Below are 144,179 nucleotides of genomic sequence, written 5' to 3'. Positions count from 1 at the left end.
ATTTTGGTCACACATTTCCTTTCAACTGAATAGATCACTAAAAAGATCAGATTCCTTATCGTTCTTTTAAAAGTTGATACTTGATAACTTGTCGCTAATGTCCAACTTTGGTCATTTTTCAGTAACGTTCTACATGAAACGGCATTCGCGGTTTTAGCCATTAAGACACAGCAAATTTGATTCCACTTCTGTGACAGTGAATATTACTCAAACAGTTTATTTCTCGCAGACACAGTTTCTGAAGCGAAATTGATTTGTTCGCTATCAAATTTCAACAAAAACACAATTTTACTTGTATACGAGACGGTTGTATAGAAACTAGAATACCTCCCTTATAGCTGAAGTGAATCTATCAACTGAGACAACCAGTAGGTTTATGTATCCTTTGTAAAATGACTTTATCTGCGTGTTAAAACACATAATACTAATGTTTGTGTCTATGAATGAAACTTTGGTTCAAAATCTATAGTAGATAACCATTTTATTGTAACAACTACCGAGGTTGGTCGTGCATCGGTTTCATTAGGTCAGTGAGCACCAACTGTTTGCATACAATCCCAGACTTTTAGCCAGACAGTAAAGAGTCTCTTTGTTATCGTATCTTAACGTACAGAAATAAGTTGTTGATGAGGATTATCGACTTATCTTTGTCGATGTTGTGTGTAATTTAGTAGAAATAATATCAACTTCTTTATAATGCTTCATTGCATCATCGTCAAATGAGGTTTTTTTCTCTGATTTGTTTTGCATCTCCTTATAAACTTAAATAAATTAACAGTATTGGTTCTGTAAATAAAGCATATAGATAATTTATAAGATTTGTAAGAAGCTAGAATATACTGAAACCGTATTTTTACAAGGAAAAAATCTTTTTATTATCTAGGTTTATTCGTTCACCATAACCATTGGTAGGTTTGACAACGTGATTAGACGGAAGGTCAATTATACAAACTTGAACACTTGGTAGATTTGACAATTATACAATTTTTACACTTGGTGGGCATGGTAACTGGAGCGGTCAGTTGTTAAAACGAATGAAGTTGTATTGTCATTCGTCAGTTGTCAAAAAGACAATTTCAATTCGAATTAAAGGGCATAAAAACGATACATTTAATTAAGAATATACTTGTATGATTAGAATATCAAATAGGCAAATGATAAGTAAACTACTAAATAAGGCAGAGGTAGCAAATTAATTACAGTCGGTTGTATGTTTATGCATAATTGGTACTTTCTAAAGTATAGAAAAGGGGAAATGAGAATCTGTATATGTTAATGGTATACCAGTTGTTATTTACAGTTCGATACTTATTAGGTTTCAACATTTCTAAGTTACGGATAAAAGTTCCATTTCTGCAATTCTTCTTAAAGTCAATCTTGAATGTTTTGCCTATAATTTTGTTTATGAGCTCCAAATTGAATTTCGTTCATTTCATCACTCAGAAATAGGTTTATAAGGGAAATGTGTTCGAAGTAAAGAAAGTCTCACAACTAAAATACTTTTTTTCGTCAAGTAAGTTTAAATAAAATGTCATCTTTTCCGTCAGTGAATTAAGTAAAGTGTATACAAACCTTTTTTTGTTGAAGTATTAAGCAACCGTACAGGCAGGTAAAACGATGTTCAAAGAACCAGATTTTGTTGAAATAAATCCGCACCACATGAAAGTATACTTAAGTCAAATGAGCTTATAATCCGCTCTCTATCGTCCCATGTTTGTTTGAAATATAACGTATGCCGTGGATTCATTGATGTTTCGCCTGCTTCGCACAAAGCGTTCGTCCACAGAACTAATAGATCGAATATGTCCTCTGCTGATAATGTATCGAACGTGTACCAAACTTCGGAGTCTACGTGCACTTATCGTTGTGGACAGCGCAATGTGCTTTAAGAAAAAAGACACATGGTATTGTGTTAATTCCCAGTCTGAGGAAATATATTGCACGATGTTAAAGTCAACAAGGCAGTTTTTTTGGGGGAGGGGAGATCAATGCAATTGGAGAGTCTCAGTTTCTAGGACTGTCCAGGAAAAACAGTCTTCGATAAATCCATATACGCTATCCAGAATCGACCTAAGGAGAGTACACAAATGTCCTTGCTTATCTCATCCTTAACATGCCATTTTCATATAAGCGCCACTGGAACGTACCACTCCAAACATCAATATGTAGTTTTGTCAATAGATAACGTAGGTCTATGTGATGTTCACAGTGTCTTGGATGATATCAGAAGCAATATCGGTTCTGTTTGGTTTAACAAGAATATCACTGAATGCTTTTGCGTTTCACATAAGTTTCACTTTTAAAGGTGCTTTCTTTCATGGTTATTGCCCGTTCTGTTCCTTTATTTGATTTCCTTGTAATGAATGAGTAATATGATTTCGTCGAATTTGCCGGCAAATATGCTGCAGCAGCGGGCAGTTAAACATTAAACAATATTTGTTCTAAAGGAAATGTTTTCAACAATTTGAAATTGCTAATAGGTTATTCGACTAATGAACGAGTGTTTATTTGTCTTAGGAATTTATATAATATGTACGTTGTTACTGTATTATTGACTTTTTTGTTGTTGTTTGCTGTCTTGTTTGTTGTTGTTTTTTTCTATTGTTGTGTATGCAAATCGCATAACATGTATAGAAATAAAACTAGTCATGAAATGTCTGTTGGTAGAGTGGTAGCCTTTGTAAACTCAATAATATCAATCTCTCCGTTTTATAACTGATTAAAGAAAGACGGTAAAAATATAGCAGTCCTTAGGAAACCACAATACATGCTAATGTTGTCTTAGACACGTACGATATGAAGACGACGGGGAGTTAGCACTGTTACATGCACTTAAAGGTTTCGGTAATAATTCGCTCCGAGTTGACATTAGCACGACACAGTCACGCCAAGACGTCAATATGGAAACAGAACGCGTAATCAATGAGAATTATTCGGGGGACACGAGAAATTAATCCCTAATCTTAAAACTGCAGTAGAACCGGAAATAGACTCACTAAATTTTGGTTTGTTCATTTGCATTGCAGAATTTGTTAACAAAAATGGCATGATTTAAACAAAATCCGTTAAACTCACTTAAAGGCAACATATGTTTGGTTGACGGCTAATGTTAACAGAGAATGGCAGCACGAAATAGGCATGCTGGTTAATGACCCAACACATTTCGTGGTTGTCAGCAAGGCCACAGTATCAGGACGGAAGCCTTTTATGTGACCGACACCTGTTTGTAGATGCTCGTTTTAGTAATGTTTGTAAGCTAGTCAATGACACTAAGACACGTCATTTGTCGTGTTTTCATTTGCGATGTTCAATTAAAGGACGTTGTACCTGACATCACCACCAACCAAAAGCCACGTTACGTAACACAACAACAGGTGTACTGGTAGAAAAAAGTTCGATATTCAATCGCAAAGTAATGGCGTTGGTAGATTTGTTTTCTTTTATGGAAACGAAGTAAAATGATAAACATAAAATGTTAAGGTTGATAAAACAACATTTATTTCATGTGATGCTGATTTAACGGTACATTTTATATTCAAATGAGATATATTTAGAAACTGTTCAGGCTCCGCCATAAAGAAGATATTTACAGTAAAAGTTGTACAGTTAAGTCGCTGATAGAACATGAATCTTATCAGACTCCACTGTCATTCCGTATTTTAAGTATATTGCTTGAAAACGCCATTAAAATACAAATTAAAGGGTAGGATCGGTGTAAAACTAAAGCGAAACGAAAGACACATGTTTTGTTAAGTACCAAACTTTTCTATCATATTATCTACCTGTCAGTAAACCACGGAAAATAAAAAATGAATGTGTATACCGGAGATAAAACAGTAATTCCGTTGTAATTTCTACATGATGTTTTGTGAGACTCTTTGATGTGAATCATCTTCTCATTCCTCAAGAGCGGTCTATGGTGAATCTTTATGGTAATACTCTAATACACAATTTCTTTAATCCTCTTTGTAAATATTTACGCTATGTCAATATTCGATTTCTATACTGTATCTTTAGTATATTCTTATCTACATATGTCTTGAGTACTCTTTGTTTATACTATATCTTCGATAATGTAAATCTATGTAGATACTCGATATAAATAACTAATGTGATATATCAAATTAAAAACAATATCATATGTCAATACTTTCATTACCTATATATATATATTTAAAAAAAGGAAAGAAAGAAGAAATTCCAACATATCAACGCAATCATAATCCAAATAAAAGAAAAATTTAAACGGACACTAATGAAACAGTACAATAAAAAATAAGACCAAGGGTTGCTAAAGAGCAAGCGCCTTATGCTTCATCGACGACACCCGCCATTTACATCTTGGCCATTCTGAACAAGGTATGCAACAACGGAACCAGCAAGCAAACTAACCATGCCATTGTTGTATGTTGAAGTCCTATATCAAGGACAATAATTCGTCTTACAATTTCAAGGCAGACAGAATACATCATATCTTTTAATCTAGCATCAAAAGTAAAGGTAAGTCAGTACCAATGAATAATGAGTATGCCATAAATTAATGGTCCAGACTTTATGGAGAACTTTACATGATTTTGGAGGATGGCATAAAATTGCGAAGAGCAGAAACCTTGAAAGTAAGGAAAATGAGATTTCCAATAGATTGATTTTTATTTTCATTTTTTTTTTTTATTTTTGACCACAGAGAAATGTCATTTTATCTAAGTTCAATTTTAGCAATTACTGTAAGAAAATACTATTTTAACATTCTGTTAAATCTACTGTTAGCGGCGACACTTTTAAAGGCATATGAGTCCAATTATTCAGCTGCAACTCAACAGCATTATGATCTTTACATATTTCATGAATTCGTTGACCACAAATTTACACAGCTTGCTTTTCAAATAGAAAAAACAAAAACATGGTTCATATTGCCGTGATTTTGCGAAAAAAAATGGTTTTCGCAAAATTTGGTTGGTCTTGCTATTGAATGATAAGTATGAACAGCTTACATGTTCTCTGTATTAAGTGACGAACGTATAGTTTGATATATATCCGAAAGTAATATTTCGAATGTCATTTCAAGATATATCTTCACGATTTATTTTTTCATGGGAAGTAATGAAACACGGAGTTCCTAGAAAAGAACGTCCTTTACATTATTTATTTACAATAGGTAATATCTTTCTAAAACTGTTTGTCGGCAGTAAAATACAAATTTCTTAATCGACTCGAAGACAGTGCCTTTGAGAACTAACGCAACCAAATCGGCCAATGAGTAATTGGAATTCTGTTTCACTCTGTTATAGACCCTGCCTTAATTGATACTGTGCCTTCTGGGGGTTTAAATTTATAATTTATGATATAGGAAAAACATCTGCAGTATTGGCTTCATGAAAATGTATAGTTTTAACAATTTTAATGCATGTCGGGCGAATTTAGACAGGTGTAAAATGTTCATGTTTTTCCCTAAGTGGATAGCTAGTTTCACTTGTAAACCTGTTGATAACTGAATTGCTAAGTAATAACATATAGTGAATGATTTAGTTGCGTGAGCCCTGTGGATCAAGCAGAGCGATCCACCTGATCGCTCTATCTGATGTCAATCGTAGTATATTGGAGAGTCAAAGCGCCACTTAACCCAAAGGTTAAGAACTGTTGACATTTGTCAAGCAGAAATTATCCAACATTCAGCTAGCAGGACATTTCAAGATAGCGATCCATACATTGAAGAGAATGCAGTGTGCGCCAATTGATCACTGTCAAATTATTGCATTTATAAGCAATGTTACTTCCGTTTACTGTTGCTGTGATTTATTCTCACCCTAGCAATTTTGTCCATTGTTTCCTGTTTAACAAAATAATGAATGTTTATTTCTCTGTGTCGGTCACTAAGGTTTTTGTATAGTTATATCTTAAAAACTCGAAAATAAGTCTAAGCCTATCACAAAAATAAGCCTATCACAAAAATAAGTCTATCACAAAAATAAGCCTGTAGTCTTTCTATTGAAAAATTACCGGCGTGTTATTTTCAATTCTTTAGGGTTTTTTACAAATATTTTTGTATTAAAGTACCAGGTTATCAACACGAGATTTCGAGAAGATTGATTTTGTTGTGAATTCGGCATGTGGTAGCCTTGAACGTTAATCTGTAAAACAAGCATGGCGTTCCTCAATGTTGACCCGCTACACAGAATAGTTCGTCTCTGGTCACTTCGTGTCCAGTTATTGGACTATTGTTTATGGAGAAGTAAAAGAGGAACATTCTAAAGCGAACTGCTATAAGGTATATAATTATATTTTACAGTGTATTGGAAAATATTTAGAATTACCGAAATATGCCAAAAATACTTTTGAACTGGAGCTGAAATGTTAGCTTACCTTTAATTTCAGAAATAAAAACATACTAAATTATGTCATCGAATTATTTCATATCATGTTCTGGATACTTTTACCAAATATTCTGCCCGGCAAAATATTCGCACTATCTATGTAGCCAATTTTCTATTGTGGCTGTGCTTAACTAAACAGTAACGATATAGTATTCATCTCTCTACCCATCGAGGGCCACGGGTCACTGGTTCGAGGCTCTCGTTGGGCGGTCGCCAGGCGCAGTCTGCAGGTTGGTGTGTATTGGTGTGTTTTTTTTTCCGCGGGAACTCCGGCTATCCTCCACCAACTAAACATGGCACGTCATTAAATGACCTTGGCTGTTAATAAGCCATTCAGCAACAAAACAAAGAAAACAAAGAAGTAATTTTTATTGGATTTTTCTATCATACAATGGGGATAGCAGGTACATGTACCATTCTACATGATAATGAACAGAATGGTTTAAACGTGGGTTTATTAGCTTGCGGAAAGTCTAATTAGTCGTTGGTGGAATTTGCGGAAGATTGAAAACCTAGCTAAGTCGGGATATCACCTGCTAAACCCTTGTCTGAGGTGCGAGCAAATCTTTCTTTTTGCGGCTTCAACTTTCTCTGAATCGCTTCAGTTGGGAGTAAAAGTGTTCTACAAAGTTGAAGTAGGATGCAATAAATGTTGAAACCTTGTATCTAAGGAATAAAAATCGACACCTGACATCTAATTAACAGTCGGAAAAACCATGTGAGCCTCTTTGAAACAGAGTTCCATACTGGCATAGAACGGTAAACACTTACATATATATAACGGATTAAACTAACAATATTATTGACCGGGAGGATATTTCTAACTAGGGTTTCCTGTTAGGTAGGAGAAGTTTAGCTCAGTTTCCAGACGATTGGCGGGAAAACGTAATCCGATATGAGGCTTCCATACTCTAAGCTTCATGTGTTGTCATTGATATTGATTGATGTCATTCTCAATACGTCTAAGCCATTGTCCATAGGTTTACTTCGCATGTGTTGTGGTCACCGACAGACTATAGGAACCAAGTAATCCAATAATATCCCTTAGAGAGCAGTATTATTAGAGAGCAATGCTAGTCAATAGGGTTATTTAAAACATCGGAAGTATGTAATCCTTATTGAAAGATTATGGTCTAGTTCACCCAGAAGCTTGATGACTTCGAAAGTCTATTGGCGTTGCGTGTGGAGACGACAAGAGTCGGGTTGAACGAAACCAGAAAGATTATCGCGATTACTTTAACGTCCCAAATCGGAAATGGTAGGTCAGGTTGATAACGCTGGAGAACCTGCACCGGAATTTAGAATGCATAAGTGTTACCAATTTTACTTCGTTTTATATAATCACTCATTTATATTGTTGTAAATTGTTTATGTATTGTGTTTAAAGACCCGCGACTGGTCGATTAAGATCTTCGTCAATAGCCGTTAGACTTCAAACACAGGACTGCTAATACTAGATATACTATGAATCACTGGGGAAACATGGAACAAAGGATACGCATCACATACATAGAGCATACTCGGTCAATGTCTTCGAATATAAGTTATATTTTGGAGAGGATGAAGAGAGACAAAAATGGCGATTGGGGTTCATAATTTGATACTAATACGTTTCAAGCTGGAGTAAAACTGTATTTTTTAGGTTGCTTTTCTACTCAATAAATCATCTTTAGTGTTTAAATGATACAGAAATAGTTGTATTGTGACGTCGAATTAAGAATATCAAAGTTAAAAGCCGAAACATTGTTGTCTGTAATTTTTAAATGAACAGTTTTAATTCTAATTAATGAATTAATAAAAGATGAATAAATTATTATTGACAGTAGAACTGAATGTTTAGATATAACGTTGATTGTTTTTGAAAAAAAGAAGCGTTGTTCCAGTATTCAGTCAGACGTATTGATGTTTCTTTATACCAAATTGTTTGAGGAATCCAGCCGTCCCAAAATACAGTTTACAGAAAAGCAATGAGACGGTATTCTCCACATAACAGGTTTGACTCCTTTGCACGAAGAAAACTAAATTAGCAACGGGAAACGAATTTGGTAAACATTTTATTGGCATCGAAAATGGATGAAATTTGTGTGGATTATCTGATGAGGACAAATATGTCTAAATCATTTACTGGTAATGGGGGCAAAAAGTTTATCAAATGAAATCGTAAGTTCACGAAATACCTAGTGCGAACAAAGGTGTCTTCTCGACTAGTAATTAATGAGAGAGATTAAACTATTAATTTGGAACTTTGATAAATCTTCCTTTGTCAAATAGAATGGACCTTACATGATATACTGTTATTCAACTTATCGCTTAAGCATTAGAGAAAAGAGTTTCTGTTCGTGAGGAGACACTGAGGTAGGTTTATCTGAAGAAACATTAGAAATATTAATGAGACAAATATCTTATACATTAAATTGATGTAATTTTATAATTCTGTAACTTTGCCTTTACAGTTTAATCTCGTGTCACCCTAACTGTGGAAATGAAGCTTTGGCATAACCAATTTCTTCGGAAATGATGTCTGGTCTAGTTTAAATAAGATTCCTCAGCCATCTGATGTAATCCTATTTTCCAGATCATCTGCACTTTTGAAAATAATCATAAAAAAAAGTTATGTTAACTGGCGTGTAATACTCCCAGGAATATGATTAGAGATATGCAATTCTACAGGAGTCGTTATTGAGTCTGTGATGGCAGAAACACATCTCTAAATACCACTGCCAATTCGTCAAGAACCACTGGCTTCCTATAACGTTCTAATTGAATTTTTTATTAATCGCACGATACTATCCCTACCTGGACCGTGTCAGGATATGTTTTTGTTAATTAATTATCCATTCTCTGACTCATTACACGTGTTTTACTGTTACAATGAATCCATAGTTTGCCGCCATTGCTGATCTAACCTGCAAAGCCAATTCCATTTGCCCCTCTACAAACACCGCCTACAGGAATTCAGGTTAATTGAAAGCTCAATGAAAAGTCATTTGCGTAATGGAAGGAAGGGGGAGTTTGCATGAGGTGTTTTAGGGAGATGGATGATTATGAAATTATGTAGCGTGTTATCGCGCAAATTGTACTTAAGCGTCGACCATAGGGCTTCTTGGCAAGCAATTGTATGAATATCACACGATAGTAACCAGTTTTATAATAAATTAATCACATTTTGTCAATATCTCCGGTACTTTGGAAAAGCTCGTTAAAGAACGCTATTTATTTTGTTATTTCCGTAATATGTCTTTATAGCATTAACCCGGTTGTTAAGTGGAAGAGAATAAGAATTGATGGATAATAACAGTAACAGAAGGAAGAGACGACGAGAGGAAAAGCAAACCCGTGATAGGAGAGAGTAAATGGATAACAGAGGAATTGATGTTTAGCGGAAGACGAGGCAGAAAAATGACAACGGGTATCAAACTTGTGTGTCAAATATTGTCAAGAAAGTTATCTTTTTCCAGTATTGAAAACAAGAGACGAGGAATAAAGAACAAATCATTAGAGTTTGAGGAAAACAAGAAAGCCAGAAGGACAAAAACGACAGGAGGACGAGAACGGAGCGACAATGAGGATTGTTTACATGTAATGACACGGACAGGAGGGGACCAGAACGGAGCGACAATGAGGATTGTTTACATAGAATGACACGGACAGGAGGACGAGAACGGAGCGACAATGAGGATTGTTTACATAGCATGACACGGACAGGAGGAGGAGAACGGAGCGACAATGAGGATTGTTTACATAGAATGACACGGACAGGAGGACGAGAACGGAGGAACAATGAGGATTGTTTACATAGAATGACACGGACAGGAGTGTTTACATACACGTCAAACGAGAACGGAGCGACAATGATTGTTTACATAGCATGACACGGACAGGAGGAGGAGAACGGAGCGACAATGAGGATTGTTTTTGACACGGACAGTAGGAAAACGGAGACAATGAGGATTGTTTACATAGAACACGGACATCATTAGAGTTTGTTTACATAGAATGACACGGACAAGGAGGAGAACAAGAAAGCCAGAAGGACACGGACAAAAACGGACAGGAGGAATGACACGGACAGGAGGACGAGAGCGACAATGAGGATTGTTTACATAGAATGACACGGACAGGAGGACGAGAACGGAGGAACAATGAGGATTGTTTACATAGAATGACACGGACAGGAGGACGAGAACGGAGGAACAATGAGGATTGTTTACATAGAATGACACGGACAGGAGGACGAGAACGGAGGAACAATGGGGATTGTTTACATAGAATGACACGGACAGGAGGACGAGAACGGAGGAACAATGGGGATTGTTTACATAGAATGACACGGACAGGAGGACGAGAACGGAGGAACAATGAGGATTGTTTACATAGAATGGCAAGAACAGGAGGAGGAGAACGGAGCGACTAAAGGGTTGTTTACAAATGACGACGGTGACATGAAGACGAGAATGGAGGGATGATGAAGGTTGCTTATAAATGAAAACAGTGACATGAGGACGAGAATGGAGGGACGAAGAGGGTTGTTCATAAAGTATGACAAGGACATGAAGACGAGAACGGTGGGACGACGAAGGTTGTTCTTAAAATATGACAGGGACATGAGGACCAGAATGGAGGGACGATGAGGGTTGGTTACAAATGACGACATTGACATGAGGAAGAGAATGGAGGGAGGATGAAGGTTGCTTATAAAGAATAACAAGGACAGGAAGACCAGAATGGAGGAACTATGAAGGTTTTTTTTACAAAGAATGACACGGCCATGAAGACGAAAATGGAGGGACGATGAGGGCTGTTTACAAATGACGACAGTGACATAAGGACGCTGATGATGGTTGTGTTCTGACAGGAGAATTGGTATGACAATAACGACATAAATATCACAACGAAGGAGCGAACATATTGAGGATAGAGAGAAGATGGAAGAGAATAAATACATATCAAATGTAATTGGTCCACTCCATATCCAAGTGCCATTGTTGTATATAAGTATTTAATTCCCAGGCCTTATGAGCTGTACTTTGACTGAAATGTGTAGCACAACCATTTATCATCATTTGTGATACAACTTACATCGTAAAAACAATAAAAAGAACGAAAAATCATGTTTACATAAAGCGTAGTTCTATATTTTTGAAATCTCGCGCTTAACTTCAACTTCAGATCACCGATATAATCATTCAATGTTATTCTGTACCAAGAGAAATGGAAATGCGTGTTCTATATTCAAATGTAAGAATATCCAAATGTGAATATAACAGAATCTGTCGTGAAATTTCATAAAAAAATAAATCGTTTTTTATTAGGAACCTATCTCTGTTGCTGTGACACTTCCGCTATCTTGAAAAGGACACTCGACACTGAGCACGCCACACTGATGTTAGCACTTGAAATAATAAATGTTAAGTTTTGGTTTTAAAAACCTTGAAGCTAAGAAGTCGTATCTAATCATGGTAGTCAGGAAACTGATCTACATTTCTCAAAATTGATTACATTTTTTACCATCCTCGAACAAACCGTAAAATAAAATCCCTCGAAAATAACCGCCTTTACAGAATTTAAAATGTTTTCGAAGTGTTTAGCAGGACAAGGAATAAAAAATTAGGAAAATACGACGATGAAGTGTATGAGATGACTCTGTACACATAGAAACGTGGACTGTTTCCTGTGTCTCTCACCCCTCGTTAGATTCTTTTGTGTCGGGTTTCATTGTCATTTCGATGTGGAAACATTTTTATATACCTAAGATTTGCGCCAAACAGCTGCGTCACAAAAAAGAATCGATCTCTGTATCATAATTGATGACTATCATATTAATCGCTATACATTCTATCTTCTGTAATATTTCGTATGGAATCATAACGCTGATATATATAATAGCTTCCCAGACGTACGTGTACGGAAAAGCTTCTATGCTCTATTGTCATGTTGTATATAAACGGACATTATCTTTTCTTGTTTTGGAGAAAGCATATAAGTTTAAGCCAAATTGCAATCTGTATACAGAATGTATAAAGAGAAAGTGACAGTTACCCATAACATTTAATATATAGGATACTTTTAAAACTAATTTCAGATTTTATACATGACGACGCTTTATACATTAAGATATTCCGAAATATGTCGGTAGTTGGGAAAGATAAAGATAATTTCCCTTAAAACCAGTAAATAAAACAGCACGTCCACAATAACTTACTACTTAATTGTTGCATGACGTGCGTGTCTGAAGGAAGTCGAAACAATAAGACAATGGCGGCTAAAATATGAGAACAGCACTTCCCACGCAATATTACTACCAAACTTTATTTATTCAATTTTATGCTTAAATTGCGTTTCGCAACTGTTCGACTTCAAATGGCACCAAAGATATTCGGCATTATTCATAAACTATTGTCAAAGCTGGTGTGTTCTACAACATACAACAGGTGAGTCGGTATCGCGGTACACTGTTATGTAATGACGTTTGTGTGTCTCCACAACAGCCGTTTTCATATATATGTATGAATATTGTATTGCCAGATTCTTTTATAGTGTCATCGTACTGAAATATCATTACCTGGATACTCAATCAAGTCATATTACGATGACAAAGGATTAATGCGTCCTGGTGTGTCTCATTCAATCCTAAGCAGTTTGGTGACAGAACTCGTAACCTTTCTGAACTGAGCGGAACTGACACGAAAGTCAAAAGTAAAGTATTGTCAAGAGGGAAATTTTTTCAGAATAAAAGAGATAAAAGAAGACGATACCAAGTTTACTCGCCTTTTACGGTCCAGCTATGAGGGCAAAAGGTACAGTTATTGCGTCTAACAGTTAAGGGTAGTCAGTCGACTTAAGTATCCCTTGATTTCTTGTAGCTATACAATGCTATGTACTATAATACATTTGTATTGTTGAGAGCGGTTCAGAATATGCAATGGCGTTCCTTAAATTAGTCAATATTTAAGAATTACAAAATCTATTAAATTAAAGGAAGAGTGCACGTCCCCATCTATATTTTAACGATTGCTTCTGCCAATTTCCATACACTAGGTCCCAAGCGTCATTGACGAGGCCTAGAGGACAAAACAGCTGTATTATGTAGCTCTATCACTATATATGTATTGAAAAGTGCTGTTCACTTAGAGGTTTGTGTTTTGTGCAATTCTTAGACACGCTTCAAAACCCAATCTTAATTTCAAAATGTGTGTTATAAATAAATGGCACATTGCCAACCTTCCTGTGATGTAGAACATGCTCATTGTTTAATATACATAGATGTCTGTTTCGCTTTGTCTCTACGGGAATCATCAAATTCACAATAAAATAGAATGATAAAATTTATTCTTATAAATACATGGTACTGGAAAGCAACACTGTTTATTCTGTAGTTATTGAATTTTAACATTTTGGTGATAGGTTCCAACACCCCCCCTCCAAAAAAAAAAAAAACAAAAACAAAAACAAAAACAAAAAAAAAAAAAAAAAAAAAAAAAAAAAAAAAAAAAAAAAAAAAAAAAAAAAAAAAAAAAAAAAAAAAAACAAAAACAAAAAACAAAAAAAAAGTTGTACCTGAAGAGGATCGCAGTGGATGTTATGGTCGTGAAATGTCATCTCAGACATCTTACTCAGGACGTAACTTGTGGCTTGGATAGTCTGATGTACATTTACAATTCTTTTGCTGTTATTTACGTTTTTGATATCTACGTATCGTGTGGATCATACGTACCCTGTTTAGGTGCTGATGTAGTTATTGATCAATGTAAACATTCGTTCAGCGAAAAAAAAAACAACAAAAAAACAAAAACAAAACATTGCCTTCGTCACTCGTTTGTTTCACTATACCGAAACTAGCGATACATTCTGAACTTAACAGATTCAAACCAAACTCTAAATGTAAGCTTGGAACTTTATTGCACAATTACATCAACGGGATCAATGTTTTTTTTGTTTTGTTTTTTTTCCCCACTTTACTTTCTTTCCTTTACTTCGCTGCAAGCAATACATAAATCGTCAGATCTAGCCTTCCCAACCCGCTTTTTCATCTTTTTTTTATTTTCAAATTTGACTATTTCGTACAGATTGTGTGTTTTTTCCGCTTGGTCCTTTGTCTGATCCTTAAACAGAATGGCACTGAATGTCACTATATGTGATATGACTTGATGTAGGAGTCAATAAATCCCAGGCATCCTTTTAGTTCTCCTCCAATCATCATTTCCTGGTGGCTCTTTTATGGTTTCCTGTGTTCGTTCTTCTCTAATTTTTTCTCGTCACGTGATCGTCCAAGCGTCACCAATTCACTAACTTCTCTGCCCTCTTGTAACGCAATCGTCTGTCTAAACATCCGCAATAACTTTCTTAACTCATTTCTAAGCTTTCTGGACATTTCAAGGCTGCTCAATTTGGATCTTTCTGTGGCCTTTGTCTAGTATCACACATTGCCTTTGTATTCCCCGTAATGTTATTTTGTATGGCAATCCAAAGTGAAAAAATGACTAATTATGGACATCCATATTTAGGTTTATTGATATGCATAATTCATTAGGGATAATCCATAAATGAGAAGAATTATAGATTTCCATAAATAGTGATTTTTCCAATTTTAGATTGTCATAATTTTGGAAGAACGCTGTAGGCAAGTATCTCCCATGTTACACGACATTCGTCTTATTTTGTTTTTTGTACTTGGTTTACAGACTCTTCCAGAACATCAGGATATCACTGGCACTCTCGATAATTTTGCTACTATGTTAGAACAGATACGCTCGCAGATTTAAGTACCGCTTGGGATGATATAGGAACAATTCATCAAATGCTTCTGTAAATTTATAAGAATTCAATAGACAAGGTTCATTTTTTAGAAACGTGTTCATTTATCAAATTAACGACAAAATTACTTACTCCGACACGTGGAAAATTGAAATTACAGACAAGAAATATTAATGGCGACACAGATGTAAGGGAAACAACTCTTACAAGACTTTGAGTTATCAATTAAGAACTCCGTACCCCAGCTACAGTATCGTTTTTACTTTATGGAAATCAATAAGCAGGCTTCATTTACTGTCATTAAATCAAAAAAGTTCTAAATTGATTAAGGAAATGAACAGATGTTTCAATTAAAACACAATATCTGTCGCTTGGTTTGCATGACAAAGTGTGTTTGTATTTAACTAAAGTGCTGCGTTGCAACAATTTTATGAGTTTGACATTTGTTTAATTACTTTCTTCAAGCCTTTGATAATAACTTTTCTGTCTTGCCATTCCGCGTTTAACAAAATGAGTTTCCAGTCTTAAATTTTATTGATTCATTCCGTTTTGAAATTTAATATAGCAGTTCTTTCCGGAATACAAATCATTCATTTTGTTTATCGTTCCACCCATGTTCCACTTGAATTACATTCGTCAACATCTCCGTTTCCAATAACGAAAGATCCGTGATCTATGTTACGGTGAATCTGGAGCGTCAGAATTAAGCATTCACAACGAGGCTAATTACAATTGATATCTTTAAACAGTTAAAAATATTGACAAGTCGACAAAATATTAATTCAAACTCAAACTACAAAGCATCAACAATCATACTGGTAACATGTGCAAGCCATTATTCTAGGGGAATCGAGACGTTCAAATCGTAAGATGGGAAATTTAAAATATGGAAATCCAAGTCATCGGGCATAACATACAGCTTTGAGGAAAACTGTCCTGGTAGATTTTCTTGTTATTTAAAGACATGATATCATCAATATATCTTGAAGTTCTTTTGGACCTGTCGTGATAACTTCTTCGATACTTTAAGCCTCGTATGAGCCGGGAGAGGGACACAATTTGTTCTCATAGACCTGTAGATGTCAATCTGTTGAGAAAACATATCAAGTTAAATATTTTTGTATGTTATGAAATTTGTTTAATGTTGAAAATGACTTAATTTTCAATTTTTCATCTGTTTTATATATAGAGTGTAATGTAAAAAGCATAATGAAGCGAACTGTTCAAATTTCAGCGATGACCTCCACGACATTCAAAAACTCCCGTACACCACAAAGGGTATACATAAACAGTAGCAAATCTTTCAAACCGGCGTCTTAAGTTGAATCGAGGTCAACATCCCAAGGAAACTCATTTTGCAACAACATAAAAAAAAGTCGCCTTGGATTATTGAAGGCAATCTATTGAGGAAATTCAACAAATATACGTATATATATATATTGTAAATCAAAGCAGGGCAAAAACATAAAAAAGATATACACTAAGGGCATTGGAATCAGATAAACAAAAAGGACACGAAATGCCTACAGGTCATGCATAAAACATATGATCCTGAACATCTCAGACGACGACCAACCGAGAGGAAAAGAAATCCCCAAACTTTTATACATACATGTATACAAAATCACAAAAACAGAAGACCCCCAACATACCATCCTTAAGTAACGGTTTTAAACCATTATAGAAGTTTGTTCTAAATTGGATCTAAACTGACTTTCTTCCACCGTTTGAGAAATCCATGTGTGCTAGTAAAAACAATGTTGTCATTGTTACCAATTTCTCGAGGTGACCAATGTGAATGATATCACCCTGACATTAAAACTCACTGTCCACATATCGACAGGATGCATTTTACGCAAACTAATTAAAAATTCCACAAGCGAATTAAAAGAGCCTAATGGGACCATGCATATAGATTAACACCATCCACAAATAAATTGACAAATACCATAGATTAAAGACATTGCTAACATGCTTTAACAAGAAACCGAAAGAGTGTACCAAAACTCAGCGGACCGTAAGGGACTTAGCCTGTCCGAATTCTTAACTGTGATTAAGAATAGAAATATAAGGATAAAATGAGTACTATTCCCGGGAGCTTTGTTCATGTGACAACCCAGGCCTGCCAGGAAAATCACACTTGACTTCGTTTCGAAGACGTGTTGACACCTGCTTTTGTATTCTATATACAACAGGACAAATCTTAATCGCGGTATTTCAAATCAATTCCTTTCAAAATACGCTAATTTAAGAATACCAGTGAAATCAGACAGTGAAGTCATATCAGGCATTGCATTATGTAAATTGTGGTTACCTTAATACAACTAAGATGTTTCTACTGCTTCACCGCCGAAGTCCTCACCCTAGGCAATCCCTCATTGCGAGTTTCGACCCCAAGTTCGGTACACTCTCAGGATGGTTGGTCCACAGTGATGATCAGTCACTGCGCGTCGGTGGTGGGTCTCCAGCTACTTGAGTCTTTCTTCATCCACACCCAGCATGAAGATCTCTCTGCTACTATGGCCATCCTCTGCACCGCTGATCTCTTGGTCCTACCCGACACTTCCAATGCAGCTAGCATTCTCCACAAACACTCTGCGGGGAATCCCTTGCATCCCACCTCGACCGGGTACCTCCAAGTCTGCCACCCTTTCTCCCTGCACTCCATCAGCAATGATTCGTACTTTCCTCTCTTCCGTTCGTGTGCTTCGCTGCACCTTTCTTCCGATGGAACTGTCAACTCTACGACAATGACCATTCTTGTCGTTGACGACCAAAGAACCATATCCGGCCGAAGGTTAGTTGGTACAATGTCCGGAAACGTTAATCTCTGATTAAGGTCTACCGCCAGCTTTCAGTCTCCTGCCTGACAGAGAATTCCGGAAGTTCTCTGTGGTAATGCGGATGTTGGTGTCCCACCTTCCTTCACAAACCTAATCTGTGTATGTCTGGACCTTGGTTGGTTGGCATTCTTTCTTTCCCTTTCCATAATATCTGCCAACTCCCTTAAGACTTGGTTGTGGCGCCATGTATATCTTTCCTGTGATAAGGCCACCTGACAAGAGGTCAGAACGTGCTGTAATGTTCCTCTCTGTCCACAAAGGCGGCAATCGGGTGTTACTGCAAGGTCCCATCGGTGGAGATTTGCTGGCGTTGGTAGCACGTTATACACAGTCCGTCCACGCTCCTTGTTCTCCATATGCAACTGCTTTGGCCTGCCTTTATTCTTACTCACCATTTCTAATTTCCTTCTGGACTATCCTACGCCTTTCTTCCGCATCAGCCTTTTTTTTCAGAAGGTGCACTTAGTTGTTCCTAAACCATGTCTTCTTACTGCTATTGTTCCAACAATGTCTTTGTGTATTAGCCTACTTTCAGCCTCGTCAACTGCTCTTGATGTTGACCATTTCCTGCCAGTTCGTATATCCACGCCGGCTAATCGCACCTTATCATCCCTGGAGTCCTTCAAGGTCATGATGAGTCTTGCCTTGCCTGTCTTGAATTCTTCCACCAGTGAAGAGATGAGGAGTTGGAGTTTTGCTGTCCTGTTGTATAGGTCTAATGCAGTAAAGCTTGGAGGAACCCCCAGCCACTTCGGAGGTGTCTGTTGATAATACACTCGGTTTTCTCCACTGTTGAAGTCGTAATCTCATGAAGCATCAAGGGCCAAGCTAAGCGTGGAAGGAGGCCATACTGATACATCCAAGCTTTCTATGACCTGCTGTTCTATCCTTTGGATGTTGGCCTTATCTCCACCTTCAGTTGGAACTGCTGCGTTACTCTGCCCTTCTTTATGACCATTGACCTTGATTTTCTAGGTTTGAAGGTCATTCTTACCCAAGATACTGTTTTCTCTAGGGCTAAGAGTATCCATCTTGCCTGAATATAATTGTCTGTAGTGATCGTCAGATCATCCATAAAGCCTCTGTTCGGTGGTTGTCTAATGTGTCCGGATGTCTTTGGACCTCTTGTCTCTCTTTCTCCTGCTTTGATGATCATGTTCATACCCATTATGAAGAGGATTACTGAGATGGTGCATCCCACCTCGTTGCCCTTCTGTAATCCCTGCAATGATGTTATGAAGGTCTTGGTTGTAAAGCGAATATGTATCCCACAGAAGTAGCTTTTCCTCATTCTACGGAAATGTTCTGGTACATGATAGCGTTCCAAAGCCTCCTGGATAAGCATGTGGGGAATGGTTCCATATGCGTTTGCGAGATCCAGCCATACTACTGTGAGATCCTTCTTGTTGACCTGGGCTTCCCGGATAAGTTGGGTTACAATGCTAGTATGTTCCACGCATCCTGAGAATCCGGGTATTCCTCCTTTCTGCACTGATGTATCTACATGCTGGTTCTTTGTCATTTATGTTGTCAGCCTCCTTGCAAGAACTGAGAAAAATATTTTTCCTTCCACATTCAGCAGCGAGATAATGCGAAACTGCTTTATGCCCTCTGAGTTCTCCTCCTTTGGAACAAATCAGCCCTCGGCCTTCTGCCAACAAGATGGAATCTTCCCTTTCTGCCATATAATCTTGAGTAGCTTCCAGAGATGTCACAGGACCTTCGGACAATTCTTGTAGACCCTATATAGGATACCGTTGGGCCCAGGTGCTAATCCAGATCTAGCTTTCTTGACAATCTCTCTGATTTCCTTCAATGATGGTTCCTTTACGTTCGTACACCTGTTTCTGGTACTGGTTCTATCCTCCCACATGGCCCTAATGGTCTCCACTGCTGTTCATCTCCATGTGTTTCTGAAAGATAGCTCTCAACTTCTTCTTTTGTTCAGTGTCCCTGACTTTGACCCTTCAAGTGTAGCTTTGGTATCTAATTTCGGTCTTCACCTCCGGTTAACTAATTTTATTCAATTATTTTTATATGATATCAATGTATATCACAGGATAGGTAACGTATATTAAACGTACATAAAACAGATCCGCTACACCAGAACTCATAAGTTTCAAAATCTCACTAAATGATTTTTTGCGAAAATATTTCTACGTAATTGGTTATCTTAAACATAAACGTCTCTCGATAGGTTAGTTCGTTTGTTGCATTGATCTTTAAGTGAAACAACACAACGTATGCTAATGACTCTACACCCACATACACGAATTAATAAAACCAATATGAGAAATACACTTAAGGGAAGACGTGGGAGAGACTTTGTCTCATATACTAAGACTTATAAAACGCCACTATGTTCAAATTTTACAACATTTTTAAATGACAAAAAAATATGGAAATTGGATTTTACCCGATATTTCCGGTCTACGTTTGATCAGAAACTACGTATTATTAAAAGTAACAAACAAAGACTAGAAAGGTTTTTTTTTTTATTTGCGAGTGATTGAAACATAAATACCTGCAGATTTACTCATTACAATTTCATTTTCTATTAAAGTTATTATCATCATTGAAAAGCAACAACAAGATAAGTGAATGTCCTTTGATAATATGTGATCAGCCAATGACAAGTGATTAAATCCAGTTTTTGTAACGATTATACATAATTCATGTAAAATGTCAACACATGCTGAAAGTGTCATTTTATTCTGTAATACGGGTTATCTCAAAGAAAAATCATAAAAGAATACATACATTGTTCCTCAATAAGAGTAAAAATGTATAAAATTTGGGGCGTAGTGTGTGTGTAGGAAGCGTGTTACAGGGTGTGATAATCTGGAAATATAAGAAATTTTCCCCGTTGTACACAAATACAAAAACAGAATGTTTTCAATATTTGGAGGGAAAAATAATGTTCCAAAATTTATGTATTTCGGGAAGGGAGATCACGTGTTATTTATTTATTTTTTTAATTATTCCATGCTTCATGCGAGAATCGTTAGAATATGAACCAAACTGCAGCGGATACGGTGGAAGATTTCAAAGCTGCCCTTACTGTATCATATCTTTCCTGTGTGTTCAAAGTTCCATCGCATGACAAATAATTTTCAATCTGATGACGGCTTGACAGGAAGAAGAAGATTATGGTGTACGTCTCTGTTCGTCGCCTGATTTGGTTGTCCTGTTAAAAATATCTATCACTGGTTGTTGTGATGAAGAGTAACCGTGACAAAGATATTTAGCATGCATTGTAAATTATTTCTATATCAAAAATCGAACATTTCTTATTTTCCTTTCATATTCAAAATAACACCTTGCGACATGAAAAATCTATGGCATGATCCGGAATTTAAATTACGGTTCCGTTCCTGTCTTAATGCTACCCGGAAGTCACTCGTGGTCGACCCGCATTGGTTTATTTTATATCCACACCGGCAAAATGAGGGCCGTATACATGATATCGGTGTTGTCTGTGTTTATTCTGGTGATCTTCGTCAATGCAGCCGACGAGGAACAGAAAGAAAAAGTACTCGAGCCAGAGGAACTTGAATATGCAAAAGGATCGGTGTGCAGTTATTGTGAATACTGCCAGGTAAAGTAGGGCCATGCCGACAGAAAGCGACACCCACAAATCGTCATGTATATTAATACACAGGAACATGTATCTGGAGCGTAAACAAAACTAGCAAATTCCAGTCCGCAGTAGCATCATACAAAAAATTTGTTTGATGCATAGTGGTCTGGATTTTTGCTTGTGTGTTTTACATGCCACATATAGGTGCCTGTGGTGGATCTTGCATACAACTGGTTTCGGGTGTGACTGTTTTAGGCCGACTGTTTTAGTGTACATAGATATATATTTGGTTAAATTTCAATATCTATAATAATGCGAAATATCCTCGTAATAATGGACCACAATTTATGACTCGAGTAAGCAACTTCGGCTCTGTATTATATCTAGCCTTCACTCTTAGGATACAAACATAAATTACTACTTATGTGTCCTACCTGACCTGTTCCTTTTTACATTATTTACAATTAATGCACATTGTTCATATTTGATTCCAGAATCTGGATTGATCACAGTTGCTGGTAGTTATGAATTGGTTGTCTAAATAACCTACCATATATGGTGCCAATTATGTTAATTGAAGTACAAGTTGCTTTACTAGCCTTGGCTGGTGAGAATTTCCCTTTTTCATTAGTAGAGTGGTAGAGTGTTAGGCTGGAGACCAAAGGGTTGCTAGTTTGAACCCTGTTGGAGGCAAGGCATATTTCATTACTCCTTCCTATTACAGATTTCGTATTGTCAACTACTTTTTGGATAAGAGCTATAAGAGATTCAGAGGCTTTCTCAGAGATATTGAAACCAGGTTGCTGTTGTCTTTGATGTCAAAGAATTAGTTAAGGAGGTAATAATGTAGAAGTTGAGAGTACAGGTCACTTTACTAGCCTTGGCTAGTGGGAATTTCCCTATAGTGGTGAGGAGTCTGGCTAGAGACTGAAGGGTCACTAGTTCAAACCCTGACAGGAGCAGAATGTTTTTTATTACTCCTCCTATTACATAAGATTGGCAGGATGATTACGATAATGTGTTTAAGATGTGATAACATTTTGTGATATAATCACGTCCTGAACGTATACTTTTGTAACAGTCAAAGTTTTGACACCTCTGGTTTATGTATCAGATACTCTTTCCCTGCAGGTTTATAGTACAGTTGAACCTGTTAACTCAAATTTGGCGGGACAAAAGAGAAAGAAGATAAAAGCTAGTATCAAAATGGACATTCTTGTTAATATTTTCAAATCTTCATCTTGCTTTCACTGAAACAGACTCATTTACTTATAAAATAAGTGCATTTCCAATTAAAATGAAATTTTCTCTATCCATAGACATTAAAAAGTGCCATGTTGATTGTATATTTCAAGTGAAATTTGTCATAAGCCTTCAAACTTGTAGCCACTTATATGTACAGATATTACCTGGTATGTAAAATCAAGACCATACATATCATAGTCTTATTTACAACAGAACAGTATTGTTCAGAACATGTCCTCCTAGATGACTTAATTCCTCCATTACAATGTTGTGATCAGTGATGTACATACATGTATCAGTCTGAAGATATGACTTTATTTTAGGCAATTAATAATATACATATACAATTACATAAAATATGGCCACTGGTGAAAGTCCAGGACCCAGCATCTGGATGAGCTTCACATACTCATCGGATAGGTGAAATCAGTCAGGGCTCTCGATCTGCCAGATCGGCCCCATTCCCAATCCAAAATAGTTTTTTTTTTCCAATTTAGACCCGAAGTTTTCCCAATTCTAACGAAAACACCATTATTTTTCCCGATTCTAAGGGCCCCGGGCCCCAGTCCCAAAATGGAGTGTGAGAGCCCTGTCAGTTCATAGCTTACTGGTATACTAGTTCTTTTACGTAGTCAGTATGTCTGATCGTATGTAGGTTTATACATTTACAGACAGTCATTGTTTTATATAGAATTTTATTAGAATTATCAGCTTTACCTGTAGGTGTTTAGTTGATAATATTTCCTGATTTTCCTTTTCTAAAATCATATATTAGACCTGCAAAAGGATTTTCTTTCATTTACACTGACTGCATATATATATAGATAGACTAGCACTCTCTAACCTGATCAGGTCCAGGCAGGAATTTTATACATGTGTAACTCAAGGCTGTGTCTTTTCAACTACATGTATGAAATATAGTAGCCAGGACTGTGTTATATGATGTCGTAAATCATATTCTATCTGCAGGTGTAAGGTTGGATATAAAGCTGTTTATAAGTATTGAGACTTACAGATAACTTTCAGCTGAAATATTTGCTCATTGATTTATTTTCACCCCCTGGCTAGCTTTGATTTTTGTCCTGCAGATGCATGTGTCGTATTGTATATGTATGGTGACAATGTCATAATTCAAATACATTACACAGGTGAAATAACACTGAAGACAAATGGACAAGTCTTGACTGATTGATATATTTTCCCCTGTGCTCGGATTACATAAGAATACAAAACAATTACAGTTTGAAATCAGAAATCTCACTGTTTTATGGGTTTCATTTCATCTGAGTTATTTTTGGCCACTGCAACAAGTGTAAGATATGGAGTTGGTGCAAATTGTACAACACAATTTTTATTTTTTTGGTCTAGTATCAAGATGAGTAGAAACTGTTATGTTTTGTATTGACAAAAGTTAAGACACAATAATGATCACCCACACATTAATTACTTTTTCATCAAATTTAGTCCTCAGGCTATCATAAAACGGAAGTGATGTAAGATAACCCCTTAAAACACTTAACGTGAACCTAAACATGTGACCTGGGTTGTTCAGGTTTGTTCCACTGGTCACAATTAATTGTGGATTGTGTTGATAAACAATATGTAATAGTGAAACATCGTATAAAATAGAAAATGACCTAGAGTAATAAACGTGTGAAAAAAAAGAATTCCTGGTCACTTAAATCTGCTTTATACTCACCATTGTAAAATATTGTATTGTTTAATCAAATTCATTTTGGCTTTGGTTACTATTTCTCTGTATCTACCTCATCAAAGTTGAGACTGACAATGAATGATAAAACACATGCGGTTACATATTGTATTTATAAAGTGTAGGATTGAGTTTATACAATCACACATACTTATAATTGTAAATGGGCTCGGAAAGGGAGAGAAGAACAGGTTATGCATCAGAGCATAATCATCTTTAGTAATGATGCTCTGAACCTGTTCCAAATAAGAAGAGAAGAACATGGCATCTATCTCGGGGAGCCATATGTACATCTCAAAGTCTCTTTCAGTGAAAAGACCAAATAAATTGGACTTTTTTTACATAGGATTCCTGCTTTTTTCCTTGGATACTAGCTTCAGAGAAAGATCTATATTTCACAAACAGAACGCCATCTGATTAATATGAAAAAACTCACCTAACATATCAACATTATTAATATAATTGTTACTCATAAATTATTTTTAAAGAATGTTTGTTGATATGCTAAAATTCAAACAAATGAGAAAAGCATACTCCTACTTATAAAGTTTACATAGATTGAAATAATTTTTGCTAGAGATTTCTTACAACAATCAGTTAATTCCCATCAATTAAGTTACAATTCTTTTCTGGTCATTTAACCTTATCCTCGTGTATCATTTAGTCCTGACATGTAGATGGCTGCTCCAGACACAACATGTCAATATGCCAAGGAGAATCCATATGTTTCCAAGCGTTAATTACATAAGAATGATTGAGCAATGGTGAATAAATTCCATTACTAATGACAAATCAATGTTACATTGGATTTCTGCATCTTTTCCATATACACTGTGTAGAACCAGGGCTCTCGAGCAGCCAGATTTGGGGTCGAATTCCCAATGCAAAATAGTATCTTTTTTTTCCCAATTTAGACCCCAAGTTTTCCCAATTCTAAGGAAAACGCCACTATTTTCCCCAATTCTAAGGGCCTCGGTCCCCAGTCCCAAAATGGGGTGTGAGAGCCCTGAGAACAAACTGATGGTTACCAATATTTGTTAAAACTTTTTTTATCATTCGTTATATATAATTTATATATGTCTGGACTAAAAACCTCTCCTTCCAGCATTGCAGGTCAAAAGTGTTCAATACATTGATTGTCTTTTTGAATTGTGACTGAAAACCTTCAGAATTTCTAGGGGGAGAATTCCCGCACTGTTAACAAATAGATCAGCTATCCTGCATTATCAAGTACTGTGAAACATCAGACAAGGTTTCCCCTCCCTTTTTGGATATGGTGATATACTTAAAACAAAATGTTAAATTTGGGCAAAGTTTAAGAAACATCATGACAATAACATAACTATTGAGTTTAAACTTGGAAGTGTATTTTTCAGAGAAGGGGAAGGGCAAGTTTTTGTATGTTCTGCATTTCTCCTAAAAATGGCCATACCATAGGAGTAAAGCTTAATAGGCAAGACTTATAATGGTGGGTCTTATCCCTATGGGACCAGAGGGATGTACCCAAATAGGGGAAATATGGTAAATCGTTTCAAATCCTCTTTTCTGTGCAAATTATTGGATTGAATATTCCAATTTGGTCTGAAGCATCCTTTAGTGAAGATGACTTAATTTTGTATAGTGTATGGGTGGTGTATAATGTGTCTGGCTCCTCTGGGGGCAGAGGACATGGACCGATAGGGAAAACAGAGGAATTACTTTAAATTATCTTCTTTTTCAGTTGGGATGAAGGTATTTTGTGAAGCATCCTTGGGGGAAGTGTGATTGATTTTGCATAAATGGTGGGTCTCAGCTCCATGGGGAGTGATGGATCCGGAATGCAGTAGTATGGCTGATGATTATTACCTGCTTGCTTATTCAAACAAGGCATCATTAATGATATAAATATCGGTATGACTCCACCTTGACTTGTGTGCTATGTAGAAGATGGCTAAGTTTGTAAAGTTTGATGAAAGTTCTTCAAGGAATGAAGCCACAAGTGATCTTGATCATACAACCCTGATATGCAGACCCAGGTCAAAATGGCCTCTGCAGTGCAGACTTAGGTCAAAATGGCCTCTGCAGTGCAGACTTAGGTCAAAATGGCCTTTGCAGTGCAGGCTCAGATCAAAACGGCCTCTGCAGTACAGACTCAGATCAAAATGGCCTCTGCAGTGCAGACTCAGATCAAAATGGCCTCTGCAGTGCAGACTTCGGTCAAAATGGCCTTTGCAGTGCAGGCTCAGATCAAAACGGCCTCTGCAGTACAGACTCAGATCAAAATGGCCTCTGCAGTGCAGACCCAGGTCAAAATGGCCTCTGCAGTGCAGGATATGTGTTGTCTTAACGGAGGAGATCTCTTAATAGAGCTGTATTTGTGTAGTTAACTTATTCAAAATGAAAGGCTTGTTTGAAACTTGATAGAACTGGAATTAAATTGTACAACAATTAAAATTTCATATGAAATGTTTGATCACAAGAGAAATATACATATCTGACCTACAAATTAATGAACCAGTAATCTTCAAACATTTGTTCATATACTGTACTGATATTTGGTTTTCGTCTAATGATAAGGAGATTATTTTAATATAAATCCAGATCAGGCCAAACCAAATAATGGCTAACAGTTCTTTCAACTTTGCATATTGAAATAATTCAAATAAAATTGAATATATCTAGGGCAGATGGAAACATATTTGTTTTTTGTTTTGCCTGATCTTTAATTCCTTACTGAGTACAGACTGACTTTTGAGGACCTAGTTTTGCTAATATCATTATGGTCTTGACTTAGTGTGTATAAAACTGACACTTATAGAAAAAGTTTGTGAAAGAAGTTATTATAAGGCAATGTGTTCTACTCGGTACTAAAAATAACTTGTGAGGATTAAGGCATCGTACAATGGTGTCTTTTGTATTTATCTAACGTACATTTAAAAACATTTCATTTTATACTGGTAAGCTATTGGATTATAGCCTATGTCAGTTTCTTTCTATAGATGTTAACTTCTACCTGTGTATAAAAACCACCTTCATGGATGAAAAATATTCCTTGAGAAATTATGTATAAAATCCACCTCAATTGAGAAATATGTACCTGTGTATAAAAACCCTCTGTTGAGAAAATACCTTATAATTAAACCAAAATACCTATTTATTGTCTTGCAAGGTCTTGTTTACAGAGAAAGAACCTGTCTAGAAAGACCACCGCTGTATAATGAAGACCATTCTTTAAAATTTGTTCTAAACAAAACATACTTCATTTCTTCATTCAAATCAAGCTATTTTTATGAAACCTGACGTATTAGTAAAGGTCAGCCAGTTTAATTTTGTTTTTTCTGTTAAGTTTTCTGGTTAAATTTTCATTCCTTTTCACTGATTTAGTATGTTTTTAATATATGTGTGATATTCTTCTTGTTCTTTCAGTTTTGTAAGCTCTGTGATTCCGACTGTCCGTGTGAAACCAGTCCTTCTAAACCCAACTGTAAAATGTGCAAGGTAAGTTCAAACTGCTCAACCTTTATACATAAACACTTCAGTCGAGAGATTGACATGACATGCCATTTAATAAAGTCTTCATTAGAGCGGATGTAACTCTCACGACTTGTGTTCAGAGACAAAACCTTACCTGCAACAGAAGTAGTTCAAATTATTCTGATATAAAGTCAAACCTCGTCATCGTAAGCTTGTATGATTGGAAGACCCGTATGATTTAATGTTTTTTACCTGCCCCTGCAAAACTTTTCAATAAGTATTTGATCTCACATAAATTGAATACTCCAAGTTTTCCAAATGTCCCGTCAACTTCAAAATAACAAAGTTCGACTGGATATCTGTCCAGAATCTGTTTCGATCCAAACTGATATTTAAAAAGATGATAGAATGTTAGATTGATTTGAACTGCAACAGAAGTAATGATCAATTATTATTTCATAAGTGACAAAATAAGAGACAATTTCCTTTTATTGATATATTCAATTTGGTTCTTTTCAGTACTGCAAATTCTGCTATCTTTGTTCCGCTGTCTGTGATACAGTTTGTCAACCAGGTAAGTGTACATCAATTTTCTGATATCATTTATCCTCTTATTCAACATGGCATTAAAAGATATGTTTAAGGAGATTTTATATTTTGAAATAAATTAGAAAGTAATGACAGATAGCAGATTATGTTAGATTTCATTGGCCTCACCACAGACTGTTATATAGCTGAACCATGCTCACCATGTTATATACATCAGTTGACGGCTGTGCTTACTAAGGGTGCTGTGAATATTACAGTATAATGTATACATATTTTATTTTTTATCTCGTCCAGGTGGTGTGCTAGACACTGTTTCCTCAGCTATAGTAAGGTAAGGTTATGCATTGTACTTACTTCTATTTTATTGTAGAATTTGTTAGATTCAAAGATTGATGTATTTATATTCAATGACAAGATCTTTGAAGAAAAAACAATATTATTGAAGTGAGATAGAGAAGTGAACAAAAACAAAGTTTGTTTTAAAAATGTCACATTGGTTTGGGCCTGATTTCATGAATAATTTTTTTTTAAATAGGTGAAATAATGTTATAGAATGGTCCTCATACGGGAAAGGGTTTATATTCTGTAAAAATACACTCTGCCAAAATCATGGAAAATTTATCTAACCATTATGACATTGTGTAAATCTACTGGCTTCATCTCTGCATTTTGATTAGTACTGAATTAATATAAAAATACATGTACCTTCATGTCTACATGTGTCTTGATTTTTTTTTAGTGCTCTGCCCATTCACAACAAAGAGGAGATAGACAAGGATTTGGACTCTGTGTCAGACTGGATAGCTAAGGAGAAGAGAGATGAGTTGTAACCATGTTGTCGTCTAGGAAACCATACCTTCACTGTGTTTAGAGTGCAAACTTTCACCTCAGTGTTCACCTGACCTTTGACCTGTGATCTTTGACCCAGAATGAATATTGATTGGTCAAGGCAATTAATGTTTCATGTATGATATTGATTATGATTAATAGGTATCACAAACATGGTGAAAAATTGTTGAAAACGTAGAGGTAATATTCACGTTTGTAATTGTATACGGAGGTACTTTTAACAGACAGGTAAACTTTGTTTATATTACATTCTAGCATACAGAAGAATGGAGATTTAAATTTTTTCATTAATTCTGAATTTTGCCATTATAATTGCCATTACAATAGAGCTGTTCATTACAACCCTTAGGTGTTGTGAGCATGATGACTTTATGTTACATGTTTACCAAACAAACAATTCTAAATTTGTTTCTGTTAAAGCAAGTTGTAAGGATTCTGATATAATTTGTTGATGTCATGAGAATGACATACAAAACAAATAAATAATAATAAAAAAAGAACAAAGATATGAAAGAAAACAAGTGTTGATTTCAATCACAACAAAACAATTTATTCCTGATATTGGAAAAGCTATTGGACACCAGAACAAAAACATGATTTGTACGAAGTGATGAATGCTCAAGTTATACAGGTTGTTGATGAGGCTGTATATAACACCAGGTAAAATATACAGGCCTTGTGGACCACTTTTGTCAACACTTTTGGTGAAACATACAGGCCTTGTGGACCACTTTTGTTAACATTTCAAGTAAGGCATAGAGTTCGTGGACCACTTTTGTTAACACTTTGGGTGAAACATACAGGCCTTGTGGACCACTTTTGTTAACACTTTGGGTGAAATATACAGGCCTCCTGGACCACTTCCCTTAGCACAGAATCATTCAGTGTAAAAAACAAGGTGTATCAGTACTACTGTTGTTTTATCGTATATGTCTGTGTCATGATGTTCATAGTTTTACACAAAATATTTAACTGAATTTCATGTTGTGCAGTGTAAACTGGTAGAGAACTGCAATATTTTTCCTAGTCGTCTTCATAATTCGTCAGATTTTTTTATTTCATCTTTCAATAAGAATTTATCAAATAAACAAATTAGGAGGAGTTGAGGAGCCTTCACTTTAAATCTATAGTGTCAACAATAAGATGTAAAATACGTTTGCTTATACCAGAAAAAGGTTAATGACTAGAGGTGTCATTCGGTGTGGAATTGGATCTGGTTAGATCACGCGAGCTTCCTTTGAGGAAAAAAAGATTAAAAAAAATTATCATTAAATTATAGTAATTAATCTTTTCATGGCCTAACCCATGAAAAAACACTTGATCATTATTTCTGTGCAACTGTAGAGAATTGAAGAGTAGCTGTGTGCATGTATAGATCAGTTGTGTGAATATTGTGTAAATTAATGCGTGTGTATTAATCAGGAATTTGATTTCTTTTTTTGTGAGTTTGCCTCTTTTGTTTCCCCGAGTATTTTATACAAACACTTTACATTTCATCATTTTTTTTATTTACATTCATAATTTCATTCAAGATTGGTGATAGAGGGTTTGTAACAAAATATACTGTGACTGTTGCGTTCACATCAACTGAACTGTTTATTGAGATAAATCGGATTCAGATGCAAATCATTATATATCTATAGTATACAAAATGATTTGGAAAATATTCGGATTGATTTAACAAATATGCTTTTATTTCAATACTAACCAATAATTTATATCGGATAAATATTATAATACACCTATAAAATAAATAACACTTATCTTAGGTTGCTTTTACATAAGCGGTTGAAGCAGTAGGACCAGTGAATCTGCAAGAGAAACACCAGGCGTACAGCAAAGCCATGTACTTACATATATCTAGATATGTTATATTACGCTAGAATGGAAGATATTTCATCATCAGTTCATAGGTTTTAAGTTTTTGATAGGATTTTCAAAACTGAATTTTGAGCTTTACACCAACATTTAAAGCATTGTTTATGTAATTCCAGACCACCTGATCCATTTCAAACAGGTGAAAGGTGTTTTTTCTTTTTTTTTTTTTTAAAAAAACTTCCATAAAATAAATGTGTGTGAACAAAGGCTGAAGATGAACAAATGTGATTTTGTGTAGCATTATACATGTAGATAATTTGTGGACAGACACTTTGGCATAAAATACTGAATTCCCAATTTATGCAAAATGTAAGTTAGTAATTGAATTTTACATACAACCTGGTCAATCAAGGATTTATTCTTTTACCAATCCATATACCAGTCCCTGTTGAGTTTTGGTACCATATATGTTTCAAGACACAATTTAGTTGCAGATAAAGTTTTTCTATCAATTTTTTTTTAAAAAAAATTAGGTTTTAAATCTAATTTCAATATGGGATCATCAATGAGCATAAAAAATTTCAACAAATGAAATATTTACCATACAGCATTGATAGTTTGTACAATTATGTCTGATTAAGTGTTTTACATATAAGGTTTATGTCTTGTATAAGAATTCTTTGACCCTGTGAAAAAAGACCACAACATTCCATTGTTTCCACATCAATACCATCTGAAAGCCATCACTTTATTTGATGCATGTATTTTACATATCTTTGTTTTGTTTTTCACATAAATTGTAAAACAAATTTACATAAAATAAAGATTTTTTTCTTTCAAACCCTTCATCAGTGAAATTTTGTTTTTGTTGTTTCTTAACAAATCCTTGAAAATGTTGAGAAAAGGATTTAATGAATGATTCACAGATTGAAATACATGTAAATGAAATCCTTAATTTTTTTTTTATTAAAACGGACAAGACTAGCATGATTATTTTGAAACTCTCTCCATCTTTGACTACCAATCAACACATCATTTATTTTAATTAAGGGGCTGCGGTGGTTGAGTGGTCAAGGCGTATGAACATCTGTATCACTAGTCCTCCATCTCTTGGTTGCAGGTTCAAGGCCTTAGTTGGGAAGTTGCAAGGTACTGGCCCCAGGTTGATGGTAATTCTCCTGGAATTCTGTCTTTCTTCCACCATCCAAATCTGGCACATCCGTAAATGACCCTGGCTGTTAATAGCACGTAATCTATTCCTATCATGGATAAAAGTATGATTACATGAAATTTGCATATATGTATTGGATCATTGTGTGATTTCGGCGATAACTTCTCTTGCAAATCCATAAAATTACAGCACATTATCAATTATGAACAAATTAACTCGATAATAAATTCACACATATGCCATAATTGTTATATTAACAACATACAGAAAGTGTTACAAGAATTAGTTCAATCATATTTCAGCACCACATTTCTAGCATAGATATAGATATTATTGCTAAAATATGTATGTTTAGAATAATGTGCTTCTTTTCTACTGCTTTTGGTTAATTTTTTCTATTTTCTAAACCAGCAGGGTGTTTTCTGTACTACTTCTATTATAACATGAAAGGATAAGACAACATCTTCCTGAGTTTAGGAGTTACAGCTGGAAATAACATCCTCCTGAGTTTAGGAGTTACAGCTAGCAGTAACATCTTTCTGAGTTTAGGAGTTACAGCTGGCGACTACATCTTCCTGAGTTTAGGAGTTACAGCTGGTGACTACGTCTTCCTGAGTTTAGGAGTTACAGCTGGCAGTAACATCTTCCTGAGTTTAGGAGTTACAGCTGGCAGTAACATCTTTCGGAGTTTAGGAGTTACAGCTGGCAGTAACATCTTCCTGAGTTTAGGAGTTACAGCTGGCAGTAACATCTTCTGAGTTTAGGAGTTACAGCTAGCAGTAACATCTTTCGGAGTTTAGGAGTTACAGCTAGCAGTAACATCTTCCTGAGTTTAGGAGTTACAGCTGGCAGTAACATCTTCCTGAGTTTAGGAGTTACAGCTGGCAGTAACATCCTCCTGAGTTTAGGAGTTACAGCTGGCAATAACATCTTCCTGAGTTTAGGAGTTACAGCTGGCAGTAACATCTTCCTGAGTTTAGGAGTTACAGCTGGCAGTAACATCTTCCTGAGTTTAGGAGTTACAGCTGGCAGTAACATCTTCTGGAGTTTAGGAGTTACAGCTGGCAGTAACATCTTCCTGAGTTTAGGAGTTACAGCTGGCAGTAACATCTTCTGGAGTTTAGGAGTTACAGCTAGCAGTAACATCTTTCGGAGTTTAGGAGTTACAGCTGGCAACTACATCTTCTGGAGTTTAGGAGTTACAGCTGGCAGTAACATCTTCTGGAGTTTAGGAGTTACAGCTGGCAGTAACATCTTCCTGAGTTTAGGAGTTACAGCTGGCAGTAACATCTTCTGGAGTTTAGGAGTTACAGCTAGCAGTAACATCTTTCGGAGTTTAGGAGTTACAGCTGGAAACAACATCTTTTTGAGTTTAGGAGTTACAGCTGGCAGTAACATCTTCCTGAGTTTAGGTGTTACAGCTGGCAACTACATCTTTCAAATTTTATGTGTATCCAGATGGCAACTACTTCTTTCAAAGTTTTGGTGTATACAAATGGCAAATAGCGGCTAAACATAGATCATACATAATTCCTAAAAGAACAAATAAGGCATTACACCAACACTTGAAGATGTTTAATTCAATGGTTTATTCAATTGTTGGCAGATCTGGTTTAAACAGTGAACTATATATAGTGAATCGGTCACACTTTGAAAACTGTGAACAGTGGCAACACTGACATCACTGATATCAATCAAAAAACACAAAGAAAAAGGTTAAAATGATATGGCTTGAGTGGGAGGAGGGGAACACAAAGAAAAACGTTAAAATGATATGGCTTGAGTGGGAGGAGGGGAGGGGGGAGGGGCCACAAAGAAAAACGTTAAAATGATATGGCTTGAGTGGGAGGAGGGGAGGGGCCACAAAGATAAAGGAGGGGTGGGGGGTGGGGGGGGAGGGGCGAGGAAATCAGGATGATGCTATGAAAAGAAAACTTATGAACTGACAAAGTGGAATCCTAGTAAACCCTGTATAGTTGTACCAGTATACTGAATACATTTTCTGGAGGCTGGAGCAATTCCTCATCAATAGATTTCTTAAGACTCTAAATAGCTTTTATGAAAATGTCAAGAAGATTCCACTGCAAATTTAAGTTACCATACAATCATTTTGAACACAAGCCTAACACATCTAAACAATTCAATGATTGTAGTTTATAATATCCTTTTACTCAAAATTTATATACATGTTCAACATATCAAGGGTGTATGCTCGTTGGTTTTGAAATGATTTCATTTCACCTTAAAATTACATTTTGTTTTAATTTTACTTCTCAGCTAATAAACCCCTATACCTAATAATTAATCAACATATCTCTATTACACCTGTTGAATTACAAAGCAAAGCAATGCTTGTTCATATCCTGTAATAAGCCCATCCCCTAACATTTGGAAATTGATAGGGTTATTGCAGCTTTGCTATAATAAAATCAGCTTTCATGAAATATTCCTGTTATCAAGTGAATTTGCCCTTGTAATATTTTTGCATACATGTCCTAGCCTGGAGTGTTTTTCTTTAGCTGCGCCAGTAAGAAAGCCTATGTGATGTGATAATGTGGATAACAATGTAACATCATGAACTGAAAAATGGCACTACAAAACGGCTGCCTTTGTTTGATTTCGTCCTCCGCATTTTTATTTTAAAACCTGTCGAAATCCAATTCTTGAGTTAAGAAAGAAAAAACATCTCAGATTTGTTTTCATTTCATGTGAGATTTCAAGAAACTCTGTCATTTTGAAGTTTAAACATTGCCTCACCAAGCAATATATTCTGGTGCGGCTAATATGATGACCCAATTGGAAAAATCATTAAAAATTGGTTCTGCATATTACACACCGGTGCAGTTTATAACCCTGAAAATGTGGTATATATATTGATCATTTCTGTAAGCTCAAATTTAAATGTGTAACGGCTCTCAATATGGAAAGAAATCTGGCAGAAGATGTGTCAAAAAAAAAACCTACCTGATTCCTTCATAACAACACTGACATTTGTTTAGTAATATGTTAAACAATGTAATATATACAAATGTTGGTCATGAAAGTTAAAAAAAAATTAATAATTTAATACTGATTTATCAAGTATGACATTGTCCAATGAAAAGTTGTAAATTCTATAATTTGACATTCAATAACATTGTATTAATTTATCCCTATCATGATATACAATGTTTCGAAAAGAAATACAATTTTAGAGACAAATTATATTTAAAATGATCTAATATAGACATGTTTGTACTACAACTATGGTAAGACTTGATATAAATGTTGAGATTCATAAAATATCTTCCTGTAACAGCAGCCATTGCACTACTTAACTAAACCTTGTTACTCTAGGGGATACAATCACTTTCACACTCTGCATCCCAGGTACATGTCATGGCAAAGCTGAAGGCACAATCAAGGTAATTTGATTGGTTCTAGGAGAAAAGAAACTGACCAATCGACACCCAACTTCAAAGCCATTTCTAATATACTGTTATGCGACCTAGGGATTCGTTTGATGTACATCAAAGTATCAAACTACTAGTCTTTTCGTCTTGTCCACAAGGTGTTGCATATTGAACCTTCAATTTTGCTAAGACATGTTCTAGAGCTGCAGAGAGTGAAAGTGATAAAAACCCCTGGAGTATTCAGGATGTACTTAACTATCTTGGAGTCAGATAAAACTTTTTTTTTTTTCCCATCAATCTGAGCTTTTTCACTGAAAAAAAGACATGGTACAAAATACACTTGCTATTGTAGATCTATCAACTCTTCATGTATTGTCAACATACATAGCTGCCGGTTCAAAAATGCAGCAATTAGCTAAGAATTACCTAATATGAAACAAAAAAACTCAAATTCAACAAAACTTGTATTTTGTATTGCTACATCAGCAGGAAGTTTATCCAGATACTATCTATTTCAGGAATATTTTTAGCTTAAACAAATTTTTTTTTTTAAACTTACCAAGGACTGACCTGAATATTTTTTTTTACGTGACAACACTGGACAGTTCAGAATGTGTTGCTAAACTGAAAGTAATCTATGTGTTGATGCCTTTTCTTTGTTAGGTTGGTAACTGTTAAGCATTAATATTGTAATCTCGACAAATATGGACTGTACCTGTGCACTAAAAATCGCTATGTGTAAAACCTGACTCTAAAACCAAATATCTATAAAAAAAAAATTTTCCTTCACACATATTGCTTTATGAAATCTCAAAATAAACAATACTTTTGTGACGTAATGGTCTTTTCGTGGGTTCTATCCAAACCATAATAATACCGTACATAATTAGTTTTATCATTATACTGGTAAAATACATGAAAACAGAATTGTAACACCACTAAAATTTTCAATTTGGTGTACATAAAATGCAGACGAGTTTGGTCCCATTTCTTGAAAGCCATCAATAACTTTATGTTAACTGGGTTGATATACATACTCCACAGTATTTTGGTCAAAATATTTAAACTATTAGCGCTAATATAGCTTTAATACATCATTTCATATATAAAAGAGGCATTTAAGTACTAATATACAAACATGCAGTACTTGTATATCATATTTATATATATATATATATACACGTCATTGTACCGATATATAGATAAATTATCAATTTACATTTTCTTCCTAGAAAAATTATTATACAAATATACAATTGTAACATTTTAGAACTACAACACTGAAGTAAGTGTCAGTCTTAACTAAATGGAGGAAAAATGCAAAATAATTAAGCTAAGTTCATTAGAGCATTGCACAGAAAGAGAAATTACAATTGATACACATACTGGTAAAAACTTTACAAAGTATGGTCTAATAGCACCTAAGTTTTAGCAAATTAAGTACCCACTTTAACAAAATTCTAAAAATTGTACACCAATCTTCTCTTCATAGCTACAAAATGTCTGTATACTCCTGAGTATTTAAACAAAAAATCTTCAATTCAAATCTATACATCTTGGATAAGAAGAAAAAAAAGGAAATGAGACATGAGAAAAATCATTAATGGGACAAAGTTGTAGTCTACAGACGTAAATCAATTACAAAGGATGACTACAAATCTAGACAAAATCTTCCTTGAACTACCTTCTGTATAGATTTGTCCATCAGATAACTTTCAACAAACCATCCATGTTAATTACATTAGAAATTACCAAAGTTGACAGTACATGCATCTACCAGTTACTTACATATTCTACATCAAGTTTGAAAACCTATGAGTTTCTGTTGGATGCTGACAATGATAAATTTTTTCCCATGAAAAACAAATAGATCTAATTTAGAAAAAAAAAATTTTATCAGTCATGTTTACTGACAGTCAAAATGAACTGCTTTCAGAAATAGCAATGAATTTGATGGTATGGAAATACAATAAAAAAGTTAATTTGCTTTTCTGCATTTCTCTAACACAATTGTATTTGATAAAAACTTATTTAAATTACAGCACCACACATAGAACAATCCCCTTTACATTGTGTGAAACATTTTCTGTTTTTCCAACTGCATAAAAGGAATTTATCCATAGCTTATGCTATTTTTTTTAACTCTACAGGTATTGATGTGATTTGTTAAATAAGTGAATCTATTTCAGTATACTGCTTCAACATATACACACTATAGTAGTGTCATTTTTCTTTTTCACTTTTTTAAAAACAAAACTTAATATTGATGAACAACATACAAGAATATATTATGATACATTTGGGCATCTATACAAAGCGTATTAACACTAGTAAAACAAACACAATGACAAGCAATAAATACTACAATAACAGACACCATGGACTAGCAGTGAAAACAAAGAGATAAAAGATGATGATTAATTAATCTGGATTTGCTTTATCTATATAATTATCTGGGGAACTTCTTTGCTCAAATCGAATTAAATGTAAACTGAGCACAAATAAAATGAAAAAAAGTTCAGTTTGCTGGGAAGCAGTCTGTTTTGGCTGTAACACCAGGCAAAAGTTGTTACTTACAGCTTTTTGAATGATAATGGCTAGAGCTGTCAAAAACAAATAACTCCATACATGAGAATGATTTAATAATTTCAACTTATATTAGTAAACATAATGAAAACATGACAATTAAGTTTGTTTATACTTTCACAGTTTCCATGATTGCAATGAAGCCCTGTTTATACTTTCAGTTTCTATGGTAACAGTCGGCTGTGCCCGTTTAAACTTTTGCAGTTTTCATGGTAACAGTGAAGCCCAGGCAGGAAATACCCGAATCAATCACTGGTATTCAAGCAGAACAGCAAAGTCAGCACATGTTCAATATTTTGTGAGTGCAACATGTGCCAAACATGTGCACTATATAATGTCATGTTGTAGGCCAACAATGTGCTGAGGCGCCTGTATTACATAGCTTCAGTCAACACTGACAATATTTTTGTTATGTAAAGATACTGAACAAAAATCTAATATACCATTAATTCATTGCATTACTCAGTACAACTTAAAGTCTCCTACAACACATGTTTTCTTAACATCAATGTTCTGCACAGAAAATCTAAGAATGTTTTTAAATGAATATCAAGATTAATTTTACATTCATCTGAAAACATTTATAGTTATAAATGTCTTTGGATTAAGTTTGTCTATCATACATAATGGAATTCAGAAATTCACACAAAACCTTATGTAAAGAAAACAGGATACTTTTAAAGACTGAATAAATGAAAAAGTAATCTGACAATACTTTCATATCTATCATACAATCTTCCAAATTCAAAAAATATAAAATTCTAATATGAATTTGCATCCATTTTTTTTACAGGATATTTGACCCGGTTTCTAGAAAAAATAACAATGATAATGAAACTATGAAATTTATGATATAAGTAAAGTTAAAAGGAAAAATATTAACCATGCAATAGATCTCTGTAAGTGATTATTTCTTAAAAAATGCCAAAAAGTCCTCATTAATATAATTTTCACATAATAGCAGCATTTGACAAAATATGTCATAACACAACTACGTAACATATTTGATGTCAATAAAAAAAAATCATTAAAATATAGAAAAATCTAAACCACCTCATTTAAACACATTTTCCCCGTCATATTCTAACACAGAACAGATACGAAAATTAAAACAAAAAATTGCCTTAAAGACATAAAGTTTCTAGAGATTATAAGCTGTAGACGTCATTGGCATACAAGAATGGTGAGGTGACTGGAAACACTAGGGCTATCCAGGCCAAAAGGCCTATGATAAAACATAACACCAATTTGGAACGTGTTGGCTTTGGGTAGCCGAGGGCTTCCTTGAAGGAGGGGAATCCCATGTGATTACAGAATGCGTGGGCTATCACTGGTGCAATGAGGTGACCTGTCAATCAAACAAAGGCTAAAGGTTAACTTTCTTAATCAATAAGGTTTCAGCACTGAAGAGCTGAGCTGTGAGACTAAGAAAATAACAAAATGTCAATAGAAACTAATTCAAACTCAAATTAGATAAAACTTAAGTAAAATATGAACAAAATAAAGACTCTTATTAAGAGTTATCTCCCTTCCACTGTAAGAAGGAATGTACAGTTAACTGATGATGCTTTAGAACTTTTACAGGTTTAAGTACCAGTCTGGAAGATTTGTACATCTCTAGTGGCTGCTTTGAACAAATTTACTTTACCTGTTCTTAAGAATAGAAAAGCTGAATACGCTCCAAACAAAGTTGTATAAAACATCTGAAAGACTGAAAAAAAACCAACATTGGTCAGTTAATATGAATTCCAGTGACTGATCAAACCATCAAAAATAATCTGTACTTAACGAGGATCTTTATAACTTGACAAGATACTGCCAAATTAGTATCGCAAATGCTTTGATAACCTTGTGTATGATTTCACTTTGACTTTTACATGGAAAAAAACATTGATTACATCTAAACACATTTATTATTTCAAGTCAAAGATTAGAACTAAAATTTTTAAAACTTTTTCTGATTTTGTTCTGACTATCTGATTTGCTTAATTCATTCTTTGGCTACACTGTATCTAATTTTAAATTTGTACTGAAAGGTGCTTATCACTTGTGTGTATTTTTTGTACACATAAATTTCAACTTGCCTTGCACTTGTCAAATGTTCTGTCATTTAATTTTTTACAAGCTGAATACATTTCAAGATGAACTACTATACCATCAGACAATATAAGTACCAAGCACCTCTCAGAAAGTAAAAATTTCACTGTCAAACCATTGTATTTGATATTTGCCCGAGATATTTGGAAATATAATCTTCACTGTCGTCTCACCTGTTTGTTTGACAGCATCTCCTACTGGCTGTTGTCCCTGTATTACTCTGTCAATCATGTGATGAATATGTGCTGTAGAAAGAAATGCACACATTTAACACACACACTGTACCTGCAGTTTCAAACCTAATCCAATGTATTTCCAAAGAATTAATTAATATTTGAAAGTCACTGTACCTGCAGTTTCAAATCTAATCCAATGTATTACCCAAGAATTAATTCATGTTTGAAAGTCAATGTACCTGCAGTTTCAAATCTAATCCAATGTATTTCCCGAGAATTAATCCAAGTTTGAAAGTCACTGTACCTGCAGTTTCAAATCTAGTCCAATGTATTTCCCGAGAATTAATTCCTGTTTGAAAGTCCTTGATTTTCTATTGTCAATGATTTTTTTTTAGTTCTGTGTATTATTGTTGCCTAATGGTTTAAAAACTTACCAACTCCAAAGAAAAGTGGACAGATGAAAACAGAATATCCTTCACCAAAGCTGGGTACTAGTAATGGTAACATGCATGCTCTGAAGATGAATTCTTCGGAAAAAGGAGCCTGAAAGTACAATACAAATGAGGTTCACATGTACAAGTCTATAAAAATTGGGACTCTTCTCAGCTTTCAAATTTATAATTCAAATGTTTACCATATAAAAATTCAGTCTTGATATAAAAATGCTTACAATAGCTGCTCCTTAATGCTCTTTAAGAAATGGATGAAGAATCTGTAAACCTTAAATCCTAATACCGGTACGAAAGATTTTGGTACTAGCCACAAACTTTGTTCATGTTTATCAGTAATTAATTGATTAAAATAATAGAGTTTACTTAAAATTCAAATTCAACATGTGAATTAGTATTTTCTTGGTCATGCACAGCTTCTGAAATCCCAAAATAAACAGAATTTAAGTACATGTAAATACCTGTTTCACTGACTTCATGTGAGGAGATTTCCATATTATTACTTCTACCCTCTCATTAAAAGTAACCTTACTGATTTCTATATTACAATACCAGTCCACTAATCCATGATGTAAATGTATTACAATACCAGTCCACTAATCCATGATGTAAATGTATTACAGTACCAGTCCACTAATCCATGATGTAAATGTATTACAATACCAGTCCATTAATCCATGATGTAATGTATTACAGTACCAGTCCACTAATCCATGATGTAAATGTATTACAGTACCAGTCCACTAATCCATGATGTAAATGTATTACAGTACCAGTCCACTAATCCATGATGTAATGTATTACAGTACCAGTCCACTAATCCATGATGTAAATGTATTACAATACCAGTCCACTAATCCATGATGTAAATGTATTACAGTACCAGTCCACTAATCCATGATGTAATGTATTACAGTACCAGTCCACTAATCCATGATGTAAATGTAGGAGTTGTATTAATGTTCATACTTATTAGAGATACCACTCATTTATTTTCAGGTATACATTTGTCAAAAGGTGTTATCAATTTTTTTTCTGATTTTGAAATATGCATGATTTGTTGATTATAATTTGACATTTAAATTGGATGTCTTAAGACTAGTATTGGTGACCTTGAGGTAAATTTGTCCAAACTCAGTAATCGAAACCTTTTTCAGAATTCTATAATAAATGCATATATATTACTGGGGCATGATCACAACTACAATAATTTTTATAAGGGCTTGAAAAATTATGCACACAAACAATTTTGTGTGTTTTCCAATGTACCATTTTAGACTTAAATCCTGACAGATCTGACTTTAACATCTATGTCATAGTGGTCAATAAGATCACTATGGCCTTCCTAATTGATACACAAATATCTCTAGTACTACAACACTTTTAATACTGACAAACTACATACCACGATATGATTTCTGATCCAGGTTAAGTTCTTCAAACTGTTGGTCCAGTACCTTGGTTCTGTAAAATGTACCAACATTTATTTCACCACATTTCTAACAGTAATGTTTAAAACAAATTTAACTGTATAAAAGCAGAATGTTTTACAGTTCACTTCACTCTTGTGAAATATCAACTCATCATTATAAGATATCCTTTTTTAACATTTAAATGTACAGAAAATGATTAGCAGATAATATTCAAATAAAGCATTTATATACATCCTATATTCAGAAAAAAAATCCAATCAAGTGGTATTCATTGAGCAGCAATTTTGCCAACCACTGAACTCATTCAATTTACTGGTGATAGGACATGACCTATTCTCAATTCGTAACTCCAATTTGACTTTGAATCTGACATTTTCATGTGACAGATGATTTAAATGATGAGATATTTAAAGCTCCGTTGAGTAACGTTAGAAGTAGATATGAAATGTGATTCATATCTGTTGAATATTTCAGTTCATACCAAGATAGATTCGGAACACTCCGTCCATGTAGTGAAGACCTAGAGGACCCATAAACAGAACCTAAAAAGAAGTCAAAAACATTGTAAACTCATCATCACAAAAATTGAAGTAATTATTTGTATATAACATTAAGACTATTTTTTCTAAAGAACTTCAAAAGGAAGGAGACAACGTCAGGTCTGGATACAAGGTTGTTTAGTGGGGTACTTCACTGTGAGTACGGATACCAGACGGTATGCAGGACGATTAAACAAAAACTAAATAGTACGTGCAAAACGGATATTAATCACAACATACTCACGCGTTACCAATAAGAGGGTGTTTCCTTTATTATGTCTACTAGTTTCGCTTCTGAAGTTGAGGCTTCATCAGGACAAAATTTTTGATGAATTTATCTCATGAAGTACTCTCAGGGAGGAAAACTTTCAATTGCATGAGACTATTTTTGTTACAGAGTATCTGATAGCAAGGTAAAAACCAATGTCTATGCAAGAAATAGTCCCTGATTTTATGGACATACCATTGTAAGTAGTAATGGAAACAGTAACGCTGGAAGGAACCCATGGAACCTTACACCGAGCCACACCAGCAATTCATGAGCCTGCAAATACATATCAATTGGAATAAACATTATTTAACACAGTGACCATAATAAAATGATAATTGAAAAATTCCTCAAAGAATATCATTGCATTGGAAGATAAGTTAAAAACAAAATGATCATTAAATATGATTTACAATAAGTACAAGTTTAAAATTATACTCTAGTATTACATTTCATCTTACACATCCGAACAAATTACCACCAACTTGGAAAATATAACAAGTTAAATAAATAAATCAAGAGCTATATATGATACATGTATATGTATCCATCAATTCACCATCTTCATATATATATATATTGACTAGTATTACCAACCTCTTCATTCTCAGAGTAAGTTCCAAAACACCTTAGTAATAGTGGAATGATGACAGATATTACACCAACACTCATAAATCTTCTTTTTATTGTTACTGGATCATCTCTGTAAAAAAAAGTTTTGTTTTTTTTTGTTCAAACACCATAATCCATATAGCATCATGCCAACAAGTGCCTAATGTTATTTAGAAGTCACATTAAAATTCCAAATAATGGTGGCATTATACAAGACAATAATACACGTTAAAAATGAATGTCACAAACGGTAACTGACCCCATTAGTTTCACTGAAAATGATATATAAATAAGATCAGAAACACATTCAAATTGGTATTTATTCTTACATATGTCGTAACCGTGTTTTGGGTTAGAGTACATCATGTAGTCTAAAATCCTATCTACAGAAGGCCTGCATAATAGTCGTTTCTCCATAAATAATATCAACATCATATGTAGCTCTTTATTGATTTAAAATAAATTCAATTTTGCCGCTTTGAGGGGAAAATATTTGGCAGCTTTAACACTTGACAATAATGAGAAAAAACGTATTCTAGTATAACCAATTAGAATTGTCTTATCAAAAAAATAACTAGTAAAAACACAGCTTTGAATTCAGTGTTTACATTAAGCCTAAATGGCCTCCTGCTGCTGCACACGTTTTCAGTTTTGACGAGTCTCCAAACAACTTCGCCGGTTTCTGATTCTGGTTTGTCATTAAATTTAATACATGTCGTTCATATGAATATTCACCTGTTTTTATGTAAAGCGTCTGTCCAAATATACAAACTACCAACGTATATACATGCGAATAATAGGCATAACAGAACCGACTGCCAACCCGCAACCGCTACGAACACGATCGGCGCCATTCCTGCATATTATTGTAAACATTTGCGTCTTTGTTGAACGAAAACTTTCACTAAGGGAGGTAACGCACATCGAACGGACACCTGTTGTTCTAGTAATTACGACAATGATCGAATCTAATTGATTTTTAAAGTTTTCTGTTGATGAGTTAACGTCCATTTGAAAATGGAAAAGTTTAAAATTATCCAGAATCATATAAGTTACTTGTGTATCAGGGATGACTCCGTGTACAGACAAACACAAAGCTTACACCAGACAAGCCTCTAGGGCTTTGTTTACTATATCTGTATTATAAGTATATTAAGAGAACAAAAAAAAAAAAAAAACTAAAAAACAAATGTCCATGTATATGACAGAATTTATTCAGTGATTCAAGAATTTGTCAAAAGTAAGATTCATGAAAAGAAAGATATCATAAATATCGATAATATGCCACGAAAGGAAATGTTTGCGACTGCCAAGTTCTAAACTCACAGTTTTGTCAGGATTTTCGTCGATTCAAAACCTTTGGACCTTCAAATGAGTAAGGGGTGCTTTGTACAACCATTTCAGAAGGTGGTCGCGCGTATTATTGCTGATCAAAAATGGAGAAAAAATAAGATTTAAACAAATATGCGACCCGTTATTTGAATCGGGTTATGGAAGATGGACATTCCAAAGTTTATATAGTTGCTAAATATTTATTGTTGGAACTTCGTTGTGTACATTAATCAATAAGTTTATAAACTCCTATTCAGGGTGGTCTGTACCTTGAACCAAAGTCAATAAAAAGGATCTATAACCTTGTATTATCACAGATGTACATTTTAACAGGTGTAACTGTTTTTCGCATTGTGTTTGTCACTAATGGTGTATTATTATTGTTGTTGTTGCAGCTGTTATTGTTGTTGTTTGTCTGTATTTAATTACGACGAAAACATTTTAGTGATAAGTAAACTTTTCTAATGCTGTAATGTGAATTTCCAAAAGGATTTGACGACGTCTAAATAGTTAATGTACATAATGAAATCTTGCATAATTATGTTCAAGGTCACGAGTGAAATTTAAGCTTGAACATCGAAATTTAATGACAAAAATATCAGCATCAAAGTAAAATTTTATCGCCTACGGAACGTGAATAATTTCCGATTTTTTCAAATCTCGTAATGTAACAATAATAGGATTTTGAGGAGTTAAGACCATTTCTTATGTTAAAAGCAGACGAATTAGCTTTGTTCACGGAGATTGCCGAAGGTTCAGTTACCAGAATTTGTGGAGAATCTAATTGAAGTTGTCGACATAAGTTACCTGTTAAAGTATCGTTAAAACAAAACTGTATTGTAATATTTCGAAAAGGCAGTAAAATTCGAAATAACGAATTATGAAATGATCCTCGGAAATAATCATTACATTGTACTAGGGACATTATGTTTACTCTCTTTAGAATTGAAGTTTAAAAAATTTAATAACAATACCGTATACAGTACTGTGCCGCGTTTGCGAAACACGAACTTCGACCAAAACGTTGGCCATTGGAAATTGCTCGATGGAAAAAAAATCTGGTTTTAATTGGATGGCATACTAGGCACTTGGTCGTTTCGACTTTGAAGAAATGTAGGCTCGCTTTCGAAATAAAATAAACAATCATTCGATATGTATATATATAAATGATATATATAATGATAACGAGCATAATTATTAATGATAATTAATTAGCAATCACAGGTTCCATTAAATTGTGTTATAAACAGACTTGAAATGTTTCACTTCAATTAACTCGTAATCTATATCAAATAATTACGGAAGCGTATTCCGGCCACGTTGTGTTTTATTTTATCTCGAATATTTTGAGTTACTATCTCGAAAGTTCGAGTTAAAATAAAACATAACGCGGCCGGAATACGCTTCCGTAAATAATAAACTGGTTTTTTTTTCAGAATCCTCCTCGTGACGTATTGTTCAACCTTCTGTATAATTTTATGGTCTAAAAGATATTATTAGAGTCAATAAATTCAGTATAGTTAGAGAATTATTTCACATAATCAAAATCAATTTATTCCTTTTTTAACTTGTTATATCAATACTCATTTATTCTTTACATTTGTACTTCTTTTGTAGACCATTACCAAATATATTTCGGTACATCAACGATTACAATTTTTTTTAAAAGAATTCTTTTAAATTATCGAACCAATCATTTTAAAGAATAATCCATTCATATCATATTCATATTCATATCCATTCATACGGAGAGGACAGTCAGGTTTCGACAATTTTTATCATTTGCCACAAACTTCCGATATCTATTTATCTGTTGACTTTCTCTTGAACGAGAAATCAAATCAAATAATGAAATGAAAATACGATAAAAAAAAAATGCAATTCAGGATTTACGTCTAACAGTAACGGAATGTTACGTTATCTTCGACATGACCTCGACGCTTTGGCCGTTATCGTATAGACTTCTGAAATACCCACTAACCTATATCTTGCTAGGTCACTCAGACCCTCCTTCGTGAATGACGTTCTCGATAACAGACAAGGAGCGGCGATCCAAAGATTGTACAGCTTAAAAATGTATACAACCATTATTTCTTTTGTTGTCAGTATCTTATCTTCATTTAAAAAAATGTTCACGGCTGTTAATCATTTCCAATACAAACCATTTAAAAATATATGTGTCATTTTGTCGTTATTTAAATTTGATCAGAAATGCAAAACATTAAAATTCTATTTGATATCAAGCTGCCAATACATCCGTTAGAAAATAAGGTGTGGAATAAAAAATGGAAATATTGCTGAAAATTCTTTTAACATCAGTAACAAATGTTTATTTTTTTCATTCCCTCTCCCTTTTAAAAACATTTTATTTCAATACACCTGGTATCGTTATTATAATTTGTCTGGTTCTTTAGCAGTAACACTTTGACGTCATTGCCACTATCATAGGTAAGTGACATCGATAATTGTACCGAGTCAGTTCTCAGGTAGTCTAGGCAGCATAATTGACATATAAAGCTCCAGGCCATGTGGTCTTTGCGTACTGTTTATATACATATGATAGGTAATATTATACAACATATGTCACCGCACACATACTACATGTATCTTTGGTATAAGATTTGATCAATCGTGTCAATTTTATGTTCTTTTCAGAATTCCCATGTTCCATACACCGAGTTGTGAATGACTAATTCAAAGTTATTTGTTGAAAATGTCTGATTTCCTATTAATACACACGAATTGAAAGTATGACTTCCTTAAAAAATGCTAAAACCAATAGAAACGCTTATCTCACACATACACGTGTCTTCGGCTATATTGATTACACATACTACATGTATCTTTGGTATAAGATTTGATCAATCGTGTCAATTTTATGTTCTTTTCAGAATTCCCATGTTCCATACACCGAGTTGTGAATGACTAATTCAAAGTTATTTGTTGAAAATGTCACACACACGAATACATTCCTATTATCTCACACATACACGGCTATATTTGTGTGTATATTTCAGGGCTAATTTGTGGGCGTTGTTCCCTTCGCGACATATGACGTCAGGGTTTGTTTGGCTACTCAATGAAATTTCACATTCCGTTCGGAACGCTCTGACCGTACTATGCTTGCACGCTCTAGTAGATCTCCATTAGACGTTCGATAGGTTCAGACAAGGGAGGGAGGAGAAACGCGGCTGTCACCATCATGCCGAGTCCTGCGATAGCACCGTTTTTAGGGGCGACGGGGAGACTGATGAGCTACAGGAACTTCAGTGAGGCATCAGCAGTCGGGTTCCTTAGTGCTATTTTATTCGCCGTTTTCTCCGATCCCGTCAGAAATTTTGTAGATTTTGGTGAAAAATGGATGGAATTGTCGGCATTACCCTTCCAAATGAATATCGCATTGTTGGGGTTTATAGTCGGCTATGGACTGGTCAAGATCCTGATGTTGGCTAGAATAACTATTCTTAAAATGCTTCTCAATTACCACGGATGGATGCACAGCCCGAAATCAACAGCTACAAAGGTAAAAATTGTATTACTTTATTGTTCAGTGTAGATATTATGCAGTCTGCGCCATTCAATTGAGGGGCCCTCTCGGGGGGAAACAAGAACATCTTTTAACTACACTGAAGATGAACACTAACCATCCTTTTTTTTCCTTTGCACACAATGTTGGTAATTTCATATAATTACCAGGACGTAATGTAATTAGAGTCCTTATTATAATAATTTTGTTATGAATGAAAACAGAACAGTTTCATTGGAATACGCAAACAAACAAAAAAACAAAAAATAAAATCACATTTCTGTTAAGAATTATAGTATATTTGAGAAATTGAAATTTGTAGCCAAATATGTATCTTTTAATTGTGTCACGTGATTTGCCTTCAATATATATACATGAAGGTATTGCAAACATGTAATTTTGTGTGGAAATGCTGAATACCCTCTTTGCAGTCATACTGGCTAATTGAAGACGCAGATTTTCTATCAGCTGCACCTGACTCATACTAAGGATACTGTATGAAACAAGGAAGAGTGAGTTTAGATCTGTGTTATACAGATCCAGGTGCAGCTGAATTAGAATCGCCAAGTGATTTTCAATTTGATGTACATGTTACATATAAATGTCTCTGATTCAGTGTACTGTCATTTGAAATGTGTATATATATATAATATGATCTGTGGAAATCATTCCTTAAGGCCTATATATGTTACTGGCTGTAATTATAAGCTACTTCAAAACCATTTGTAAATATTTCTGTAATACTTAACACTTGAACTAAATATGTCAATACTGATCAGCCAATCTTGTTCATTAACACTCATTCAAAGATAAATCATTTCTTTCAATTGTAATGCATGCGTCTCTGAGAGCTGTTGCTGCTAGATTATAAAAAAAAAACCAGAAATCACTTTTTTGTGTCTTTTTGCGTTTAATTAAAAATGATGGGGGTGTGTCGATAAGATGAACCAATAACTGATCAAAGTCTAGACACACAGAGACTGACTTGGAACAATGATAAATAATTGATAAAGCATGTTACCTATCCTTGAATTTATGTTATTCTAGTGAAATAAATTTACTGCATACAGTGGAAAATTTTTTATTTCATGACAATTATATACTTGTATGGAAATGTAATTTTACAAGATGTAATCTATCAGAATTAATATACATAGTATGTATACTCTACTGTCTAAAATAGATAATACTTGATACCTCTTATGAATAGTCAACATTTATATATAAACAAAATATTGTGATTCACCAAGGTGCTTGCAGTATTATAGGGGGGTTTGCAATATATTGAAAGAGAAAGAAAAATATCCTATGGTTATATGCAGCATTAACTACACAGGCTTTTGATAAGCATTGCAGATCTATCATAAATGCTATAGTGATATCCTACGGCAATAACCACTCCTTGACTTTGAGATGGAATAAGCATTTAAAATGGTAATTGATTGTAATGGCAAGGGTGACCATGAACACAATACAGCTATACTTAGCACAGTATGTAATTTTACAGAAGACTTAAGGAAGTGATCATTAGTGAGAAGTAGTGCTCCATCCACACATCTTTTTTAATCAGAATGACAATGCTTGTTTAATGTCAACAATGATATCCCAGGTGTATACCAAGTCATTGACACGTAAATAAACACGGTATCCCAGGTACAGGTGTACATATGTACAAACTTGACTGATATATGAACCATGTGTAAAGATGATCTCTGTACTGGTCACCTCGTTCAGTGGGATTAACCAATTTGGACTTTGACCTTATACCCCGATAAATTTCGTATCATTCAGAATTTTTAATTGGGGTACAAAGCTTATTGCTTTAAAACTCTTATTGTAAATCTTTCATGTGTTGTGGTTAATTTAGATCTAATATTGAAAAAATGTTAAGCTGTCTTAGATGGTGGATAATATAATTAATAAAATTTGTATATTAAAATTCTTTAATTTGTATATTTTAATTTTGTAATGTCATTGAATCCAATGTATATTATTTTTCATTGCCACCATTTTTAAACCACTTTTCATCTAATTAATGAATTTAACTAATTTCTGGACAAACATATATAGTGATAGGTTGTGAATGATCACACTCGATGTAGGCATGTTGGTGATCTAGCAGTATTGCCTATTTAAGGCTATACTCCTGAATCACTCTACTGTCTCTGTATATATTCAGCAATCAGTTTTTGTTAAATACCAATATTGATACTTCAGGTTAAATTTCTGGAAATCCTTTTACCAGTTGAATTAAGAAGTGTACTAGTATTTAAGATTAAAAAATAACGCTGAAACATGGACACAACTTTTCCAGAATACATGGTACCTACCTACATGGTCAGGACCATATTGAAAAAAGGAAGCAATTTGATATCTGGATTAGATGACGGTACATCAAATATATTCTTGTAAAGATAGCTTTAATTAACACCAGTATGCTTTAATATTTAGGAGATTTTTTTTTATATATAGAAGATTAGTCTTTAATTGCTAAATGGCTTAAATCAATTGAAGAAAAGATAATATGGCATATTAAATGCATTTATATGCGATAATGCCAATGCATAATAGATCTTTAGTCAGTGATCATATGTGTAAGATTTAGAGTGATAAAGTCTTTCCTTAAAAAGCTAGATTTTATGTACACATGTTTGTTTTGAACAAACTAAAAGTTAGGGTTATAATCCTGTACCTCATTATACACTAAATGAAGGGCAGTATAGAATGCAGGAAGTCATCAGTTTTATTATATAGGAGACTTTCTCTACTAATACCACATATGATTAATCTATTTCCCATTTTCTAGGAACTTATAAGTCAAGTGGCCAGATGAATGTATACAAATACTTGCTGCAAGATAACATGACGTAATCATTTGCTTATAAAAACATTAATATACAGAATCAGCATTGGATGTAAACAAAGTTAGATTAAAAAAGGCTCCTGCCTGTTTCCTTCAGATCTGTTCTACGAATGACTTTCTTTGGATGTAGTGTGGAAATATTTTGCTGATGTTGTTAAAGGAGTACCTAATCAGAAATCTAAAGATGAGATTTAAAAAACAGTCTCTACAGATTGTGATAAAAACTGACAGACAATAAATTTATAAAAGATCCTATTTCTATGATTACAAACCAAAAAGAGTACATTTATGGATGAGTCCCTGACCATTCAGTCTGAGTGTTTGAGAGTTAAGTCAGTTTGATATAGGGGACTTTGTCAGGTTGTACATGTTTGAGTGTTTGTGAGTTAAGCCAGCTAGCTATATTAGGGACTTAGTCAGGTTGTAGATGTTTAAGTGTTTGTGAGCTAAGCCAGCTAGCTATATTAGGGACTTAGTCAGGTTGTACACATTTGTGTGTTTGTGAGTTAAGCCAGCTAGCTATATTAGGGACTTAATCAGGTTGTACACATTTGTGAGTTAAGCCAGATAGCTATATTAGGGACTAAGTCAGGTTGTACACATTTGTGTGTTCATGAGTTAAGTCAGTTAGCTCTAAGGGACTTTGTCAGGTTGTTAGATGTTTCAGTGTTTGTGAGCTAAGCCAGCTAGCTATATTAGGGACTTAGTCAGGTTGTAGATGTTTCAGTGTTTGTGAGCTAAGCCAGCCAGCTATATTAGGGACTCCCAGAAAAAAGCCAGTTGGCTTGTTGTTTACACGATTCATTGATTTAATGACTGTTTTGTTGATGGTACAACATACAACAGTAATAAGTGTCTGGTCAATCCCAGTTCTTCATATAGTACATTAAATACATATATACTGGTGTACCCCCTAAAAATCATGGGTTCCTGACAAAATCTAATGGTCGCAGTTGATTTGTAATTTCTTCCAATAATCTTGATTATGATCAGGATACCAATACTAGCAGCACTCACAAGCTAAGTCAAGGGCAGAAAATATGTGTGGTATGCACTTGTGCATGTTGGTACATGCAGTTGGCATGTACCACTGCATGCATGTTTAGGCTAAACAGCTGTAATTGTTGTTGGTTGTTCTTGGTCTAACTCTAAAATTATAAAGATGATGAATTTATAAGTATGCCATGAAGATATGTAGGGAAAGGGAAAAGACAACAGTTCGTGATTAAAATCAAATGGAAAAAGTACCTGCAGGTAGCCATATAAATACTGAGGCTTTTGAATATAACAGAGGTAATGATTCATTTCGATGCTTCTGCTACGATTCAAAACCTCAAACATTCAACTGGCAAGACTATGGAGAAGGTCTTTCTAGCCAAGGGGTAGTATACATTAGAAGGCAGATTCTCTTCACAAGTTCTTTCTAGCCAAGGGCTACTATTTCACCAAAGGTACATACATGTTGAGACTCTTGAAGGCAGATTTTCTCTATAAGTTTGATTGGTCGAGATAATGCTGTATTAGGAGATATTCTTGAAAAAATTGACACATATAGTGCTAGTATGTTGTCAAAGTGTAATTTGAGCCATAAAATTGATGTGTCCTTCCTGTTCAGCTTGCTAGGAAAGTTGATAAGGAGAATATGGGTACCTTTTTTTAAGTTTTAAATCTTCTTCTTAGCTTCAAGCTTATGGGTTATATTAGAAAGTAGTCATAAGTTTAACAGTTTTTCTTTGAATTTTAATTGCATAAAATGTTTAAGTTTGGAAAGAAAACAGGAAATGAGCAGAAAGGCTCTGTTAGGCTCACATCATTGAAGACAGTACTTGGTATTTAAAAAACAAATTCAGATTGACATTAATCAGGGATTTTTTTAAAAAAAAAAGGTAAAGTTGTGATTGAAAGTTGGAGAAGATTATACTAATATTAATTGATCGTTGATTATTTGGGAGCATTTTGTGTTGAAGCATGAAATTCAAAGTAACAGAAAATATTCAGGAACCAGTAACTTCAGATGTATAGAAGTAGTTTGTATGATTTTGCTTGAAACAACGTTTTTTGTTGTCTATGTCTAGGTTATTATATATAATTTGAACAGTAGTTTTGCTAAGTTTACTGAAGTTGTGTTTTTGGTTTTGTGACTGCAGGTAATTTGTTGTTTATATAGATCCTGACTGGTAACTGATGATAAAATAATTGTGTCATTGGAAATGGACGTGTTGTATTTCACAATTTAGGTCAAAATATTTCACAATATGTTCATCATATTGTAATCTGTCATTTGATTTAATTCCATGCAAATCTAAATCTGTATGCTTAACTCCAGAACCAGGTTAGATATCAGTGGAGTTGACATCTGTCACAGATTCCTGCCCTAATTAGTATCAGTACATTCTACAGTTCAGTAATACAGACTGACATTTTTTCTGTAGACAGAAATTTGAGCCCCAGATGTCCAATATCGCGTTCAAAATTAATTGGACCGACATATACTTTGTGATATATATGTATAGCTATATGTATGTAGGTTAAAGTTAGACACTGTGTCACAATAAGTTATATGTGTCTTGATCTCGAGTCCAGTTATAATTTCTTGATACACCTGAATTGTCACATGACTCCATGGTCAGGTGACATTGAAAGATGTGTACAATTTGTATATTTTTCATATATACTGTATACCAATATGATAAAGTACATGATGTTCCGGTTTCATGGTTGTCCCTGCATTTCTTATCCATGGTGACGCTTATACAAATTGGTTTTAAGTTCTACGCATGATTGATTCCGTTTAATGCTTCCTATGAACTTAGTTCACTGTTATCAATATATTACGATGTTAGCCCTGCACACAGGTTTGTTGTATATAAGGCAAATCTGTCTTTTCATTATATACTATGAAAGACATCTATTTTTCCTGAATATGTCTGAACATATTTATGCTCCCAAACCAGTAAATTTATGTACTCTAACATAGTATCTGGATGTCTACGACGAATAAATTAATAATAATTCAGCTTTAACTTTAAAGTTAATGAAAGGTTAAGACAATATTTGTTCATGGATCTGAAATATCACAATTCAAATAAAAAGATGTTTATATTACTTTATAACTGTGACCCACCTCAAACACCCAGACTTCCTTTTCAGATGAGATAGAGGTAGTGAAGTGGCTACATGTAATAGTTGGCACGTGTGATAAAAATACTTAATCCTCTTTACCAATGATTCAACAGAAATTTCATGGTCAGTGATTTTAGAAGCTGTTTAATCATACATGAAATTTTTTTAATGTCTACACCTTTATTGTGAACCAGATAAAAGACATCAATACTACACTAGACTAGACTTTAAACATTGAGCTGATAACCTCAAGCTCTCTGCATTTGACTTTTGTGATAACATTTGTCTGCTGACAGTTCGATCATAACTGTGTAAGTCGTATGACGTATAGCATCACATGCTGATGATAACATTCTGATAGGCGCTAATGATGAATTGAATTCCTTCAGCATAGGATTTCTCTCCGATGTATATTTGAGGCCAGGTGAAAATATATCTGTTGTACGTTACCTATAACAGCTAATTACTTCAAGTTTTAGTACATGACCTAACAAAGGTTTATACCTGTTGTGACATGGTGCTCCATTATGAAAAAAATATTTATATTTTGAATGTTGTGATAATAGATATTTCATTATCATGTTTTTATCACTGTAGGTTATTAAGTTTTAAAGTTTGACATCTTTATCAAATCTTGTGGAGAAAATGATATTATCCTGTAATTTAGTAATATCAAAGATTCAAGGACTGTCAGATTTCTGAATTTTATTATAAAAGAGATCCCAGGTAGATTGAAAAATGTTAAGGGTGCATTATAAACAACATGCTGTAGGTATTTTCGAATGTGTTGTTTATATATCTGACTTGGTAGAGTTACATTAAAGTACAGGAGATATTTTCAACTTTTACATGCAGTGATAACACCCTTTAGATTTATTGTAAATAGGCCATTAAGTGTCCCACTTACTGGTGACACTTGGTGTGTGTTGTGATTGAAACTTACTTGAATAAGGTCAGTATTCATGATGTTTGGAATATTGTAGTAGATGCTGAGGCTCTTCAGGAGTGACCTTTGTAGTTATATATCTAATTTTACATACAAATCAGTATTTTTTCCTCAGAAAACTTCATGAATTATTAATTAATCAGATTTATAAGGACAAGTTAAATCTTTTAAAACGTCTCTTTAATTCGGTGTAAATACATATGTAGGCCTTCAATACAGGTATATAGGTGACCTGTTAGCAGCCTAGAACGAGAGGAAAGTAATGTACTCGAGGGTATAATTCTACATGATGTATCATGTGGGAATAGTGTATCTGATCACAAAATTTTACTACAGATTTAACAAAATTCTCTGTATATACCTCCAAACTTGTGTATGTATGTCTATTCATACATGTACGAAAACGTGTTTGGATCGATGACTGTGTAGACGATCTCCTAATTCAATCACACCTTTCCAACGATAGTGATTACTAGGTACTCGAAGGATTGTGGAACAGCTGGATTAAAGGACAGTTGCATTAAAGAAAATTAGGTCAATATTGTGAAATGTCTCCTGAAGAAACACAGCTGAATAGTCAGAAAATTAGATTACTTGAGGTAGTGACAACTGGATTAGGTGACGAGCTTTGGTATTGATTGTACGAAGTTGGAAATTCAGAGCTTCTGATAAAAAAAACAAAACATATGTACAGGGATATCTATATCAAAGTTTTATACATTCAGAAAATTAAAACATTCAGATTGAAGATATTCTTAACTAAACCGGTAACTTGATCATTAGTTTGTGTCACAGATTAGAAAAAGGGAATTAGTGTGGCTGTGTCAGTGATTGAGCCAGCGACACTTTACTTATAAGCCTTGGACACTGAAACCTATTGAGCTAAAGTGAAGGTTCCCTCTGGGATGAATTTAACTTATAATATTACAGCCTTTCAGCACTACAGCCGATGAGGTGTGGCAAAGCTAGAGGCGATCATGCTAATGATCATAACTGTTAAAAGGATTAAACAGGCCCCATTCAACCTATATGCAATTGAAAATTGCCTTAAACAGGCCCCATTCAACCTATATGCAATTGAAAACTGCCTTAAACAGGCCCCATTCAACCTATATGCTAATGAAAATTGCCTTAAACAGGCCCCATTCAACCTATATGCTAATGAAAATTGCCACATTAAACCTAAGTTCCTTTACATTTAATTACTTCTGTAGTGACAAAATGGCAGGAAAACAACATCGCTTTTCTTTCTTATTTGTCGCAAAACAGAAAATAAACACGAAAAATTGATTAAAACTTGTATGGTAGCTTAATACTTGATAGGTCGTATAATAAGGCTAAAAATAGAATATTTAAGTAGAATTCACCTGCTTTTGTCCTGGTTTATTGACTGTTTTTCACTTGAATGATGATATATACAGTGTTTGTGATGTGATAAAAATCGATTCATAACCTCAGTCCATACTGTGTGGATGTGTAACATGGTGGTGCTTACATAGTAACAATCTGTTTACTTGTTTTGAATCGATATGAAAATATTTAGCCGTTCCACTAAATATAAGTCATTTCTTAGAAAAGGAAGATATTTTCAAAAATTATCTGACTAATATCTTTAATAGAATTTAACAGAAAATTATGACGGGCTGAAAGCCTATATGTCTGTGGTAAAGGTAAATTAAAGTAACAGATAAAACACGACTTGTTAACTTTCATCGAATAAAATAATCTGTGACATTCAGATTCCCACAAGGACGTATTATGTAAATTTGAATGTACCTTGCCTGAGTTTCATATCCTTGTAACAGCTTAAGCTGTGTTTGATTAGAGATGTGAAATGGATTAGAAATTTTGAGTATATGTGTACCTTCAAAGCTTCAGTGTTAATGGAGTCCTCCGAACTCCAGCTATTCCTGTGGGACTTGCCAATGATATGCAAGAACCCATTATGTCTCCTGGTTACAGAGTAAATAATTCATCAAGATCCGTACTTGGAAAATGATATGAAAGACTTTCCTGGAAAAAAAAAAATGAAAAAAAAAAAAAAAAAGAAATAAAAAACCAACCTTTTACGACATAATTTATGTATTGACAGCTTTGAATCTGCCTCTCACTGTTGATTATAAGGTGGATTAAATTGTCAAAGAAATGTGTGTTAACATTACGAATAAAAATGTCAGCCATGTAATCAAATGGATTAATAATGTCATTTCAATGCCAAACCAATTAAGGAAATTAAACTGAGGGATGGAAAAGAAAGGTCATATCCAACTCCTTAAGAACCATGATGTGAGGTTGGATTCCTGTCTAAGGCTGTTTTTTTTTAATAATGACTTATTGGTGTGTTCCAGATATGGGGACTGATGTTGAAGGCCATTGTCGGAAAAGGCAACTTCCCAACATTTTTCTTTCAAGCAATGCTGCCACACCTGCCAGTTCCAGATCTCAACATCACCTGTGAAAAGTAAGTTGGATGTCAATATCATATTTTTTTAGTGAAAATTGTAAGTCAGACAATGTCTTCTCTTAAGACTGGTCAGGGTGACCTAATGCTATCGTGTGTTGTCTGTCATTGTGTGCTGTCTGTATGTTTTTGCTTTAAAACTCCTCTCTTGCTTAATACCTGAGCAGATTTCAACCAGATTTGGTGTGAAATATCTTTAGGGGTGGGGAATCATTTTCTTGAAATTAGAAAGTTGGTTTGACTTCTAAGAACTAGAGGCGGGGTCCCAAAAGGGGAATTTAGTCATTAATTTACTTTAAAACACTACTCTTCCTTACTTCTTGAATGGATTTCAACCAAATTTATTCTGAAACATTATTTGGAGTGGAGAATCATTTATTAAATTTAGAAACTGTATTGGAACCCAAGGGACCTGCGGGTTGGTCCCAAAATAGGGAGCAAGTAAATATTTTGCTTCAAAACGACTATTCTTCCTTAATGCTTAAATGGATTTCATTGAAATTTTGGTTGATGTGTGGGCAGTTAATTCTTAAATTCAGAAAGTTGATATGACCCCTTAGTCCCTGGGGGTGCAATTAACCAGGGGTAAGGCCCCCCCCAAAAAAGGGAAGTTAAGCAATATTTTGTTTTAGAACTGTATTCCTTAATTCTTTCATCCAAATTTGGTCTGAGCATTAATCTGAAGAAGCAATGGTATCAAACATGCATGAGTGATCCTGAGATTGTTCCGACAAAATCAATATTTGTCTTTTTTTTTCAGTTTCACTCAACAGTATTGCTGCTTGGATCAGACATTACTTCTAGTTTCACTTTCAAAATCATCAATTGATAAAATGTGTTTATACATGTGCTGTAACATAAATTAGCATGTAGTATTTCCACCAGATCTGTTCGTCTGAACTGACCACAGAAGTGATAGCTTGATGCTGACAATTAGAAAACTTTTTTAAAAATATCACTCCGGGTTCTTCTTACCAATTAGCAAACAATTTGTTACTTCACTTCTTAAAATATCTCTTTAAAAAATGTCTTCTTTCTTAAAAGGAATGATATGAATGACAATTGATCAATTTGTTTTGTTTGTTTAGGTACCTGACATCGATGAGACCCCTACTGTCAGATGAAGACTTCATGAACCTCTTAACAGCAGTGTTGTCTTTCAAGGAGAAAGAAGGTCCCACTCTTCAAAAACACCTGCTTCAAAAGTAAGTTATAAATAGCTATAGCCATTACAGTTAAGAAAGCTGACTTCTGAATAGTGAAGCAAAAAAAATTAAAAAAAATAAGAAATCGTAGGTCAGAACATCTATAAAAACAGCTGCTGTGTTAAAACATGTTAAAGTCCCACAATAAAGCGATTGAACATTCTTTGATGTAAAAACATTTCCTAAATGTTTGACCTTTATATGTGTGAATGTTAACCTCATGATAATTGGAAAGAGAAAGGATTTGCTTTAAAGAATTTTTTTATTGCAATTACATGCTACTGTCTTTAGTTAGATCTAATATAGATTTACTTACTAAAGATTAATAGCTGATGAATTCTTGCCATATGCATTTTGTAGTGTTAAAAGCTCTGTTTTTCCGGAATTTGTGTGATGTGTAATATATGTTCAGTTTTTATTTATTTTACGCAACATTTGCGAAAGAAAGTTAAACTATCGGTGGGAATCCTCTTCGACAGTGTGTTTGGATGAACATTAAATGTCTTTTCTGTTTATAATTACGAAATAATTTACATGATATAATTTTTACTATAATCGTAAAGGATTTTAACAATTAGATTATAACACTGAACAATTTCAGTGGACAGGAATGGTTATGAGAGTAATCGTTGTTAGATGTATACGTCACAATCAATATTCTGGATCTGCCTGCCTGAAATGTACTTTAGGAGATGAATATAATGGTATTCTTCTCCTGATAAAAGCCCAGATTTAGGGGGGAAACTGGTAGACCAACTACTAAATAAAACTTTGAAGAACCCACCTCCAGTGGATTGATTCATCCTTATTTAAGCTCACACCTTCTAACGGCCTTATTTAAGCTCACACCTTCTAACGGCCTTATTTAAGCTCACACCTTCTAATGGCAATGGTGTGGGTTCTATCCTTTAATATAAATTGTGAAAGAAGTTATTTCAGCTTATACTAATCATTCTTGTTGGCCTGGATGTAAGCTTGAAAGGGGTCTTATTGTGGGAGGAAACCAAAATACATTGTCAAAACCCACATGGCAGGGAAGGTGACCCCTTCTCACCTTTTCAAATCTGTTTTGGGAATCAAACCCTAGACATCTTGATGAATGGCAAGTGTGTTACCACTTTACCACCAAACCACTCTAAATTGATGTTATGGTCACTAGTGGATCTATGGTTAGGAGAATTAAAAGAAAAAAGAAAATAAACTTAACAGTATTTAAGAATATTACTTTTATAATTATTAAAAATTATAATTTGTTATTTGTATATTATTGCCATCTTATACGACATACATGCTTTTACACAGGTTTGCCACAGAGGAAAACTGGCTGACAAATTACTGGTTGAACCTGGCCTATCTCAGCTACAGGGAACCTTCTGCTGGTATTGTTTGTTTAATTTTGTAACATCAGTTCGATAATGAAATTTTTCAGTAAAGCGAATAGATATGGTCTGGTAATGAGTATCCCTTCTTAATTAAGGATCAAATAATTGTACAGTCTCAACTCATATTGATTAAATATAAACAATTCCATGGCTTTCTATAAGTATAGCACACTGTAATGACTATGAATCATTTGCTGAAAATGAAAATAAATTTCATGAAATAGGACTACACCAATAGGAATTCTGATATTAAATACCCTAAGGATATATATTAGTGATAAGCAATATTACTACATATAATACACACTTACTAATATATATCTAAATGTTGACCATTTGTATATATTACGTATCTATAAATACAATTACTGATATTAGCTTATGCAATGTCATTTACAGACCAATGAAATGACTTTTGTTGGCATAGGCATCAATAGAATTTATTTGACTCAAAGCTATATTGTTACCTTGTAATAATTAATTTAAGTGTTAATTGAACAAGTAAAATATTCAAGAGAAAAAACACTGACATTCTCTTTCTTAAACCAGTGGAGGAATTTTTGTAATTGAACAGGAAATAGGAAATTTAAGAATAGCTAAAAGAAGAATTTTCAAAGAATGAATTTTTTTTGAGGTGCCCAGGCTAGGCTGTTTGTTTTATATGATGAGAATTAAAGGAACGTGCATACATTATTTTTATTCAGAATATTTAACAAATAGCTTTTGTGATGTCTAGATAATATTAACTATCTCTGTTGATGCAAATGATCTGTTTGTAAATGTCTACACATGTGTACAAGTATGTAGTTATTTCCTGACACAGGAAGTGTGTGTTCAAATCCTAAGTTGTGAATAGTGACATAGGTGTGACATTGGGGGAAGTCACTCAGTAATGGGGAAGAATAATCTTAGTCATATTTAAACTGATACTCACTCCCATGGAAGGAAGACGGAAGGAAATATTTGAACACTCTCAATAAGGCAATTTCACTTAACAGGAAATGTCTTTAAACTACTTCACATCAGATTTGTGTAGTATACATATCCCTAGTTTTTATATCTCACACACACGTCCATTCAGTTTACAGGAGATATCACACAGTAATGATTTGTGAGAGAGGTGGCGATGAAAAAAAAATTTCTGTGAGATGTGTTACATGTATATGTATTAGTAAAACTTAGGTTGTAAGAAAAGTCTTAACTTATACACAGATACTGTATGTGTTGGAAAGACTGAGTGATGAATATGAAAAAGACGTCAGATTTTTTTTTCATCCTTGAGAAAAATCTCTACCACTTATTTCACTATTGACCTATATTTTGGCCTAAAGTTCTCCATGCAGTGTTTTTATTTTCCCCAGTAGTGTACTTAATAAGGAGTTATTCTGTCTGTTTTATACAGAAATAAACCTGTTTTAAGATTGTTTTTTAGAAGCCCTATATATAACTGTATTACTGATATATATACATATTGTATAGCAGTATCATCCAGAATATTACATTTAACACTTCAATGTACACACCAACCAGGATCATTAAAAGTTTTGATATGATGCCTATATTATACCATATCTAGCATCTTATTTACATAAATTTCTCATCAGAATCTTTTATGAGTCATTACATTTTCCAGGATCAATACTTTCACACATGCTGGCAAAATATTGATAGGCAAACTTTTACATGGTATGAGCTTTGATCTTACGGAGAACAAACAGTGGTACCATGCAGTAGACTCTCAGTATGTTAACCACCAATATTATAGATAATCAAACACCTCTTTGAATACTCATGCAGCACCAACACTGATTCACATGTGAGTGTATCACATTTCTGCTGCTCTTTTCATCTCCACATTGTCTTGTCAAGGATATTAAAATGTCATAGACAAATCAATTTCAGTTCAGTGTACTCTCTCTTGTTGGCTAAAATGGAGGCAGTTTTGAAATATTGAATTTCTTTCATTAAAATAGATCTGAAAAGACAGGAACGTCAAATGGCATTTAATATTTTAAGTGTTATTACGTATTCTGAATGACGTTAAACTAAGTGTTGTTTCCATGGCAACATATTTGATTGGAGGTTATTTTGTGATGTTGTTTTGTTTAATCAACAAGTTGAATAGCCTGAGGCCATATCTTTAGATATTGATTCGTTAAAAAAAATATACGTTGCATCATCGCAATTACAATTCTATAAATCAAATGGCATATTCAGATAAAATGTTGTACAAAAATATAACCATGCAAGTAGGATATCACAACATATAATTAGAGATTTGGATCATTATGTATTACAATAGTTAGTAGATTGTGAGTTAGTGGTTGTGTAGTATCATGTGAGAATCATTGGATGGTGAAGTATCATGTGAGAGTCTGTGGGTGGTGAAGTATCATGTGAGAGTCTGTGGGTGGTGAAGTATCCTGTGAGAGTCTGTGGATTGTGAAGTATCATGTGAGAGTCTGTGGGTGGTGAAGTATCATGTGAGAGTCTATGGATTGTGAAGTATCATGTGATAGTCTGTGGGTGGTGAAGTATCATGTGAGAGTCTGTGGGTGGTGAAGTATCATGTGAGAGTCTGTGGGTGGTGAAGTATCCTGTGAGAGTCTGTGGATGGTGAAGTATCCTGTGAGAGTCTGTGGGTGGTGAAGTATCCTGTGAGAGTCTGTGGGTGGTGAAGTATCCTGTGAGAGTCTGTGGGTGGTGAAGTATCATGTGAGAATCTGTGGTTGGTGAAGTATCATGTGAGAGTCTGTGGGTGGTGAAGTATCATGTGAGAGTCTGTGGGTGGTGAAGTATCATGTGAGAGTCTGTGGGTGGTGAAGTATCCTGTGAGAGTCTGTGGGTGGTGAAGTATCATGTGAGAGTCTGTGGGTGGTGAAGTATCCTGTGAGAGTCTGTGGATGGTGAAGTATGATAGTTTGTTGACTGAGAGTTCTATATATACTGTAATCACCTTGCATCGATTGTCTGTATTTGTTGATTGACAAATCAAATCTGACCTCAATTATTGGTCTCTCTATTTCATTTTCATTATTTCAAACTTTACATAACAAACCAGAACACTTATATATACATGTAACTTGATAAACGGAGTCATTGCTCCCTATGTTATATGGACAGTTTAAAAAAAATATAAACTTTGTTTATAAAATTTGATTTCTTTAATGACATTCAGATACAGTTTTGTGAAAAATACACAGTGGAAGAGTTCAATACATTTATAATGAATTGTGGGTCAGCTTTATTACAAGATTTAGATTCAATACTAAAAAGTTGAATGTCTGATGTCTTTCACTGATGAGTAAAGACAAGTCTTGTGATATAACCTTACTTGATTACTGTAAAAGATTAATTTCTTTCTACATCAACTTGTGTACCTGATATAGCATCAAATGTTTCAATAAAAATATTTAATCATATTGTATCACATTAAACTTGAGAGAGTCTTATATACACTGTGCACTAAGACTGTGTCTCATTCACAAATCCGTTACAGCATGCATGTTTCTGGATCTTATTCTCTTGGTAAATAAATGTGAAAATACAAATATTTTAGCGTTAGTGATGATATATCAATATTCTACCCACAGTGAACGTGAACTGTTATGCGACCGACAGGAAGGATGCTTGTTCCACTAACCAGGCAGCCAGAGCATCAAACCTTACACACTGGATACTTAGGTGACTGGTTAAGATTATTGCCTCTAGGCCTATGTCGTAATAGGAAAATCTTGATGGATGTGATATTATTTTATCATGTTTAATCCTTTCACAAAAAAATCTGGAGGATCTAGAATTTCCTTAACATATACAATTTTTATTCCTTTACAAGCCCATGTGACTAGTGGCTTATTCATATTGATGGATAAATTTGCTAAAATACAATATAAAAACGCAGGGTTAAGTAGGATAATGGCTGTGATCCCGTGGAATTGTAGGACATTTATATTGAATCCGATTTTTTGTTACAGATTTCACGAAAGCATCCTGGAAGAGACATTAAAACCACAGTTTCTTCAGGACATGATACCAATATGTATGGAGGGTTACAGGTAATTATACCAATATGTATGGAGGGTTACAGGTAATTATACCAATATGTATGGAGGGTTACAGGTAATTATACCAATATGTATGGAGGGTTACAGGTAATTATACCAATATGTATGGAGGGTTACAGGTAATTATACCAATATGTATGGAGGGTTACAGGTAATTATACCAATATGTATGGAGGGTTACAGGTAATTATACCAATATGTATGGAGGGTTACAGGTAATTATACCAATATGTATGGAGGGTTACAGGTAATTATACCAATATGTATGGAGGGTTACAGGTAATTATACTGATAAAAAGATACGTATTAAAAGTTACAGGTAATTATACTGATAAAAAGATACGTATTAAAAGTTACAGGTAATTATAATGATGAAAAGATACGTATTAAAAGTTACAGGTAATTATACTGATGAAAAGATACGTATTAAAAGTTACAGGTAATTATACTGATGAAAAGATACGTATTAAAAGTTACAGGTAATTATAATGATAAAAAGATACGTATTAAAAGTTACAGGTAATTATACTGATAAAAAGATACGTATTAAAAGTTACAGGTAATTATACTGATGAAAAGATACGTATTAAAAGTTACAGGTAATTATACTGATGAAAAGATACGTATTAAAAGTTACAGGTAATTATAATGATGAAAAGATACGTATTATAAGTTACAGGTAATTATAATGATAAAAAGATACGTATTAAAAGTTACAGGTAATTATACTAATGAAAAGATACGTATTAAAAGTTACAGGTAATTATACTGATAAAAAGATACGTATTAAAAGTTACAGGTAATTATACTGATAAAAAGATACGTATTAAAAGTTACAGGTAATTATACTGTACTTGTGATATTTTTCAGAATGCAGTTTTGTACCTCACGTATACCAGGTAAACATGTAGACGAACTTGTTACCTGGAAGGATTCAAAGCATATTGTGATATTAAGGTAAAGGATAAAAACAGACTTAATTTGTAATTTACATAATATATATTATGATTTTGAAAATATTTGCTATCCCGTATATAAGATATCACGCAGTGATACTTTCCTCAGTTACTTATATTTCTTCTCTGTCAAAAAAAGTTTCAAAAAGAATAAACATTATCAATGAAACCAAGAGCACATAACATACGTTTGATAAAGACTGAAAAGGGATTTCTTTTCAACTGAATGAAATTTCAAACTTCATAGATTAATTATTGCAGTAGTTCTGTTTCACTCATTATCATGAAAAACGTTTGTTTCTACAGAAAAGGAAGTTACTACAAATTACCTGTCTATGCACCTGATAATGATGGAAAGGATCGACTACTTACTCCGGCAGAAATCCTCCCCATCATGGAACATATTCTTAAAGATGCAGAAGGTTTGATCTTAAATTCAAATTTATTTTGATTTTCTTTAAAATCAGAAACATTATTTTACTAAATAAATAGAATATAGGTTTTGTTTGTTATTTCTTATAAAGAAAAAAATATTCGGATATCAAATGTAGTAATATATATATTTGAAGTTAGTGACAGCAATGTGATTTTCAGTGTTGTTTGAGTGTATAGAATTGAATAAATCAGGAATGGTTATCAGAGGGTGTGATACATTTATGTAATTTGTCTAACAGAGTTTTATCGAGAAATAAATTCGATAAATGTACTGTTCTGTATTGTAGAATCAACAGACAGCACCCAAGCAGCTGTATTTACAGCACTTAAAAGAGACAAATGGGCAGATGTGAGTACTACCTTCTGACATTAAACAAAGCAGTTATCAATGAAAATTATTCTGAATCAGAAAGGGAAGTGAGAGCCGGAGAAAGGTGCCCCTGTACTTATTGATCATAACAATAAGTAAAACATTTTCAAAATTGGGAAAGAAAGCTGAAATTTTTTTTACATTTTTTTTATTTATCTCTTGTTTGGACATGGATATTGAATTTATTCTGCGATAAGACCACAAGGTTAATACATCTATATCTCCGACTCCAAGTGGATCAATAACTGGTTTGTAACTGGACAGTGATTTAGGATGATATGGCTTTTGTAATGAAACTGCTTTGGATGTGGGTGGGCTTAATACTGGGCATAGGCTTGTTACAATATATTGTGGCTGCAGAAGGACCTTCTTCCTTCATTATAATAATTATAATATATTTTATTATTCACTGTTATTTTTACATAACTATGACTTTTGTTTGCAGATACGTACAAGAATGATTGAAAGTGAACTTAATAAAAAGAGCATAGAAGATGTGGAATCGGCCATATTTCTTGTTTTTCTGGATGAAGACCTGCCCACAGTAAGTTGGAACGTTGTTGATTTATTTAACAACTTTTTTGTTTTCGGTTACGTTTTTTATTCCCCGAAAAGAAAGTCAATTACATTTTCTATTTCAATGTAGTTTGAAAAAAAAGGTTGCTACTCTTTTGATGATCTACGGTTGTTGTAAAATGATGATAGATAGGAAATACTATTATCTGATACTGTACTGCATAACAGGATACATGTATCAACCAATAACACATTTAAGTTATACTTTGTATAAAGTGTGATAGCATTTATAGGTCATTTTTGTTCCATCTCTTTTAATTTAAATATTGGTGAGAACACAAAAATTGCAGAATTAAACTAATTTTATGCAATAAATGTGACCAGGACATCATATTTTAAGTTTGACTGTAATTTATATAAAATAATTATGTATAAATGGTACAAAGTCATACTTCACCTTGTAGATAAAATAGGATAACAATTTTTTTTAAAATAACAATTGAAATGAAATTTATTCAGATAAGGCCTGATTGGGTTTAATTTTTTTTTTGGGGTTGTGTGTAAATTGGGTTTATTAAGATTAATATTGATTTATTCTATGGTCCATTCATAGCCTGAATTGAAGACACTAAAATACCTTACTGTGAGGATTTGTATAAGATGATGTTGAGTGTCAACCTGTTTATTCTGTGTCTTTTCAGACAATTGAAGATAATGGAAAGTACATCATGATTGGAAATGGATTCAACAGGTAAAAATTTAAGTAAGATAGAATTACCTAGAAGGAAACTTATCTATACAAATTCTGTTTAGTAGTGTGATGTCTATGTGATAAGTCATATAGATGATTTGTTAGCTGCCAAACATTAGTAAGTTCAGTACCAGCAAACTTCAATAAAAATCTTCACCGCTTCATCATGCAGCAATGAAAAACAAAGTAATTAGGTATTTTCTTGTCAATATCTTGTTTTCTTTTTGAAATGTCTAATTAATTGTGTAACCAAATTTTTGATTAAGTCAAGAATTGTTTTAAAATTTAAATGTATAAAAAATTTCTTGAAATAATGACTTTGCAGATACTTTTATTTCTTTACCAGTATTTTAAAGGCGTTTTATTTAAGATAATATTCACAAAGGAATTCTTCGAAAATTCCTTGTCAGAATAATATCTCTACATGTTAACGATCATAGTATATGAAAATGTAAAATTAGATTTTCAAAATGCTAACCACAGTAGCACATTGAAAATATTTGAAAATTTCAACTGCAGACTTAAACTGAAAAGTGTTTGAAATAACTGTTTGGCTTCGGAATTTTAGTATACTTTGATATCATTTATTATGAAAAAACTGAATTTGAAAAAAATTTTCATTAAGTTGAGAATAACATTCGATGTATTTATATGGTAATGTGGTAGCACTCTGAAACTTTAACTCATGTATTTCATAATCATCAAGCACTATTTATGTTCATGGGAGACGTATATCATATGTATTTAGTGTACACAGATACTGCCAAAGTCAAGATCAAATGTCCTCCAAAATTGTTCTGACATCTTTACAATTAGAAATGTGATGTCATGCAGTTATATAAGTATCTTGAACCGAAACAAAAAAAAAATATGATTTTCGCCATTTATGTAATCTGCCGTTATTTGATCTACACAAGTTTATAAACATGGAAGCCAGGATACATGTTTTTTTATTCTGCAACTGGCTCTGCCATTGTCAGAATACAACTGCCGCATATATTTTTGTTGTATTCGACAGTGATCGAAAACAGCTGCATTTTTTAGCATTTGACAGAATTACTTTCTGAATTTATTTTAAAATTACATTTAACAATATAAATAATTGTTGAAATAAGCTATTTTATATGTTGTAATGAACAAGTTTATTTACAAAAATTCATAAAATCACTGTCATATCCATTGAAGTTTTGAGCTACATTTCCGTACAGAGCACATCATCAGGCAAAATTCATTGTCAAGTTTTGATGGTCTGATTTTCAATCAGTGTTGCAGGATAAATAGAATACATAGCCAGTGTCTTAAAATATAAGCTGCATTTTGGCTCAAGGCAGAGAGACAAAAGTTGCCTACCAGAGGCTTCCTGCTTTTGTCTTTCTTCACCCTCGCCAAAATACAGCTGATATTTTAAGACACTAACAATGTATTCCCTGTGTTCAGTATTTGATTCGGTTTTCATAACACGGTGATATCTATAGTAACTATGTACTTGGTGAAGATCATAGAGCATGACATCACATACCACAATATCAGATCATACCACACCGGCACTAAAATTATGTCCCAGTGAGAGAAATGAAGTCAAATGTTTTGTGTAGTAAATAATTTGTCTGTTTGTAAAACATTAGTCAATATGCCATCAACCATAATCGTAAAAATTGCCTTGAATTAAAGTCTTTTCAAAAGGAATTAAAATCTCAAAAATTTATTTTCAAATATAATGATTTAGAAAATTCTAGATAGAACTTAAGAACATTTTCTATTAGATAAAAATTAATTGTCATTCATTGATTGCTCTGTGCTGACATTTTTGGAGGACATTTTTTCACTAATCATGCTTTGAAGGTCATCACATTATTATTATATTACTATGTTGTACAGTCCATTTATTGTATATACCTAGGTATTATACTGACGTAATGACGAAATGGATCGCTATGTTTATGTTATCACAGTCTAGTTAACACAAGGAGGTCTAGTTCTACTCGATATCCTTTGTTGATGTACATCTAGTCATACCTTAAATAATGGAGAAACACTCCAAAATGCAAATTGTATCAACTTACCCATTTCAGAAATTCAACACGTGTCATTGGCTATTTATTAGTTGTTCAAAGTATAAAGATTATGACAACACTATATATTCCAATTGGAATGTATGGGAGAAAAACAATGGTCTCTGTGTAATGTGAACTGAGTTTTCTCAATAATCAGGAAGTTCAGCCCTCGGCAAAAGCCTTGCGTTTAAACTTTAAAAAATATGTCCCTCAGGATCAGATAACTTACGTAATATGGAGGTAAAAAATCCTATTTTCTGCATGTTAAGTAGACTAGGCACAGGTAATCATATTTGGTTGGAAATCACAAACAGGTTGATTTAAGAAAAGTGAAATTGTAGTCCATTCATTGTTACCTTGTAATATAAAGTTATGAGCTTATTGGCTCCTGTTTAATGATTCTATAATGGAGCTCAGGATTCTGGTACGTCTTTCTTAGTTACTGATGATACCGAATCTACTATGGACAAGTAGAGCTGTGGTTCTGATGTCTTGTCATCAGCCTGTACATGTGATATTATCAAATCACTGTCGCTCCATGGCTAGTGATCTGTTTCGAGAATTATCTCTTTTATTGTTTAGATTCGTAATTTTCAATCTGCTCAGAAAGAGGTTCTTTCGATCACGCTTAACTTGCCCTGATATGTAAATTCTTTGGTTTTGTCAACTCTTTAACATTTATGTGTTAACACAACTTTGATGACATAAATATATGATCCAAGTGACTGGACATTTTTCAGGAAGCTGCTCACTGTTAATATTATACATTTACACCACAAGCTTTGGGCTTAGGGGGCATAAAAATTGCCTTACACTATTTCGCAGACAAGTTACCATCATTTCCAGTCTTAGTGTCTCTCATTTGTCTGATCAATATGATAAGTTTTGATTGGGTGGGGGAGGGGTGTAATGAGTCTATGATTAATTTGTTTTTTAGTAATATAACCAATCATCTTTCATCCATCATATATACTGGCTTCTTCATTTCTGTTTCTCATTTCTTTTTTTCAATGTTGCTCCATCACTTTTTTTTTTTTTTTTGTAATGATAGAAAAATGAAAATTTTATCAGAAATGCTGAATGGACAGTAATAATTTTAAGTTGAATTTAATGAAAAATATGATTCAGCAAGTTAAGTTTTTCATATCTAGAAAATCAAATTTTATTTTAAGCTTATTAAATTGATTTTCATTGTAGATAATGTTTATTTTACGTAATGGATACATATTAACTGATGTACCATTTGTTACAATATGATTTAGTTTATTTTGTTGTTGACCTTCCTTGTGACCTTGACATATCACTTCCTGTTGGACAGATGGTTTGACAAGTCAATGATGTTTCCCATATTTGCTAACGGTAAAACGGGCGTGAATGTGGAGCACTCGGCAGGTGATGCTACAGTGAGTTTCCTGGCCTGATAGTCACCTTTCATTTGACAGTGTTTACAACTTGCATAACATGACTTGTATCACCATTTTATATAGTACTCGCCTGTTGAATATGATTTACAGTTAAGGTTAAGTTACAGTGGAATCTTGTTCATTGATTTAATCCCTGGAAAAAAATCTAAAGTAACAAACCCAGTTTTGTTTGGATAATTCATTTCTGCTTTTCCTTCATTTTTTCTGGGGAAGGTACTTCTTTCTGAACTATGAGATTTCACTGTACAAGTCAGGAAGTCGAGCTGGTTCAACATTTTTATAAAATCATATCTGGAATTCAATTTTTGAAAGAGAACTAAGAGAACTTGATTTCAGAAATTTTAACTTTTACATGAATTTATTCTTACTTTTTGAAAAAAAAAAATTTAACTTGGCTTGATATCCACACTAGGTACTATAAATTTACCTCATTTTGTGCATACAACCAGATATTGGTGCACTAGTACTTTTTGGCACATTAACACAATGATCAATTTATGTCTTACCATGATATTGTGATGTAAACAACATAGAGAATTAATGCAATCATATTATAGCACAATGTTCAGTGCGAAGAATTCCAAAATGATATCACAGTGACCTCAGATATTTATATCAAAGTATCTAAAAAGGAAAATTAAATCAAGTTCGACTGAAAATGAAATCAAGTTCGACTGAAAATTAAATCAAATTCGACTGAAAATTAAATCTAGTTCAACTGAAAATTAAATCAAGTTGGACTGAAAATTAAATCAAATTTGACTGAAAATTAAATCAAGTTTGACTTACCTGGCATCAATGACCTTAATTGCACACCTGTTTGACTTACCTGTAGTTTTAGCTTTAATCACGCGTAGTAGCTAATCAACATTTAACCTGTATACGCACTATTAGCACTCTGTAATCACTGTATTTTATATATTACACATGCACTCACATGCTAATGAATTTTTAGTTTGCTTCAGTTACACAGATTTACCTGAAGTTAACTGTATGTGTTGTAGCGTGTCTAGTATGTAGCTTTGGATTTGTATTCTCTGTAAATCTGTGAATTAAGTGCCATTTGCGGAATTGATACAAATGTACAATATTATCAGCAAATAAATAAACGATGAAAAGACCAAATTTAAAAAGACTGCTTAAATGTCACAGTTTATGAAATGTACCGATAGTTACAAATGCAAATATACACAGAATTAATTAAATGCTTGATTATAAGAAATACTGATTTTTTTTAAAAAAAATTCACTGCTTTAGAAATGTTTAGAGTAGACAGGTATACATTATACTTAAATGCATTCAGGCACTTAATTGACTGAATATTTTGATCCTTTCCACATTGCTTGTTTTGTTTGTTTGTTTGTTTGTTTGTTTGGTGTTTTTTTTTTTTTGTAGGTTTTAAACATTTTCTTTGAGATTTTTGTTTTTCTTTGCTTTGTACATAAAATTCATGAGAATTGTGTCTGCCGTTATAACTACAGCATTTGACCTTTAACCCTGAACATATTTTGAATCTTCAGGGCTGTGAATGTCTCACTCTTGAGGCCATAGTGACACCAATACAGTCAGATCTGGACATTTCTAAACCAAAATCAGACTCTAAAATGTTACTTTGAAACTTGAGCACAGTTTTTCTTGTTATCTTCACATTTAAATATATATTTTGTTAATATTGACAATACAGTATTGCTGATGACATCAGCATTGAAACTACTGAGCAAGGAATTTGAAATTAAGTTCACACAAATATTTTGAGATGGAATTGACACAGGTCGTCTGTATATGGAGGTCAAAATGGCATTCAATGCTAATGCTTACTCTTTCTTCATCACAGTTTCAAACACATTGGCGACAAGAATTTCGGGATACATGTGTTACTATTTATAGTGTTTTGACAATTTTTTATCTGTCTCTCTAAAAAGTTCTGGTTGCTAATTTCCCCCCAACAGGTGGTATGATAAATCCATCTCGTTCACTATTTGCACCAATGGTGTAAGTGGTTGTAACGGAGAACACAGTTGCACTGATGCCACAGTAAGTTCATGCACCAGACAGTTGAGTAGCATCGTGACCTTTAACCCTGTATCATTATACCACTGGTGTCGGGGTTGTCTTTGCTTTGGATATCTGTATAGCATTGTACAATCCATGTATATCTAGCTGGTTATTCTGTTTATATTTATGACAAATGTGTATCCTGCATTGCTGTTGGTATATTCATTGAATTTGCTTGCTAAGAAAGATGAGGGAATTTTTATGAAAGACATTATTAAAAAAAAATTACCTGGAATTAAGACTGTACCTGATCATAAGCACAACCATCTCAACTGCAGTTAGTAAAATTGTTTAAAAATGCAATTTCGTTGTCCTTAGATATACCCACCCTCCACTTTAAGTAATATTTTTAGACTTTTCGTAACAGGCTGGCAAATGTTACCACCTCTAGTGAAAACCTCTTTCTAGCTGTTCTGCAGTATTACCAAACATTTTGGTACAACATCATGTCCCGATAAATCATTGATTCATGAAAATTTTTAACATAATCAAAGAGAATTCTTTATCATTTGTAAATTTGTCCTGACAGGTCATATTGATACTTTTGAGTGTAAAATTTGCTCTTGTATTTTTAATGATGACACTGTGAATTTTCACTAACCACCTGTCAGGTCTGATTAACCTTTGAACCACTGGGGCCAAGTGAAGGAATGTAGCATTAATTTTTTTTCAAATTACAGCAAATTTTTCAAGTTTTGTTAATTGCCAAAACATGAACAACTGGGGCCAGGTGATGGAATGTAGCATTAATTTATTTTCAAATAACAGCCAATTTTTCAAGTTTTGTTAATTGCCAAAACATAATCTATATATAACATTAAATCTATTGCAAAAACTATTGAAATTGAACATGTTACTCCTGATATTCAATATCATTATTTTTGTGTGTGGCCTCCTGGGCTTATTACAAGATAAATTACAGTGATATATCTATATAATACCACTAGCTTTCAACAGGATACCTGTTACTATTATATTTTTATTTTTGAAAAGTTCAAATATGTTCACATACATGAACATTTGAAATTGTCATCATGATCTCCAGCAGAAAACTATATATAGAAACTATGATAAAACTTCCCTCTATCTTTTGCATGTGTTGTGTTGTCTTGGGCATAGTGATTATACCAGTATGTATGTATATCTATATATATCTATATCGAATATTCATTGTCATCATTGTTGCATTTATTATCATCACTATTTATTGCTTTGAAAATGTGAAGAAAATATCCATCAGGTCAGTTATCATTTTAATAGCCCACCATCATCAATTGTTGGGCAATTCCAATTACCCGATGTCCGTTGTCTGTTGTCCATCCATCCATCCATAAATGACACTTTGTTATTTCTGTATCCAGAGAAATTACTGGCTGGATTTTCAAATTTTTTATATGTAGGTTCCCTATGGTCCCTACTTGTTCCTATCTGATTTTGGGATTGATCAGAAAAAACAATATGGCAGACAGGTGGCCATCTTGGATTTTGACTATGAAAATGTATTATCGCTATTTCTTGAGGCGTGTGTGATGGATAATTCTCTAATTCCAGATGTAGATTCCCTTTAGTTCCTAGTTATGTCGGTTTAATTTTGGGACTGATCAGAAAAACAAAATGGCTGTCAGGGATTTTGAGAAAGAAAGTGTGTTATCACTATTTCTTGAGAAGTGCTGGATGTATCTTTCTGAAATTGCATTTATAGGGACCCCTTTTTCCCAAGATGAGCTAATAAATTTTGTACCTTATTAGGAAAACTAAAGGGCTGATAGGCGACCATGTTGGATATTGACATTGAAGGTTTGTTAGTGTTATGTCTTGAGAAGTAACAGGATGGATCCTTTTCAAATTTCATATGGTGGAGACCCCTTGGTTCCTAGATGTACACTTCGGTTTTAGGACTGATTAACAAAAACAAAAACAGGCTGCAATTTTGAAGTTTGAAAATGAAAGTTTGTTATTGTTATTTCTTGTGAAGTATTTGATGGATCTGTCTCAAATTTCATATATGATTTTCTTGGTCCCTAGTTGCGCCCTTTTGTTTTTGCAACCAATAAGAAAAAGAAAAGTGGCAAACCAGCAACCATCTTGAAAAAAAGGCATTCAAAGATTAAAATTGCTATGTCATACAGGAAATTTTAAATTTCCTACAATTAAGACCAAAACAGAGGGCAGAGGGGAAAAGATCCCTGTGTGGTCTCTTGTTCTTATGAAAACAGCAGTAGTGTACCACTTCTGTTGATTATTATCATTATTAGATTTTGTCATCCCTATAAAAATAATCATACTAAGGGACATAACTCTGTTTAAAATGCTTGTTTATTTCAACCAGATAGTCCTAAAATCTCTCAATCAAGAGGATTTTGGACAGAACCTAGAAATGAAATGTAGTTAAATTACTTCCTTTCAAGATTTTGTTGCATCCTTACTAACATGCATGACTTGTCACGTATTGATCCTTTATATAACCTGTTAAGAGTGTTTCTTGGGGATGTAAGGGTGGGTGTTTAGGATAGTGGTAGTGGGGACTCCAGTTAGGGTGGGAGTTTAGGATGAGGGTAGGGGGGACTCCAGTTAGGGTTAGGGTGTAGGATAGGGGTAGGGGGGTTCAGACTAGGAGCAGGGGTTTAGGATAGGGGTAGAGGGACTCTAGTTAGGGTTGGAATTTTAGAATGGGGTAGTGGGGTTCAGACTAGGAGCAGGTGTTTGGGAAAGGGGTAAGAGGGTTTAGGTAAGGGCTGATGGTTTAGGTTGGGTGAGGGGGACTCAAGTTAGGGGTGGAGGTTTAGGCCTGGGGTAGGTGGGGTTCAAACTAGGGGTAAGGATTTAGGAAGGGGATAGGGAAGTTCAGGTTAGTGGTGGTGGTTTTGGAAGAAGAAAGAGTTCAGGCTTGGAGTAGTGGTTTGGGACAGGGATAGAGGGGTTCCCATTCGTAGTGGGAGTTAAGAATAGGGATATGGAGGTTCAGGTTAGGTGTAGGGGCTTAGTACAGGGGTAGGGGTTGAATAAAGCTGGAGTGTTTCATTGCATCTTTGCCTCATTGGTTCTACAGAGAGTCAGTAACTGATCATGAAGGGAATTTATTGCATGAAATGGCATTTTTGTCAAAATTAAAAACTGCTATAATGACCCGATATTTTGCTCAATAGATACCTGTGTTAACATCAATGTTTTTATAATTTTTGTTGTTTAGCCTTACTTACTATAGTCTTTGTAGAAATGTTGGGACGCTGTAAGCTAGGAATTTCTAAACATCTTGTCCCAGGCACAATAAACAAGCATTTATGATAATAATGTGGTAATACTGGTCTCTTAATTAATGTGCATTACCTGATAATGGGGAGATAATTTCTTGATTTTGGGAATGAAAAATATTCCATTAGTCATTTTGAAAGTAATTTCATTATATATATGTATATACTATAAAACAATGTTAATGAACTTATGATAAAACATGAAGAATGATGAAATTTCAATGTTACTGAATAATATTTTAAATATATATGAATTGTCTTCGATGCATAATACTGGTATACCAAAATACAAATAGCAGTCTGCAAATTATATGAATGTCACATCATAAAAAAAAACAGTATTTTGCTTTCTTTTTAGAATTAGATATATATACAATTTAGGAAATGTTTGAACGACAGATTACATTGATTTTCAATATTGCATATACCTTATCAGAAAATATAAAAGGTATGTGTGTACTTATTTCATGACTTAATTTTCAGCTTCCAGGCAGAATGTGGGAATACTACTTACAGAATGAGAAGTACACCAAGGATGGTAATATCATTGCTGAGAGGTCTCGTAAGAAGAAAATTCCTTCTGCGGAAAGGTGAGTTATACAATGTATATTGTATGTCTATTGATTGTTCAGATTAATTACACCTTATTAATTCAAATATGAGGCTGGTTAAACTCAAAAAAAGGAAAAAAAGGATGTGTTCGATATCAAGAACTTAACTGATTTGTTATCTGTATTATACAGAAGGAAGATTTAAGAAGAGAAGTAGCTGATAAAGTTTTCTTTCATTTTCATGAGAAAACAATGTACTTCATTTATCTATATTTTCTATATCTTAATTCTTGCAGGTTGAAATGGGACATGACTGGATTTGAGGAAGATTTGGAAGAAGCAGTTGAACATTACAGAAAACTGGTAGGTAATTTATAAATTTCCTTAAAGGTTTAGATAATGTTGGTTATAAAAACAAACAAAATAAAAAATATATATCATTGAAGACAATGATAACAGAATTTTCAGTTGCTGCTGATGCTGATTTTTACTGTTATAATAAGTTAGTTTGTGTAGATAATCATTAGATAGAAAGGGTGTCGGATGGCACAGTGATAATGTTCTCACTGTTCCTATAGATGTCCAGGGTTTGATTCCGGGAACAGACATGGAATGGTATGGAGTCACCTTCTCGAAAACCTGTTGCTGGGTTTTAGCATTCATTGGCAGTACTTAGATATAGACTTAAAAGTATCATATACACAAGATGTCAAACAGTTTTGTACAATGTCACCATTGTGATTGTGACAATCCAAATTCACATAAAGTTTGTAAATTCTCATTATTCTTGTTTAAATACATATATCTACAGCTATCTGCTTATTGATATGTTAAGAGAACTCTTGATGTAGACACACACACATTGCTTGTTGATCTTGAAGTTAATTCCTAAAATGTTCTATTATTGAGCTCTTCTACAGAATCTTTAATGCATCTTACGTGTTTACAGGCTGGTGGATTTCATCTGAGAGTTGTGTCCCCTGAGTATGGGAAAGGTTACATCAAGAAGAAGAGAATGAGTCCTGATGGTTACATCCAGGTTTGTTTTACTTCTTCAATCCTGGTCTCCAGATGCCATAAAAAAATTTAGACTTTATAATAGGATTTCAATCCATTTACAGATTCAAAAAAATATATATTGAATATATTAACATGAGTCATTTTTTAAAAATCAATCTTTGGAATATGTATTGAGTCTATGTCAGGTAATAAGCCCACCAATATATATACATATATATATGCTGGTCAGCAAACTTACATATACAAGTCGCTGTTTTGTGTGTAGCACAAACCCTAAACTTGAGTAAGAAGTAATGTTGATTCTCTGCAAAAAATTTTGTAACTTTGATAAATTTTTTCTGAGATTGTATTCTGGTGTTTGACGTCCTTACAGGGATGAATATTACTTGTGTATCATTCAGAACTTTTTTCGCCTATTTGAAATAGATATTTTGGCCTCATTTTGGGAAAAAGATTCATGAATTGGGAAGGAAATTGCAAATTTTGGTGACTTGAATATGAAATAATTTCAAATAAGAATGAGGTCCATAAATAGCAATAAATAACGCTGTGTAACAATGAGAAATCCCTACCATTGTAATCATGTAATAAGCCCATACGTCATGATACACCCACTATTATATATTGCTGTTTAATGATCAGTCGATGATTTTTCATTGTCCAATAATAAGCCCATCCCAGATTTTCAGAAAGTAGTCAAATATATTGGCCCTGTTACCTTGTTGCTTCTGGTAGCTGCATTATGGCCCCTAATGAACAGCCAGTCATGTTGAGAGTGTCCTTGGTCTCCTTGTAATAACTGGTGGCTAATTGTAGATAACTATGGTGTACAGATAATATATAGTCTTTTGAATATCTGAGTGTTTAAAATCAATTGACCCTACAATTGGTATGAAGTACTCAACAGTAATTCTTATTACAGATGGCTCTACAGTTAGCCTACTATAGGCTGTACGACCAAGTCCCAAAGACCTACGAATCCGCGTCAACAAGGTTAGTCACTTCAGGCTTACAGAACAAAAGCAGCAAATACTTCATTGTCTTCCTTTAGCAACAATAACAACAGATGCATATTACATATATCTTGATTTCACCAGAGTTGAGATTTACAAGGGTATAGGGTCCACGTAAATTTGGCTTGATATGAGCCTATTTGTACATGTCGTTCAAATACTGTAAAATGTCGTATTTTGATGGGGTCTAAATGTCCTTATTTCACAAAACTGTATTTTCGTTGGCACTCGATTCATTGGATAAACTTTGCTCATAAAATTCACTAGTACTTAAATCCATGTCAGTTTTTTTTTTTATCTCTTTATTGTTTCCTGGACGTATAGATTTGTGGATGAAGAGTAACCAGGAATTCCGCAAAAATAAAACGACTGCAAAAATTAATTATTTCACTCTAAATTAAATGAAAAGAGCAAATAGCTAATGTATTATTTTTCATGCATGTTTACTAATTATTTTAATAAATTCTCTTTAAATATATAGGATGTTCCTTAACGGTAGAACGGAGACAATTCGTTCAGTCTCGGAATACTCCAAACAGTGGGTAAAAAGTATGCAGAATGAACGAGCGACACGAGAACAGCGGATCATGCTTCTGAAGCGGGCGGTACAGTATCAGACTCAGATCAAGGTCGATGCCAGCATAGGACAAGGGTGGGACAGACATCTCATTGGACTGTTTGCCGCCTCACAGGAACTCAAGATACCAACCCCTGCTCTGTTCCAAGACAAGGTGACAATTAGTTATTTACCTCATAAAAGTGTTCATTGGTTGAATTTTTTGTATAGAATTTGAAGTACCTGCATCAAGCACCTGAAGGATAGTTGTACCTGCCATAACTGTGTGAATAGGATATTTCTTTTTCATTGATTTGTTACCAGTATATATGGGACTTCATTGAGGTGTTTGTGATTTCATATAGTTGATATGGCTGAGAAATACCTTGTCTCATGTAATTTCTCTGCTATACCATGGTTAATGTAAATGACATAGAAACATTAAAACGATAGAATGAAAGACAGGTTCATGAATATATGGTGATAAATCTTCATTTCTCTTACATCAGTGTAACACATGTAAAATTAAAGCTGTTTATTACATTTTTACCAGTGAAATATAGAGGAATATCTCGTTGATGAAAGTGTGTCTAATATTTTTTTGTATCTTTCGTTGTTGCTGCCCACTCTTGAAAGATACTAAAATATTGGACATACTAGTGAAATAAAGTTATTGCTGAAGACACTATTAAATAACCTCTATTTATTATATTTTTGTCAGGGAAATGTAGGAGTTTATAAATTTGATAAAATCCTGTCTCATCATCAAAGATGATATTTCAGTGGTTATATAAATTTATGTTATTTTGACCAACCAAATGGTGCTATCTAGTTGCTACCTTTAATTTCCCTGTTTGGAAGTACTTGAAGTGTAGGTTGTCATGAATAAGATTTCTATCTGGTTTTCTCTTATTTGGTTTACAATACCCTGAAAAGCAGCCATTCAGAATAGTGTCATCTTGTTGTCAAACATTAGATCAAACTATCTGATGTTGAAAAACACACTTATATCTCCCAGACTCTGCTTCATTTGATATTTTCATCATTTTTTCCTTTTCATTTTTCATTTGAAAATGTAATAAAAGGTAATTTAGTGGTTTCCTATATTAAATCATACATATTTCAAGAGTAGATTCTGTCATATATAATATTAAATGGGAAAATAGTAAATATGGTTAATATTCTGTATGATAATAGGCACGTGGGATTGAGGATCATTTTCTGTCAGGCTGAATTTGTCTGTTTTGAGAATCTAGAAAATTTTACTTAATTTATCTCAAAAAAAAGGAAGGCTACGTTTCATTGTATCATGCATTAAAAAATTGTTCAGTTATTGAACAGCTTTTACTCATAGATTTGAAAATCGATCATTGAGAATATATTCATTGATAAAATGTGAATTGAATTGTGTTATATGTTTGGAATTGTAGAGTTTCTGGATGCAGGACAAACTAAGTACATCACAGACCCCGACACGCTACACTGACCAGTGGACCATGGAGACGTCCTGCATGGGTGGTGGCTTTGCTCCAGCCTCACCTGATGGTTACGGAGTGTCTTACATGATATATGGGGAAGAAATGTGTATGTACTATATTTCTCAAAATATTTTATTCTCTGTGTGTTTGGGTTTAATTATTCAAATCACTCTTATGTCTGCCCCGTCGTCTTTCTGTCCTGCTAACAGTATACAGTTTCTGTTATTGCTATTTCTTGAAAATTAGTAGATGGAGCTTTTTCAAATTTCATATGTAAGTTTCCGTTGGTCCCTAGTTGTGTCTGTTAGATTTTGATTTTGAGACAGATCAGAAAAACAAAATAGCTAATTACGTGTGGGTTACTCTGATTTTCACTATGAAAGTTTGGTATTGCTATTTTTAAGAAGTGGGGATGGATCTCTCTCAAATTTCATGTGAATGTTTCCCTTTGTCCCTGGTTGTGTCTATTTTATTTTGGGAATGATGATAAGAAAAAACGAAAATAGTAACAGGCAACCATATTAGACTTGGCAGTTAAGACTATCATCGTTATTTCTTAGACAGATTTTTAATTTCAAGAAGATAATTGAAAAACCAGAGGAAATCAGGGAAAAGATCCAACTTCTAAAGAACAGATATAGATCAGACAATGATGGGTGCCAAGATCCCTCTGTGATCTCGTGTTTCTTTTGTTGCAGTCAAACCTGTGTTTAAAAGACATATTTTCTTAGTCTAGAGTGGTCTGTTATTGCAGATGAACTCTAAATAGGAATTGATTTAACGTTATAATTACTGCGTTGATTTAGGCTTATCACGGCAATCTTATGGTAAAAACCATATATGTTCCATGGGTACGAAGAGAGACCACTGTCAGTGGTTGAATAACACATCAGTCAAAATTAAATAACAGAGATAGTCTGTTAAAAAAAAGGAAGAAAATAGGAAAGAAGTGGTTAAAAGCTAGACATTGGATTAATCAAGGATTGGATCCAAGTGAAAATAATTTGGTTTGAACAGCTCTGTGTAAGTTAAGTGAAGGTATTATGTGTACCATATTAAGCTGACAATCTAAAACCCACAGCTGGTAATAAGCCAGTTCACATCTATTGCTGTTTTAGCAATGTTCTTACCAATTCTATTTATATGAAGTCAGTGTCCATTTGTCCAATACCCAAGAATAAGCCAGCCTATTTCTGAAATAATCTAAAATGTAATGGCTGTGTGTTGACACTCCACTGTCCTAGCATCTTGTAAGACGTATTTAATACGGGTAATTACTTTTTGAAAGAATGACACATGCTGTGCATGGATGAGGTAATGAAGAGACTTTTTCATCCATTTATTTTCAGTGAATTTCCATGTGACAAGCAACAAGTACTGCCAGACAACTTCAGCAGACAAGATGGCCGATGCTATTTTGGAGGCTATGTCGGACATGAAGGATTTGCTCAAGTAGTTCAGTGATGCGATGTTCACATGATGTCCTGATGCCGTGAGAGCATATCATCGTACTGTAGTGTTATGTTGTCAGGGCATCGTACTGCATTGGTTTTGCATTGTGGTGTGTGTGTCGTTGGATTAGGAGAAGATCAGGACAGGTGTCATTAAGAGAAAGGAATTAAAATTCAGCCAGAAAACTAAAATTCAATGATATTGAAGAATACAAATTCTGTCAAATTTATATGTGGAAAAAATATGTCATTCTGTTGTCATTTTGATAAAACTTTGTTCAGATTTACTGCCTGGGAAACTTTACAGTTTTTGTGCAACTTGAAAGAATGATGGTATTTGCTGAAACATCCAAAAGATTTATTTTTCATGTAGTTTTAGTTTTTAGTAAGTCACTCACATATCAAAATTATGTTTCCATACAACTTAAGTTTTCAATATTTTCATTTGTCAGAGGGATACAAGTAATTGTGTGTTTTAAAAAAATTATGTAACAAGCTGCATGTTAAACTAATTATACTGTTGACACAAGTGGAAGAGCATGAAGAGGCTGGTAAAAAACTATAGTATCTAGGAAAATCCACAATGTTGGGTGAGTGACTATACGTAATCATGTCCAGTGGGGAAGTCAGGAGCTCCAACAGAGCTACCCAGGCGAAAGGAAAGTGCTTTAAGATGTGCAATTTGCCTACCCAGAAATGATGTCAGTGTTGTTGAATTTTGAGATTTCTAAGAATTTGAGAAAGATTAAAAGACACATCACCCTGATATGTAACTATGCCTTGTATCTTCAGTCTCATATTTCGTAACAATGCAATTTTTGATGAATGCCATATAGATAGTATATGTGTATTGTTTGACAGTGGATATCTGTGGTTTTATATCTCACATACTGTGATGGGGTTCCTGTTTTAAGTAAAATCTTACTGGTGTTGTGTATAAATTAATAACATTGACTTTTGATTACAACATCTGACTCCTCCATTTTTACTACAACTCAGTTTTTTTTTTTTTTCTTCTTCTTCTTTAGATAAACTTATTGAAAATCTTGAGATTTTAATACTGAGGAAACACCTGGCACATTTCATATTTCCCTTTGGGGTGAATATTGTCTTTATGATAATTTTGTGTCGATGTTTGAGAATATGTCCGTTGACAGGAAAACCAAGAAATGTTTGAGTAAATGTTTCTAATTATGATAAAATTTGATACTCATGTTTCTCGGAGAGATAATTTCAGAGGTATAAATCGGTACAAGTTCAGCATTATTTTAAGACTTGTACCAATCGGAATTGAAAATAAATACATTTCACATTATCTTAAGCTACTGTAAACATACATATTATGGCACTATGAAATTTGAGTGAATTATCAGCTTTTAACAAAGTAACACAATCATTGCAATATAAACAATCAGAAAAGTTGCAATAAACACAAAATGTGCTAAAAGGAGATTTTTGCAAATGAATGACACAAGAAGAGCTATTATTTTTTCTTTCAAAAGTTAAAAAAAAAGTTTTTTTGTGAATATGCTGGCATAAAAATCTCTGGAAACATGTGCTAATTATGTATAGTCAGAAAGAGCTTCATAATGTTTATTATTAATACAAAAAATTACATTTTATATTAACTATAGACAGAAATGTCATGTGCTTTTATGTGTGAAGCTAGTTACTGATAGTGTTGTGGTAGTGACAGTTTTGATTTCTGACTGTTTAACGATGACAGCTGTTTATTGTAATACTTCCTAGCTATCTTAGCTATAACTTTAGCGGAAGCTTACACTTTAGTTCAGGGACCATGTACTTTTATCCTGTTAATATGCTGCTGTTAATTATCAACAGCTATTTTTTCTGTCAAAAACAAGACTCGCAGTGGTTTCTGTTGACAGTGTACTTATCAAGTGGGATAATACACAAGTTTTTGTTTGTTTTTTAGTGTTTGTTATTAACATTGTATGGGATAAGTTTATGATATTTCTTCTAAGATATTTAGTTTCATTTGTGCATAAATCCATTCCCAACATAATGTTTCAAATATATATATATATATATATATATTTGTATATGTATATGTCTGTTTATAACTGAACATTATTTCCTCATGAGCAGGTAAGTGGTAGGTCTGGTAATCAGTTGTTGGGATGGTTAGAATGAAATGTCAGGTGCTATGTACAACAGCTTGAGTATCTAAATAATAATTAATTTTGTTAATTGCTAGAAAATTTCAGACAACTTTGATGAAACTTCTTTTGATATAGTTATTTTTCTTTCTTCCGTAAATACAGGCATTCCGACATGTTGTTTAAACAGTAGGGTCAATATTGGAAAGATTTTAATAGGATAACATTGTACTTCATCTTCTCGTTACCGCAAGGTAAATGATTGGTCACTTTAGACACGGTGGGCTTATTATAAACATTTTACTACAGTGACTACACACTTGTCATGTTAGGATGTTGTTGTAAATGATAATAGATGCAGCCAAACACACAACAGTATTTGCTCTAGTCTACCCTGCAGTAAAAATGAGTACCACAATTCAGAAGATTTGTCGTGGAAAGACCAGCATCCTTGCAGAAATGTCTTAAAAAGATGGTGACAGGTTCATGCTGTGGGATGTTGGACTTGCTAGAGTCCCGATTCTTTGGGATTTACTAAATGTGTTAAATTTTAGCTGAAATTTTACAACTACAAGAATCATGCTGTTTTTATTATTTTTTAATAATTTTGTTTTAAATTTTTTTCAAATAATAAAAGCTGCTAACCTCTTAACGTTCATTCATCTTCAAACCTTTTAATATTTTTAAGTGTTTGCTGGATATTAAGGTGTTTTTTTTATTTTTTGATGGTAAAGTGTCTCGGCCAAGCACAATCCCTGTTTTACTTGGTAAGACCTGCTTAATGTTTTATGATATCAAAGTCTATTATTATAACGTTGATATTCTTATTTAAAATATGTGTTTTTACGCTTTATAAAAATGTATATGTGTGAACTATATATATATTTATAATGCATGTCATACCAGTTATCAGTATCATTTTTTACTTTTGTCTCCATCTGATCTACATAGGGTAGATTCTATCCAATAATTGCAATTCATATGCACAATGCTGTGATTTCATTTTCAATTTCTAGTTTAATGCTGAAGTCGTATCATTTAATAACATATTATATGAAAGAGCCTAGTTGAAAATGTCCAATATCGAATACATATAGTCAGTTAGCCTGGTCTTTGACTTCTAATGTGTTGCATTCGTGTTTTACACCTAATATTATTATAATGAATCTCAATTTTTGGGGGTAAAATGCTTTTTAGTGTTGGGACCATGTAAAGTGAATCGCATTAACAATATCATTATGTACGGTAACTGAAAGATATTACAAATTATATTACATTGGTGTAGAACATTCATATTTAATACAACTTTTGTTTTCTCTGCCATTTTAAAGACTGCAAGGGTGTTTTCAAGGTTTTCGCAAATATTGTCGAATTCATTGATATTATTTGAAAAATTTGAAATGTTTGAGGTAATTGATGAGTTATATTATACAGTCCAGAGTCTTTTCCACTGCTTTTTCAGGGAGTATGGAATGATTAAGGTACTTGTACATCAAACCTTCGAACTTTTTAGAATTTTGATTACACTCATCGCATCTAGCATACAAAAGAATATGTCATTAAAACTTTTATCATGGCAAAGTCATTATTTATAAATGTCTTGTTATTAAATAAATATATTTTACTTTCGGTCTACCTGGATTTAATCGTGTCAAAATTAGGTCATTGATATCACACATGACTTTTACATTGAAATGTAGGTGATGCTTTTTCACTATATATTTATCAAAGTTGAAATGGCTTGTATAAGACGTACAGAGTCTTTTCTGTGGATGAGCGTTCTTTTCGTATCTGTCATTAATAAAGAGTTATAAAAATGAAATCTGATTTTTCGATTTGTCATCTTTTCATTGCTTATATTAGAGAGTCTTAACGGATATGTTTATCGGTTTAAGTTTGATATTTGTTCATTTGTGGAGAGTAAAACTTTGTGATGAAATGAATTAAATATTATACCTTGCCCATAAATATAGCAGAGGATGGGGGTGGGGGGTGGGAGTGATTGAAAAAAGGTGGCAAGTGAGTAGGGATAGCTTTTATCATATGATACCACTTGTTTTGCGGGAGAGGATTAAAGCAGCTGGTGCAAGTTCATTCAAAAAAACTTTACGTAAGAAACAATATTATAAACAAGCTTATATAGAACTCAGAATTCAGTAAGCGTCTTGAATAGAAATTTTTGTCTCAAAAGAAATTGAAATATTAATTATTAGACGAGAGATATTTTAAGAAAGAAATTTCCTTTTTATTTAAATAAGATTAAATATTGATGCCAATGTCATATTGTTATGTTATATTAACAGCTTGATCAACAGAAATGCTATATTGATGGATTATCAGTGATTGCAATATAAGGAATTCATTGATCATTTCGTAAGCATTTTTTAATGGTCCTTATTCTGTAGTTGGTACCAAATAAGAATTTCATTCATTTTTTAACTGTCAGCTTCGAAATAAATCCCTATTTTTAAAATTACTTACCTGTGACTTCCTGGTTTGGATTGATCTAAGAATTCTACCTGTTAGGGATATTCATGCACTAATTTTTAAGAAATGTGTTTGAAGTTTGTTGTGGTGACCTACATTATGAGATGCTCCTACACATCCTGTGGCTGGTTTTGATCTCTGTATCTGTATTAAAGTCCGTACAGCTTTTGTCCTATCTCGGATTGATCATATATGTATATAAGACCATCTCCTAAAATCTAATCCTGACTATATGCTGATGGGAGACAGAGTTTCCATGCATAAAGTTGCTCTGTGTTCCACTTCGGTATAGGATAAGAATTGAACTGATCGGTACCTTAAATGAAAATGAAGGAAAATGAAAAAAATGTCAAATATCAATGTTGCTTCATCTGTATTTTTAAAAACATACCATTATTTTAATTGCTGAAAAGACCCCTTTATTTCAAGTTAAAATGTTTAAATATTTCCTTTCCAGAAAAAAATATTCTTACAGTATAAGGAGAAATTTTGTAAAATAGCTATCATAGCATGTTATCTTTTTTCATAATTTCACAGAAAGAAGAAGTGAGTTTTACTTTGATTGAAAAATATTCTCATAGAGCATTCATTTCTTACTTTTTCAATTGATTTAGTGAGGATTTTAGTAAACCACATGGTTTTTCATATATAGATAAGTGTAATGACATACTATACATGGACACATTGGTGTTTTTAGCTGATGTTTTATCTGCATTTCAGTGCAATATTTTTGCCAACATGTAGGGTGTGTTGATTTATGATCCATTATATGTGATATATTTTAGTAAATTCCTGTGCAAAGCAAGTTTTGTTTTTCTGATTGTTTTGATGATGTAATTAACTGTACAATGGAATAGGAACCACTGTTCACTTTGAATCTAGTTCTTGAAGTGATTTCTTCTTTCTATGTTTGGTTATGTTACCTGTTCAGGAGCTTGCTGGGTCAGTGGGAACAGATGCTGTGTTCTGTAGGGGCGCCTGCCCCTGTCCATAGGGAACGCAACCTCAACAAATTTGAAAAGTATTCACCGGAACAAATGTTTTGCTTCATCCCATTACATCAGTATTTGCACGTTACATGTGAATAAGATATTGCCAGCTATCGGACAAATACCATGACTCTAGGTCTTTTTGTTCTAAAGAAGAATTGGCTTGACAATTTGATATTTTTGAAACGTGTTCTACAATTTGCCGTCCAATTTTAAATATTGCTGTCTTTAGACTATAAGATGATAACAAAGATGTAAGGCCATGAGGTTGGAGGAGTTGGAAGCTTACAATATGTACCCCTTCTCAAGAACTTTATCCCAAGGAACATAATGTGTATATATCTCGTCACAGTTTGTTGAACGTCGCGTGACTACCGTAATAAAGGTAAAATATTTTAAAGGTTATTCCAAAAGAAGTATAGATTTTTGGACACCAATTACCTGTCTTAGTGACACCTTTTCTTCTCTAGACTGCTCGTTGTTTTTCCGAATCGTAGTCTTGCGGAAAGTAAAAAAAAAACTACACACGGTGGAACGTTGGAAATCGACCCCCGTTGAAAACAGATCCGGGGTCCATTTTCAACGCGAGTCCATTTTCAACATTACACAGACAATCTAGTCTACTTGGTCACCGACCAGTTCAGATGGTAAATAAAAGTGAAGAATTCAAGTTCTGAAGTTTACCGTCAAGATGTGGTCGTCCTGATTTGTATATAATTATTCCTCGTATGATCTGTAAGACAACTTCCACTAAATACTTGTTCACAGTCACCTTAGTGAATTGGTCTTGATGATGCATTTGTAAACTATTTGAAACTTGAAGTTGCTGAGGCTGAAGTTCACCGTCATAATCTCCATTTGACCTATATCAGACTGTTTCCGCAAGGTCTGAAGCTCAAAATGCGATGCCATTTCGTAAGGTGTTTCACTTAAAGACATATTGTATGTATTATCACGTGTTTTTCTGCAATAAAGGAACTTCCAAATGCTATCAAATGCTATTTTTCGGACCTCACATTGAACGCAATGAACTACGGGCAGGAAATTATTAACTACCAATTCACCAAGTTTAGTTTATTTCTTGTGTTTCAAAGCTTAACACCGAAGGAAGAAAAGAGAAAAAAAACTGGAAAATTATATCGTGTGTTTATTAAAATATGAACGTATAGAACTGAACATCGTGGTAAATAAACAACAAAACATAACAGTAAATAATCAACAATCTGCAAATAACGACAGAAAAAAATCAGTGCGTGCTTTACATTCAGATTAATGTCAAAAAGCCAATCAGTTTTTTCGTGAACTGAAACGATTGAGGAATAGCTAGTACAAAACTGCCATGGCACAAGTTACCACACATCGCCGGTACTGCACGGTAACTTATAACAATACCTAGTAGTAATTACAATACCCGGCATCCTTCATAAAACGCAGAAAAATGTGTGATGATGCAGCTAAACAATAATACTGTGATTTAAAATTGAGACTAGTAGCGAGCGTACCACTGAACGTCAGTGATGTAAGTCAAAAACAAATAACCATCATCACATGTACAACACAGTATTCGGAATAACGTGTAAAAACATTAAAGTCTGAATATCTCTTCTGAAATTTAAATCAGTGTTTCCACATCAACCGCAACAACACAGCAGTCACCGAAAACTGGTATGACTCCGCAAGAAAAGAAAAAAAGCCGATTCAGAATTCGAGCTTCTTTCGGCTACTATCTTCACTACCCCTTGATCCGTCGGTAGATTCTCTATTAAGTTTGCTGGCGTTGATTTGATGATCGCTTGTATCGCCCGCCAAACCATCTCTAACATCTATTGGGACATCGTCGATGTACTTCGGAAAAGGTTTCTCACCAAACGGGATGATGCCCTTACATCGACAATACAATACAATGCAAGCTTCTTTTGCAAGCAATGAACCATTTTGCAATGACCGAACTGCGCTTGCGCTGACCTTCACGAGGTTGCTGTGATCTAGTTTCAAACGAGCAATATTTCTGTTGATGGTGCGTTGAATAGCCATTATTTCTAAAGGATCTGTTAGTTTTTCTATTTCAAATTTGGAGTAGCTAAGAACAAGTGCCTCGTCACTGACAAAGCCGTACAATTTGTAAACTATCGGAAGTCCCATGAAAACGTTTGGTTTCACCTTCGGAAGGTTGGAAACATTCACAACAATCATCGGGCTGTCCGCGGCTAATTCCTTGTATCCCGGCCACACACGGACTAGCTTCTCTCCGTGGTAGTGACTGAAGTGCTTGCAGACCATGTTCAACAACGATTTCATCAACTCGGTCGCTTCCCCTTTATTCTTCTGGTTTTGATTATCTTGTTGAAGAATCTCGCTGTAACCTTTCAGGGCGTGGGTCATGGTCATGCTTCCGAGCAATTCATTCTGGTACTTAAAAGCAACGTCTAGAAGACGTTTGTATGTCGTGTCGCTGGAGGAATGCTTTAACTCGTGATCCGCTAAGAGATGGGCAAGAAATTCGTTCCCGATTTCAGCCGAGTAATGTAGAGGAGTCATTTCCTGCACATCAACAATGGTGACACTGGCATCATACTGCAACAGGAGTTGGACAACTTCTATCTCATTGTTTTCCACCGCGTAACTGATCGGCGTCCTGTTGGCGCAGTCCACGGCGTCCACTCTTCCCCCGTGTTGCAATAGCAGAAGAACCAAGTCGGTATTACCGTTGACAGAGGCGATATGAAGCGGAGTCAAACGCTCCACATCAGCTGTGTTTACAGATGCGTTATAAGAGATAAGGGTCCTTGTCATGGAGATGAAGTCACTCTGCACGGCGATGAACAGAGCTGTTTTCATATCCTTGTCAAGCGCGTCTGTCATTGCTCCGTTGGCTAGCAAGATATCAGCAATCAAGAAAAATCCTAGTTGAGCTGCATAATGCAACGGAGTGCGCTGATCTCCATCGCTGTTGTTCACAGGTGCACCTTTCTTGAGAAGAGTCGTTACGCAAGCAGGATGGTTGTTTTCAACAGCATAGTGCAGCGGGGCTTTCATAGAGTCATCGAAAGCGAAAAGTGAAGCCCCATTTTCCAGCAGGATATCGACTATATTGTGTTTCCCATCGCGACATGCCTTGTGAAGTGGCGTCTGTTTCTGATTGTCAGTGCTGTTTGGAAATGCACCGTGTGATAAGAGAGAGACGAGAACTGGAGTGTGACCATTCTCTACGGCGTAATGAAGAGGAGACTTTCCCTGTATATCAGCCATGTTTACAATTATAGATTTTAACGAAAGCAGAAACTTGGCTACAGCAATTTGGGACTTAGACACGGCATGGTGTAAAGCCGACATTCCCTCCCCATCAACTTCGTTGACGTCGACCCCATCCATAACGAGTGTTTGAACCAGAGCGAGATCCCCGTTCCTGGCCGCGTGATGGAAAAGTCCTCTCGGGATTTCGGCATCTGTAGCAGACACCCTGTAGTAAAGTGTTTCCCCATTCATTGTAGAAATTGGGACTGCAATATCAGCATCTTTGTTCTGAGCCACACGAGATGCAATACGCTCCCAAACTTCGTCGTCAAGATCGTCTTCAAGAAGAGACATCCTGTACCGAAGTCTTTCTTTCAGAGTTAGGGAAGACGGCATCAGAATATCGTCATCTCCTAACAGCGACATTCGATAGCGAAGGGTTTCCTGAAGCGATAATGGAAAACCGATTTCGTCGGCTTGAATCTGTGCCAGTCGGTATCGCCGAAGCCGATCCTGCAAACATTTTGCTTCTGGCATAACGATCTGTGCATATGATGTTTTACCTTTCCTTTGTGGAACTTCCGCCGAAGCTGTTAGCTCGTCTGCTAGTTGTTCCAGTTTTGCATCCATCGTGTCTTCTTCAGTTTCACCCGTGTTTTCTTCTTCATAGGAACTACTAGGATGGTCAAGCCTCGTAGGTACCCCACGACTGAGAATTACGGAGGGTACGATGTACTTTTTTGTCTCACTGCCTTCCTTTACAATTCTAGTTCGCGCCATCGGACTTTGCTCTCTTTCCTTCCTTAGCATTGCCTTTGCCAGTGGACTTGGTTCCCTGTCATTTCTGACAATCACTCTTGTCATTGGGCTCGATTCGCGTTCCTGTTTCGCACGTGCTCTCGATACTGGGCTAGTTTCTCTTTCTAGTTTAGCTCTCGCCTTAGCTAAAGGACTTAGTTCTCTGTCATTCCTTCCAGACATTGCCTTTTCCATCGGACTTTTGTCTCTGATCCCCCGGACCTGACCCTTACTCATAGGACTGTTCTCTCTCTCGGGCTTGTTGGGCGTGCTATGTGCGATGGGCTCCGACCTCCTTGTTGCTTCTATAACGGCCCCGTATAAATGGCCATCAACATCTGTTCAAATAAACAGAATTAGTTCTTAATTTGACAGCATATAAGAACCAATGTAGGCTCAGCAAGTAACCAGACGATTGATTGTAAATTAAACTATGACGTCACAGCTTCCGTCATTTCCCGTAACACTGTAGTACACTACTTAAATGGTTTTAACCAAACTATGTAGGAGCTCATTTTGGTAACTAAACTAATTTTCTAAAACAAGGAAGCGATCTTTCTACCGCCTAAGACATCTTAACAGTGATATTCTTTTTCGTATAGAACGTGCACGCGCTATAGTGTGAGGTCTAAAATTCCAACATTTTGTCAAATAGTCTGTTTCTTACAGAGTTCTGATCTATATGCACATGGTTGTGTAAAGCTATATTGATAACGTACAATCATCTCGTGCACGCCTCCATCGTCTAGAAGGTCGCTGGAGTCGAGAGATGCCCCCAATGACACTAGATCGAGCTCCCTGTATCTCTTCCTGAACCGCATCATACTTAGTCAGGGCCTTCTGCGAGTCAATGATTGACTGGTTACATCTCCGTATCAGCTCTTCCATATCTGAGGACGAGAAACATGTATTTTAGTTAAATTAATATTAGCTCATATAATGTTAGAGAAATGATTTTCTGACCAATAGCTATAGCATTTCTCTAAAGACTCTACAAGACGAGTATTCATTAACGGTAGAGGACGGGAACACACAGAGAAATGAACATGATAGTTTGGCAATATCAGGCTTCGGCAATTTCATAGCTTCATTCAAGACATTAACTGTCTTCAATGTGAACATTTCGAAAACGCAATGCACAGATGACTAGGTATTCACATTACGTGCGCTGCCGAACCAGTCATCAATGCCTGGAAACGAAAAACGATCAAATTAAAAAGAAATTTTACCAGGCTAATATCTGTCATCTGATACGCTTTAGCGTAAATTTATGGTTGACTGCACTGTCCAAACAATTTGGTGTAACAATTAGTTTAATGCATCTCTTCGATTCGATACATTACAAATATATATGAAAGTGGATTGGAGGCTGTTGAAGTTAAGGGGAGAGCAGAACTCTGGTTTCAAATCCCTTTATAAAATAGATACATGTCATTAAAACCAACAATTTACCGATGGCGTCAAGATATCACAACCATTGTCAAAAATATTGAGGATGAAGCAGTCTCTAATATTGCTAGGTTCTTTAACCAGTTGATGACTATCAACATCGGCTTCTACAGGATGTACAACGATGTACAACTTTCATGTCAACATGACAGCCATCCGTACTCTTGACAGGTAGCAGCAGATTGAATGTGCAAGTAACCTCCTGATATCTTGTTCCGATAATGCGTTTGGTGTATAGGATATGCATGGCCTGGCATTATTAGTAAGTAAATTGATTCTCTCTCAATCCCCTGAGGATAGTTTGACATGGTTAACGACCTTACATTGGCGGAATTTTAAAGTGTGTCACAATGGATTTCCAACCATAAAACATCTACAAAAAAAGATGGCGCACAGGAATTCCAACCATGACATGTCTACAAAAAAAGTGGCACACTGGAATTCCAACCATGACACGTCTACAAAAAGTGTGGTACACTGGAATTCCAATCATGAAACATCTACAAAAAAAGTGCGGCATAAAAGAATTCCAATCCTGAAACGTCTAAAAAGATTCACGATTCTATCAGTTCACAAATGTAAGAACACCTGCAAAGTGCGAACTAAGATTTCTCAAAACTCGGCGCCTTTGCGCACGCCTTTGTTATTAGCCTGTAAAGAAAATTTGCACCCACATAACCTCTCCTTTGACAAACTCAATTGCTGTTTGAGATGCCTAGCGTATCGTCCTACCTCGCTGATGACTTTCCCACCTAGTGTCGCACGGAATCGAACTGAAGGTCACGGTCATTATGTCCATCATGAAACTGACCAATAGCAGAGTTGACGTGCAGCTGAAGAGACAGTTGTCAGTAGTGTTGGAATATCAGTTTTAGCTAAGCAGGTTATATACACCTAAATGGTGTCGAGTCGTTATCGATTGACACGCTGGTTAATTATTCAGCGTTGCCTGCGAAACGTTCCTGTTATGAATAAAAATGAACGTACAGCATATCTATAGTAGATCTTGTGTATTAGATTGTATTTTAGAATTTAGGTACATTGTATGTTCGTGTCAAATATAATCAGGATATTGACAGGTCGATAACGAGATAATGCTAGCTTTTCCGTACACGACTGATGCCCTTCAAAACTTTGTTAATCCTACCCATGCGCCATTTGTTCTATTTTTTTCCCTTTCTGTTAATTTGAAAAATGTGAGTATTCCCTTAGGAAGAAAGAGAACAAGCCCTTGATTTTTCACTTTTTCTGGAAAAATGGGTTTACAAAGCGCCACAGACATGCGCGTAGAAAGATGATGCTAAATTCCAACAAAATCATTGGACTGACTACTGGCCTAAAAGTCCCCAAGCCGTCGTGGAGCTGTCCATGTTGCAATCATGCAAATTGGATTATATATCTTTATAAAAAAAGGTCTTTACACAACAAGTTAATTAACTTTAAGCTTTTTTCATATTTAAACAAATATTAAAAGCAAAAAACCGAATGTTACATATTGTGCAAAATTGATTTGGGTCAACTAGTATACAATACACTAAATTCGATTTTTGAATAGAAAGCCTTATCTGAGATAGGGCAAACTTTTTACTAGTACAACAATGTTACTACTAAGCGATTAGTGAAAAATGAACTATTGTTAACTAGATAGTAAGATGTTATGAAAAGGCAATTTGTCTTGAAAGTAGCGGTTTTTGATAGTGGGACACTGATATATTGATGTTTGATAGTGAGACATCATAATTAGCGGTGTATTGGGACATTGATATAGAGGTATTTGATACTGGGACATCGGGAATATTGGTGTCTGATAGTGGGACATGGGAATTAGCGGTGTTTGATAGTGAGACATCATAATTAGATAGTGGGACCTTGATATAAAGGTATTTGACAGTGAAATATCATAATTAGATAATGGGACATTGATATAGAGGTATTTGATACTGGGACATCGGGGATATTGGTGTCTGATAGTGGGACATGGGGATCAGCGGTGTTTGATAGTGAGACATCATAATTAGATAGTGGGACCTTGATATAAAGGTATTTGACAGTGAAATATCATAATTAGAGGTGTTTGATAGTGAGACATCATAATTAGATAATGGGACATTGATATAGAGGTATTTGATACTGGGACATCGGGGATATTGGTGTGTGATAGTGAGACATCATAATGAGATAGTGGGACATTGATATAGAGGTATTTGATACTGGGACATCGGGGATATTGGTGTTTGATAGTGGGACATGGAGATGAGTTTAACAGCCAGATTAATGACGGTTTGACAGAGGAACAAACAGACTCGTGGCTATATTTCTAGCCGAAGTTTCAACGAAATCAATATGACTGCATAAAAGATATTTAATTTGATAAAATTAAGTTTGATCAAGGTCATTTTAATGTGATTTAAGCTTTTGAGTTGAGAGTTATACGAGACGTGGCATTTTTTGTACCTCGAATGCAGGGAAGTGCATTGTTTTCATCTTGAACAAACAATGTTTTGTAAAATCAGCGTTTTACATAAGCAGGTAACATCTAGTATCGCATTACTCTCCATCATGTGGTAGATTATATTTCTGTTCGACAGTAGAACTAGTAGTAATAGGCTATTTTATTTATAGGATTTTATATCAAGAAACATTTTACTTTATAATTTTATATTTATTTGATGAATAGGAACAACAATTATATACTGGAGAGAGTTTAACATGCAAATGAAAAAATACACTCATATACATGTCAAAGTGCGGGAAAATTTATTGGAAAAACACCACACGTTCTGTAGCCATGAATATGTTAAATATATATAAAATGAAAAAAAAACCCGATATGACTTTTGAAACTGATATTGTGAGCTTCTTACCTGCAGTTTTACCTTCCACAGGTGCGTCTGCTTCAGCTGCTGGATTGGTGCCTAGATCAGCAGGAACCTCAGCGACCTCATCTGACGCTTGAGGGATGTTGTCGTCCGTGCTAGCCATCCGTGACGTCACCTGACGAGAAAATGATAGTGGCCAGTCATGCAAGACTCCCATTTACTGATGTCGTTCGTTCTACATGATCTAGCAGGGGCGTCATATACTTTCTCTAATCTGTTGGCATTGTAGTATTAAAAGTAGACGTAGAACCCATTTAATTAATAAATAAATGGATAAATAAATAAATAGACATTATTAGTCATGTCAACATTTTTTTCCCTTAGTCAGCAAATTTACAGTATCATTATATCTCTTTGTAAGGCAAAATGTAATTTGATAATTGCCTTCCTTCGTGATATATTTCCCCAGATACCACTTATAAATCATGAAGACAATGCGAAATTTCAGCTGGCGTTGCAAATATAACATTTATATGGCATGTTCCGTTTAACTTTTTTTTCGATATGATAAATGTCCATAACAATACTTAATTTTTTTCGGAGTTTATCGCCCCATGCAGCAGTGGTCATATTGAGTCGGTGTATAATATTGTACTAGCTGATAGCTACCTTACTGAACAACATATGGGAGGCCCGTCTCATGCCGTCAAGAACTTTTAGTTTAGTGTGTCTAGCCCAAGGACAGGACCACCTTAGAACAGACCGGTCCGTTTCTCAGCTTCATTATAAAGAACAACGGCATGGACAGAGAGCGTCGAACCAAGGACCTCGGATCTTCATCTGAAGTTACATAGGTCAGCGCTCTAACCGAAAATATTACGCGTATAAATGTTGTATCCGGTATTCCCCCGATGCTTAGGCAGTCATGTATCCCAAAGAACGTTACTCTAGACACCTTAAATCTATAGCACCTTTTACTCACGTCTCAATCCACTGACAACTCCTTTTAGCTGGAAAATCCAATTGATCATATACTAACATGCTTATTATAAAGAACAGAACGTTCAGCCCTTTGTAACACATGAAGTAGATATTTATTACTTTTAGAGTACAATTGTACTGTCTACTTTTGTACAGATGAGTTAATATTTTAACAACATGTATTTCAACATACAAATATATATAATGTTCAAAAGTTTCAGTTGCAGTAATCACAGTTTAAAACAAGTAAAATGTACACGTCTCGTCTCTAAAATGACCATGTTTTCGAAATGCAGTATTTTACCGTACACTATGTATATGTATCAATATTATATTGTAAAATCACGACAAGAATTTTTTTCTTGATTAACAATTAATAATAATATACTGTATATGCGAATAGAAAACCACGAAATAGCCAAGAAAATCCTTATTTCGCCAAGTGTATAACATTTTATTTTAAATAAAAATACCTTGTTACATGGTGTCGAGGCACAATGAAAAAAAAAAAAAAAAAAAGAAAACATATTCAACATGTTAATCCTTAGTTGATTGTTTTACTTAAATTTGTTAATTAAAATATCTTCATTAAACCAACCAGTTCCCTAATCATGACAATAGATTTACACTTATTTTTCATTGTTTTTATATAATTATTACGAACATAAGCAAAATATACATACCTTTACAACCTCCTTGATTACAGGAAAAATTCGCCAGTCTCAAGTGAAAACAGTCAATGCCCTAATCCGTCACAGCATACGCTAATATACAGGTAGATAGGTCACAAAATTAGTTTTTGAAATTGAAACCGCATGCCTTTATGCATTATAGATGATCAGTATTTTAGAACCCGACACCGCTAAACAGAGACCTACGTTGATTAATGTTACAGGTAAACTTGGTGCTACATTGATTCAGGTAGATTGGAAGTTCAACACAGCAGGTCTCACTGTTCGGGTCGATTTATAATAATTTCGGTATATACGCCACCTCAGGGTATGTACCTGTTCGGTACCTGTTACAGTGACGGAACCCGTCAGCATAATAGGATTTCATTCTCAGCTTTGTTTCGGTTCTATGTTGTACACAGTCTTATATTAAACAGGTTATGAAACTTAAACATGAAATGTAATAACAGGGGCTTATCGGGATTATCTGATCTATCCTACAACCAAAAACACCAGTTCGGGTCTTATACATATCAAACAAGTAGGACACACGACTTGTCCGCCACAAACTCAAAGGCTTTAAAAGGTTTAAAGTGAATCTGATCGTCTGTGGTTTGGTAAACTACGATCGGATCGTCTATTCAGACGGACGGATGGACAGACAGAAAGAATCTGAATTTTGTTTTTCCCATACTATAAATTGAATATTAAGTGTTTTTTTTTTTCAACATACCCATTACATATTGTTAGTGTAAGGCATTCAAACTCAAACGTATTGCATAAAAATCCAAGTCATCGACAGCCAGATGCTATCTGTTAAAGCATCGAACTGCTTCCAATAATTGTTCATGGGCATTATGAATGCCAACAGAACTGAGACAAATTTTTTGAAGCGCTTCAGCGGCTGATTGTTTGATTAACCGTTATCCGCTTCGCATTTATAATGCTCAGGAAAGCCAATCAAAATGGAGTTAAATGCTCATATATATATTATTTTTAATTTTCATTTTGTTACAAAGCAAGGCAGCCTCAATTTGTTTTCAACACTTGTATACTCCGACGCCGCTAGTAGCTCATGAGCTGATACGGCTGAATTTGGTAAGGTGTCCAATACATATGTGGATGTATGGGCTTGTATTGTTACAAAGCAAGGCAGCCTCAATTTGTTTTCAACACTTGTATACTCCGACGCCGCTAGTAGCTCATGAGCTGATACGGCTGAATTTGGTAAGGTGTCCAATACATATGTGGATGTATGGGCTTGTATTTTTGTCTCAATAATCATGTACATGGAGCACTCTTTAACAGACTTCTTATTTCATATATAAACACGTCGTGGGGTGACTTGACAGAGCCAATTTTGTCTAGCGAGGGCACGCGCGCGTACGCACAAGTTTTTCATTATGGCGTCGTTGGCGAGTATTTCGATAACTCACAAGATTTTGGCTCAGGGACGTTTCAATCACCGCCTGTAATGGAGAACATTTTTTATGAGTTGGAATACATCAAGTTTATAAGCCTTATACAAAATTAGATGTGTCACTTCATTTTCATTTCCAACCAATTTTTATTTATCTTGAGTATTGTAACCAAGATTCACTTTGACCAGCTCCGTTATCCCTCCTCAACATTTTAGTAACATCAATGTCGATTTTCCCTAGTCCATCACTACTTCACATTCTAGAAATGTACCTCTACATCTCCAACTCTGAACGCAGTATATATTTAGTTAGTTATGTGTCTAACTCCATAGTGTAATTCATACTTATATAAACATATAAACTGTATTGATTTCATAACAATTGCAAATCAAGCCTTAAGTTTTTATCAATCACTCTTGTTGGCTCCAATAGAAGTGCACAAGGGGCCTTATTGTGGGAGAACACCAGAGTACCCGAGAAAAATCCACTCGTCCGTGCTGGAATCGAACCCCGTACGCCTAGTACGTAGTTCATCCTTGATGTAGCGTTGCTGTGAGAGTTGCACACCTGGCGATTTCGTTGTTCGATCCTGGTTCTCATTTTGGCAACGTGACATTACTCGGTGGATGTTGTCAATGAAGAAGAAGACGCTTACCCTTCTGTAACATTCATGGATCCCCATGTAAATCTTTCCGTTATATTTTGCCCTCGTTTTACCAACTGTGACTACGATTTTTGCTCAGTTGTCGGTATTTTACGTATATTTTAAGAAATAAGAGTTTGCAACGAACATTTGTTTCCGTTACCAGTATATTCCACAGCTACGACATACTACGACGAGGCAAAGAATCAAATTCAAAAGGCAGCATAATGTTGAGACAACAAAGTGAACAAGTGAGTTGGTCAGACTTAAAACTCCAACAACTATAGATAACGAAAACCAATGTTGAGTTCTTTTTCAAGGTCAAGCAAAATCGTTTAGGCTATTTAGAACAACCAGATACCTGTTCGATGGAACTTATGCTAATAAATCAACTTATATCGATAATCAACAGTATACCACACACATATACTATTGTGTTTCACGCGGAAACTATTGACTTCATATCCAGAAAAGAAGCCACTACGAGGTCAAACCAAAATTTGACATCAGTCATCATCAGCATGGATTGATGTTTAAGGCGAGCTTGTTATGACCTCTCTGTTGAAATGAAACAATCAGAAACAGCTCTAAATTAAGATTTATGGGTGATTTCAAGTGTAAGACCGTGACTGAAAAAAGATATTAAGTGTCAAATAGACGAAGAAAAACTTTTATATACATCAATATGATGTATATCTTCGACGATTTGCACGGGTGAAGCAACCGTTCTAAAACAATGAGTGGCACTGCCGACCAGAAACACATCTCTGGTGGCCTATAGAGTTAGATTACCATTTTCATCTAGCAAGTCTGAAGTGTCATGTGTTTCGTGCCATGACGGTTTTACATATGTAGTCAGCAATTTCCAGATTGCTTAACTTTTACCGAACTAAACCATCATTCCAACTGGAATTATAAACCCGCAACTTACGGTACAGATACAACACATCGGACTCTGAACGTCGGTACTTGTACTTTATACAAACAAGCACCTGCCAAGAGAAGACATACATGTCGAAGCCTAGACCTAGATACAAAGACAACACGAACCTGCAACCCGTGAAAACAAACAACAAGCTTACAGATCGAACTTACAGATATCAAACAGGTAGATCATTGAAATTGCAGCCACGAAACCAGGCCTAAAGGATATCCTTAGCTGTTTATCTGTAAGTGTTTTAGACCAATGTCATGGAGAATATTTATATGTTGGTGCTTTTGTTCAAAGCATATCGGACCAACACTTCAACCTGTCCATGACGATAGAAAGCTGAATACTAACCATCTCGTTGCCTCATTTCTCGGCTAACAGTGGGTTATACTTCCTAAATAATTTTTGACATCAAATTCGATGAAAATCTACCATACGTTTACGTCGGAAGAACGTTGCATTCTGAATAATTTTCAACACGAAAGGCATAAAGATAATTATGCCAATTGTTCTTTGCTGTCGAAGTATTATTGAAAATATTTCTGATGTGCTACATTTCTTCATAAGATTGAAATTAAATTTTATTTTTCTTGATTTTCAAAGTGGTGAAAATAAAGACTACACGAGTTATCTTTCTTTGAACAGTTTCATATTTCGTGGTAGGCTTTTAACTATTTACATCATATTGCGCTTGTTACCAGGAATAGACCTCTGCTGTCTCTTTTTGAGAATCAAACAAATTAGAATCCAACGACGAGGACAACAACACACCAACAACAACACAACTGAAACGAAAAGACTGCGAAAAAAAGAAAATACACAAAAATGCACCACTGAATTGTTAAAGTGTCCAGCGTACGCAAACTGACACTCAGTTGAACTAAATTCCGCCAAGTGTGTAATAAATGAACACTCTTTAACAGGCTTTGTGGGACATTCATGAAGATCGTCTAATATCAGTGTGAAGAAGTGTCGGTATAATGTACACTCGTTATCACCAAATTATAAAAATACCCTCTGTACATCCACTTCTGCACTATGGCACTGTTGTTTCAGATGATTTTGGAAACGCTTGTCTATTCAATGTTTTTTTTCTGTTCTCGGCGGTCTAGTGATGATTCTTACCTTGTCCTTCCAAACATTGATTACGAATATAACCATATTCTTTCTTAGATTCTTGTAGCTGTTACTGGTATTTAAGACACTATACCAGATCGTGACTGTACTAAAGCCCCCGGTCCTGATCTTGTGAATCCTCAATTACTTAAAGAATCTGTTGATAATTTAAATAATCCCCTCAGCACACTCTTCAAATAAATCTTTCACATCTTGTGTTTTTCAAGCTGACTTGAAAACTGCTAATGTAACTCCTGTGTACAAAAAAAATAAATAAATAGTCTATCTTTACTAACTACAAGTCTGTCTTATTATCTATTGTTGGAAAACTGATGGAAAGTTGCATTTTAAATATTTCTAAAATCTGACCAAAAATCTGGATTTAGAAATCGCAATTCTCTCATTAATCAGTTTCTAGCTATCGCTCATCTATTCTGCTTTAAACTATGGTAAAGAAATGCGTGCGTTTTGTGATTTTAGTAAACGGTGTCTTCGTTTGGCATGAATGACTTCTAAGTAGGTTTTCTTAATTTGTTTTAGAATTCGGGACTCACTCCTATAATGGTTCGAAATTTATCTTCACAAACAAAGAGTAGTCATGAACGGAATATTAACGCCGCGGTTCCACAGAGGTCGATATTTGGTCCGTTTTTGTTTCTCTTCTTTATAAATGACATAGAGAAAAGTATAGGAGATACTATCAAATTATTTGCAGAAGACACCCATGAATAGCGCAGAAATTGTATATTAACAAACTCAGCAAAATTCATGAATGGTCAGCAAATCTATTGGTAAATTTCACTTCTACAAAAAATAGAAACTTTTTTGACTGGCATGTTTGAAACCTGATTTTCCAACTCATCCTCGTCTAATCATGAACAATATTTTATTTTTTGAAGCTAGTGCACATGTATAAGCACCTAGATCTGTTTTTATGAAAAAAGGGCACCTAGACCGATCATATTAGCTTCATCAATTCTTAGATTTCACCAAATCTAAATATTTCATGCAGATTTACGTTTAGTCTAAATCGCATTTCTCTTCAAACTATGTATTCGACATTATTCGACAAGCTTTTTAATATGGTGCCATCATTTGGAATTATCGTTTTTTTTTTTTTTTTTTTTTAAAAAAACTCAATTTGACATGATAGGGCTATGAAAAGTTATTTCATTTTCTTGGCACAATGAAGTCGTCCTTTTCGTTTAAATAAGCTCGGTATGCCGGCTACAAATAAATCCTTGTGAGCACATACCATGTTCCTACATCGGGTCAATGTTAGGGTGTATTTGATGTTTGTACGGATCATAGCTTTGCTTTATAAATTGCTCATTGTGTATCGTTAAATCTTACCCGTATTTAAAGGTCGGCTCAATCTCAGGGTTATAAAAATCGATGAGAACCAGAGCGTTTCAAACAAATATGGCGGCGCGCTGTGGTCGGCACGCTGACAAGTGAAGGCAAGTATTAGTACGTTTATGTTCAAGATTTCAGAAATCGAATGTGAATGATAAATGTTTGGTGTACAGCAAGGAACATCAGCTTTTGATAATTAATATAATTTCAGTGTTTGTAATGGTTAAACGATAAAATACTTGAATCGTTTGATATCGACTAGCAGATATGGTAAACACAGAATAGATCTCGTTGCATAACAGAGCACGCTTAATACTACAATGTATATATATGTATTGATTTACAAAACGCCCCGTACATTATGAACATTTAAGTTTAAAATATGGGATAACATTCACCGTGTTACATGTTGTTATAATTCGAGTCTCAGGGGCTTGTGAATTAATATTATAGACGGTGTACAGGGTATTTTGTGTTACATTCTGAAGTGCAAGGAATCCTATAAGATATTGCAGCGATTTATACCAGCACATGAAAACAATACATGCCCAAAAATGTACACTATACGTCATATACGTGTGTTGAAATCTTCTCGAGTTTCACAAAAATATACAATAAGAAAAACCTGTATTTAGACAAAAAATGATATTAATGCAGTGAATTGAGATTGGATGTTAACCGCTGATCGAGATAGGTTTATAACCAAGAGAGTTCCTTAAAGACATGATGTTATAGAAGAGAATTGGGGGTGGTAATATAGTGTTGATCCTATATTCAGAAATGGCTTTATTTTTTGCACTAAGATTGAAATCTAGAAAACTATTTTTAACGTTTCGGTGAATCAACAGTACTCCTGTGGTGAAAACGCGCCATTCCATAAACTGACCTGGAAAATTAAAAAGTTGTAGTGTACGGTATTAGTTTGGAATATGATTGAAAGGCTTATCGGCCTAAATCAATAACTAACAACGAGTAGAATAATACACAGTTAAGCACGCTGTTTACACTATCGTCACAATCACTTAGTCAGTGGAAATGTGCTTATCCAACAACTAGGGTAAAATGTAACCCCTACCCCCTCTACTCTCTGTCTACCACCCACGAAAAACGTAAAACCAGAGTGAAAGATATTCCGAACCACCAGTATAAGGATCATCAAATTTGTATTTCGATCAGTTTAATATACATGGCAATCGTTCAATCATTTTTAAAAAAAATAATGTAAATATTTACCTAACATAATATAGCAAGCTCAGGTGTGTGTTGATCCGCTACTTAATCATCTTGTATGAGATATCTTATTTATTCTAACTAAGGCAGACAGACCGACAGGCAAAATTACACGAGGGATTGTAGCAATTTCAAACTAAGGCTTAAATAGCATGATGTACCTCCCAAATCTAACAAGAATCTTGAGAAGATTTTTCCTGTTTTTGAAATATTAGTCCTTGTCATTGTAAATAACACAAATATATCGACTTTATATAAACAGATAAAGCGAAAATATATATTTAGGAAAATTACAACTTAAGAAAGTCTTTCGATGAATACATATCGACAACACTCAGCAATCGATTTAATGACACGTTCTCAAAATGTGAACCATGTAAAAAATTTCACCTGAATATTGTTAGTGATCTATTTCATCTACATGTTGGATCCATGTAAACACAAATAACACTTTTCTTATAATTGAGACAGGGTGTTTAACAACAGAAGAATAGAGAATGTTTTTTTTTTAAATGAACGTTCTCTATTTATTTACTCTCAATATAAACGTATATATCGGAAAATTATACGACAACTATCCGTACTTCATGGGTGTTATTTCAAAACACGTGATTTCACCTTTACATTATCGTTATAACGTTCATCGAAAGTTTGGTTTCTGGAATGCCAGTTTGATCCTTTCTTGCCTCGGATTCCCATTTTTCACCCTTCAGGATTATCGACTGTGCTTTATCGCTATGTGAAATTTAAATGTCTTATATTCGAACAAAGTTCACTAATCAACTTTCCGGAGATGCTTAAGTTGTCTGGAATAAGAATAGTTGTATTAAAAATGCGTAGTCTTGGTATAAGTACCCTTGTTTACTAGAAATATCCCTTTATAATCAATATGAAAATAACGATACCGTTTTATCATGCGAACAAGTTTATGGATTTTTGAGCGACCCTAGCTGGCATAGGGGTATTAGGAGTTGTCGTTCGTAGGCGGATCCACACATCATCACGTAATATCGTTCAAAATTTGCTGGACTGATCTTTAGAATTATCAGGGAGTCTCTGAAACATACAACAGATCTGTATTGTCGACCTCATGTCATTTTTCTTATCAATCAATATTCAGTACGTCGATACTTATTGATGAAACCTCGATGAGAAATTTGGGTCGTTTCCGGAATAGACCGAGATATACATGTAAGTTCGTTCATATCTCCAGATATAAAACAACGATACGTGTTTGCGGAAATTACCGGAAATGACTTCCGGCTATATAGCATATTCGTTTATTTGCATCGACTTGAGTTTAGCATAACACATATGTGTGTATATATATATATATATATATGGGTAACAGTATAACTAGACTTGGTGTAAATTGCGTTCTGTTGAATGTTAACTTTTCATTTTAAACTATGGTATTGGTGTGGCATCTCCGCTACACGCCACTCCTTCATGATACCCACTTACCTCCCCTTCTTCCTACACAGGACACCTCCAAGATGATGGAAGGGCGGAAACGTCGTTCCCTCGAAGAGGACGTCGTCTCCACAGGACAAAAGAAGGTCCGTTTGGAACAACCGGAGACAATAGCACAAGGTATTCTCAAAAGTAATTCAAAATACATTACATATATAGAAGGCAAAAATATAATATTCATGTGTATTCACTTCTATTTTTGATAATCACATCTTTGCTATCAGTATTTTTTTAGTTCAATGACAACGCTTCTGTTCTTATTGCTTTCAGTAAGGAGAAAAGAAGTCGAGGTCCTTCAAACGTTTGACTTCAACAACATTTACGAAAATGTGGAGTTTACAAAAGTGATGACTCTAGATCAATACCGGAAGTGTCGTCCATATAAAGTGTTCCATTATCCTGGCAGAAGCAAAGGAGAGATAATCTTTCATTTGAGTTGCGATGGCAGTTTTGAGCTGACTGCAGTGAACATAGGTTTAACCCATTGTGCCACAAACTGCAATGGAGTAGTGGATATGTATGTAAATGGGCAGCCTTTCCTACTTGGGTACAGTGACGCTAATGCAATGAATTTTGAAGAGCAAGTTTTCCGTATACCGCCGTCCCTATGTATACCAGGTGTCAATGTTTTCTCCTTAGTTCTAAATGAATCTAGTCCGGGTGTGTATTGGCTCTCTGATGCATGTGTAGCCATCGAGAAACTTTTATGAATGTGCAAAACTTTTATGGAGAGCTGATGCGATTCTAGTCCAAAATGGATAACTTTTCTAAGCATGCGCAGTGCGATTAGATGATGATTTCGTACAAATGTATGGTTCAGTATTCCATAGCTTCAATATACAATATTCAATTTGAATCATTTAAAAGAAAAAATGACCTTGAATTGATGAAATATAGTTTGCATAAGATTTATCTCCCTTCTCATTTGATACGTTTCAATTAGTGAGGAATTACTTTATAAAGGAGTTGCACCTGTCACGTTTTAATACCATACAGCCTTAAAGTTTTCGTGTGTTACACTGTGTCATTCATTCAATGAAATGTATACATTTGAAATTCAATGGAAAATGATTGAAAAAGGGGGAAATGTGATTGGTTGAATCATCTTCTTAATCAATAAAAAAACACCCATAATGTTAATAATGAAAGTCGTTTCGTGAAAAGTCGTGAGTGCCAGCGTGTATGTGTACTCTTGTTCAAAGTGGGATATGTTTGAGGACTAGAGAGAAAAACTGTATTGAGTAACATGTCTGCGTATTGAAATGTATTCAAATGGGTTTAAATTGAAGAGCGTATGGGCTTTGAAAAGTGTTTACTCTATATGTTATATATTTGAAATTATCTACATTATTTGAGTGCTACTTAATGTATTTCTATGTACAAGGAGAATGCTGTCACAGAGATATTGAACAGTTGCACTTCCTGATTCACGTGGTACTGGTGCACTTAAATTGGACAATCAATGCATCTATAGTTCCGCTGTTCTTCAAACATTGCCACCCCCATATATTACAATAATTTCACACCATATACACGAGGGGATATCAAATGTATTTGAGACTCACAAAGAACGAGAGTGATATCTATTGCTTTATTTTTCAACATAACTACCTTCCAACTCCACACAAGTTTGCGAGTCACTGATGCCCGATCAGTTAAACCCGTCATCTTGGCCCACTAAAAAGCACTCCTCAGCAATACCATTATCACCTTATATCTCTAGATGTTGAAGTCGCTGGGGACTTAGTCTGGAGAAGAGCTCGGGTGAGGGAGGAGTTCATACACACATTCTCATACAACTTCTTTGGAAACTCTGCTGGTGTGACACAGACACAGGTTAGCATAACACTTTCCATTGACTGTGATTCCGTTGGGTCTCAAAAACGGCTGCAATGAACTTCGTGGTGGACATGGTGACTTTGGACTTCCTGATCATAAATCAACCCTGACATGAAAATTATTTCGAGTTGTGTGGAGTTAGCAAGGATCAACTGACAACTTTGATCGTTTCATGTCATCCGAAATCATCCTTAGGAACCTACGTTGGACGTCCGGTTGATTGTCATGAAGGATGTCGTATATCTCCTTAATCGTATATAGTAATGCGACTGTTTTCCAAGCACTAAACTGTAAACAGTGTACATGTTTCCTGGGCTAGTATTGGGCAATTGTCATCCCAACAACTGTATATTTTCTAAACTCTCTTTCTGCCACTCTGGGATTCCATCACGCAGCGTCTCTCCAATAAAGTGTTGCGAGCATACATAAAAAAGTAGGAAGCTACGACAAGGATGTATTTTAGGTGTGTTGTATTTTCCATTCCAACGAGAAAAAATGTGGGATTTTCGGAGCGCGCACGAATCGAGGGGAAATAACCCCGCTGAACTAATAAACTGATATTTAATGATGACAAAGCGTCTGTTAAAATCCGTAACAATCTTACGCGCAAAAATGTTATTATTCGTACTTTATATTCGTCTGTTATTTATTGAATTAGTCTCTTATGTCTCATTTGGATTAGGTTATGATGATTTATAAGTTTTCAGAATTATACAATTGGAAATAAGTTTATTTATTTATTTAAGTTTGATTTTAAATCTACAACATGCTAATTACTACATACATTTATCTATTCAAACATCTGTGATACTTTGGACTTTCTGATATGTTAGCAAATATTTACAACAAATTAGATATTTGGTATTGATATTTTGGTGATTTCGCTATTGACAAGGCAACAAAACTCACTATTGTCCTAGAGAGCTTCATAATTGTTTACATGTCCATGATTTCCGTCTTATTACGAACTTATATCAGGTTCTATTTATAGACTATTTACGTTTGTATGTTTTTAATATTTCTATTATATCAATTTTTTATCTGGTACTATGTTATACATGTCGTGCATGACCTGTCCAACTATAAACGTTGTTTACGTTTTGCAATTACAGATATAAGGATTTTATTGTGCTGTCGAAATTTTTTTTTTTTTTTTTTTTGCGTTCAATAGATTAGCCTATTTTGGAACACAGGAATATATCGAAGAGTAAAAAATGAAAGCTTCCACACGTGAAAAAATCAATTAATTAGCTAATCAGGCTAAAGAGATCACATAAATTCAGATAAAGTACATTATATGCTTTAAAATGATTTGGTGATTTGTACCATTCAATAAAATATGTTGAGAATTACAGCAGTTTGCTTATTTTTATTCTATATTACGTGGAGATTTGTTTTACTGGAACTTTTGTACCTTTCAGTTAATTATGTTCTTTAAATAAGACCAGTCACTTTGAACTCTATTTCTTGTGCAATTTAAGTTGAAATATTGTTTACAAGCAGTTTTCAGTGTCACTATGTGAACATATTCCACTGTAAGCAGGATATCACGTGCATAACGAATACGTGGATACCTCCGCGTGGGAGAAATGAATGGGACAGAAACAACACCAGGAAGACGTAGACTTCTTAAACCATCAATATATTTTGCATCCTTGTTAAAGAATCTGCAAGTAAGGTCTGAGTTATTACATATATACACTATGGTACCGTAGTGAAACTTGAATCGAACTAAATTTATAGTGGTCTACTGCTAAGTCTGTGTGTGACAGGACTCAACTTAATGTCTTTGAATATTTATCCTTCAGATGCTGAAAGCGTGGAACCATGGGTAGTTTGGAATAGGATATCAACTCCAGGCGTTAGTATCTTGAACTTGAAATGGTTTACCATTGAGAGCGAGGAAACGGATTGCACATATCTGTAGATTTTGTGATCTTCCTTATTACTTATATCTGCTCTATTCAACTCTGATTCCTTGACCTGTTACGCATCAAGAAGTTGACGAATATAGGCAAGAAACAATACCTTTTTGCTGAAAACCAAAAAGGAGTGACGGATAGAATGCCTTCCTTGGGCTCTTTCATATCAATATATCCTTATTTGCCGTTATATTAACTCGTACATTAATATGTCTGCCGAATCAGGAATTTTGAATTAAATGTGGATTATTCCACGTATACCAAGGGCATTTACTTTAGAAGCATATATATTCGTGATGTTCAATTTTAGTGGATTTTCAAGCAAAAAATGTGGATACTTTATTTCGTAGATAAGAACATCTCAATAAAGCGATTTATATTAATTTCAGCAGCCCATGGACACACAAATTTTTGGATCTTGAATTCATCGTGGTTTGTCTTTGTAATGTGGCGAGAACTTGTTTTGGTTTTGCTGCGAGAAATCAGTATTTTTTTTCAGCAATGTGGGATTTTCAGTGAAGGTTTCAATAGGATATTCGATATTTTAAAAGTTTTTCTCCTTTAAATTCCAATTCTCACACACGGATTTAATCAAGAGCCTTTCTACATTGGATTTGTTCCAACCAGGGAGAGATTCATCAAGTGATAATTCATGACTTTTGAGATATTTTGATAATCCTACACAAATCTTCAGTTAACCTGCAGTCATAATCGAGACAGCGGGATGGGATAATGACAGGCGGAGTAGTGAATGTTAATTTGAAAGAAAAAATATAGCAAAAATGTTATTGTTTTGCTGATGTTTAATGTTAATGTATTACAATCCAACGAACGGGAAGTTATTTCGAAAACTTCATGTGCTGTAAGTGAACTTTTAAAGTTCTATGCTATTTTTTCTTGATGATTTTGATGTTTTGAATTTATACATACGGTAAGCAACGTCATGGGAAATTTTTGGTGTGCTTCGAAGTAATAGGAGCAATCATAAAGATGAAATAGGATAGACTTTTCAGGAGGAAATTATATGAATTATAATTTTATTTCTTGTTTTTGTTTTCTTCGTAATTTTGTGTATTTGGATTTATTTTGTGATGTTGTTTCAGGTTTTAATATTTTTTCTTTTGTTTTTGAATTCATCTGGTTTTGTTTGTTCAGCTTTTGTTTCTGTTTTCTCATTTGTAAATAAAAGGAAGATCGTATGTTTTTGGTTACAAAATAAAAACAACAATGGTTTCAATATATCTTTATTATAAAAACCTTTACAAAAGTACTCTGCAATTGAAAAAAAGTTCAATTTGGAAATTAAGAATATGCCATACCGGATTTTAATTATTGCAGATAAGTCCTTTTATAATCTAAATGCTTATTGAATATATAAAATACATACACTGTCACTCGAAATCGCAAACATTCATGCTTTATGAATGACATTCCTTTTAATGAGGTCTAATAAACTAGCCATTCTAAAAACAGTTAAGGTATCAGATATACAGAGTATCGTCTCACCGACGAACGTTCAGGAATTCCCTTCAAACCTTTTATTTATGGTGTAAATGTCGGGGATAGCTTAACCATCTACCAGTCTCACTCTTAAATGACTATTCAGATCGAAGTTGTGAGAATTATACTAGGGGTACTAAACTAACAAATCATGCTTGGTTTCATGAAGAAACCGGTTGAACTGGTTGAGACAAATTACAATAGCGAAGCAACGTAAAGAAAACAGTTCAGATAGATAAAAACTCCACAATGAATCTCACAACTATTACCATAATGCAGAGAAGACAATCACCAATATACCACACGTGTTGTATGATAATCTAAACAACCTAACTTCTACTGACCTGTAGAATTCACTAGCCACAGAAATTAACACTAACCTCTCATTAAGTGACATGGAAAACTTCCTGCACTCCCTTACAACTCCATCTCATTATGATTATTGAAAGAAAGACTCGACCACGTTCGTCAGCTTGACTGAGGATGGGCTGCAGGTCCTTTAACGCTCATCTCAATAACCGTGAGCTAAGTAGAAAAACACCTCGCAATAATCAATAAACTTGATTCTGGTTTTCATAATTTAAATTGACTTGCACATTTACTGTCAAACCCACAATTCTATATGTCATCATTGGAATGGTCCTGTCTTTAAACGGTTACACAACTGAATAATTACCAAAGTGCTTTACATACTCTTTAACAAAAATCAAAATAAAATAATTTAAACAAAAAAAAAGCTAGTATCAAATAAAACAAATGCGAAACTAGTCTTCATTCATAAATATAAGAATTTCCTTTTGAACAGAGACCATTTAATACTCATTTTTTCTGAACTGAAAATATGCAGCAACAGAATCTGAAAAAAACGACACAAACGGAACCTAGTTTTATTCCTGAATGAGGTCAATGATATTTCTTTCAAAATTAACAAATAAGTCAAACTTAGTGAAAAGATTTACACAAGGTGATCGACTCACATGGTGCTCATTTAGGTAACTGAACATTATTTTCAACATGCAAAATTAATAATACATAAAACAATTTAACAATTTATAAGTAATAACGTTATTGTAATATAAATTTCAATAATGGGTCTCTTCTTGAATACAAGTACAAAAATCATACAAATGTTTAAGTAAGTGTACAGAATGAGTTTGGTCGGTAATACATATCTGATATCAAACTCAAATCTTATTTACAATGGTTTTAAGCTAATATGAACAAATTCATAACAAAATCACATGAATCCGTGAGATTCTATTTCCATATATATGGTATATAAACTTTATCTATAAAATAATCATCAGGTTGTTCTAGAATATGTTACGTAATACAATGCAGCGAAAACAAATACCTTACATAAGTCCAGTCACGCGTAACTAATAAACATTCAGAGTAATATTAAATCAATTGATGGCCTCTCAAATCTTTTTGATACCTTACCAATAATTTCTGTCATTCTCTCTGTAAAGAGGCCATTTTTTCTGTGTACCAGACTGGGCTTTAACTCATAGTCTATACATGATTATGCTAAAAGGGGACATCACTCTTAAATAAATGTGCTGTATTTTCTGATTTGCCCTTGTCTGGCTACGAAGTGCCTCTAACTACATGAAATAGCACTGTTATTATTATCAGGCGACCAGATGCTGCAACTCGGTCACTGTAAAATAAAAGCTGAAAATTAAATATGAAGTTATGTTCCCTGTTCCGGTCTTTTTAATCTTATCTTATACATTTCTGATTTTATTAATATTTTGATAGGCATATATATTACACACAATCTGAACTAAACACGACCGTTGAAGCTTGTTATATGAAACACATTAATTCATACAAATACATTTCCGTACCGATTTATAGCGTTAATAGTGTTTATTTATACGTTTTGATACACAACGCACAGGTTACTTTCATTATCATGCATAAATGACATTTTTTACAATACAATTAAATGATTGTTACAGTTAACAGAATCTTACAGAAGGTAAGAATGATTTTGTATCCTTTTTTACTTATCTGATGTTTTGTCTATCGTTAATCCATCTAGTGGAAATAACATTTTAAAACCAATGAGCCGTGCAGGTAAATATATCCATCCGTGGTAGTGTTTCATCATAAGAGATTCTTCACTGCGACGATAGGAGACAATCTTAATCCATGAAACTCCATCACGGCCACGATAGGAGACAAACCTAATCCATGAAACTCCATCACGGCCACGATAGGAGACAAACTAAATCCATGAAACTCCATCACGGCCACGATAGGAGACAAACCTAATCCATGAAACTCCATCACGGCCACGATAGGAGACAAACCTAATCCATGAAACTCCATCACGGCCACGATAGGAGACAAACCTAATCCATGAAACTCCATCACGGCCACGATAGGAGACAAACCTAATCCATGAAACTCCATCACGGCCACGATAGGAGACAAACCTAATCCATGAAACTCCATCACGGCCACGATAGGAGACAAACCTAATCCATGAAACTCCATCACGGCCACGATAGGAGACAAACCTAATCCATGAAACTCCATCACGGCCACGATAGGAGACAAACCTAATCCATGAAACTCCATCACGGCCACGATAGTAGACAAACCTAATCCATGAAACTCCATCACGGCCACGATAGGAGACAAACCTAATCCATGAAACTCCATCACGGCCACGATTGGAGACAAACCTAATCCATGAAACTCCATCACGGCCACGATTGGAGACAAACCTAATCCATGAAACTCCATCACGGCCACGATAGGAGACAAACTAAATCCATGAAACTCCATCACGGCCACGATAGGAGACAAACTAAATCCATGAAACTCCATCACGGCCACGATAGGAGACAAACTAAATCCATGAAACTCCATCACGGCCACGAAAGGAGACAAACTAAATCCATGAAACACCATCACGGCCACGATAGGAGACAAACTAAATCCATGAAACTCCATCACGGCCACGATAGGAGACAAACTAAATCCATGAAACTCCATCACGGCCACGATAGGAGACAAACTAAATCCATGAAACTCCATCACGGCCACGATAGGAGACAAACTAAATCCATGAAACTCCATCACGGCCACGATAGGAGTCAAACCTAATCCATGAAACTCCATCACGGCCACGATAGGCGACAAACCTAATCCATGAAACTCCATCACGGCCACGATAGGAGACAAACCTAATCCATGAAACTCCATCACGGCCACGATAGGAGACAAACCTAATCAATGAAACTCCATCACGGCCACGATAGGAGACAAACCTAATCCATGAAACTCCATCACGGCCACGATAGGAGACAAACCTAATCCATGAAACTCCATCACGGCCACGATAGGAGACAAACCTAATCCATGAAACTCCATCACGGCCACGATAGAAGACAAACCTAATCTATGAAACTCCATCACGGCCACGATAGGAGACAAACCTAATCCATGAAACTCCATCACGGCCACGATGGGCGACAAACCTAATCCATGAAACTCCATCACGGCCACGATAGGAGACAAACCTAATCGATGAAACTCCATCACGGCCATGACAGTAGAAAAACTTAACCCATGAAACTGTATCACGGCCATGACAGTAGAAAAACCTAATCCGTGAAACTCCATCACGGCCCAGATAGGACAGATGAAATATGGAATCGAAGAAATTTCATCGTGGCGATGACAGGAAAGACAAATCGAATCCATGAAACTCTATCACGGCTACGACAGGACAGATGTATTATGAAATCCATGAAACTCCTTCATGGTGATGATTGGACAGACAAACTGCATTCATGAAAAGACCTCATGGCGATGACAGAACCGACAAACTTAATTAATGAAACTCCATCACGGCGACGATATAACAGACAAATTGAATCCATTAATCTGAATCACGGCGATTATAGGAAAGACAAATTAATCCAAAAACTATTTGTTATTTAAGAAAAATGCGCATATAACATGTGTTTGTTAACATGTAAAACGTTTCTTCGCAGAGTTACAGAATAAGAATGATTAACGCGCCTCAATGATTATGCCGATGAAACTGTCGATGACATTCTTACTTGTAAAGGTATGGTTCCTGAATATTCACTAACTCCATATTTCTTACCATCACAAAACATGTTTAAATTTTGCTGTAAAGAAAGTCACCAGCCCAAACAACACCAAGACAAAAGAAGTGACCTCTGGTCTTTGGCCTCCGGAGACTTCGCCACAGGTCTCTAACCATTTGTAATACTCAATTTGTTCAAGTTCATATAACACGGCCCCTAAAGCCCAGTCTGAAATTCAAAATAGAATAAAAGTGTAAGAGAAGATTTAACCAAACCCAATGTCTTTAACACATTACGCATTATGGCTTCCTCTAATTTTACATTAAATTTGAAATTTTAAATCTCACAGAGCTCTTCTGTTGTATGATCGTTCATGGATTTTTGTAATAACGTAATAAGGTTGGCATTACGTTATTTAAGAATAATATCTAAAATGTTATTATCATTCCAACAACCGTTCAATTTTTAAATAATTTACAATCTTAGGATTTCTTTGTGATCGGAAAAAAACCTCAATGATCCGTACACAAGTTTAAAACGGTATAATATTAGTATCAGCCTTCGTCACTTTCCGTAAACGAGAAACGCAAACTCTTTTACACGGAAGATGCCGAAGGGTACCGAACTGACATGAATTTTGCGACAATATTTTCTCGCCTCCTAACTGCATGAGAGCTGCATAATTTGGATGTGACATATGTTTTAATTAATTCATGAGTGTTTTAATTTTTTTATGTTTGAATGTTTATGATATTTCCTTTAAAATGATGAATAAAGAACTTCAGTGAAGCCATGTAACAGACATCAAAATTATACAATGTATATCTACATGTATGGATGCGTCTTTTAGATCAAATTGTACTCACTTTTAGGCAGTGCCTATTTTTCATGTTACGATAAACCAAAAAAAACATCGGCAATTGGATTCATTAATCCGGAGAATATATATATACGAAATAGGATATCTTTTCGGATAAGTAAAATTTGATCACAACCTTACCTACAGATTCGCCGTTTATTTTATCCGCTACTTGTATTCTCTGAGTTGTTGAAGGAAAACCATAAGATGCTGTTAGTAAAGAAGGAATGTAAAGTCCCATCATGCAATAACCGGAAGCATACTCCGCTGCAGTTCCGGTTGCATTTATAGCTTGAGTTAAAGTCTGAAATAGAAACAGAGCATTACTGTAATGAAATTAACACATAAATAGATATAATTATAAAGGAGGACTATTTTAAAAAGGCCTCCATGGGAATTAATACTGATAACAAGATTATACAAACAAACATTTCTTTAAGAACTCAACCTATCAAGTCGATATATTGTAGTAAGGATAATTACAAAGTGCACAGTGGAATATATTGCCATCATCTCTAATTATCAATTAATAATATGCTTGATTAAATGCACATTTGAAGTAGACTTTTTCTTTAAATGTCTCCTCAATAATTCGAAAAAGTACCAATCTAGACTCTAATGCAATAGAATAGTTTTACTGGAAGCAGTAGTGTTACCAGAAAAGAGTTCACGTCCAGAATTCGATGATGGTATATGAAGATTTTCAATAAAGTGGTGGAAAAAAATCAAGAAAATATCAACTCCGAAACATTAAACAAAGATTTACAGACTCCTGAAAAACTACAAGGAGAATGAGACCAGGTGTGTTCTGTTTCATCGCCATGTAAACCTTGGTCAATCCAGGTAAGTAATATTACGTTTTCAAATGAGAACAAGGTGTACAACAATGGAATCAACAGGCAAACTAACGAGCATCAAATACGTCCAGCTTTATGTCCAAAAAGAAATATAATATTTCTCAATGAGATCACTATGGAGAACATAAAACTTCCTCATAATTTCCATCAACCTGCATTTTTTGAATCCTTGTTTAAGAGTTTGTCAGTCAGTAGACAGTAATTAGAAAAAAAAAGTCTAGAACTTGCTGATTGTATATAAATATTTTCAATAAAGTGGTGAAAATAACCGACTTAACCTGCGTCCACATCGTGAGATGTTAAACTTTCATTTTTTTTATCATTTCGATGCTATCTCGAGAGCCGACATAATAGTCTAGCATCTTGTTCTTCAAATGCGTTTTAAAACTCAATGTTTCAATCTATTTAAAACCCCTACCATTCGGCAATACTGGTGCGCTGATGTGTTCATCGTTTCAATTTGCAGTCTTCCGAATGGATCAAGCGCCCGTAATGTGGTCGGAGCATAGACATATGCAGAAATGGCGAAGAATATGTCAGTCCCCAGTGACGGTTGGTAGATTTGACCGATGGCGCAAGGTTTTGGGTAGCACACATTTTCGGCGGCACTTTGGAGAAAGCTATTAATAATCTCAAGGCACTTATCGGGGTTACTGTCACCCCTAAAAATCACAGTGACGCCCTCTTCAGTGCTGTAAGACACGTTGTCACCTGCGAATAAAAACGAAAGTTATCTCTCTTTTTGTACCTCTCTTATTAATTCTTGAACTGCTCCCTTGGCAGTTTCTAAACGTCTTACTTTCAATCTCTAAACTGGATCTTCTAGCTAAATCTATCATGTGCAGTTGCTAACTAAGCATAGACTTATTCCAGACGGTGCTTCGTTACCTGGTACATCCGGGTTAAAAGGAGTAATTCATTCTTTATGTGACATCTGACTTGTAAAGATAAACTCACCCCTCAGCATACACGGATTATACAGTTCGGTTTCAAAAGGACTCTCCTCTTCCAGGTAACGCCGTATTCTTTTCGCCATGTAGTTTTGTCCGTAATATAGGTAACTATGGGCATACAGGTAATACGTCACCCCGGCCATGCGCACTGGGAACATGTTAGCGAGGATGGGACCGTCTGGCACAAAGGTAATCTGTGTAGATCCCCCTCCCATCTCCAGCACTCCGACTGCTTGTGATGGCGGCCTGACAAAAGAGATAAGCATAAATCTCTCCATTTTGGACGGAGTCTTTCCATTATCAGTCATTTTTTCAAGATAAGTCTTAGTGTCCAACTTTCCTATAGGAAAACTCTTATTTAAGGTTTGAAGTTTTGAACATACACAACCTCTTTCAAGATCATATCAAACGGACGTGTGAATAACAAATTTATATACGAAAACAAGTTAATTTCAAAGTTAAAGAAATCAAAACGTCACAATTCCAGCATCATATACCCAAAGCTAGGAAATCTATAGGGAGCTCATTGCATGAGAAACTGGCAGCGATAAGCTGTTTTTATCAGAAAACAGTCATCAAACAACATACTTGTGTAATGAATCATGACCAAACACAACACACGCAGAATAGTATAATAGTACAAAAGGTAAGGACAAGATATTTAAGAGAAGAAAACAAGTACAAGGCATGTTTGTTTATGTTCATGGCTTTAATCATATATTACCTTCCGGAAAGTGCAATTATCATTGACGTCAGAGGATAGAATTATCACAATAGGATACAAAGCTTTGAGAGATATTCAAAGATTTCGCTTTCGTGTGTGCTCGCGGATAATTTAGGTCTACTAATCGACTGGTTGAGAAAAATACCAACATGGCAACATAATTATAATCCAAACTCAAATTACTTAAAACCATGGCCAAATACGAAAAAAGAAAGATTTACACGGAGGCTAAGTGTTCCGGAAGAGTAAACGTATTTTGCTTCACCGTCGACATCCGCCATGTAAACTTTGTCAATCCAGGTACGTAATGTCACGTTTTCAAATGAGAACAAATTATGCAACAACCGAACCAACAGGTAAACTGACGAGCATCAAACACGTCCTGACTCATATTACACAAAGAAATATAATATTTCTCAAGGGCATCACTATGACGACCATAAAACTTTCCAATGATTTCCAGCAACCTGCATCCTGTACTGAAATGCAACATAAATGTCATGTTGGCCGCATTTTCTCTTGATTTTGAGTCTGAAATGAATAGACTATAAGATTTTAAGGCTAGGAACATTTACTCTGATTAATTGTTTCCTGGGATGACAGCAGAAACGTGTCAAGCGAAATCCTTGTATCGCAAAGATAGTTGTTTTGGTTCAAAGCGCTAAAGAATCTTCAAAAAGTAAACACAACAGGTTTGCTTCTGACCTATACATTAACATTACTTGACGTCTTGGCATACTTTCCTGTAATTGTTGTATCTATTTTACATACATGTTTACACATATTATCTACCTACATATACAATGTGGTGAGAACCATACTTATTTGAGCCGAAGAAATTCCTGAGGTAATTAGCAGCGATCCAGGCATACGCCCCTTCCTCCTCCCCTGATAAGATCCTCACTTTGTGTTGGTTGTATGTGAACGGGTTAATGGTGGAGTTCCCCAAGTACTGTCGTGCTGACGTCATCAAAGCTATGGCGTCACTTTCCGCTAACACTCGTAAACCTTCGAAAATGTACACATCGATATTTTCATTAATTCTTTATGACATGAAAATTTTAATTAGTAGTATTACTAATTAATCGTAAAGCAGAGACAATATTTGATATATCACATTTTTTTCTTAGTTTCAAAGGCTTTTTAAAGTTGAACGGTTTGAATACTTTCATTCATACAGTCAGTGTGCTCTTTTGACTATGCACTATTTGGTCGAATCTACAGTAAACAGACATTTTGAACACGCTTGTTGAATATTGGGAAATATTCGAAAACGCAGATTTAAACAAAATCTTCAATATTCGAATTATATTTACATGTCCTATTAAACCTCTTCTTGTCTTAGATGTAATTATATTTATTTATATATCATAATGTACATGTATGTATATACCAACTACTAAGGATAAAAAAACCCATAAAAACACAATTTATGAATTGACAACGACAGCAAAACAAAGCTTGAAAATCAATCTCAAGATAAATCTTGGCAACTACGTATTATCTGTGATATTGAGAGGATATCCTGAGTGTCTAGTGTTATACAATGAAGTTAACGTTTCCTATCTTCAGTTCTTGTTCATGTACAGATCTCTTTCTTTGTATATAATAAGGATCAGCATGAATGAGACATCAGCAGTCACTCAGACCGCCTATATGCAGTATAAGAGTGTTACTGGAACGCAAATAGGTCGTGACAATTTGTCAACTTACTTGACATTTATGTCCAATCGCTAGATATTGAACTGTCGTCCAGACTAAGTTATTGTTTGATAAAGGAAACAGATAATTTCGGATTCTCAGAAATACAGTTTTAATCGCTGCATCTTCTCAAAATATATGTGTACAATACTGATGGATATCCATCTGAATATTTCTTTACTCGGCGATTGCGAGCAGTTGAATTTCGAATTAGATAAATGAATATGATAATTCTTGAAAACATCACATTTTGAATACATACCAGCTGTCGCCATCATAAACAATGGCGTAGAATGATGTTGACTACTTGGTACGAGCGACTTTGCCTTATTCAACATTTTTTCTAGGTAAGTAGGAATATCGTTAAGATGGTCGACATAGTCACTAATCCCAGGCTTGTATCGCTGAGTGTAGATAAGGTCCATATCAAACGCGTCGGCGGTGGACAATCGAGTCGGCCATTTGTAAATCTTCAATTTTGAACTCGAACTTCCGGCATCAAACATTACGCCGTAATTCCAAGCGGAAGTCGTATGCGTTGCTAAACTGTTTGGTATTAGGATCATACTCAAAACTAACAGCAGATATGTGCCCATTTCCTGAAAATAAAAATAAAAAAAAAATTACATAATGAGGAGATGTTTGAACCACAAGAATTTTAAATGATTTATGATACAATGATATCGTTTCTTTGATTTCTAAATTTCAACAGTGTAAAATTGTTGCTAACTTCCTGACAATTCATATTTCAGAAAAGAACGGATATTTCTACAATACTTCATGTAGATATATCGATTAGAAACTGTTCCAAACCTCATCGGTAACATAAGATGTCAGAAATGAAGAAATAAAGTCACTGTAATTTACCCAATGTGAAAGTATCTCTTTCGCATATCAATGATTGTACAAAAGACACACAAGTGAAAAGAGTGCAATACAGTGGAGCCAAACAATGAATTAAGCTGCATCATACAGCTGTTGAGTCATTCTAGGAATCGTCAGTGATGCTAGGGGCCTAAAATCTAAAGCCTATGAGGCGACTAAGGAGAATCCAGAGTAATAAAAAGAAAATGTCAAAACCAAGACGGGGAGGTGCAGCAGCCCCATACTTAGATAATCAGACAATTTTAGAATTGTGTCATGTACATGTGTATTTTCTGCACCGTAATCTGAACGTACCGATTCAGTGAACACATAGAGACAGTAGCAAGACTGCAATGAAAAAAAAATTCTTTAGTGTTTAAAATTTGGAAACGACGCACACTACAAGGAATTAAGCGTCCAAATTACCGTCTACGACACCATTCTGCGTAGTAGGAGAAATACTTTTGTCATGATTGTATTCGACCGAAAATTTATCTTATTTTAAAGAGATTGTATATTATATAATTAGAAATAGGTTTTGCTATTACGAGGCAATTCCTCGTCTACCCAATGTGAGAAACCTATTACTGAATCATTGAAATTGTATATAAACACGAAATGCATATTATTTTCAGTGTAAATGCATTTAAAATTTTGTGACATGTCGTTTATTTCTGGTCTTATGTACACTCTCATCACACTCTAGTATAAACATGAGTTACTTTTCGCACAAAGGTAGCCTTACGCTCATTTCAAAAGCAGATACGGTATTCGTCGAAAGTATTTGTAAATTTTCAGCCTTTGTTAAACCATACCCAAAGCATATGTTATATTATCGCCGTAAAGCAAATAAACTTGGCTGTCATGTTTGCTTGTATCATTGACATCAATACCTAGAGGTAAAGCCGGAAGTCGTAACACTGTTCCGCGATCAGCCAGTAACGATCACGTGGGTCGTCTGATAAAGGGTTTCATATATTTACTTTTATTAGGCTTACGACAGTCAAACCTTTCCAAACTCTGTTGTGTATTACCAGCCCATGAACTGCCAAGAGCTTAGGAATTCTGCAAGTTGTATAAACAAATTGAGACTGAATCCCCCTTATAAATAGATGGATATTGAAAATAATTATAATATTCTAGGTTGGATTTCTTAGAACAATATTTATGTCAATTGGATAAAGGCATATCCAACTTGAAGCGTTTGCCTTTGTCATTGTCCAGTTGGCATTCATATTGCCCATGAACACAAATTTTCAAGCGGCTCAATACTTAAATATTTTGAATGTTAATACACAGAAATACGTCAAAATATATGGACATCAAAACCCGAATTCACTGAACGAGAAAAAGAATTAGTGCATATAACTGCAGTTTATGAACTACTTGTAAATTTGCCCCTTCGTGACGTTGAAAAGTTGTATCAGGTTAAGTTTACTTTTTGAGAGAAATTAACTTATATGTTATCCAGTCCCCTCGATACATTGTCGAATAAAGAACAATGGTTTTGCATTTATTTTGGGTCAGAAATTTGATTGAAAAGTTGTTTAAGTTTACTGTTAACTTATAGCGTAAGAAAAACAAATGAAGCTCACATAAAAAGTTGTTACAGGAAATTCTAATTCTCACCTTAAACATACTGAAAAGACAATGCCAGGCGTGTCTTCAACTCAACAGTTCCTTAAATGTTACTGAATCATCAAACACATGGTAACTTCCATTCACGTTGGAATGATTCGGCACTTCCTTTTATAGTGTGTATAAACTGTAAGCCTACTGAATACTGGCGGGACACATATCGATGAAAGACGATATATACATGTTTCATATATACTGTACCACGATAAAGTCATAATGTAAAATATATCTTTAACCTAGCTGCGACCCACCAGCAGGTGTTTCAGTCACAATATGTCTGGACGGCACTGATGTCATTAATATATAAACAAACCAGGTATTATACACCTATACAATGATGTACGTACAAGACACATAAGCTCAATACAGCAAACGTACGTTTATCTGTAAATTTATTGGTCCAAGTGCTTTAAATTTTGTTCTTTTAGAAACTATTTACCAAACATGTCTTTATTATATCATGTACCCCCGTCTAGTGTAAATGATATAATAGATATGTTTTATTTGCATTCCTGCTGCTCAAAGTTTTTATAACCGAAGTAGATAAATAATTAAATAAAAATTAAAGTTTCAAAAAGCTTATCTAACTCTCAACAACCTAAATCTCGTAAAATGATGCCTGAATTGATTTACAATGTACGTAATAATTTATACACATACATTCATACAAATAAACACTTGTTTATTGTTTTATCAATAGGATGACGTAACAGTCTGTTACCTGTCTCTTGTTTACGTCAGTGAAAATCAATACATACTTGAACACCTTGGTTGATAGAGAGAATCACGAAATGAAACCAAACACTAACTTGTAACATTTGTGTTTACTCTTTTAACGTCAAAAGAAGGAATATAGAAAAGACCTTTTAAATGTCCGCATTATTGCTGATATATAACGTTATTCTAGCATTAGCCCTATATTTGCCTATTAGTTGACAAGGACGCTAACGAATCAGGATTTACTACCAGAGAGAATTAAATATACACTTCACTATTTAAGTACATCTTAATAGTGCATAAGGTTTTTCATTTTTAAATTTCCGGAGTTCAAATTTATGGAATTTTTTATTTTCATTATAATAATGGTACGTTATCTTAAAATAGCATCGGGGAAAAAAATAAGTGACGCGAATTTGCTTTTTTGTAAAGTCCTGTAAAAAATAACTAGATGTATCTATTCCATTTAACCATTAACTAATTAGTATGTTGCGTGTTGTCAGTGAGGATGATAAGTTTCATTTGTGTTTAAAAAAGAAAAGCAAAGCAGAGCGGAGACAGGAAGGGAAATTCTCGATATTTCACATTTAAAATATAAGACGACGAGACTCGCCAAAAGCGACCCAGATGAGGTATAGCCGATGGACTGAAGTGTTTTTTTTGTATTGCGATATGATTTTATATTCCTAGCTTTACATTATCACACATATCCCGAGGGGCTAGACACCAGGAGATGACAAGAAGCTGATTACAGAAACATTTAAATCTGATGATAACTCGTAAACACGTTTATCAGAAACATATTTGTTAGTCATACGTATTAGTGTTGTAAATTTTAAATATATGAGGACAAGTTATCATTTAGTATCACATTGTGTCTAACACATACACGGAGATCATTGATAAGGGAATGCCTCGTTTCAAACAGAATTTGATACCTCAGTGAGGATGCTTTCAGTATCCAGTAACACATCGTTTGGTGTATATTGTATTTCATTCTTTTTAAAAATGAAATTGTGCAACACGTTGGTAGCGATTGCACAAAGACAAACAAGTTGAAAATACTTTCCAATACCAAACTGACCAATTTAGCATCATAATCGATATTGAATATAAATATAGATAGAAATATATATAGATAGAAATGTCCTTTTAGGTCTAGTAATGTTGCTATAGACCAAACAACCAGGGAAGTGACTGCGGAAATAATGTTATTATAGTGCATTGCTTACCTACCCTTCACAAAGCGTTTTACTTTTTAGACGATGTACAAATCATGGAAGGCCACATCAAATGTTGAAAGAGTTAGACTGATAAGAGAAAAATCGCCTACACTGTACGCCATGTCTAATCTTGCGAAGATAACGATTTCAGTCGCTAATTATATGCGCTATGTGATTGTGCAATACACCTATTAACTGTGTGGGAAAAAATACATGTTAGCGTTAAATTATCCTTATATATCTAAATGTGTGAAGTTTTAATACTTTTAAGCATTGGTATTGTTATTTCTCAGATCCATGAACTATACTACAATTGATCTACAGAAAAAATATTTAAGATAAAGTACAGACGTTGCAATAAACACTAATACTGGGAAAAATGCGAAATATAATTATATACAAATGCACCAAAAATTATAAAGGTTTAATTGAGTTTGCCATGCTTCAGTCTCACATATATACATGTGGTTGACGCTCTTTTCCCCGGAAAGTCAAATGCCAGCCGCTATCAATTAAATAAACTTTCAAACAAAATGAAATTCTCATTAAATGAAAGTTTTACCTACCTGTTCACGTCCTTTAAGGAGAGTGTACATGGATAGACTAAGTCTGATGTCCTATTAAGCTGTTTTTATCAATATAACTGGTCTCGCCCATATAATCAAATGACGAGAATAAAATATATCAAATTAACAATTGTCGTTGCAGACTAAATAATAAAAACACTTTTCTGATATATCACCTATCCTTAACTTTAAATCTTTCAAGCTGTTTAGTTTCTGAGGTCATCAACACAAACAAAATCAGTTTCGTGCCTACACACTTAATCTACACAATGTACCAGACAGAGGGATATATATCCGTGACGATACCTTTTTTGCTGTCTTAAATCAACTCTGTTTCCTTTTTTAAGCCAAGTGTTACGCAATCTGCTGTGAAATTTGCTTGTCGGACTTAGGACGTAAATTACCATTGTAACCCTGAAATTCTTTGTGTACAGAAAAAAAAATTAAGAATCTGCCGACTTAAACTGAAAAAGGATATCGTGAAACGAGGCAAAAGAAAAGGTATTTGCGAACTTGAACAAGAAAGAAAAGATAACAGCGGTGACAAGGTTAGGTGAATTTTTTAAACATATGTATCATGATACTCATATTTCTTCCTTCATGGGATGGCCTTCTCAACAATTTGTGCAAACATCTTATCAAAATACCTTTTGTAAAGAACAGAATCGTACACATGAGTCTGTCGTTGGAAGCAGAGTGGTAGCCAATCAAATTATTTTAACACGAGAATTGAGATGTCCCGGTCTACGGAACAAACCTATCCTTGGTTATTTTTTCTTGCATACTTAAAACAACATTGTAACCTGTGAAACCATTTCATCGCGCTATCACTATTTGTGCATAAAATGGGCGTCGAAATTGATGGCATTTTTCACTTGTGACATGGTTACACTTCATAATATTATTCTGTTTCGAAATATTTATCAAAGTGTCATATACTGATATATAAAAATATACATCAAATGCATGGATTTGTATTTTTACGAGACAATATTGCATGTGAAATTTTAATTTTGTTGAAAGTTTATTTAATTGATAGCGCCTGGCATTTGACTTTTCGGGGAAAAGAGCGTCAAACACATGTATATATGTGAGATATGGATATCATAATACTGAAGCTTGGAAAAGAAACCCAGCTAAACACTTCTGTTACGATACAACACTATATCACCAAACTGTAAGACCTATCTGTGTATCACGTATGCCCTCCTGTTTAAAACATTCAACGACTTAGACATAACTCTAATAAGAAACAAATGAAGAAAAAATCCCATTGATCTAAACCAACCAATTCTCGTCATCTCGTTAGGTAGATGCGGTGCTAAAAAGTGATAATCTGTGTTCATCATATAATTAAAAACTAATATGTATAAAAATGACAACTACATCGCACAGGAAATTACATCAGACTCGAGCTCATACCTAGGGTGCTTAACGCTTGCTATAATTGTACACATACATCAGTAGATTTGTAAGTTTTACTCTCTGCTAACACCGCCAAGTTACCGACATCACGACACATATACATTAATCACAAAATTCAACCACAGGTGCACTGGTCCCTCAGTACCAAGGAATTACAACCTCTCGCTCCTTCTTCTGTCCTAGCCCAAATGTTCCTTACTCATTTCACTCCCTCTTCCAATTTCCACCTTAATATGTATCAAAATTAACTACTATTTACATACTTCCGCCTAGAATCAACTGTAATCGTAAGATTGCATTTTACAGTAATCGATTCGTTGTCCAAATCATCCCCCTCCCCTCTCTGTCGAAAAGAAATGTGTGTTTTGATAAAAAGAAACGCTTTCTACGGCAAACATTCATAGAACAGCGTAAATCTATGGAATGGTTACCTACGTATGGACAAAAAATATAATATCAGCACCAGGCTCTACTATTAACTAACATCCGGCCCGTCGGATGGGACTTAAAATGGTGTCCCGTCTGAGAATGTCCAACTCAGACGATGACGAAAGTAGAAGTAGAGAAAGAGTAGGCGTGTTAATGCCGGAACAGATGTCATGCGAGATATATTAAAGTTTAGAGAGATAAAAAAAAATAAAAAAGACAAACAAACATTATCAGCAGATAAGACGGACCCCGATAATACAGGTTAGTTTTAACTGGTTATCTGTGGTCAGACTTAAGTTTAGACACCTTAAGGCCATGGGTCGAATCCATCTCTATTACATCACCTTTCTACCATTATCTACTTTTATTGCTTTTCCTATTGTACACAATTACCTATATTTGCTCGTCTGCTGAAAGGTCGAAAGGCCGTAATGGTGGACGCCAAGTCCGTTAGGTAGATACATGAATGCTATTCTACCTGAGGGCATATAATGCAGATCAGAACCGAGGTTTTGTCATGGTTCTTAACCCCAATTCTATACCCAAGGGTAGTGTATCCATTAACCCACTTACCGATATATGATTGACTGTTTGTGGATCAAGTAAATGTTGTGCTGAAGTTTACATAATTTGTATGTGATATATAAAGGTAAGGAAAAACATTTATGGTATATCAGAAGCTTGTGAACTAGGCTATGTTGTGCACGAGAGTCCGATATTTAATCACCAAAGGTCACGTTAACCACTCATGTGGGATAGAATTTTCCCACAATGGTGTTCCATGTGGGAAACTTGTATCCCACATAGATCTAGACAGAAGACAGAGAATGTCCATATCCAAAAAAACCTACAAATGTTTGACTCTATTAATCGCATCCCTAGTAACCACGTGATCATCCTGTAGGGGTTGGGGTATGTGAAAAAAAAATCATCCTATTCATAAACGGGGAGGGACACCCCAATAATAACGGATGTGCACAGGTATTATCAATCACAAGGACAAGTTAATATATGGACGAAAGCTTGATAGATAACCGAAAGTTTTTACAGTGTTTGCATTTGAATTGCGACAAAGAATTCATAGATCGCCAGATTGAAACAATGAATTTAACTTCTCTACATTTGATTTCGATAATTTTAAATATATATTACGATTTTATTCAGACCCGAATTCTTCCCTCACACGATACAGGTTTCCGCTTAATTAAAGTTTAACGACAGTACATACAATTGCTTAAAGGAAGCAAACTTTATCGTAATAACAGACATGTACGAAAATTGACGAGAAGAAAATCTGACAAAAAAGAAGACAGCAATATTGAGGACACAATACAAACATCAAGTAAGATTGTAAAAAATCCGTGCCCCATATCATAAATCATACTCACAAACGGGATTATTCACTCTGTTCCAAAGTACAATTCTGTGATCGTCAACATTAACAAACTTCCCGTCCAGATGAGAAAAAGCTGTGTAGCTTTTCTTTGAAAGTAGACGTTGAAGAATTACTTTAAGTAACTAGTGTGTAGATATCACAAGAGCCATTTGTTACTTGGCTGATTACAATCAGAGTATACAACCAGAGGGTTTGTAGTCCACAGAGAGAGACGTACCCATAAAACTTTACACGTGATTCCTTACGCATCATTAACGTATAACAACATTAATACGAAACAGCTCCAGTTCCACCCTTCACTAAACTGTAATGTGTTTTATGTAATCTACAACACTGTAAATTACTTTATGTGCATGTAATTGACAACACTATAATTTGCCTGTTTATATTTGTAGTTTTATTGGAACAGAATCACACAGATTCAGTAGCAGTGTAGACTACATTGTCATTGAAGCTTTTTATGTCTGGAGCATGAACCTGATTAGATGTACATGATATAAAAGGGGCTTTGGTAGAAGGTTGGACTTTTCTCCCATATAAAATAACACACTGCAAGGTTCATTCTCTCACATCTTAGTCTACAAACAAGACTAGTTGATGTTCAGCTTCAGAAAGTTGGTTACCTGGTTAAATCGGACTATTGTGTAAACTTGTTTTATTCTGTGCTTACGTCTAATATTCATTTACTGTTTTTATCTACAGTCATACTTTCAAAATATCAATATTTTGCAATTTGACATAGAGCTGTGTGCTGTCAAACGTCTGCCTTAGACTAATTTCACTACATCAATACATCCCACTAATATTTGTGCTACATTCCATTAGTTTTGTACAGCATGAAATGATTCATTTTGATAAATAAAAGAATTATAAAGAATACTATTTTTTTTAATGAATTAAATTTTCTTTAGAATTTCATACCATATTATCACAATTTTAAAAAAGATCATGTAAGTTAACCTGTTAACAAACACTATACGCGGTTACTTATTTGAAATATGTTGTATGTTATAACAAACGGGAACAAACATGTTAAATAATGCGAGGCTTACAGGATGCAGAAAACTGCATTTGCTCCCGAAGATGAGGTCAACAAAATCCGAGTATTCCGGATTGTTGAAAGTGTAGTGCAATGACAAGCGCGCCACCCACACATCTATAATTTTCAAACATGCGTCATTTTATTTCGTACCGAAACGTTACAGCTAGAAACCATGATCAAGTACATATATTGACATTACACTTATTAAGACTGTTCAAATAGTGTCAGGCATTGATATGGTTATTTATAATGCATAATACTGCAGTGATTTGCAGATTTATAAAGCCAATGTGTACACACACACGATCTCCCATCGCTCGTACAAATACATATTGGTACGGCTTTTGAATATAGTATACACGCTTTCTGATATGCTCTGTCAATATATCTGTATATATCACCCACTACAAAGCATCGAAATATTTTTTTTTAATTATAATGAAAATCACTTAATGAAGGCTTGATAGTTTTTTAATTCAGAATATATTATTGATTATACAGTTACATAAATGTAACAGAGTTAATATCTTGTTTTAGTGCACCCGCTGGGGTTCGAACCCCGGACCTCTGGAATACTAGAGAAAAGTTCACTCTATTCGAGTTGTATACTGCGGCTGTGATTAGCCAGGATTATATATGAAATAAAAGAATATGACAGCAAATGGAAATGTATGTACAAGCAACAAAGAACACAAAATACTAAGTATACCAATATCAATCATGAATAGTTTGGTATAAAAAAGCAAAGGTCCCAACGAAAATCAATGTTGTGAATAACTATTGCAATCGGGAACCTTCGGGACATTCCGTAAACGAAGCCTTCCCCCTGATTGTTCACGTTAATGTACATCATTGAATACGACGTAATATAACAATGTCGCCCTTTTCACTTTTATGCTGTCATTATAAGACAAATTGTTGATAATGTTCGAGGCTAAATATTTCTATACTTGACACTGATTGTGAAAATGAACAAATATATAGTGTAAACACTCCGTACCAAACATAATATAAAGATACTCAAGTATAACCAGAATAGATTTTGGTCACACTGTGTAATCTGATGTACCAGTATCTAAAGTCTATGCGTAGACACCGACAATGTATATATAGATACAGATAATTGTACATGGTTGTGAACACAGCCAGTTTTCAGAGGAAGTCGGGGAGTTTTCCTCTTTTTCGTGAGCAAAGTTATTGACAGGTGTCTGGGAATTGGGATAGCAGAAGCTACGCTCCGATCAAATCCAATCTATCTTGACAGAAATATTTGATAAAGAGCCACGTGTGATGTATTTCAGGCGGTGTGATTTCTCTAGAGCTTTAACAGGAAAAGGGTTCTAGTTATCCATCAGTAACATATTGACATAATACAGTTACCTAGTTATCACAGTAACAAAACTTCCAACAATACTGACCTGGTTATAATACTTCAGAATACCTCTCAATATCACTAACCTGGTCACTAACTCAAACACTACTGACCTAGTTATCACAGTAACATCTCACCAACACTACTGACCTAGTTATCACAGTAACACCACTCCAACAATACTGACCTAGTTATCACAGTAACACCTCTCCAACACTACTGACCTAGTTATCACAGTAACACCTCTCCAACACTACTGACCTAGTTATCGCAGTAACATCACTCCAACAATACTGACCTAGTTATCACAGTAACACTATCCAACACTACTGACCTAGTTCCCACAGTAAAACCTTCCCAACAACATTGACCTTTATTATCACAGTAACACTATCCAACAGTTCTGATCTAGTTACCACAGTGACATCTCTCCAACACTGCTAACCTAGTTATAGTTACACCTCTCCAACACTGCTAACCTAGTTATAGGTACACCTCTCCAACACTGCTAACCTAGTTATAGTTACACCTCTCCAACACTGCTAACCTAGTTATAGTTACACCCCTCCAACATTAGCGACCTAGTTTTCACAGTGACAGCTATTGCTCTTTCCTCGAACCCAATACAGCTGCTCTGGTGACACAGCCATCTCGTTTTAAGTACATTTTTTCAACAAAATTCGTCTCTTTGATATCAGTACAAGCATATTATCGTTTTGTTATCAGAAGAACCATTTTCATCTTTTTCTTTTCAGTTCGACCATATACATCTTTTTGTTATCAACACGACCATCAACACGACCAATTTCATCATTTTGTTATCAGTACAAACATTTTCATTTTTTTTTATCATCACGAGTATTTTCGTCTTTTTTCAAAACTTTTGATGAAAATTCGTAATGAATCACCTGTCCACTTTATAAGCTGTGGATTTTGTGGACTTTTTGTCCTTTGTTGGCGCGTGCCAGTCACGATCGATCAACATGGATCACGGAATCAGGAGACAGCAGTGTCAATTACCTAATGATAATTCTCTTTGAAGAACAACAAAGAGTACATCACCTGTTAAACTTGGTTCGAAGTTATTTTATTAATCACAGGTCCTGTGCTGTTCTGTTGAAGATGGCATAACAGAAAGTATAGTCCATGTCGTGTAAAAGATGTTTTATATAAACTAGTTGCAATATAAAACCATTTTTTTTACCTTTTTGCACAAAATATAACCCAAGGAGGTGAAATTTTAATCAACACCAGTAACGTCGAAAGACGTAACATAAAAATCCCTGTACGTTAAACAAAGAAACCACATCAAAAGACGTAAGTTAAACACGGAATCTACGTCAAAAGGTTTAACCTGAAAAGACACATGTAAGTGAAATCAATGTCAAAATCTAATTGCACAAGTCCTGTTAACGAATAACGTAAAGTGATGTTAAACACAAAATCAACGTCAACATGAGTCATACTTTAAACGACTATAGTAATTTAACACTAAACCAACATCAAAAATTAACTTAAACCCAGACACGAAACTAAAAAAAAAACAAAAAAAAAAAAACAAAAAAAAAAACAAATAAATAAATAAAAATAGGATAGAAAAGCCGAGAAAACCGTGCTTTTGCCTCTGTCGTTTACCGTGATGATTTCATAAGTCGTACAGTTTATTTTTTTTTGCGATATATCAGCAATAGATTCGTGAGGGATTATCATGGTGTTATCCAAAGGTCATCAGGTACAGTATTTTATATAACTTAAGTACTTAAAGGTTTGGATTTGCGTGGGGGACTGATGAAAGCATTCTTTTCTTAGTTAAATGAAAAAGGCAACACAACATGAACATTTTCATGTTTTAGTACAGTGGTATACTGCAAAATCATATATTTTCGTGAGACTCAAATTTTATGTTTTTTTCAAAATATTACTATTTCGTCGACAATTGATTTTGTGGATAGATATAGTTCAACTAATCTACTGACATTCATTGACGTATGAATTCGCGGATTAAGAGTTCTCATGGAGTAAACGAAAATAAACCCTCTCGAAAATTAATGACTTTACAGTATTTGCAATACAATATTCGTATCTATTTTTTAGTATTTAAATATAAAAGTGACTAAAATATATACAACACGCTACTATCAAAGTCGGTCTGTCATACAGGATTTGTTTTCATCCTTGAGAGTATTTTGTAAAAAGGAATGAGCAAATTATTCCAGTGTCAATCCGACAGAGAATCGTTTGTTAACCTTGAAAACAGACGGTCACGCTCTCTAAAATATTACGGTGGTATCAAGTGTCGCGTTACGTCTGGCTAATCACCAGAACGGTGTCAATTAGGGCATTGATGTAAAATTGGAATTAAACATGCTCTGCAACACATAGGCTAGGAGACGAATACTCTCTAATCAACCAACAAACCGATTTCTCAACAGCAGGCTCTCCAGATTCTAAGTAGTGAGGAATGGCGTTTCTCGCTAAATACGGGACACAGATGTTTGGGTCGCACTGCTAAAATTCAACTGTTTTTAAGTTTCAGAATGTTGTTTACCAATATGCATATGTTAAATATAATTGTAGATAAAGATATTTAACCAAGTTATCATATATTACTGATTTCGCTTATTCCTTCCCAACACCCTACCTATGTCCTTGAGTAAGACTCTTCTCCTGTCATTAAAGGTAACATCGTGGGCCTCCCGCATAAGGTAGTCTCTAGACACTACAAGGTAACCCAGTCACAAAATGACGCTGTTTGTCATTGATTCAATAACTCAACCAATAACCAAATTCTTCATTATTTTTCTATATATTTGACCAGCAAGATCATTACAGGAGATTTCAATACCATGGTTCATCGGTTAATATGCAATATCCGGTGTATTTATTTGGACAATAAGATCTGAATTTTCAAATATACTATGTATCAATAAGATTGTTCTTCTGTATTATCGAAGTAGCTATAACATGTGTCGAGATGTGATAAATAATAAAACAGAATCCCGATTCCTACAATTTGTATCATTTAGATAGTCCGAAATTGACAATAACGTAATAATATAGGATCCGCGATCATACAATATCAATGTGTAACAAGTAACCCCTGAAACATGAAAATAATCATAGTCTAACTTAAATCAAATCAAAGGTCGATAGTTCCGGCTGATGTCTTGGACAACAGATTGTAACTTTGACCATTCAAGTCCCACTGTGGCAAAAATCATGCGAATTTACCCCAATAATAAAAGGAAATGCCAAGACACCAAACCAATAGGAATAGCAACATCTGAACATTCCATCGTGTAGAAACAAAGTGACTAAATCATAACTATTATGTCGGCACAGACATCAAAACAAAATGAAATGCATCATTTGATCCTTCTATTATGTCAACACAAAGTACCGTACTTGAAGGTCAACACAAAACCAAAAACAAAAGGAAAAGCAACATCTGTTTAACACCATTTTGTCAATACACAATCATGAGTCGATACAGATAACAAAACAAAATGAAAGGCAATATTGTACCCGCCATTTTGTTACTTCACAGTGGCAAATCGTCAGTGAAAGTCGGTATGGTCGCCAAGCCAAAATCAAAGAAAAAGCGAATCATGATAAGAATTTAAGACTTTACGCGACGTTCTAGAAATTCATGTGTTCCGGAATCACATGAGTCATCTGTAACAGTTGTTCTGGCCAAACCCATGACAAAATATTTATCGCCATAACTATCGTACTTACGATTGATAAGCCCGTTCATTGTCGCGGTAACGAAGCTTAAATACGGACCTAATGCATCGTAGAGTATATTGGCGGTCCCGTGTAGGAAACCCTGGATGAGGAATACGTCGATCAACATGACACACGGCTGTGTAGAGTAAACATAGAACAAACACGGGAGAAATGAATGAAATATAAAATGCATTTTTATAACTCTGGAAGGCTGGAAAGTTGCTATCTAGGAAGATAACTTTGAAAAAAATCGGAGTCGGCGAGATTTAAAAAAAAAGGGGGAAAATCGTTAGGTTAACAGACAGTTTGGTAAGACGTTATATTCTGTGGTGAAATATTTACTCCCAATATTTCGCTGCATGAAGAAACTGACAAAACTATGCAAATGGATACGAATTTCGCAAAGTCTACACCATCTTATGGATTATATTGCATGTTCAGTATGAAGCTGTCAGGGTGACGATGTTTCGAAATAAAGAAGTACTTGTACATACCCTATGGAACGTAATGCCTGTCCACTGTAGTGTGAGGACGCCGGACTGACCGGATACGTAAATGCGGTTCATAAACGCGATTCAGAGTGTATGTGATAACAACAGCTGCAGCCTGTCTGCAGATAGGTGGTAGCGCACAGCTCTCTGAGAAACTACCTGTCAGTTTGGATTACACGGTAAACGCGTACAGTCATATTGCTAACATACATGACACTCTCGTCCCTCACAGGAATATAAAAAATGCTAATATTTGGACACACGAGATATAATTAAGTCCTGAATACCACATGCCATTGTGAATGGTGGACTGAGACGATGTACACTATAACTATGGTAACTGCAGAATGGCGCATGACTTTCCATGTTCGACATGTTTGATATTCGGATGTGTTTGTTTAGGCCTGTTTTGACGGACTCGTTTTGTATGTTTTGTATTAATGCTAAGTGTAATTACAAACAGGAACGAGGTATATCATACACTGGAACTACACTACCGAGGAGTACCGAGTGCAAACAGATTCCGAAATGATAGGCGCTAGTACGATTCGATAACTAATCTCTGTAACTCTGTTTACTGAAGACGGAGAATAATATTATGGTTTTTGATTTGGATTCGTTGTGGGGAATTGAGCAAACATTTACACGCTACTTTGATTACCGGAAATGACAGCGATAAAGAAAAAGAAAAATACCAGCATTACATCTTGCACGTGTATGTAGCAGCCATGATATCTTGGACATGAAGCCTGTGTCATCGTGGCCCTTATTTTTAATAGAATCTTGCTTACGTACGAAACTTATTTATAGACATATACGTTACTGAAGTATCCTTGAATTACAATGGAAACTTAATATGCTTTAAGGCCAATATTGATGCACTTACTATATTGTAAATGGTATGGTGGCTGATTCGGGACAACGTAATATCGCTTCGTTTAATGGGAAGCGATATTGCGATATCACGATACCACGATGCGATATCACGATATCACGATGCGATACCACGATAGCGCGATGCGATACCACGATATCGCATCGTGCTATCGTAGTATCGCATCGTTCTATCGTAATATCGCAATCTCGCTTCCCATTAATCGAAGTGATAGTACGATGTCCCGAATCAGCCACCATAAAAAGGCGATGCGTCGAGGAGTTTGCGGTTTGGAGACAAATAAATATTAAACTAATATTTAAATAAGATATCGTGTTCATATTATGATGACGTGCCGATTTCATCAAACATGATGACTGCGCAAGTTTTTCTCTGTATCAAAGGTAGCGGAAGAAATAACGAGGTCACATTGTGGATGAGATTAAGACTCGAAACGAGAGGTCACCATAGGGGGCTTCCCCAAAGTATATATACAGCGTGTAAATAACCACAAAACACAATAAATTAGGATTAGTTATTTGTTCAGGGGTATGCTTATGGAGTTGATATAACTTATGCTCAATATTCTTGCTTTTTTATGACCTTTTATTAATCTGATTAAAATACATATCTTAATCTACCTTTCCAATACTTTCCGTTCCTTAATTTACCTTTCCTATACTTTCCGTTCCTTAATTTACCTTTCCTATACTTTCCGTTCCTTAATTTACCTTTCCTATACTTTCCGTTCCTTAATTTACCTTTCCTATACTTTCCGTTCCTTAATTTACCTTTCCTATACTTTCCGTTCCTTAATTTACCTTTCCAATACTTTCCGTTCCTTAATTTACCTTTCCTATACTTTTCGTTCCTTAATTTACCTTTCCTATACTTTCCGTTCCTTAATTCACCTTTCCTATACTTTCCGTTCCTTAATCTACTTTTCCTATACTTTCCGTTCCTTAATTTACCTTTCCTATACTTTCCGTTCCTTAATTTACCTTAATTTACCTTTCCTATACTTTTCGTTCCTTAATTTACCTTTCCTATACTTTCCGTTCCTTAATTCACCTTTCCTATACTTTCCGTTCCTTAATTTACCTTTCCAATACTTTCCGTTCCTTAATTTACCTTTCCTATACTTTCCGTTCCTTAATTTACCTTTCCTATACTTTCCGTTCCTAAATTTACCTTTCCTATGCTTTCCGTTCCTTAATTTACATTTCCAATACTTTCCGTTCCTTAATTTACCTTTCCTATACTTTCCGTTCCTTAATTTACATTTCCAATACTTTCCTTTCCTTAATTTACCTTTGCTATACTTTCCGTTCCATAATTTACCTTTGCTATACTTTCCGTTCCTTAATTTACCTTTGCTATACTTTCCGTTCCTTAATTTACATTTCCAATACTTTCCGTTCCTTAATTTACCTTTCCAATATTTTCCGTTCCTTAATTTACCTTTCTAGCAGGAATGAGAGAAAATTACAAATATCCTCGAATAAAAGTGATCGCTTTATTCATTGCTTCGAAACTTTTGGAAATCCTGTGCTGTTGTGCAGGTGGTGTGTAAGAACTGTACCTGCTGTCCCAGTTGTATGATCGTAAAAGACGACTAAATTTGGGATCTAATATTTTGTCTTCTTTCGAAATAGCCATTTCTTTTTTTTTTTGTCTCCCTTGACGACGCTGCCTCCTTCTGGCGTTTAATCGAGCATTCGCCCCTGTGAGGAAGGTTTTTGGTTCGGTCCTCTGGCCTTTAGTACTCAATGCTTATGCTCGACTTTGTGGTAGGTGTAACGAATAGTTTGTCCATTATAAGTATAATGTGACCAGATGGAGTGTCCTGCTTGGGAACTATTGCAGTTAGTTCAGTGAGATAGCACTATAATGTTGGTTTCAGTGTCGCACTTTCACAAGGAGATACGTACTCAACACATACACTCAGCTCGCACACATATAGAGGCTTTCCTTAAATTACCAAAGCTGTAGATATGACGATAACCAATATACACACGAAGCTAAGAAATCCTGGATGGAGAAATTGTAAAAACATGGTAAATTCCGTTGGTTAAAGCACTACAGATCAGATATCGCATCAAATTAGAATAATTTACCTCGGTTTATGTAAGTCACGTCTCCTGTATGTACGTATCATAAACGTATAGTGTTATTAAAAAAACATGCGAAATCCGGTTTGAAACTTGTAGGCAAGTAATTATAAAGCAATAAAATAGACATCAAGGGTTTCGTTTTAAGGTTTCAAAAAATACAATGGAATCTGGCCCACTAGTACGAATTAAATTAGCTACAAATCTCTCGTATTACGAGGGAGAGATAACACGCGCCGTTGTTTTTTATGGTGAATCATGTTAGAAACAAGCGGATATACTCTAAGCGGCCCTGTTGTTTAAATACGAAAACTTAGAATTTCCAGTAAAAGATATCAAACCGGAGTTAAATATGTATCTTTGTGTCGAAATTTCGTGTTGTTGTTGGATGTACAGAAAATCTCACATTTACGTAGGTAATTTAGACATTGCTCAGGTAATAATTAGATCAGATAATTGCTATTTTTGAAAAAATAATTCTAAATTATATGTTAGTAAAGATAATTCGTTGGATCTTTTAGATTTACTTATTCATCACAATAAATGCCTGAAACATAGAAAGTCTGTGAGATGGAAAACATAGACAGTTTGTGAGATGGAAAACATAGACAGTTTGTGAGATGGAAAACATAGACAGTTTGTGAGATGGAAAACATAGACAGTTTGTGAGATGGACCACATAGACAGTTTGTGAGATGGACCACATAGACAGTTTGTGAGATGTACTACAAAGACAGATTGTGAGATGGACCACATAGAGAGTTTGTGAGATGGAAAACATAGACAGTTTGTGAGATGGAAAACATAGACAGTTTGTGAGATGGACCACATAGACAGTTTGTGAGATGGACCACATAGACAGTTTGTGAGATGTACTACAAAGACAGATTGTGAGATGGACCACATAGAGAGTTTGTGAGATGGAAAACATAGACAGTTTGTGAGATGGAAAACATAGTTTGTGAGATGGACGACATAGACAGTTTGTGAGATGGACGACATAGACAGTTTGTGTGATGGAAAACACAGACAATCTGTGCGTTGAACCATATTTACGCGTTGTTAGATATACTATGTACATATCAAATTAAGTTTCAGAAAATATTTCACGCGACGAACCAAGGGCCATTAATCTGTTTTTAGTAAGCATCACAAGCCAAATTTACTGTTTACCATATCAAACAGGACAAGTGCACAAGTATGATGACAAATCTTGTTGTAATCGACCTGTGACATTCATCAACGTATACATTCCTACGAATTCCAGACAGACTTCGTCAGGAGCGACCTTTTTGGGAGCTAGAACGAACATAAGTCTATTATCGGATATTGAAGTTACGTCAGCAGATGTCCACCCACACAAACAGGCGAGGTATATAAAAGCCAAACATATATATATGTTATACCGGCTCTTGGAACAATTCCTTTCGTTCTTTTGTACCACAGTGTCTATGAATTTTGCCTTGTATTATTTCCCCAATATCGGGTTAAAACAAGCACATAATTAGCCGGAGATATTTTGCCACAAACTGGAAGAGGCGAGGCACTGACTTATCCGCTTATCGCGATTCATTTGAGAATATTACAGAAGCGGAAATATTTACAGCAGATATTATTTCACTGTGTTGCCTTGACAACGAACACTGACAGCCGATAACGAAGCTGATTTTTCTGAAGGTAGAACTTAATGCAGTTCTAAAGTTGACTTTGATTCTCTAATTAAGCGAGGAATCACGCCGAGAAACAATTGTGTTTCTTTCCTGAAAGAAGCCATAAGTTTAAACGACTTGGCGCGCGTGCTTTATATAGAACATCTGTAATTGGAGCTACTTTTCAAGGTGTCGTCTGCTACGTTAGTTACAAAGACAATTCTTTCAGTTCAATCACTAATAAGGTAAGTACATTGCTTTGAGATAATAAATACAGTCATATGTTTATATATATATATAAGTTCTTAATAAACCATGATGTGCAAAAGAACATTTATGTTGAAAAAAATGCGAACAAAATCATTGTACACCCCTTGGGATTTGGGAGATCAATTTTGGGAAAGAGATCACATAATGTGTATTAAACACTGTTTTATTCATGCTTTTCATATTAATTCTACAAAATGATCTCTACTAATATTTACTTCATTACCATTGTGTCGATGAAATTGATTTAGACATAGCAGGAGCCGTAGAGAAAGCTGAAGACTCTCATCCTTTAGAAACACCTGGCTGAATTAGCATTGTAAATTATTAAAGGTCTTTAAGTAAATAATTCTTTGATCAATTCTAAACCAAGTTTCATCAATTTTATATGAAAACTCAATTTTTTTTCAAAAATTACTTCTGTCAAAGATTTAACGAATGACAGGTCGTTATGATATATGTTAAACTGTATCTCTTACAAGTGTCACTTTAATACATTTAAAAAAATAACATTGTATAAAATAAAAGGACAATACTCCAGTACTGAATAAACTGTGAATGTATTAATTAATTATTTGAAATCCACCCAAGAACTATCTAAAACAGCTCCAACTTGATTTCCACATTGCGACATAACTTGCATAGAAGCTAGTCCCTTTACAAGACAGAATCACCCCTCGGTTAACCTCCTTTACTTCTAATACCGAAACATCCCCTAATCAAGGTTTTTATAATTGCGACACGGAGACATCCCGTGGTATGCAAACAGCCACCACATTTTCTTACTGCTGCAAACATTCCTAGCCGTAGATATATACTCAATTGTTATAAAAGGACAAGAAAGATAAAGCACTTTCGGCTATATTTAAACAACTCACCGCAGAAATCTGTTCGATGTTTGGTTAATAATGAGGCTTGCGTGCAGAGATCATCTAAGTTCGCAATCGTTGCCATGTTACAATAGAGGCGACCAACGTTGGATCGGGGAGTCCTTATAATGTACTTTGCGTGCGGATATAGAAAGAAACCAAATATAATTCGTTGCACTGATTCATTCTTTCCTGTTAAGTCGATGGTGAGATGAATGTGACCTGGGAGAGGTTTATTGATGAGAGTGCAAAAAAATGTTTGTACACAATACAGAGCCGATAAATTGGCACCCAAAGCAAAAATACACGATTAAGATCCGGATACAATATAGTGATGATTTCTATTTTTCCTAGCTGAAGTAAATTTACATAAGTCATAAGGCACCAGTTTTGATTTGCTTCTAAGAGTTCGCATTAATGCTGGATGCATGCTGTATGAGTGTTTGATGGTTTTTCCCCAGTTTTACAAGTTGTTCAATTTGCTTAAAAGAGTTAATGGTAAAAAATTTAATTGATACATAACTATACTTACTTTGTATCAAACTTAGATCGTTCGGATTAAGCTTTCTTGGAAAACAGCTTCTCCAAAATCCGAGCCGTGTTATTCCGGAATTTAAAAAAAAAACAAACAATGTGATTGCCTGTTAACGCTGAGATCCTGAACAAACACAGAAAATGAGGACAAATAAAAACATCGGATCACGGTCATTTAAAAAGACATATTGTTGAATACTGGTAACCTGTGATTCAATACTGTCGGATGATGAACAGACATTTAGGTGGGGTTGTTTAGAGTTTTTGATTCTTGTAGAGAGGAATCGATCTCCGTCATCTAGGGACCTCATTGTACAAGAGTTGATAAAAAGTAATATTATATCCAAATGTTAGTATTATGTCTGTGAATGATGCCATGTGATTGTGGAGTTCATGCATAAATACTTGTTCTCAGATAAAGGGATGGAACAGTTTCGTTCATTTGACACATATTTTTGAAAGGCTATTGTAATTTCAGCGCTAAATATGTCAGATGCGCATAAATATTTGATGCACTAGTCCGTGCTTTTAACCATGTGATATTTAACTATAAACGTGTGCCCCGTACAATGCCAGAACGAGACAGCTCTTCACACAAATGTAAATAACATATCTCATTTACATTGCCCTCTTCATAATTTATTGAAATTTCTTTATGTCAGTTCAAAGTGTATGACATATTATACTGTATAAAAGTTCAGAAATATGTATTATTCAAAATCACGTAAACGCTATGACGTCACATCTTATGTTCATTCTTCAACAGTCTAGCTTAACGATTGGCTGTTCTCATTAAAATCGAGGCTATCACTTCCGAGAAATTCATGATTCCGTTATAAACAATGTGACTGCAACTGATGGGAAATTTTCGCAATAAATTTACAAAAATTGAATAATGAGAACAGCGAATCCGTATTCATATTTTAACGTTTGTTTCGTTTCGTTCGATTTTGATTTCTAGATTTTCACATTTCAGGTCCTTAGCATCACATACGAGTGCTATAAGGAAGAAAAAGTTGTGTAGTGCAGATTTCTTATTCTGCACACACTCACTCTTATTAAGTAATATTGTATTAAAAGGTGTTTTTCAATTTAGTGTCTTTGTTAATTACAGTTGATCCATTCCTAGTCCGTAGATTTAGGTCATGCCTTATTTAAGGCACAGGCAATCAGGCAGCCATGATGTATTAGTCTATGAAACACATAAATTACAACATGTTGAAACAAGAATCAATGCAATGGACATACAGTGTTAAACTACTATTATGTATTACGTACTTTACAGCGGGTAATTTTTGTGGGTCATGTGTATTACTATTTCTGTTTTAAACGCGAGAACTAAATTTCAACATCTCTAAATTTCTGGTTACATAGTATCTAATTTTCGCGAATGTTGCTCCCGATGTCAAGTTCTAAATAGGTGATTACTGATCATATTAATGATAATGTTTTATGCTTTTAACAAATAGTCTGTACCACGCTATAAAATATCATATAATCCATTTTTTGTTATAATTGTTTACATACAGTCGCCAGATCCGATAATACATGTCATAGGATACAGTTTTATATCGCCGACAACAATTACACGTGTCCTATTATTTCACGGATCAAATGTTTGCGATTACGTAAATGCCCAACGAAGTTACATCATACGAGATTCACACCAGAACAGAAGGCATTGCAACAATATTAGATGTCATCGCAATCCCTACGCATGGGTAAACTACCTAACTCTGTCCTACTGTAGTATACCGCCCTTTGCCAACATTGCAACGAATACCAATTTATGCAACATGATCACCACTAACACAGTCTCCTAATTGCTGATTTTCATGTTTACATACATTCATTGTTTGTATACTTAACAGAGCCTTGTAAAAAGATATCACCAAAAAGTGCTGCCGTCGATGAAGTGGAACATGTTCCATAAATAAAAAAAATGACCGTTCAATATAATTACATAATGACCACAGATGAAACGTGGTTATAGCAAATTTCATTCACAGACGCTGTCATTAGCCACAAAAGAGTCAAGCCTGAATCCCATTCTAACAAATCCGTCATACAGGCCATTATGCTGTTGCTGCTATGCTTCTCAGCAACACTGTCTCTTTTGTTACGAGTCGTATTGGAAAACGAATTCGATTTGCTA

The 144,179-nt window shown here is 34.7% G+C and overlaps 6 protein-coding genes across 7 annotated transcripts; 3 read left to right on the top strand and 3 right to left on the bottom strand.

The window, feature by feature from the left end:
- Positions 1 to 21,413: 21,413 nt before the first annotated feature.
- Positions 21,414 to 32,030, top strand: LOC132553058 (sarcoplasmic reticulum histidine-rich calcium-binding protein-like). The gene is made up of 5 exons (XM_060217264.1): positions 21,414 to 21,566; positions 27,910 to 27,981; positions 28,477 to 28,531; positions 28,801 to 28,837; positions 29,246 to 32,030. Exons 1-5 carry the CDS (start codon positions 21,414 to 21,416, stop codon positions 29,334 to 29,336), a joined length of 408 nt encoding a protein of 135 aa, XP_060073247.1. The 3' UTR covers positions 29,337 to 32,030.
- A 7,144-nt stretch (positions 32,031 to 39,174) lies between these two features.
- LOC132553078 (CAAX prenyl protease 2-like) lies at positions 39,175 to 44,750 on the bottom strand. Its single transcript, XM_060217288.1, has 9 exons — positions 44,632 to 44,750; positions 43,882 to 43,987; positions 43,480 to 43,560; positions 42,959 to 43,019; positions 42,450 to 42,508; positions 41,030 to 41,138; positions 40,593 to 40,664; positions 39,971 to 40,033; positions 39,175 to 39,670 (listed from the first exon to the last, which is right to left on the bottom strand). The coding sequence occupies exons 1-9, from the start codon at positions 44,748 to 44,750 to the stop codon at positions 39,471 to 39,473; spliced, it is 870 nt and encodes a 289-aa protein (XP_060073271.1). The 3' UTR covers positions 39,175 to 39,470.
- Positions 44,751 to 48,422: 3,672 nt separating this feature from the next.
- On the top strand, positions 48,423 to 84,695 carry LOC132553060 (carnitine O-palmitoyltransferase 1, liver isoform-like). 2 transcript variants are annotated; one of them, XM_060217266.1, is made up of 19 exons: positions 48,423 to 48,751; positions 58,035 to 58,147; positions 59,236 to 59,352; positions 60,655 to 60,731; positions 64,328 to 64,418; positions 64,709 to 64,789; positions 65,669 to 65,755; positions 66,061 to 66,176; positions 66,477 to 66,538; positions 67,005 to 67,103; positions 67,777 to 67,826; positions 73,254 to 73,338; positions 77,094 to 77,200; positions 77,458 to 77,524; positions 78,111 to 78,200; positions 79,104 to 79,174; positions 79,676 to 79,925; positions 81,181 to 81,334; positions 82,578 to 84,695. In XM_060217266.1, the coding sequence occupies exons 1-19, from the start codon at positions 48,431 to 48,433 to the stop codon at positions 82,682 to 82,684; spliced, it is 2,145 nt and encodes a 714-aa protein (XP_060073249.1). In that variant the 5' UTR covers positions 48,423 to 48,430; the 3' UTR covers positions 82,685 to 84,695. The 2 variants fall into 2 exon arrangements, with proteins under 2 accessions (XP_060073249.1, XP_060073248.1); XM_060217265.1 differs by lacking the exon at positions 73,254 to 73,338 and adding an exon at positions 71,199 to 71,283.
- A 5,278-nt stretch (positions 84,696 to 89,973) lies between these two features.
- LOC132553070 (uncharacterized) lies at positions 89,974 to 96,738 on the bottom strand. The gene is made up of 3 exons (XM_060217281.1): positions 96,621 to 96,738; positions 93,027 to 93,197; positions 89,974 to 92,645 (listed from the first exon to the last, which is right to left on the bottom strand). The coding sequence occupies exons 1-3, from the start codon at positions 96,736 to 96,738 to the stop codon at positions 89,974 to 89,976; spliced, it is 2,961 nt and encodes a 986-aa protein (XP_060073264.1).
- A 9,595-nt stretch (positions 96,739 to 106,333) lies between these two features.
- LOC132553079 (uncharacterized) lies at positions 106,334 to 107,512 on the top strand. Its single transcript, XM_060217289.1, has 2 exons — positions 106,334 to 106,517; positions 106,668 to 107,512. The coding sequence occupies exons 1-2, from the start codon at positions 106,334 to 106,336 to the stop codon at positions 107,105 to 107,107; spliced, it is 624 nt and encodes a 207-aa protein (XP_060073272.1). The 3' UTR covers positions 107,108 to 107,512.
- A 3,877-nt stretch (positions 107,513 to 111,389) lies between these two features.
- Positions 111,390 to 135,818, bottom strand: LOC132553084 (ectonucleoside triphosphate diphosphohydrolase 8-like). The gene is made up of 7 exons (XM_060217295.1): positions 135,724 to 135,818; positions 121,091 to 121,427; positions 119,949 to 120,135; positions 118,408 to 118,649; positions 117,869 to 118,161; positions 116,735 to 116,897; positions 111,390 to 115,962 (listed from the first exon to the last, which is right to left on the bottom strand). Exons 1-7 carry the CDS (start codon positions 135,793 to 135,795, stop codon positions 115,793 to 115,795), a joined length of 1,464 nt encoding a protein of 487 aa, XP_060073278.1. The 5' UTR covers positions 135,796 to 135,818; the 3' UTR covers positions 111,390 to 115,792.
- Between the last annotated feature and the right edge of the window lie 8,361 nt (positions 135,819 to 144,179).

Source organism: Ylistrum balloti, unplaced genomic scaffold, assembly GCF_031769215.1.
Source record: "Ylistrum balloti isolate Yb309-2 unplaced genomic scaffold, AGI_CSIRO_Ybal_v1 Utg370294, whole genome shotgun sequence".
Taxonomy (NCBI): Eukaryota; Metazoa; Mollusca; class Bivalvia; order Pectinida; family Pectinidae; genus Ylistrum; species Ylistrum balloti.
Note: the sequence above shows the minus strand (reverse complement) of the source record. Positions and strands in the feature narration are given on the sequence as shown.

Excerpts from the sequence above, each read along its gene's own strand:
- LOC132553058 (XM_060217264.1), top strand. The coding sequence starts at position 21,414 with ATGAGGGCCGTATACATGATATCGGTGTTGTCTGTGTTTATTCTGGTG. Across the intron at positions 27,982-28,476 it reads CCAACTGTAAAATGTGCAAG|TACTGCAAATTCTGCTATCT; the intron begins GTAAGTTCAAAC and ends GGTTCTTTTCAG. Across the intron at positions 28,532-28,800 it reads TGATACAGTTTGTCAACCAG|GTGGTGTGCTAGACACTGTT; the intron begins GTAAGTGTACAT and ends TATCTCGTCCAG.
- LOC132553078 (XM_060217288.1), bottom strand. The coding sequence starts at position 44,750 with ATGGCGCCGATCGTGTTCGTAGCGGTTGCGGGTTGGCAGTCGGTTCTG. Across the intron at positions 43,988-44,631 it reads GACGCTTTACATAAAAACAG|AGATGATCCAGTAACAATAA; the intron begins GTGAATATTCAT and ends TTTTTTTTACAG. Across the intron at positions 40,665-41,029 it reads TCCACTTTTCTTTGGAGTTG|CACATATTCATCACATGATT; the intron begins GTAAGTTTTTAA and ends TTCTTTCTACAG.
- LOC132553060 (XM_060217266.1), top strand. The coding sequence starts at position 48,431 with ATGCCGAGTCCTGCGATAGCACCGTTTTTAGGGGCGACGGGGAGACTG. Across the intron at positions 77,525-78,110 it reads TTGAACATTACAGAAAACTG|GCTGGTGGATTTCATCTGAG; the intron begins GTAGGTAATTTA and ends ACGTGTTTACAG. Across the intron at positions 79,926-81,180 it reads CTGCTCTGTTCCAAGACAAG|AGTTTCTGGATGCAGGACAA; the intron begins GTGACAATTAGT and ends TTGGAATTGTAG.
- LOC132553070 (XM_060217281.1), bottom strand. The coding sequence starts at position 96,738 with ATGGCTAGCACGGACGACAACATCCCTCAAGCGTCAGATGAGGTCGCT. Across the intron at positions 93,198-96,620 it reads TGTGGAAGGTAAAACTGCAG|ATATGGAAGAGCTGATACGG; the intron begins GTAAGAAGCTCA and ends TCTCGTCCTCAG. Across the intron at positions 92,646-93,026 it reads GAGGCGTGCACGAGATGATT|ATGTTGATGGCCATTTATAC; the intron begins GTACGTTATCAA and ends TTATTTGAACAG.
- LOC132553079 (XM_060217289.1), top strand. The coding sequence starts at position 106,334 with ATGGTATTGGTGTGGCATCTCCGCTACACGCCACTCCTTCATGATACC. Across the intron at positions 106,518-106,667 it reads ACCGGAGACAATAGCACAAG|TAAGGAGAAAAGAAGTCGAG; the intron begins GTATTCTCAAAA and ends TATTGCTTTCAG.
- LOC132553084 (XM_060217295.1), bottom strand. The coding sequence starts at position 135,795 with ATGAACCGCATTTACGTATCCGGTCAGTCCGGCGTCCTCACACTACAG. Across the intron at positions 120,136-121,090 it reads GTTTATGATGGCGACAGCTG|GTTTACGAGTGTTAGCGGAA; the intron begins GTATGTATTCAA and ends ACATTTTCGAAG. Across the intron at positions 118,162-118,407 it reads TAATCCGTGTATGCTGAGGG|GTGACAACGTGTCTTACAGC; the intron begins GTGAGTTTATCT and ends TTTTATTCGCAG.